Raw genomic sequence first — 102,547 nt, 5'->3', positions numbered from 1 at the left:
AGCCATAATTTGCGTTTCCATCAGCTTTATTGGTAAACTTTTTGACACGCTACACTTTTTGTCGCAAAAAAACCCTTGGATGGAAACGTAGTTATTGCTGAACAAAGCTGTACATAATGTTTATAGGTTAATTATTCTGAATTTTTTTCTCAAGTAAACAGGCACAATATTCAGCTCTGAAATTGTTTATTAGTTTTAATTCTGCTAGAAGCTGGCACGACTTGCATTGACTGTGTTTGTGTAATTGCATAGTCCTATATGTTAGCTAGTATTCAAAACATTTGTTTGAAATTTCAGCGCAATGTTTGAAAACATGTTAGGTTCCGTTCACATGCTGGAATGCATTGTTGTTGCACTAAAATTACATGCAGCACCACAAAAGAGCAAAACGTATGTGTCTCGAGACGTTTAACAGTTTAGGTTCTTTTTAACTTGACATGGCGTCTAAAAACACGAACAAGCCGTCAAAGATGTCCGTCTAGCGCACGTTTACATTGAAATCAATTATAAAACAGCGCGGAAGGACACAAAAACGTGCTCGATGTGAACGGCCCCTCAGTGTAAGACTAGAACTCTGTAGAAAAGTTTGATCACACTTGCCTATTCTTTATTATTTGTTACTGAACATTTTAGAATTTAGATTATAAAGTCATCAAAACTAAGAAGTAACACAAAAGTATGGAAATTATGCAGTGACCAAAACAAATGAAATCAGAACCATCTTCTATTTGAACTTCTTCAGAATAGCCTTTTGTTTGTTCCAGCTCTGCACATTCTGTTCATTTTCTCAATCAACTTCAGGTGCATCCTGGGATGCTTTTTAAACAGTATTAAATGATTTCATATGCTGGACACTTGTTGGCTACTTTTCTTTAAAAGAAATATACTATTAAATAAACAAATAAAAGGTTTGTATAGACATACATAATTAGGCACAATTTATTTTTGAATACAGAAATAATCCCAAATATTTGACCATAAGCCTTTAGATCAAAAGGTTTAATATTATGAGAAACAAACTTAGTGTCCTTTGAATGGTTGTGTAGGCTATATTTATTTTATATTTTTATGTTCTTGATATTAATTGTATTTACTAACTTTTAAACAATTTTCTTTGATTTGTATTGTATCTTGTTATTTTTTGCTATTGCTGTAGATAAATCTAGGATAACTGAGTTTCAAGTTTTTAGTTTTTTAAGTTTTAAGCTTAAAGTAACCATTTAAAGTGATTTTAATAAGTACAATTTAGAATTTCACCAAACAGTTAGGTCAAATTAGCTTCATAAAAGGTGACTTTAGGGAACAGGTGAGTAGTTTGCATCCCTGATTTAAATATCAGACCAAATCTGATATTTCCCGACAAAGAAAGAGAGATGTGTTTGACCCAGTCTCACACCCCACAACCTCTGACCTTCTTTTCACACAAACACCAACACCTCCTGCAACCAACCTCCCCCACCCCCCCGCTACTCAAACTGCACTTAAGATCTGTGAAGAGGAGGTGTGCCGGGTCTTCCGGAAACAAAAGACAAGGAAAGCACAGGGCCCAGACGGTATTTCACCCGCATGTCTGAAATCCGGTGCTGACCAGCTGGCTCCCATCTTCACACAGATCTTCAACAGATCACTGGAGCAGTGTGAAGTTCCCTGCGGCTTCAAACCCTCCACTATCATCCCTGTCCCAAAGAAACACTTGATCAAAGGACTTAATGACTACAGACCTGTCGCCCTGACATCTGTGGTCATGAAATCATTTGAGAGACTGGTGTTGGCCTACCTGAAGGACATCACTGGACCCTTTCTAAATCCCCTTCAATTTGCTTATAGAGCAAACAGGTCTGTGGATGATGCAGTCAACATGGGATTGCATTATATCCTGCAACATCTGGACAGAACAGGGACATATGCAAGGATCCTTTTTGTGGACTTAAGTTCGGCTTTCAACACCATCATCCCAGCTTTCCTATGGAATAAATTAACCCAGCTCTCTGTTCCCACATCTATCTGTCAGTGGATCACCAGCTTTCTGATGGACAGGCAGCAGCTAGTGAGACTGGGGAAATTCACTTCCAGCACATGTATGATCAGTACTGGTGCCCCCCAGGGATGTGTGCTCTCCCCACTACTCTTCTCCCTGTATACCAATGACTGCACCACCAAGGACCCCTCTGTCAAGCTTCTGAAAATTGCAGATGACACTACTGTCATCGGCCTCATCCAAGATGATGATGAGTCTGCATACAGAAGGGGGGTTGAACAGCTGGCTCACTGGTGCAGTCATAACAACCTGGAGCTCAACACGCTCAAAACAGTGGAGATGATTGTGGACTTTAGGAACACCCCAACATTGACCCCACTTACCATTCTAAACAGCACTGTGGCAGCAGTGGAGTCATTCAGGTTCCTGGGCTCTACCATCTCACAGGACCTGAAGTGGGAGACCCACATTGACTCCATTGTGAAAAAGGCCCAGCAGAGGTTGTACTTCCTTCGCAGGTTGAGGAAGTTCAACCTGCCACAGGCGCTGCTGATACAGTTCTACTCAGCAGTCATTGAGTCTGTCCTCTGCACTTCAATAACTGTCTGGTTTGGTTCAGCTACAAAATCGGACATCAGAAGACTACAAAGGACAGTTCGGACTGCTGAGCGGATTATTGGTTGCCCCTTGACCTCCCTTCAAGAACTGTACATTTCCAGAGTTAGGAAAAGGGCTGGTAAAATCACTCTGGACCCCACTTATCCAGCCAACTACCTTTTTGAACTGTTGCCTTCTGGCCGATGCTACAGAGGACTGAGCACCAGAACTGTCAGGCACAAGGACAGTTTTTTTTTCCCTCAGGCTATCCATCTCTTGAACAGTTAAAACTATACTATAATTACGTGCAATACACAGCCTAGTCAATTATATTATTTAACATATGTTAGATGGTGTTTCACCTGCCTTTCTGAAAGTCTGCACTGACCAACTGGCCCCCATCTTCACAGAGATCTTGATTAGATCACTGGAGCAGTGTGAAGTTCCCTGCTGCTTCAAACACTACACCATCATTCCGATCCCCAAAAATAACAAAATCACAGGAATTAATGACTACAGACCTGTCGCTCTTACATCTGTGGACATGAAGTCGTTTGAGAGACCTACCTGAAGGACATCACTGGACCCCTGCTGGACCCCCTTCAGTTTGCTTACTGAGCAAACAGGTCTGTGGATGATGCTTTCATTATGGGACTGCATTATATCCTGCAATACATCGACACACCTGGCACTTATGTAAGGATCTTATTTGTGGATTTCAGTTCAGCCTTCAATACCATAATGCCTGATCTTCTCTCAACCAAACTGACCCAGCTCTCCGGGTCATCACTCTGGACCCCACACATCCTACCCTCTCCCTCTTTGAATTGTTGCCCTCTGGCCGGTGCTACAGAGCACTGAGTGCCAGGACATCCAGGCACAAAAACAGTTTTTACCCTCAGGCCACTTTCCTCATGAACAATTAAACTGCCTCTGGACTCCCCCGTAGTGCAATAATGTAAATACATATCTCATGTACATATGCAAATTCACATATTCGATAACTGTACATACCCCTACCTTGCACATACATTACCACTTGCACATGTACAATACATATGCCATTCTGTTATATGTCTTATTATTTGTATGTCTATTTATACTCTTACCTTGTTTTATATTCTGTCTCACTGTAATGTTCTGTGTGCACTTGTTTCTCCTATCACCAAAAAAAAAAAAAAAAGAAAAAAAAAGAAATGTGTACGTGAGAACACTTGGCAATAAAGCTCATCCTGATTCTGATATCCTACCTCTTCTGCATTATATTCCCTTGCACTGTGTATAACAGATTTGTATTTGTACATACTATATGTATATTTTTGTCTTATTGTGTATTTCTATATATTCTTATATTTCTATTCACTCTTTATTTTTATTCTTTTTTTTAATTTATTATTATTATCTCTGTCTTGTTGTTTTGTTTATGCCCTGGAAGCTTCTGTCACCAATAAAAATTCCTTGTATGTGGAAGCATACTTGGCAATAAAGCTCATTCTGATTTGAACACATGAATTTATATTTTAAATGTGTTATGCGTATAAAATTATTTTAGAAAAATGAATAACACAAGTAATGTGCTTAAAAGTAATTGCCTATATTGAAAGTCAGTAACTATAATCTGATTACATGAATTTAAAATGTAATACGTTACACTATTTTTTGACTACATAAGTAATTAGATTAGAGTAGCAAATTACTTTTGTAATGAGATTACACCCAACACTGTTCATAAGAATGAACAAGTTAAAGTAATATTACAAGTTCAATACAAGTTAAATTAAATAAGAATGAATGTAACTGCTTTTGTTAAACTATAAGATTCATTTAATTTAAACCCTCAAAAAATTGGCCCCATTGACTTCCATTGTACGTGCCTCACTGTAACCGTGATTTATGCTGTTTTTAAAGAAAAGGAGGGACGAGTCAAATACATTTTTGAGGTAATCAACAATATGCTGAAAATGCTGTTGATTGAGCTTAATTTGTATTGAACACGGAATATTTCTTTAAGGGAGGTAAAATTTTGATTTCAGCAGAGGCAGTGAAGGCTGATATAAGTCTTGTTCAAATTCCTTCCTTTGGTCAAGAAAAACACAGATGAAAGATTAAAGAAGATACAAAAGACAATGACAAAGCAAGACAAAAAGAAAAACACAGAAAAAAGGAAGAAGTCAAAAAATTATTTAATTAAAGAGAAGTTTTGATGAGGTTGAAACTTTCATAAATATACATCAGTTGCAAAACTGTGCCCCCTTTTTAAGTTCATTACAAAAACGATATACTAAATATAGTGAACTTTTAGCAAATTTATAGTTCTAAATATTCTAGACAGTAAACAAACATCAAATCCACAAAAATATATACTGTTTATAATGTATAATCTCTGGCTCTTGCAGAGAGGTGAATAATAAAATAAAGCAAATAGTAAAAATAATCAGAACATACTTTTTATTTTAAACTGAAAAATATACATTCACATTTTTGTACCAATGGTAAGCCAAAAGAAAAACAAAAATAGTTACAATAGCATTATCCTGTGTAGTATAAAATAATTCATCTTGTAATGTACTTAGAGGAAAATATATTCAAATCTAAAAATCTAAATGTTATAACAATCCAGTTACCATAGTCAAGTTATGTATTAATATCAGTGACAAGATTCCAGTGATCAAGAAAAACCAATAAAAAAAAATCTAAAATCTCTGTTAATATAATGCCTTACATAAATGAGTATTTTCTTTCTTTGACTCAGCCCCAAGAAAATGTTTAAACAGAGAGATTCATGTTTATGGAAGAAAAGTGTTGATCAAGAACAACCAGGTACGCTATTCATCATTGTACCTTCACATAGTCCCAAACTAAATCACAACTGACGTAATGTATTATAGACTGAACTGTGTGCTACATAGAACCATCATCAGCTCCCACAAAAAAAGCACGGAAATCTGGTACAACTGGTCAAATAAACAGCAGATACTGATTTTCCTTGGATGGTCAATCAACTGAAAGAAAAAAAAGGAAATGTTTAAAATAAATACATGAATAAAATAATCAAGAATAAAAAAATAAATAAAAAAAAAGTCATTTACTAAGATCAGATTTACTAGGAAGACTTAATATTTAACATTTATCTAACCAAGAACAAAATAATAATAATAATAATTAAACAAGACCGATCCATGGTCTTCCATGGAGAATTTATAGTCAAAAAGGACTTAGATATTGATCTGTTTCTCACCCAGATCTATCATATCGCTTCTGAAGACATGGATTTAACCACTGGAGTCATCTGGAGTAATTTTATGTTGCCCTTTTTGTGGATTTTGGAGCTTCAAAATTTTGGCACCCATTTACTTTCATTGTATGGACCTACAGAGCTGAGATATACTTCTAAAAATCTTTGTTTGTGTTTAGCAGATGAAAGAAAGATGGCATAAGGGTGAGTAAATGATGAGAGAATTTAAATGTTTTGGTGAAATATCCCTTTAATAGGAAAACAACTTATGTGAACCATGAAAGAAAGAAAATATCCGGGTTTGGAATGAGATGAGTGAAGCGCATTACAGGTTATTGACATACATAGATATTTGTATTGCATTAATAAATATGGAATGAGTAAGCCAAATTTGTTCAGTGACAGGATAGGTGGCTTTGATGCCTGTATTTTATCGATTTGAAATTCTGTTTGTTGATTTGTCAGTCACAATGGGAATAAAAGTTGTACCTTCGTACGAGCCAAGTCTTACTATATCTTACGATTTTGCCATCTCAAAACAAATTGTTGTCATGAGATTATCTTGGGTAAATTCAAGGTTTCACATACATTTTCCTGCAACTGTAAATGTGCGTGGTCATATGCGTTCTGAATGACCCATGTTTCCATAAATCATCTGGGTGGACTGGGGAGAGCTTTGCGTTGTGAACGTTGTATGTCTGCATAGTACATCAAACTCTTATTTAAAAAAAGCAAGGAAAATCATGTTTTCCATTATATGTCTTTCACAATAATACAGTCCGTGCACAGCCCAGATTTGCTCGACACACGGACTGTCCTCTTCTGTGCATTGTCGGCACATGTCCCTGCTGTTGACTGTACTAAAAGAACATCACAAAGCATTCCTCTGTGTTAAATCATACATATGATCACGTAGATGTTAATGAGACTAGTGTACAGATTCCTTTTTGTTCTTGATCGATATACAGTATTTTGAATTGACACCAATTACTTTTAATTATTTATAACTGTTTTGGTCCAGAACAACATAATTTTTGTATTTTTTGGTAACATTTAACCAACAAAGGACGCTAACACGCAACACGGCAAGCAATCTGAGTCCATGTGTCATCATCTGTTTTTTTCATCATTGAACATGCCAAGACCCTGCCAAACATCTGCCAGTGTGCCCTAATATTACAGCATTGAAGCTTTCCTGCCCAGCTATCTCTTGCCAAGCAAAGAGATGCTGGCAACACAGACAAACAAGGCCTCACAGAAAGCTCAACAGACTAAGGATGGGCATGAGTACTCTAGTACTCAAAGAATAACAGCAATGATCGACCATAGAAGACATGAAAGAGTATTTCAACAACTTCGGGCACTTTTAGCCCTGTGGATTTCTAGAAAGTAGTCTATTTAAAACTTTTTTGACACTCACTTTTTTTTGTCCTACAGTCCGTATACATGCATCACACGAGATTAATTACATTTTTGCCCTTTTCCCCCAGAAATCACAGTGTCTTTTCCAGTGTCACATCTCAAATTCTGTATTGTGTTTAATACAATTGGTAATGAAAATGACGATGGTGTTCATCAATAAAATGACATTTGTTAAATGAAATAGCCCCCTCATTTGTGTTGCTGAGACTTATTTCATTGTTAACATTTTATCTATCCTCAACACACACAATTAAATCTTTTTTTTTTTTCATCACTTTTTTAGACATTTGGCAAAATGATTTTTTCCTTCAAACATAATTTGTTTATATTTCATCTCAAGCACTGACTCTTTTTTGGTGGAGGAAAACGCTTTTCTCGTGTGGATGTGAGGTGTAAAAATAGCTAAATTAATGAGATTTTTATTTTATTTTATTTTTCAAACAAAAATGTATTTGTGTATACAGAGCGTTGGTAGGACAGTTCAACTGAATGGAACAGAACGCAGGGGTCTAAAGAAGTGTTTTTACTTGACACCATGCGGTGCTCATTGCTCGAGATGCTGATAAATCAAGATGTGATGCAATGGGAAAGCACGTCCATCTGATGCATATGTAGATCCAAAATTAAAAAGTTGTATTCTGAGTACTCAGCTGAGTACTCCAACAAGTATGTACCAAAATGCCCATCCCTAGAACAGACAGTCTCAGATGAAGGAGGGAGAACTGTGAGAGAGAAAGAGGTAGGAAATTACGTTTTCTTCTCTTTGTCTTTTTTGACAGCAGAGGAGCTTTGAAAAGACTGTAGTGTTTCAGCAGCCACTTTCCTCCTGTTGAAGGTGTTCATCTCTTCCTCTAAATCTCTACGCTTCTCCTCCAGGTTCCTCTTCTCCTCCTGATGCGTCCGTTTTAGCATCTCAAACCTTTCGTGCAGCTGCAAAATAGGGAAAGACTTGGTGTCACAATGTTCTATGAGATATTCACTTCATACGGAGAACAGGATCAGGGATGTCATGCCATCTCAATTGATAACATGTTTGAGTGAGGTTTAGTATCATGTTGCCAACTATAAAAAAACCTTTGGATCAAATCAGGTGCTTGTGACAAGTATTTAAAGTGGCCATATTGTACTCTTTAATAGCATTTTATTTGTTTCTGTGAAGTCATTTTAATGTCAGTCAAGGTTTCTTTCAACAAAAAGTCTTATATCATAGTTTTACATGACCAGTTTTCACCCTCTGTCTCAAGGTAACCTTTAGAATTAAAAAGGCTCTTTTTTTTTGCTACTGTACCTTTAAGACTTATATATTTAAATGACAACTGTTATGACTGACTAATCTTCACATAATGGCAAAATTCACACTGACATTTATCAGGGCGTGCCAAGTTTCTGAAAACTGAACAGGCATTGATGAATACAGTTGCAGGAAAAGTATGTGAACCCCTGGATTTAGCCGGATTTCTGTGTAAATTAGTCATAAAATGTTATCTGATCTTCAATTCAAACTTCTTCGACAATCATATAATTGCATGTAATTTGTTTAAGCAGACAGTGTTTGTCTATTTTGAGGATCAAAGCAAATGACCATTTTTATGCCCAATTTATGCAAAAATTCAGGTAACTGCAACCTGGTCTCATGATAAGTCGTAATAATTAGTACGAGATGGCGAGTACAAAAATGTAAACTTTTACTCCCATAGAGGAAAATCAACAAACCAACGAATGATGTTAAAATTTTTCCTAGCTAACCCAAACAAATCACTGTTGTGTACCACGGAAGAGAGAGAAACATTGGGGTTTTGAGTGAGCATTCATATGATTTTGAAGTTTATCCCTAACCCAAACCCTAACAATCATTTTAAATGGATAGTTCACCCAAAAATTAAAGTTCTCTCATCATTTACTCATCCTCCTGACATCACAGATGTGTATGACTTTCTTTCTTCTGCAGAACACAAATGAAGGTTTTTAGAAGAATATTTCAGCTCTGTAGGTCCTCACAATGCAAGTGAATGGTGACCAGACCTTTGAAGCTCCAAAATCCACATAAAGGGAGCATAAAAGTAATCCATAAGACTCCAGTGGTTAAATCCTTGTGTTCAGGCACAATATGATAGGGTGTGTGTGAGAAACAGATCAATATTTAAGTCATTTTTTATCATAAATTCTCCTCCCTGCCCAGTAGGGGGCGATATGCATGAAAAATGTGAATCACCAAAAACACAAGAAGAAGAATGAGAATGTGAAAGTGAAGTGGAGATTGCCTGAGCAGGGAGGAGAATTTATAGTCAAAAAGGACTTAGATATTGATCTGTTTCTCACTCAGATCTATCATATCGCTTCTGAAGACATGGATTTAACCACTGGAGTCATCTGGAGTAATTTTATGTTGCTCTTTTTGTGGATTTTGGAGCTTCAAAATTTTGGCACCCATTTACTTTCACTGTATGGACCTACAGAGCTGAGATATACTTCTAAAAATCTTTGTTTGTGTTTAGCAGATGAAAGAAAGATGGCATAAGGGTGAGTAAATGATGAGAGAATTTAAATGTTTTGGTGAAATATCCCTTTAATAGGAAAACAACTTATGTGAACCATGAAAGAAAGAAAATATCTGGGTTTGGAATGAGATGAGTGAAGCGCATTACAGGTTATTGACATACATAGATATTTGTATTGCATTAATAAATATGGAATGAGTAAGCCAAATTTGTTCAGTGACAGGATAGGTGGCTTTGATGCCTGTATTTTATCGATTTGAAATTCTGTTTGTTGATTTGTCAGTCACAATGGGAATAAAAGTTGTACCTTCGTACGAGCCAAGTCTTACTATATCTTACGATTTTGCCATCTCAAAACAAATTGTTGTCATGAGATTTTCTTGGGTAAATTCAAGGTTTCACATACATTTTCCTGCAACTGTATGTTGACCCATGTTGCCATAAATTTGCTTTAGGGGCAGTGGTGGCTCAGCGGTTAAGGCTCTGGGTTACTGATCAGAAGGTTGGGGGTTCAAGCCCCAGCACTGCCAAGTTGCCACCTTGAGCAAGGCCCTTGACCCTATCTGCTCCAGGGGCACCATATCATGGCTGACCCTGCACTCTGACCCCAGCCTAGCTGGGATATGTGGGGAAAAAAAAGAATTTCACTGTATATGTGCAAATGTGTGATAAATAAATATAATTAATTAAAATTAAATCACCTGGGTGGACTGGGGAGGGAGCTTTGCATTGTGAACATTGTATGTCTGCATAGTACATCAAACTCTTATTTAAAAAAAGCAAGGAAATATAATGTTTTCCATTATATGTCTTTCACAATAATGTCAGAATTAAAGTGTAACAACATCACACAAGAAGTTGACATGTTGCTACTGAATAGTGTGTTGCGTCAGCAGCCTTAGAGACCCCTGTTCTTCTCCCGCGTTGAGATCAGTAAGTAATCACGTTGACATAATCAATGACGAGATTAGGTTTAATTTTCCCTCTAAAATTAAATTTTTACTCTGCTGATGATTTAAGGCCAAATAATACTGTCCGCGTTGCTGATCTCTCCGTGTACAGTATGTGTGATGCAAATTTTGTCCTCAGTACAGTCTGTGCACAGCCCAGATTTACTCGACACACGGACTGTCCTCTTCTGTGCATTGTCGGCACATGTCCCTGCTGTTGACTGTACTAAAAGAACATCACAAAGCATTCCTCTGTATTAAATCATAAACAACTCGCTTTTGGCGTCCCTCTGTGGACTGGATCTTACACGTACCCAAATATTCAAAAACACTTCCAGCTTCGGCCACTGGGGGCAGCACAGACAGATTACAGCCGAAGAACTTTTGACATACACTCACCCAGTTCACAGTGAGATCAGTCTATAAAATGAGGCTAGAATATACACTCATGAGCACTTTTATTAGTAACACTATGATCCTAATAAAGTGCCCAACGTGGTCTTCTGCTGTTGTAGCCCATCTGCCTCAAGATTCGATGTGTTGTGCATTCTGAGATGCTTCTCACTACAATTGTACGGAGTGGTTATCTGAGTTACTGTAGCCTTTCTGTCAGCTCGAACCAATCTGACCATTCTCTGACCTCTCTCATCAACAAGGTGTTTCTGTCTGCAGAACCTCCGCTCACTGGATGTTTTTTGTTTTTGGCACCATTCTGAGTAAATTCTAGAGACTGTTGTGTGTGAAAGTCCCAGGAGATCAACAGTTACAGAAATACTCAAACCAGCCCGTCTGGCACCAACAATCATGCCATGATCAAAATCACTGAGATCAAATTTTTTCCCCATTCTGATGGATGATGTGAGTATAACTGAAGCTCCTGACCCATATCTGCATGATTATATGCATTGCACTGCTGCCACACGATTGGCTGATTAGATAATTGCATGAATAAGTAGGTGTACAGGTGTTCCTAATAAAGTACTCGGTGAATATAAATAATAAATTAATTCAAAATACTGCCTTGTAACTTCAAATGGCTTCCAGTGAATTTTATTTCTGGTCTAATGGCAAAGTTCTATATGCCCCGTCCATCCCATTACCTCTCTTTCTTTTTCTTTTAGCTCTGCCTCTGTCTCCTTTACTTTGTTGACAAACATCTGTCTCATCTGCTCCTCCTTGAGTTGTAGCTCCCCAATAAACTCTCTCCTCTTGGTCACATATGTCTCCTGTAGACTGTATGTCAGGACAGAGAGAGCAACATTAACAGAAGTTTAATTTCACCTGTGATGCTCAACTGCAAATAAACTCATGGAGTATTAGCTGTAGTTCCTTGATGGTCATGAAACCCATTGTTACAAGATGTCCTTGAGAGAAAGCAGCATGTATGTTATCAACACACCATTATTTGTGGAAGTGTCTTAGATGAGATCCGGCAGTACCTGAATGGCTCATTGTCAGGGTCAGTGTCTTTAAAGCCCATCTCCTCTAGTTTGCAGCGGCGGTACAGCTCATAGTGTCTGGCATGGGTCTGCTCCCTCAGGTCCAGCATGTTGACCCGAATTAGCATCTCTCTCAGTTTTACGAAGTCACAGTGACTCTCGTTCTCCACTGAAGACAAATATAATAACTTTTTTGCTTCAATAAATAACATTATAATTTAAAAACTGTATTTTGTGTTTACTCAGATTGCCTTTGTTTTATGTTAGATTTTGTTTGAATTTTTGAAACAATTTTGTATGAAATATACACAAAAACACAAGAAATTAGGATGGGGCAAATACTTTTACACAGTACTGTATCTATCTATCTATCTGTCTGTCTGTCTGTCTGTCCGTCCGTCCATCCGTCTATCTATCTACTCACCTACTCCCTCCCTCTGGCCCTCTGACAGTTTATCTGACTATCTATTTGACAGTCTGTCTGAATTTCTGTCTTGCTAGATGGCTGTTTGTCTTACTGCAATGTCTGTATATCATCAAAATTTAAAATGATAAAACTAGTTTAAACTTTCAGACAAGGCTTTGTCAAGCCAACATCAAAGTTTGGAAATCTACTTTTACATTAACATTAATAAACTACATACAAGACATGCTGCGACTAAACTGTCATTCATGTATACAGCAATACAAGCAATATTCAATATAATTTTTACAAGGAAAATTCCCTTGGAGTGTCTTATTCAAGTGGGAAAAGCCCTTGATTTGTTCAAACCCATAACTGACCACTTATCAAGTCAGATCTTTAACCAGTAGGCTAATGATAGATATCATTATCCTCTTGCAGTAGGTACCTACCCTGTACCACACCCCATGGATACTCTCTGGCTCGCACCATTTTGTTCCCAATCTTAACCTCTTCACTGCTTCCAACCACTGCAAATGGGAGGTGTGCCTGCAACACAAGTTCATGACTGCCTTTGGTTGGACATTCCAAGTGCATCAAAAGAACATACAGTGGTCTTTAATACATTCAATGTTGACTTAAGTATCTCACTTAATATTCTTATAAAAACAAGTCCGGAGCATCTCTCACATTCATGGAAGAGTTTATTTCTGCCACAGCTTCATCATCTGTTGGGAACTGGTAAATCTGAACACCGTTGCTGACCAGTTCACTCATGATCTTGATCTTAAATTTTTGAAGCTCGCTCTTGGAAATAGTGTCTGCCTTCGCAATGATGGGAATAATGTTGACCTGGTTTGGGAAGAAACATAGGGATATACAGGTACATCAACATTAAAACAATGTGCCAGTTTAGCTAACTTTTATTTGTGAAAACAGAATAGACTGTGCAGATAACATAAGAGGTATTAAGGTAGAATATGTGTATAATGAACAACACTAAATGACATGAGCACAACACAATACCTTACTATCCAATTTCTTCATAGTGACTAAGTCCAGAGATTTCAATGTGTGACCAGTGGGAGCGATAAAGTAGAGGCACATGTGGATGCGTGAATCATGATAGTTGTAAAGGGAACGTTTTATTTTAAGCTCCTCTTCTAGGAAATTTTCAAACTGGGCATCAATGTAATCCCCAATAGGTTTATAACTGAAGAAAAACAAGAAAAGACATTGTAAGATTTTGACCCAGACAACTGATTTTTAAAGTGATGATTGAACACCCTCATACAGTATTTTAACAGTAGAAAGCTAAAAAACAAACAAAAACATTTAACTGTATCAATCAAGTCTCAAGCCAATTTCCCAAACATGGAATGTGAGCTTTACATTACTTTTCTTCTTTATTGACCTGGTCCCCAAATCCCACAGTATCTACAATGGTCAGCTGCAAATCCACATTGCTTTCCTGTAGGTTGTAAGTTCTTGGATGTAAATGCTCCCTATTCTGGAAGTGGCTGGCTTCTTCAGTCTCAAAAGTTGTGTTAAAAAGTGTGTTCATCAGAGTTGATTTGCCAATCCCAGTTTCACCTGTAAGAACCAAGCAAAATCATCCAACATGCAATTTAAAAGTTGATTGTGCAATCTTTTAGCATCAATTCTGACATTTTATATGTCAGCCTTACAGGATCTCAAAGCATTTCCTGCTCACCTACGCAGAGGATGTTGAAGCTGAATCCTTGACTCACTGATTTGCTGACCAGCTGATCAGGAAGACTGTCAAAACCAACATGGCTACTGAGAGAGAGAGTCCTCATCTCCTCACTCTGAGAGGTTAAAACATTGAGAAAAGTTAGGGAAAAAATAAAAAAATAAATAAATCTTACATTTTTGGTGATCAAATTCTTTTTTTTTTTCTCTAGCACACTGCATTTGAAGTCCCCAAAGCAATAGTCCCAAATACAGTCCCACTTCAATGCATGTCATAATAACAACTCATTAATGCATGCAATTGGCTATATACAGTGACAGAATAGCTAATGTATATGTACGTAAACATTCTTTATTATGACTAATTTCCACTTTTTAGAATAATGGTAATGAAAAAACACCTATGAACGTATAGGAATTAGGTTGTGACCAAAACATATCAAAGAAATCAACACTATCTTATATTTTAGATACTTCAAAGTAGCCACCCTTTGTCTAGATTACAGCTCTCTACACTCTAGGCATTCTCTCAAACAACTTTACAAGGTATCTTCCTGGGATGCTTTTCCAACAGTATTGAATAAGTTCCCATATACGCTTTAAATTATATTTGTGGGTTTGACACATCTTACAAATTAGATTTGAATGTAAGGGCTTCTGACAAACCAGCAGCCAGTCCTCTGCAAGTCAAAACATGTAGAAACTGTTTTTATGGATACAAACAGGCCAACTGTGTCTATGATTACTTATGATTATTATATGATTACCTTTACAGTTCAAATAGTATAGCTATAATAAGGTAACTGCAGGTAATAGTCCTACATGTGAAAACTGTTCTGCCTTAGTTGAAATGTGTTGCATTTTTTCTTTTTTGTAAATAATGCAATACATTTGCTATGTTTGATGTTGCTTCAAATGAAAGCAAATGTGAAAATGCATAATAGGGACTCTATTTTAGGGTTTTTAAAGGAATATTCCAGTTTCAATACAAGTTAAGCTCAGTCGACAGCATTGGTTGTATAATGTTGATTGCCGCAAAAAAAAACTTTTTTTGACGTGTCCCTCCTTTTCTTTAAAAAAAAAAGGAAAAAAAAGAAGCAAAAACCTGGGTTCCGGTGAGACACTTACAAAGGAAGCGAATGGGGCCAGTCCATAAACATTAAACTACTCACTGTTTTAAAAGTATAGCTACAAGATGTAAACAATATGCATGTTAAAATGATTTTAGTTTGATAAAATTGCTTACCAGCCTTTTCCGAGTGAAATTTTACAACTTAGTTGCCATGACGATGAAATGTTGTAAACCCCAAAACCCTAAAACGACCGTACAAATTACACTTTAAGCAACTTCACAGCTTAAATAATACACAATTTTTAACCACAGAATTAATATATGTGCTTTTATAAAGTCATAAGCTACACATTACTGCCTTTAAACCCTCCAAAAATTGGCCCCATTCACTTCTATTGTAAGTGCCTCACTGTAGCCTCGATTTTTGCTTTTCTTAAAGAAAAGGAGGGATGATTCGAAGTAATTCTTTTGGTAATCAACATTATGCCACAAATGCTGTCGATTGAGCTTAACTTGTAATGAGCCTGGAATATTCCTTTAAGGTTTTGGGCTGGTTTTTATTGTTTATAAGGCTGGTTTTGGGCCAGTTTGGATTATGTGTACTGCATTTGTTTTTGTTTTAAGATCTTAATTTCTATAAATCAGCCACATCTTAAACTATAAGCAGTAACTCAGCTATTTCTAATGTAGTAATAATATGTTAATTAGGTTTATGGATAAAAACAGTTCTAAACCGCCTGATCAAAATGGAGAAGCAGACCCATGTTTGTAACTGAGCATATTGGTATGCATGGACCCTGGTTTGAGTCTCGATCACAGAGAAAAGCAGCATGCTGAGTTATTCATAACTCCTCACTCTGTACAAACACAAGGAAGTGTTTCACACAGCCTTCATCTGTTCTACTTGCCCAGTATTCTTAACACACACATTGGGGCACAAAGGCCTCTTTATTGAGCGTGTGTTTCTCAGTAACAGAAGATTCCCACTGCCCTTGCCCTCAGAAACATCCTTCAAGTACTGCGTTCACAAATGCAACCAGTTTAGCAGGCATGGTAACATTAATAAAAGTAGAATTAACCTCATTACAATCAATGCACAAATTAAGTTTCATATAACTATACTTCTTCAGAGGACAATAAACATCAGAGGGGAAAAGGGGAGAAGTATATTGGGATTCACGTTGAAGTGACAACAAGAGCAGGCATCTGCTGATCTGCTTATAAGAGCTAATCAGCTTGCATTGACTTTAACAGAGGAATTAGCCACAGAAAGACCCCAGTGTTAAACTTTAAATACAAACTATAATGTTTAAATAGCATACACATGTATAGTGCCTACAAATGACATGCACTTTAAAACATCACAAACAATATTATTTTGGACCAAAGTTAAAGCTTCTCCTGTAACAGAATCAAGCTCACTGAATCCTACATTCCTGTATTGGCTACAACCAACAATGTAACGCACACATCAATACAGGCAAATAAATATGCAATAATATCCAAGGAAAATTAGGAAGAATGAAAGAATATTAAAATGTAAAGCATCTTTGACAAACTAATGTAGTCTTCATCCTCATGTTGCATGCTCTGAAACTGTAAAATGAATGAATAATGCACAGTGAATCAGTAAACATAGAGACTGATAACTTACAGGACATATGTTTACATCCGTGGTAGCCATGCAGACACATGCGATAGTACTGACAGTGACTACTATGCTGTCATATATTGCTCTCTCTCTCTCTCTCTCTCTCTCTCTCTCCAATATGGCCACTTTATGGGAACACCCCCAAGGCTGAATTGATATGCTGCCCATATTGCCCAAATGCCACTGTGTGACTCAGTGGCACATTCTCTCAGAGCTGCACTTATAAACACAAAAGATTTATTTTTTCTTCATTTGAGTGTCTCTCTCAAGCAATGGCGTAGCCAGAAAATGACTTTTGGGTGGGCCACAGTGCAAAAGACTTAATTTACATTAAAGGAATGTTTCGGGTTCAATACACGTTGAGCTCAATCAACAGAATTTGTGCTACCACAAAAATTAATTTTTGACTTGCCCCTCCTTTTCTTTTTTCCATCTCCTTTTCTCCCAATTTGGAATGCCCAATTCCCACTACTTTAGTAGGTCACTCACCTCAATCTGGGTGGCGGAGGACAAGTCTCAGTTGCCTCCGCTTCTTAGGCCGTCAATCCACGAATCTTATCACGTGGCTCGTTGTTCATGACATCGCGGAGACTCACAGCATCAGCGATCCATGCACAATTTACCACGCGACCAAGAGGAGGTTACCCCAAGTGACTCTACCCTCCCTAGCAACCAGGCCAATTTGGTTGTTTAGGAGTCCTGGCTGGAGTCACTCAGCACGCCCTGGATTCGAACTTGCGACTCCAGGGGTGGTAGTCAGCGTCAGTACTCACTGAGCTGCCCCTCTTTTTCTTAAAAAAAGCAAAAATCTGGGTTACAGTGAGGCACTTACAATGGAAGTGAACGGGGGCAATTTTTTGAACACTGAAATACTTTTTTTTTTTTCTAGCCACAAGACATAAACAATATGCATATAAACATGATTTTAGGGTGATAGAATAATTTACTAATCATTTCTGTGTAAAGTTATAGCCAATTTTACAACTTTGTTGCCTTGACGATGTTGTCAACAAACCCTAAACCGACTGTAAAAATTACGATTTAAACAACTTTACAGCTTAAAAAATGCATGAGTTTTAACAGAAGAATTAATGTAAATGCTTTTAGAAAATGATAAGCTTCACATTTCTGCCTTTTGAACCCTCCAAAAATTGGCCCCATTCACTTCCATTATAAGTGTCTCACTCACTGTAACCACGATTTTTGCTTATTTCTTTTTTTTCAAAGAAAAGTAAGGACGTGTCGAAATTATTTTTTGTGGTAATCAACATTATGCCACAAATGCCGTTGACTGAACTTAACTTGCACTGTATCCGGAATATTCTTTTAGTTACCTTTGTTCCTTATTATTTTGTCTGCGTCTTTGATGGGAGATCTCTTGTTTTGTGCACATCATGACAATGTTCAGTACTAAATTTGACTATTTCTGTTGTCCAGCCGTCTTTTCTAATACATTCTGTCATTTACCGGCAGATTATGGCTCTGATGATTTTTCCAGAGAAGTTGAAGAGGTTAAAAAGTAAAAAAATAAAAATAAAAAAAAAGAAGTTAAACATTTTGTTTTTACCATTTTATGAATTTATATTCGAAGTCAGAGAATAATCTTTAATATTTTGGGTGGGCCTGGGTTCAGTTTGCCCACCCGTGGCTACGCCCCTGCTCAAAAGTGCTGTCAGATCAACTCTCCTGGTACTGATTTCACAAGTCTTTAAGGCTCAAAATGCTTTCTTATTCTGTTTCACCCGCTGCCTGTAAACGAGACTAATGTAATCAATTTCTTTAAATATAGGCCTAATTTTCTGGCAGTGGTATAAATGAAATGAGATGTTTTCTTCTGTTTAAAAACATAAAAACCTGAGTTATTCATTTAAAAAATAATAATAAATTCAAATAATAAAACAATTAACATCTACTGTGCGTTGCTTTGTGTACTAACTATGGATGTCAGTGTGGACTCCTATCATAATGAGATTTACAGTTCCACATATGTCCACTAGACTCCGCCCTTTACACATTCTATTAATGCTGCTAAAGATGGCGCCACAACCAGCTGAAGGAAAATTTCATTGACATTTTAAATCTCATATTGTTAAATCTCTGCGGTCAAAATGCCACAAAACAATAAAAAAAAAAAAAAAAAACACAGTCCTAAAAAGCACATGTAACATTGTGGTTATCATGTCTCATTTAACAAGGATAGGCCCTTGTTGTTGGCCATGGAGCAGCTGACCACATAACCTGTACAGTAGTAATAAAAAGATCCATTGCTTTGTAATACTCTTTATTTTATTTAGGTAATTTACACAGTACAATATCCCCCACACTGTAAAATAAAAATACCCACTTTAAATTATTGATCTTGTAAACCTTACACCCATCTCATTCATTTTAAGAGTGGACCAGTAAATCACCCCTGCCATCTCGAGTATTCTCATTTTTTTCGTGTTCCAAGTATGCAGATGTCTTGATGCATAATTTATTTCATATAATGCGATTAGGGAATAAAACAGTGTTATGATGTGTTCAGTACACAAGGGAATGTATTCTAGTATTTTACTTGATATCTAATTTAAAAATTAATCTAAACTACCTCCTAAAGGTGTTTAAAAAAAGAGATCTGCTGTATTCTTGTCTAAAGATCCTCATGGCCCCAATGCTGTTGTGATGCCTTGAGCAACTAAGTCAGTTATGTTTGATTGATTCAAGATCCACAAGTATCACAGATTCAAATTAGAACAGGACTGATCTGAGCACTATGTGCCTTGAGATGCCTCTGTGATAACATACTCATTGGATTTAGGGGAGAAGGGACCCGTCCATACAAAATTGTCCCAAAAATCATTTTCAATACATTAGAAATGACAAAAGATGTTCCCTATTCATCATCTTCCACAGAGATGTGTGATACTTCAACTATGGAATTGAAAGATCATTGGAAAACCTTCAGAGGCTCTTGAACAAGAAATGTCGTTCATAGTTTCACAACAATGAAGGTCAATCTGGTTAACACACAGGGAATGGGAGCTGTCATGCTTTCTCAGTACAGTTTCTAGGTTTCACATTAACAGCAACACATGGATACTTTGTCCATTAAACATAAAGTAAAAAAAAAAAAAAATCGTATTTTTTAAAACTGAATTGGCAAACCAGCAGGACTGGATTTATAAGGAAATGCTCAGACAGTGAAACCATCAAGCAGTTCCATTAGTTATTATATTGTTTGATTGTTCTAGTTAATTTTATGTAGACTTGCATGTGAATACCTTAAAAAAGATAGTAACATAAAACACTGAAGATGAAAATATGGTACATGAAAAGAAGGTTTTGAGGCTAAAATAAAATGGTCTTGGAGGATAACAGGTACTGTTTTCTATTCAAGTATCGCTCTAATGAGTTCAGACTGAAAAAAATAAAAATAGGTGTTTCCATCATTTGAACTGTTAGAGGAGTGGACTTTGGAACAGTCAATACCAACACTTTGAACTTTAACCTCATACTATTTTCACTTACAAAAAGTTTGTTCTTGCATGGTAGGCAGGCAGAAGAAATTATATGAAAATACACACTACTCAACATATCTCATATAACATCTAAGGGATTGAACTCGAAATACTGAGCATAGTAAAATAGATAAAACTCTTCATTAAATCCATGCTACAGTGTCTGTTTATTAAACCTGCATCTAAGGAAATGTGCAGCATAGGTCTGTATTTGGCAATGTTTGAAACTGATTGCACTATTGACATAATGAGGTCCCATGACTTTTCTTAAAACTGAATTTGAAATTTGGCAGTTCTGTATAAACAGCAACCCTCATGAAAAGATAATACATGAAATACTGTTTACAACAATGCAATAAATACTATCAGAAAGAACATAATCTGCCATCTTTGATCCTTACCGAAAACGACATTGAATGGCACATGGAATAATGTGGCAGCACGCACAATTACAATTGCAAATTTCAAAACAAACTACTCGTATGTAAATTAATAAGCACCGTCATACACATGTCTGACAAAAGACTGGCACAGATCAGCTATGACAAAATGCATTTAGTTTAAAAACAATTAAAACAGTCGAAAATGTCAAAACACCTTCCAAAATGACTGAGCTGGGATGTCCTGGAGAGGAATGGGTGAACTTTGGAACACAGAAGAGATGTTCTGGATTCATGGTGAGTGAAACAGTTCCAGTAAAGTGGAGATTCACTGACTTTTGTCTCACAGTCCTTTGTTGAAATAGACCCTCTCTACTCCAGGATGACTGGCTCGAATCTTTTCCTGCAACTCTGGTTCCAAGCGACTCAACGCCATTGAGCTGAATGCAGAACAAAATGCAACTTAAGTGCTGCAGCATTTCACACACACACAAAAATATATTTTACAGAGGCCCTGATTTACTAAAAGTTTGTGTGTATAAAAAGGGGATAAATACGCAAATTTGAAAGCACCGTGAGGAAAATAGCATCAAAACACACAAAAACCACGTCTTGTCAGTTGTTGCGGCTTTCCCTTATTGAATCTGCAGAAATGGTAACTGCGCGTGGAGGTATTAAGGATCGAGCATTAATCTGATTTGCATGGTACACCATGGACAAACAGAGACTGGATGTACCCAATGTTGCTGTATCTCTAACGTGCATTAATGTAATACAATATTATTTTTGGTGAGCAACTCTTGTATTCAAAATTATATTTAGAGCACAAAAATACAGCTGAACTTAATACACTGTTTTCATAATCCAACTTAAAATACACAACACACTATAACACACAATTTCTGTACTCTTATTTTAATTCCTAATTTCAATCATTTTGCTTTTTAACTTGTCTTTCTTTAAAATAACTGTAATCATATCAATGACCATACTTAAATCATTGGTATTAAGGAGAGCCACAAGTGAGCTGCATTTTCAACAGTTGGTATTCCCACGTGCGAAAGCGTGGGTGGGTCCGACCTAGAGGTACTCCGATATATCGGTTTTACCGATTAATCCGTAGTGATAGTTGCTTTTTGGAACTATCGATTATTGGCAAAAATCTATGCCATTGCCGGCGTAAATTATATTTTGTATTATTATTCCTCTGTGATCCTCTGTGGCCGGCACTGGAAGATTCTACAGTTAGAACAGCTTGATTCATGCTGAGTGACTCACAGTCTCCTAAGCAAACAAATTGGCCCGGTTGCTAGAGAGGGTAGAGTCACATGGGGTAACCACCTCGTGGTCGTGATTAATGGTTCTCCCTCTCAATGGGGTGCGTGGTAAGATCGCGGAGAGTAGCATGAGCCTCCACATGCTGTGAGTCTCCGGGGTGTCATGCACGACGAGCCACGTGATAAGATGCGCGGATTGACTGTCTAAGAAGTGGAGGCAACTGAGACTTGTCCTCCGCCAACCGGATTGAGGTGAGTAACCGCGCCACCGTGAGGACCTACTAAGTAGTGGGAATTGGGCATTCCAAATTGGGAGAAAAGGGGATAAAAAGAAAAAAAATATGTAAAAAAGAAAAAAAGAACAGCTTGATTCTGCAGTATAACAGCAGCCGCTAGAGGTGAAATTAAAGCAATCATTTGGGAATTTGCAGTCTCTAAATCTTTCATCATTGACTAAATTCATCCATATTTTTATCCTCACTTCAATGCATATTTTTTAATTGAAGCGAGGGCTTGCAAAGAAAATTGTGACCAAATGAAAACATCTCCAACTTCATATCTTACATTTACATTTACATTTATTCATTTGGCAGACGCTTTTATCCAAAGCGACTTACAAGAGAGGAAAACATAAGCGAATCATCTTAGGAGACAGTGGAACAAAAAGTGCCATATTACAAAGTATCACTAGCATCATAATAGTATTCAAAACAGAATAAAGTGCAACAGAATGTTTTTACATTTTTTTTTTTGAATTTTTTTTTTATTAATGACTGGTTAAGTGCTCATGGAAAAGATGTGTTTTTAGTCATTTTTTGAAGACAGAGAGTGAGTCAGCTTCACGGATGGAGTTGGGAAGGTCGTTCCACCAACATGGTATGATGAAGCCGAAAGTCCGGGAAAGTGTTTTGGTGCCTCTTTGTGTTGGTACAATAAGGCGACGTTCCTTAGCCGACCACAGAATTCTAGTGGGCGCGTAGCTCTGCATAAATGATTTTAGGTATGCTGGATCTTGTGAATAATGATAAACCTTATTCCTCATTAAACCTCATCTGGTGAAATACTGTATATATTTATACAAAACCCTTCATCTGGTGATTATATAGGCTGTTAAATGCTTAATTTGGTAAATACATTTATAGCATTGTAATGGAGCCAAGTCTCTGTCATTTCAAAATAAAGAGTCCCCGAAGTGTTTCGGGCTTGTTTATAGTTAAAAGACCCATCTTATGCACCAAATCTTCATTTTTAGGTTTTCGTAAATCAGGGCCTATGCGTAAGATGTGTAATGTCGACAAAACTTCACTGAAAAAATTCCTTTTAAAAAACAGTTTTGAGAATATTCTCACCTCTTTTGTGGAAATAATGCACAGCACAGTGGAGTTGCAAACACAAGGCTAAAAGGAAGAAAGAATGTACAAAAGAATGGGTCATGAAAACTCAAACGCCTCGGTACGTTACTGTTACAGAAAATTACTGTTTATTAGACCATCAGTCTAATCTTTGGCAACTCACCAAAATCCAACCAAGCCAACTTGAATGGGTGCACTCATCCATGGAAACCTCTGAAAAGATGCAACAAAGCCGATGACTCTATAAGGTCATTCTAAAGTCTAATGCATTCAAGCAGAGTGGACACTGTAGTCGGGTGTGTGCATGATCTGCTTGCAACCAACAGTTCAAAACCATTTTTCTCCAGCCTTTTCTTAAACTTTCAGGTACTGTAAGTGAACAAAAAAGTTACAACACATTATTAACAATACCTTGAGGAAGGCCTTCTTTTCCAAGGAGTTCATTAAAAATGGAGGGATGGCTACAAGGGAAAAAAAAAAAAACATAATTATAACATAATTCATTTAAAACAGTTAAATGATGCTCTTTTGTGAGGATAAACATTTTTAATGTAGAGCATAGTTCATTGCATGCATTTACTGGTACTTCTTTGAATCTTCAGTGTCACGCTTTGCTAAATCAACATTAAAGTGCATAGGATATACAGGTATGTGCATTATTTGTTTTCACTTGACTCTAATCAGTTTAATGAAACAAATTCACAAACATACCCATTCCCGGAGAGGCCATGAGGATTCTGGACACTACCACTTGTGTGATGGCCTGTTGAGCTGCCTTTGAAGATTCTCCTAATCGATTGTCATTCTCATCTGTTACTGGAATGCCGTGTTTGAGTTCCCTGTTTCATAAAAAAGGAACGACACACTCAGTTTCTCATGTCTTTCTAAAGAACACTTATGCACTCTTACGACATTCATTCAGCATCAGAATTTTTTGTAAATGCGTCAGTAAACAATGCTGAGCAATCTAGTAAAATGAGGTCAAACGTCTTTCTGTACAGTAAGCATTTTGTGGTGGACAAATATTTACCGTTGTCTCATCAGAGGAATATTGATACAGTTTGCAGCGGCTACAGCAGCGAATGGCACAAAGCGGCCTATGAGTGGAGAAACATGCTGAAAAACAGACAACCAAATCATTATATCTTTGCTAAATTACTAAACATGAATGTTGATAGGATTACATGATGTACATATAGAGTCACCACTGTGTGATAAACATTGTAATATGTGCTACCTAGATGTGAAAACATTTTAACTAAAGTTAAAAGCTCTAAGAGTGAACTTGCTGATCAGTAACAATCGACTATTACCTTTGCTAATGCGTTTAGTCCTAAAGCCGTCGCCACCGCCCCTGTGGTGGCTGATACATATGCTGTGCCAAGTTGGCTGCAAGGACATAATACAGAATTCATGAATAATGCAACACACAATTTAAGGTTAAACACACACTTAAAGGAATCGTTCACCCAAAAATGAACACTTTTGTCATTAAAAATTATTAAGATGGAGTTCATATGATTCTGACTTTACTCCGAATGTATTAGATAATAGATTTAAGATATAGGCTACTATGGGATTTTTTCAAAAGTTTTAATGTGTTGGAGACAATGTGGATATATAAATGCTAATTACTATAATATTTTCTGGAGTTTCATAAAGTTATAGAAAGATTATTAATCTTACAAATACTTTTGAAGTACTTTATCTTGGTTTAATTCCCCCAAAATGTTGTGTCAGAGGGCCAACAATATTTAATAATTTTAATAATGTTAATAATGTTAGCAGCATCTAAAAATACATCTACAAAGAAACGGCTACATCCTAAGATGCACAACTATACCAGTTATGAATGTTATTTCTGTAGCAGAAAAACTATTTTTTCTTTAAAATCACAGTTAGTAAAATTTTTATAATACTACTACTGAGTTTTTTTCTTTGTTAAGAAGGGAACTTTCCATCTGCCTATTTATATAGTTGTGTATGTGTATGTATATTTTACGTGGATATGTATGTATATACTGTATGTATATGGGTATAGGTATGGGTATGCGTATGTATAGGTATGTGGTATATATGTATGTATGTATGTGTGTGTGTGTGTGTGTGTGTGTGTGTGTGTATAATTTGTATTTAATTTTCGTATGTTTCTATATACATTTCTTTTTGTATTCTTGTGGTTTGTTTGAAAGAAGGAATTGAAAAGCTATGATGAAATAGTTATGTTATATCTGTTATTTACAGTATTTATATTATTTAACTGGCTTTTCTGAATAATAAAAAAAAATATTTCATTATTTACCCAACCAAAGTAAGCTGGACATCTATAACATCAAACCTCATTGGTTCTTGAATATCTTGTGACCAAATGTAATGACATCATGGCCTGCACCATAGTTGCCATATTTGATTTGGGATATTTGATCGATGCCTTTGGGAATTGATTAATGATTTGATTTAAGAGTATATAAAAACTTACATTTCGATCTGTTGTGTGATTGTATGGCTTCAGAAGACTTGGAATATAGTGTATGAGTCATATTGATTACTTTTTACTGTGTTTTTTTTGTGTTCTTTTTGGAGTTTGACAGCCCGGAGGCAATATTCACGTGCACTACTTGGCAAAAAGCTGTGAAAATGTTTCAGTTTTTCCCCCACAAAAGTCATACGGGTTTAGAATGACATTAGGGTGCGTAAACTATGACAGAATTTAACAACAACAAATAATAAGCAGACACACTGACTCTATGAAGTACAACAGTTACAGTCTATTCACACCAAGACTTTATCATAAGACATTTCAGTGTGAATGTTCATTCCGAATGAGCTTTTGTTTTGACTAGAAACAATGAATTCCAAAGATGCTATTCACACCAGTTCCGAAAAATAGTCGCCGAACATCTGAAGTTTTTTTTTTTTTTTTTTTTAATGGAGAGAAGTCCTATTTTGTCCTCCCATTGTTTTCACTCGCATCAGCATTTGTTCTTAGTGGATAATGTGACGTTTAGCATGTCAAATTTGAGAAAACTGTCAAAAAAGCATGTGAATCCATAGTGCTGATACTTTAGAGAGTTGAGATGACCTTTCTTGACAATGCCTCACCTGTCAAAGTTAAAGGAGTGGGTGGCTGACGTGAAGTTTTGAACCGAGTTTACTTAGTTTGATATCATTAACTACTTTGAGTTGTTATGGCAGAAAACAACAGCACAAGTTGAGTCTGGGCTAATTGTTTTCTCCAAACTAACACTTAAAAGGGTTGTTGTTCTCTGTCTGGAACGCTTGTATATGTAGATTTTACGTTGCTTCTAATGGAGAACGGAGTCAGAAAACAGTCCAGCGGCAATTTGAATCATCATGGCAGTGCCCAGTGATTGGTCAGGAAAACTGTGGATATCCTCTTACTTTACTGTGATGGGGGCATCTCCACTCCTGTTGGTGTAGTTGACTATTGCATTAAAAGACTGATTGATCCACTGCCAAAACAGAACAGCTGGAGTCGTCCTAAAAGCAAAAAGTAGCATTAATATCAACTGTTATTAATTTCCAAATTTCTTATAAGTATATTAGAACACAATAATAATCTGAAAAAGCTAGTTCTCTAGAGTTATAATACAAAGAACTCCACGTGTTCCAGTTTTAGACCACCTGTAGAACGTCATCATGCATCCAGTGATGGTCATGTTCATAGGGACCTGAGCAGACATGCGACCAATCAGGAGCATTTTCTCGCCCGTGTCCGGATGGAACGCAGAGTCAAAAATATACTTTGCCCGCCAAAGATCATCTTCTGTGAGACCTGGCGTTACCACCCCTTTTCTTCAAAGCATAAGAAAATGTTAGAGGTAAAAATGTATTTATTGTATGTCGGTATCTAGCAAACTCAGCCCATGTTACAATAAACAAAATATACAAAAACACATAAATAAATGTAAGATAAATATCTTAGTGGAAGTTACCCCAGTGGATCTGAAAATGTCAATTTATTTTCAGTTTGAAACAGAGCATGAGGGTCTTATTACAGTTACCTGTAATCCTGAATAATCTGACGTGCTTTTTCTAGTTGTTCGTTTGAAAGGAGGATATTTCTGGGGTCAGTGACAGTGAAGAAATGCTTTGCTCGACCCACAAATGTTTCCTGATCCCATCGAGGTTCTTTAATGTTAATGGAGGAGGAGAGCTCGGCTGCCATGGTACACTGTGAAAAAATTCAACAGTTCAAAGCTAAGAGACCCTTCACCTTATTTGAACAGAACAAATAAATCTGGCTATGCATACAGTGCATTACCTTTAAGACTGACTGTTCCATTACTCAATAGTGTGAATGCTATGGACAACAAGGAATTTTGTAAAACTGAAAACAATTTAAGATACCGTGACTTAAAAGAACAAATACCCCAAGAGTTACCTGTATGTCCCTCTAACCTCGTATGATTTCAGTGGCTTCAAACCACTGCTTCTCACATGTCTCTTAACCAATCATGATGCACCGCATTTGAATATGTGGAATCTTGAATGAGATTTGAGGACATGTTCAGAGAATAAATTAAAGGAATATTCCCGGTTCAATACAAGTTAAGCTCAATCGGCAGCATTTGTGGCATAATGTTGATTTCCACAAAAAATTTATATTGAATCGTCCCTCCTTTTCTTTAAAAAAGGCTTACAGTGAGGCACTTACAATGGAAGTGAATGGGGCCAATCTGTAAACGTTAAAATACTGTTTACAAAGTATAGCAACAAGATGTAAACAATATATGTGTAAACATGATTTTAGTGTGATAGATTTGCTTACTAGCCTTTTCTGTGTAAAGTTTTATACAATTTTACAGCTTTGTTGCCATGACAACGTAAAGACAAACACTAAAATGACGATTTTAACAATTTTACATCTCAAATAATACACAAGTTTTAACAGAAGAATTAATGTAAGTGCTTTAAAAAAATTATATTAACTTCACATTTCTGCCTTTAAACCCTCCAAAAATTGTCCCCATTCACTTCCATTGTAAGTGCCTCACTGTAACCTCGATTTATGCTGTTTTTAAAGAAAAGGAGGTAGGAGTCAAAATGATTTCTTGTGGTAATCATCCACAAATGCTGTCAATTAGGGATGTGCAAAACCACCAATTTTCATAATCGACTAGTCAGTCGGTTGTTTGAACAACTAGTCGAATAGTCTGTGTTAAAGGGGTAGTTCACCCAAAAAATTTAAATTCTCTCATCATCATTTACTCACCCTTATGCCATTCCAGATGTGTATGACACCCACACCTCTCATATCACTTCTGAAGATATGGATAAAAACACTGGAGTCTTATGGATTACTTTTATGGTGCCTTTGTGTGCTTTTCTGAGCTTTTTGGTCACCATTCACTTGCATTGTATGGACCTACAGAGCTGAAATATTCTACTAAAAATCATAACTTATCCTCTGGAAAAGAAAGAAAGTCATACACATCTAAAATGGCATGAGGGAGTGAATGATGAGAGAATTTTCATTTTTGGGTGAACTGTCCCTTTAAGGGTATGGTATTATTACGCTCTGTTATGTTCACATGAGCTTGCTTGATATGGCCACATTCTGTTTTATTCATTTCACACTGCAACTTTTTTAGTCATCATCAGTGCTTGGAACACATCCAAAATTCAAATGTTAATTTTACCATTAGAATGTGCATTTTTATCATAAATTCAAGGAATATTCGAAATTCAAGACCATCGTGGCACATCCAAACTGTCGATTGAGCTTAACTTGAACTGAACCCGGAATATTCCTTTAAATTTCAATCTGTTCTTCATTCAAATTTATCGTATGGCTTCAGAAGACTTGGAATATACAGTATATATGTCGTATGGACTACTTTTGTAATTGTGAGTTTTTGTCCTTTTTTGATATTGACAGCCACTTGTCACTGTTTTCATTGTATGGAAAAGACCAAAAAAATTCTCTTTTTGTGTTTCACATAAAAAGGAAAATCATACAGGTTTGGAACGACATGAGGGTGAGTAAATGATAACAGAACTTTCCCCCTCCCTTACATTTTTACTTAACTATCATGAAAAAAAAAAATCTGGTCCATCAAAAAAATATATAAATAAATATTCTATTCTTTTATTTTTTTCCCCCTCGAAAACTGAACAATGCTTGCACATGAAATTCCTCTCTGAATTAAGCCACTGCTGAATCAGCATGTCGTTGACCAGTCAACCAGAGAAAGGCTTGAAAATCAGGTGCTGCTGAGTCTCCAAAATAAAGAGTGCACAGAGACCTGCTCGAAAATACACCGATCAGCCACAAAATTAAAACCACCTGCCTAATATTGTGTAGGCCCCCCACATGCTGCCAAAACAGTGCCAACCCACATTTCAGAATAGCATTCAGAGATTATATTCTTCTCACCACAATTGTACAGAGCGGTTATCTGAGTTACCGTAGACTTTGTCAGTTCAAACCAGTCTGGCCATTCTCTGTTGACCTCTCTCATCAACAGGGCGTTTCAATCTCCAGAACTGCCACTCACTGGATGTTTTTTGTTTTTGGCACCATTCTGAGTAAATTCTAGAGACTGTTGTGCGTGAAAATCCCAGGAGATCAGCAGTTACAGAAATACTCAAACCAGTCCATCTGGCACCAACAATCATCCATGCGATTATCTAATCAGCCAATCTTGTGTCAGCAGTGCAGTGCATAAAATCATGCAGATATGGGTCAGTTAATGTTCACATCAACCATCAGAATGGAGAAAAAAATGTGATCTCAGTGATTTCGACCGTGGCATGATTGTTGATTCCAGATAGGCTGGTTTGAGTATTTTTTTGTTTTTGTTTTTAGTATTTCTGTGTATTACTATAAATAATTGTTGTGTTTTATACAACAGGCAACCAAGAGTAAAAAGAAACAGATTGTAAAGTTTTCTGAATTGAGAGTATGTGCGCTAATGCAATTTACAAGCAGGCGGTTAATATTATTGGGTGAATTCGTTTCCTTTTAAAGCACCAATAGAAAAGCGATTTCTGTATCAAATATTTCACCAAGGCTGCGTGTCAGATAAAACTCCATTAACCATTTATCTGCATTCGCGAAGTGCGCAAAAGTGTATTCCTAAAGACAGAATGAATGCAATGAAATAAATCGCGTGCATTAAATGTGCTGCTCTTGACAATGCACCAAAGATGGCTGATGGGAGGACAGTAAATCAAGCGTTTCACTTTACTGTGCTGACTGTGATGAAAGCGGGTCAGTGTTTCTTTAAGTCAAATTAAGGTTCATGTGATTCACACGCGATCACTTCGATCGGCGCGCGACTGGTGCTTTGGCTCGCGCTGCATCCGTGTTGTTAAGCAATGTGCATTGAAATCACGATTAACATGTCATGCTTTCCAAACATGCAAAGATAAAACACTCGCGATGGTGATAAGATACTGGCTGATCCGTGAACTGAACTTTGAGCTGAGGTGCCGTGTTTGACACTCTTCCCCCAAACGGCATATTTATTGCCCAATAGCTTGCTTTAAAGACTACATATGAATCTCCTGATATTTCAAAAGTAATGGATTGGATGCATCTTATTTAATATATATATATATATATATCCATTGCAATATTTATGCACAATAAAATAAGTAGTGTAAAAATTTGAATTATGATTTGCATGTGTTCGTTTGCATACCCATTTGCAAGAATACCATCAGTGTAACCTACTGCCAAAGAATGGTTCAAGACCAGTCAGTACCGGTTAGGTGGCTGCCATTCGGTTTTCTTTTTCATTTGTCATAAACCCCAATATGAATTAGATTATGTTTAATCTCGTGTATAAGAACATTGGACGGATGCTCCGGGTGACAAACACTTTAAGCAATGTTACAGTCATATCATTAAAATCATCAGAATAACTCCAGCTGTGCACCTCTGCTGCAACCGCTGTATGCCACATCACAAATCCACTTACTGACAGCACAGGGGTTTGCCATCCCATCTAATCTTACACAGCCAATAAAAAAGAAGGAACATATATGTATTGACAATGGCATCTGACAGTATATAAATAAGGATGCTGTTACTTACAGTGCAACAGTGAGCCGTCAGACACAATCACAGCACTCCACAGCAGATATCTGTCTCGCGCACTGAGGCCGAATGAATGTGAAGCACGCTGCAGTGTACAATCACTGCTGCACACAACCAACCAGAGACAGCGTGTGCGCGATTTCAAATGAAAAGTTCTGAATAGCTTTGAACACTTTGGTAACAACGGAAAAATAGATTTATGTGAGACTGTATTTATTATAATGCGTCATATATATATATATATATATATATATATATATATATATATATATATATATATATATAAAATAAAATTATTATATAATTAATTCTCACATGAATTATAATTGCTTACACTCACCAAGTGTAGTTTGGTTAGTCAACGAAAAGACTTTGAAATAAAAGGAATGCAGTTATTGATTAAGTAATTTAATGTGCTTATTACATTAGGTTTTTTTTTTTTTTTTTTTACTGTTAGCTCTTAAACTTTAAGACACTAAAACAAGCCTAAAGCATAAACATTTTATAAACCTGTGTATATTAATATTCAGTGTAAGATATATATTAAGTGGGTTCCCCACAGAAAACAACTGATTAATAAAAAAGTGACATTATTTAACAAATAATAAATACTTTATTAAATATTAATTTTTTATTTCTTAAAACTTTTTTCCTTGTATGCATTTTATTTATTGATTTATTATATCCCCTAATAATGTATTATTATATTTCCTAATAATTGTTGGCCTGTGTTATTTTTTGTGTTTATATTTCTTAAAAATGAAATAATAATAAAAAAAACATTAATCACACACACACACACACACTAAAGTGAACATATTTGTATAAATATTAGCATTAAATTCTCTTTCTAATAAACACCTTGTAGTGTTATGATCCTGAGCATAAATCTAGTTATGGCCTGTAGCATTTTTAAAGGTATTCTTTGTCTGATAGAATGTTTAAAATTCAACTTTAAAAATCACTTTAAAACAAAGAAAAGGTTCTGATTTCACTGAATGACCCAGCGAAAAAACTAACCGTTTACTTGCAAATGTTTTATTTTTTATTTATTTTTTTTATAGTGGTTATTCCAATTAATTTTGAAGCACCATTTTTAAAGAATGAAATAAAAGTACAAAGAACTAGAGTTCAGGTTATCGAGTCCAAAGAAAATAGCTCCATCTTGATGATGTTAAAAAACAAACCTAATCCTATACAATTAAAATAAATCCACCACATGACACTTACAGTTGTGTCTTAACAAACACCCTTTACAATTTCATATAAACAGCATGAGTCTTTATTGCCATTCCAATCTGTCCTTAATTGTGCTCTGATTTACAAATTATTAGGAAATATTGCAGTTACATACAAAAGCAAACCCAAACATAAACACTGCTGATTTTCTGAAGACTAAGTCCAATAACAAATACTGCATTGAAAAAGTGCTTAAGGTACGTTGAAAAGGAGTAAAACTAAGTGTCTCATACCCACCTGTAACAAACACTGCAGAGGGCAATCATTTAAACAGCAGTCGGAAATTTGCTAGATGAGAGCTCACCGTGAACCCGCGGCCATGCAGCATGAAAATGCAGCTATAAAACACAGCGCTACTTTACGCTCACCAAAACTTGTACAGTCATAAGCATTTAAAGTGTATATGCAAATAATGTTATTCCATAATACATGGCTCTTTAGAAGAATGCACATAAACTGACTAGTTTGTGTCCTGATTAAAAACACAACAGCTTTCTTATTACAGCAGAGAAAAAACACAAGATGCAGATGGGAGTGTAATATTACATTTGTGTTTTGGTTGAGATGACCGCATCTACTGTTGTGTTATTGCAGTACAGATATGGCACATGTTTTGGTCCAAGGACAGGACTAAGTGTTGGAAGATTTGAACAGATAAGCATGTCTTCTATGAGTAAACATTGTCCACTAGTCAGAAAGTGCTGTAATACAGTTATCTTTAAAAAGCCTTCCCATCTTACAGGAAATAGTCTGGAGTGCGACGAGTGACGTGAGGCTCTCCTCTACGTGGAGCAGGGTCAAACTGTAAACTAAAAGAAATCATTCTGGTTAGTACAAATATGTATAATTGCAATGTTATAGAACAATAACACATCAAGATGTGAACATAGGGAGATTACATATATATATATATATATATATTTTACGTACAAGGAATACTTGAGCGTGTCATCAAGTTCCATAATTGCAGCCTGATTACCACACCGGTAGCAATAATTTGGCGCACTGAAGATCGTCACAACATTCCGTTCATGACACCAGTTATAGCCCTGTAAAATGATTTTTAAAAATGAGATCATGTCATTGTATTAACTCTGTAGGTAATCAATGTTTTTTTTTTTTTTTTTTATTATTACCTGTGTTATTATTTTAAATTTGAGAACAACATTTTTTTTTAAAGTTGTTTGAATATTTTTAGACCTTCTGACAGAGTTTCATATATGTTTAATATAATTTCACATAACAATTTAATTTATACCTGGAACAAACCACATATAAAATCCCCCACAAAGATTATGAATGATCATATAAAATATGTTGTGAGTGTATCCTCTCTTTCAACATTGGAAATCATATTTTCTTTTACCTCCATCACTAACTGGTGAGCTCGTGAAACCAGAGTCAAGCAGTTGGCATGATTAAAAGTTTCTGAGATGTCCTGGCCAAATGTGTACCCCGCCCCTCTTGGGGAAATTCCCCAACCTCCACGGTCATCTGGATCAGACCACAGCAAATCACACATGGGACCCTGCCAATGAGATTTCGTAAGGCTTTGTATGTAGTATTCCTAATGATTGAAATATGACAGTAACACTAGACATCTGTCTGATATTAATAAGTGGAATATGTACCTCATGGGGAACTTCTTGGATACGGTCCAGTGCGCGAATGTGATCCAGCGTATCGATTGAAGGTGACAGTCCTCCATGGAGACAGAATATCTGTGCAGACAGAGGAAATCTTTAAGCTTTTTATCTGTAAGTTAAAATGGTTTCCCTTTTGTAATTGTTAAGTTACTTCCCATGTCTTTGCTTAACAATACATGTTCAATCACTTTTATTTGTACAGTTAAACAAAATCACTGTCCAATATCTTGTTGTTCTAATTAGAGGTCGACCATCTATGGATTCTGCCGATACCGATAATAACTAAGGTGGTGGAAAAGGCCGATAACCAATTAGTCTGCCAAGTTTTTAAAATCGATTTAAAGAATGTTAAAAAAAAAAAAACTTATCCTTTTCTTACTATGACGGGCACAGACATAAAGGCTACAAGAGTCCAAAATAAATAAAATCCCAGATGCAGTTTATTGTGCAACCAAAATCCCAATACAGTTTTTCTGAATTGCTAAAACACTAAACCCCATTCTCTGAACCAAATGCTCAGTGGCCTAAACCCATTTGTTGAATCAATCACTCTTTTTGCAAAACTCTAAACACATTCTCACTCACTAAAACACATTTGCACTGCGATGCACTTGTGTTGCACAATGGTAAACAGAACTACCAGGGTAGGTGCCACGGGGCATGGGGGGGCACCAGTGGGCAGTGCCCCCTCAGACAGACCACTATATCATGTGCTCTGCTTTAGGAGGTGTTTAGGTTAGAGTAGTTTGCAAGCCTCAATCCAGATTTTATTCGATGGAATGTTATAGTTCTCTCATTAGTCATTTTAGTTATTGTTAATTTTTTAATTACAGTTTTTTACGATTGCTTACACACTCAAATTAAAAATTACACACAGTTAGTGAAACCTGACACTCAAGGAGCAAAACCTCAACCCAGATCTGCACAACTATAAGCACATTCTCAGCCTCACACTTTTTGCAAAACACTAAACACACTTCTATACATTAGACACAGAAATCTAACATGATGTCACTTCTTTTCCATTTCAAGGCACTGCCTTTCAAAATACCACACCTATGAACCAGTTGATCAAACACGGCCGTCAGGTGTACAGACACTTAGGTGCTTAATTGTAAACTCACCAATCAGGCATAAGCACTATAAAAAGGCAACAGGTGAGTTTACCTGTCTTCAGCAAAAATGGAAGGTAACGTTGCAGTAAGAGGAAAAGGAAGACGGAGAAACCAATCATTGGCCACAGAGCTATTTTGAATGTCCTGGGCCAACGTGGTGGTAGCATCAAAATGTGCGCTACAATCATGCAGAATGGGGTCCTCCACCGCCATGCCAACTTAGGTCCTTACAACACAGCCCACATACTCACATTTTTAGACAGACTACACAACATCGTCACAGCAGAAGACCAAACGGATGCAGAGCAGATTAGATACATTGTCATCTGGGACAATGTATCTTTCCACCAATCTGCTCTGGTCCAAAACTGGTTTCATCAGTATCCACAATTTTCACTCCAATACCTCCCACCATCCTCTCCCTTCCTTGCTGTAACCCCATTGAGGAGTTTTCTTCGGCATGGCGGTGGAAGGTTTACGATCTCCAGCCTATGTCAGGATACCCCTCATTCAAGCCATGGAGGAGGCCTGTGACCTAATTGATGCAGGGTCTGTGCAAGGATGGATTCGTCATTCAAGAAGATTCTTCCCTCGCTGTCTTGCGAGAGGACATAGCCTGTGATGTGGACGAAGTGCTTTGGCCAGATCCAGCTAGGCGAAGAGATGATGCTTAGGGGTTTTTTTTAATTCATGCTTTCTTTTTTGTCTCCACAAATATTTTTGCTGTGTTTATGTATTATACTCTATTTAGAATATGTTCTGTTCTAATTTTCAGCACAAAATGCAACCTTTGGAAATATATGGATGTATTTTTTTATTATTTTTTTTTTATCTCCTTTTCTCCCCAATTTGGAATGCCCAATTCCCACTACTTAGTAGGTCCTCGTGGTGGCGCAGTTACTCACCTCAATCCGGGTGGCGGTGGACAAGTCTCTGAGACAATCTGTGCATCTTATCACGTGGCTCATTGTGCATTACACCGCGGAGACTCGCAGCATGTGGAGGCTCATGCTACTCTCCACAATCCACGCACAACTTACCACGCCCCACTGAGAGCGAGAACCACTAATCGCGACCACGAGGAAGTTACCCCATGTGACTCCACCCTCCCTAGCAACCGGGCCGATTTGGTTGCTTAGGAGACCTGACTGGAGTCACTCAGCACACCCTGGATTCGAACTCACGACTCCAGGGGTGGTAGTCAGCGTCAATACTCGTTGAGCTACCCAGGCCCCAATGCATGGATGTATTGACTGATTTTACAATGTGGAGAGAAATAAATATTTTCATCAGTGTGCAGTACTGGTCTTGTGTGTTGTGTTTGGTCAATATATTCATGTACTTTCCTCTAACAATATCTCTGAAAAAAATCAAACCCAGACTATATCATTAGAAAAGTAGAAATGTTAATTTTTCTTTTAGATGAGCACAGCAGTGTGTAACTAGTTCAAACAGAATCAGATTTTATGAATCATGTGTGTGCCATACGGTGCCAAAATTGTACATTTTTGTATAGTTTTGAATGAAGTGTTTCATTTTGCAAAAGATATGAGGTGTTCTGCTACTTGTGTGTGGTTGTGTGAATTTTGCGTAGTGTTTTGACAAAATGAGCCCTGTTTTCAACATCATGCTTAAGCAATTGTAAAAAACTGTAACATTTGCCTCGTTTATTGTTAAATAATTAATTATTAGGAAAGTGAGAAAAAGAGCATACAAATTGTAACTGTTAATGCTTTTTCATTTTAACAGATTTTATTTATTTAGATTGTTTGAAGATGTTTCAGCTGAGCTTATGCATGTGCATATCTATCAAAGCCATTACTCGCGATGCCTTTCACACGACAACGAAGGTGTTAGTGGGAAAAAAACTTTATTTTCAGCAGTGTTGCATCTTAAAGTGACAAATCTGTGCCACCTTCTAAATTTCAAATGCCCCCTCAGATAAAATATCCTGGCTCCGACTCTGACAACTACAACACAGTAGTCATCGTTTACACGCGACTCAATTGTTCACACTTGTTTCTAATGATGTGAAAACGTGATGCTGTGGCAGAATGAATCTCTCATTGACTTTGCAGTTGCACAACATTTTTGAGTTTACTGTAATGTGTTTTTCATTTAGAGGATTCTTTGTTCTTTGGGGTTTTGCAGTTGGACTACTGTATTTTTACAGTATGCAGGTGCTGAATATACAGACTTTCAATACTGTATTACTTGCAGTACTTACAGTATATCCACTGTACTACTGTAAGTTGTGATTACTATACTTTTTTTAACAGTAATTGCAAAATGCGCTTACTCTATACAGTAAATATTTTTTTCTGTAACTACATGCCCTGGATGCTGTGTTCTCCATTTTTTATGTAGTGTCTAAAAAAAATGCTCTGTAGTGTTTATATATTGACTTGCTGTAACGAGGCAGACGTGGAATGAGGATCTAAATGCAGCTTTTAATGGAAACCAAAAAATAAACAAAGTAACTCAGAATAGAATGAAACAAAAACACAGGAAATCAAGCACAGAAAAACACATGTGAGTTTGACAAAGAAACCAGGGGAAAACAAGGGCTTAAATACATGGGGGCAAACAAGGGAACGAGGAACACCTGTGGAAACAATCAGGGGAAAACCAATCATAAAATGAAATTACAAAGCACTACAAAACTAACAGGAAACAGGAACAGGGAACTAAACCAGAATTTCAACATAAAAGTCAAAGCAAAAAACAGGGAATGAGACACTTGCTGTGTATGATCTGAAAGCATTGTTTGATTTTGAGCACAGATGAAATGGTTTTGAGGCGATTGTCTGATTTTGCCAGAAGAGACAGGTTTTGTGTATGATGTTTGAAGATTTGGTTTTGTATTTAAAGTTGTGAGAAAATGGGTGAAGGTTTCAAGAAATGTGTTTTAGCAATTCAGAAAAACTGTAACAACCAGAAAAAAAAAGTTAAGATTTGGTGCATAAAATGGGATTTTTAACTATAAACAATCTGAAACACACTGGAGACTCTTATTTTGAAATGATGGAGACTTGGCTCCATTACAATGCTATATGTTTAGTATTAACACAATTAAGCTTTTTATAGCCTTTATATTCACCAGATGAAGGATTTTGTGTGTATATATATATATATATATATATTTCACTAGATGAGGTTTAATGAGGAATAAGGTTAATTATTATTCAAAAGATATGAAGTTGGAGACACAATGTACAGTGCATCCGGAAAGTATTCACAGCGCTTCACTTTTTCCACATTTTGTTATGTTACAGCCTTATTCCAAAATGGATTAAATTCATTATTTCCTCAAAATTCTACAAACAATACCCCATAATGACAATGTGAAAGAAGTTTGTTTGAAATCTTTGCAAATTTATTAAAAAGAAAAAAAAAGAAAGAAAATCACATGTACATAAGTATTCACAGCCTTTGCTCAATACTTTGTTGAAGCACCTTTGGCACCAATTACAGCCTCAAGTCTTTTTGAGTATGATGCTACAAGCTTGGCACACCTATTTTTGGGCAGTTTCTCCCATTCTTCTTTGCAGGACCTCTCAAGCTCCATCAGGTTGGATGGGGAGCGTCAGTGCACAGCCATTTTCAGATCTCTCCAGAGATGTTCAATCGGGTTCAAGTCTGGGCTCTGGCTGGGCCACTCAAGGACATTCACAGAGTTGTCCCGTAGCCACTCCTTTGTTATCTTGGCTCTGTGCTTAGGGTCGTTGTCTTGTTGGAAGATGAACCTTCGCCCCAGTCTGAGGTCCAGAGCGCTCTGGAGCAGGTTTTCATCAAGGATGTCTCTGTACATTGCTGCATTCATCTTTCCCTCAATCCTGACTAGTCTCCCAGTTCCTGCCGCTGAAAAACATCCCCACAGCATGATGCTGCCACCATCATGCTTCACTGTAGGGATGGTATTGGCCAGGTGATGAGTGGTGCCTGGTTTCCTCCAGACATGATGCTTGCCATTCAGGCCAAAGAGTTCAATCTTTGTTTCTCATGGTCTGAGAGTCCTTCAGGTGCCTTTTGGCAAACTCCAGGTGGGCTGTCATGTGCCTTTTACTGAGGAGTGGCTTCCGTCTGGCTATTCTACCATACAGGCCTGATTGGTGGAGTGCTGCAGAGATGGTTGTTCTTCTGGAAGGTTCTCCTCTCTCCACAGAGAAATGCTGGAGCTCAGTCAGAGTGACCATCGGGTTCTTGGTCACCTCCCCGACTAAGGCCCTTCTCCCCCGATCACTCAGTTTGGCCGGGCGGCCAGCTCTAGGAAGAGTCCTGGTGGTTCCAAACTTCTTCCATTTACGGATGATGGAGGCCACTGTGCTCATTGGGACCTTCAATGCTGCAGAAATTTTTCTGTACCCTTCCCCAGATCTGTGCCTCGATACAATCCTGTCTCGGAGGTCTACAGACAATTCCTTGGACTTCATGGCTTGGTTTGTGCTCTGACATGCACTGTTAACTGCGGGACCTTATATAGGCAGGTGTGTGCCTTTGCAAATCATATCCAATCAACTGAATTTACCACAGGTGGACTCCAATCAAGTTGTAGAAACATCACAAGGATGATCAGTGGCAACAGGATGCACCTGAGCTCAATTTTGAGTGTCATGGCAAAGGCTGTGAATACTTACGTACATGTGATTTTTTTTTAAATTTTTTTTTTATTATTGTTAATAAATTTTCAAAGATTTCAAACAAACTTCTTTCACCTTGTCATTATGGGGTATTGTTTGTAGAATTTTGAGGAAAATAATTAATTTAATCAATTTTGGAATAAGGCTGTGACATAACAAAATGTGGAAAAAGTGAAGCGCTGTGAATACTTTCCGGATGCACTGTATGTGCTGAAGGGGCTCATTTCCATTTAATTGCATTTTTCTTTGCATGCCCTCGCTTCAATTTAAAACACTTGATCATCTAGTCAAAATAACAACATATGCATTGAAGTGAGGATGAAAATATGAATAAATATTGTCAAGGATGAAAGATTTAGATACAGCAGATCCCCACGGGCAGTCAGTGATTGTTTTAATTTCACCTCTAGAGTAAAACCAAGCCATTTAACTAGAATCCTTTAGTGCCGGCGACAGATAAACTTTAAGGAATAAAAAGAACAATTGGCAACTATTAGGCTTGATTTAGCAGATAACCATTAGTTCCAAAAAAAACAGTAAAACTGATATATTGGTCTACCTCTAGTTTTGATCAAAATTTGCCAAAAACAAAGCAACAATGCATGCAAAAAACAATTTACCTGTGTGTCTACAAGGGCTGTAAGAGGAAGGTAGTCAAAGAGGTCTGTGAAATATTTCCAAACATTTGCATTTCCATATTTTCTCAGGCACTCATCATAGAAGCCATAGACCTGTGTGATTTGTCTACTTTCATGATTTCCTCGAAGGATGGTGATTCTCTCTCGATATCGAACCTGGAGGATTTAATTGTTATGTTATCCATAAGAACTGCCTTATTTACACTTAATAACAAATGCATAACAGAATATTAGCTCCCAGAATTCACATTTTGTTGTATTATTACTGTAGAAATCAACATTAAAGCTTTATCTATTCATTCTGATTGGCAGATGACACTTACCTTTAAAGACACCAGAAGTGAGACTGTCTCGACTGAATAGTAACCTCTATCCACATAGTCTCCCATGAAGAGGTAATTAGTGTCTGGCGATTTACCCCCAATCTTAAACAATTCCATGAGATCGTGAAATTGGCCATGTACATCTCCACATACTGTGACTGGACAACGCACTTCCTGGACATTTGACTCCTTGGATAAAATTTCTTTAGTCTGAGATTGAAAAGCAAATGGGTTAGAAGACAGAGGCACTTGAGCAATTGTCTCAATCATTAACCTACATATTTTAAAGTCTAACAAGCTGTGGGAGGCAATGTTGACATGGACCAGTGAAGAATAAATATTAGTATCTGGTTACTATGTCTAATGTGCCTAGTTTATTACTGCAAGTGAAGTATAAGAGACCAAATGCTCTGTAAAATAAAAATAATATTGAGATGGTGATATCTGAATCAGCTGGTTTTATTCAAGTCAAAAATCATTATTTAATATGACTGAGTCAACCTGACTACATTTGGTTACACAAACAAAAGTATTAGGGTCACATCTGGTGGCACTTTATGCATTAGGTATCATGAACAAACAATTAACAATATACAGCATTTATTAATCTTTGTTAATGTTATTTAATACAAATGCAATTGTTCATTGTTAGTTCATTGTTAGTTCATATTGCGTTAACAAATACAACTTTTGATTTTAAAAATGTGTTAGTATATGTTTAAATCAACATTAACCAACATTAATAAAAGCTGTAAAAGTATTGTTCATTGTTTGTTCATGTTAACTAACGTTGTTGTTATGTAATGTTAACAAATTATTGTATTGTTACCGAAATAGCAACTGGACATTACAGTGTGAGAAACAAACGTTGAACACATTAAAATGTTGACATAACAATATAAGAACATATTTATTAATGGAGATACAATCCTTGAATTAAACTACGTAATTATAATATTATTATGCAATGTAAACCCAATGGGCTTCATTTTTACCACATTAAAGGAATATTTCGGGTTCAATATAAGTTAAGCTCAATCAACAGCATTTGTGGCATAATGTTGATTACCACAAAAAATTATTTTGACTCTTCCCTACTTTTCTTTTAAAAAAGCAAAAATCGAGGTTACAGTGAGGCGTTTACAATGGAAGTGAACGGGGCCAATTTAGGAGTTTTTTAAAAGCAGAAATGTTAAGCTTATAATTAAAAACAAACAAAAAAACAATTGCATTAATTCTTCTGTCAAAGCTCATGTATTATTTGAGCTGTAAAGTCCTTTAAACTGTCGTGTTTTTTTCCCAGTCGTTTTAGGTTTTATGGTGTTACATCGTCATGGCAATGAATTTGTAAAATTGGCTATAACTTTACACAGAAAAGGTTAGTAAGTGATTTTATCACACAGAAATCATGTTAACACACATCTTGTTTACATTTGGTGTCTATACCTTTGAAACAGTGAGTATTTTGACGTTTACTGATTGGCCCCCGTTCACTTCCATTGTAAGTGTCTCACTGTAACCCAGATTTTCGCTTTTTTTTTTTTAAAGAAAAAGAGGGAGGATTTGAAAGTATTTTTTCTGTGGTAATCAATATTATGCCACAAATGCTGTTGATTGAGCTCAACTTGTATTGAACCGGGAATTTTCACTGAATAATTATACAATAGTTATATTCAATCCATGCTCTCTTATAAATCAAAACCTCAAATCTCTTCCTGACAACGAATAACACTAAAGAGGGCTCAACCCGACGAGCACTGGTTGCTATCTGCGCTGCACAGTCAACAGTCACTAGTCACATTCACGGCGCACAGATGGCCAATAATAGAATAATGGGCGAACTGCAACTGTATCTGAGCTGGTAACAAATTTAGACAGTCTGCCCTGCTGCGCCCACGGGACGCCTGTCAGAACACGTGTTTTAATATTCAATGCAACAATGCCACAGCTGATGATGATTTCACATGTAACTCACCTTCTCGCATAAGATTTTCACTTGGTTTTCCGACAGTTGCTTGCACTCGTTCAACTGTTCGATCCATTGGTCTAATTCTTTCGTAAATACCTTCTCGTCCATGTTTGCAAGTTGTGAAACCTTAAAGCATTCAAGTAATGAAAAATAAAATCATGTAAAATTACTCCGATGCTTTATTTAGGTTTGGCGTCATGCGTCAAAGTTAAAAAGCTGTTGACTAATGCGTAAATGTAACACTTTACGGCCGCAAAAAAGACTGAAACGTTGCTAGGTTACTCCCTTAAAAAAACAAACGATGTTACTGTCCACTGCAAGCAGAAAGCTGTTAAAATTACAGCTTGGAAGCTTAATTTGCGCCTTTACGTCTGGTTTTGATGCGCAGCAGCGACGAAGAATCCGCTCATGTAGGTTGACGTCACCTAATCCGCATTCAAATGTACGAATCTTACTACTGCGAAGGCTTTCATATTCATATTCAGGTGATAAGCCTTCGCCATTGGTAGGAATGCCGCAACGTCAACTAGACCTAATGAATATTAATAAGACAGGCTACCAATCAACGTCAGCAAAACCTTATTATTGATGAGATAAGCCTTCGCCATAATAGGATTCGTTGCCGATATATCTTATTATCTCATGGACGTTTGGTGCCGCCAACTGATGTACAAGGGGAACAACAATTAGTTATGCTTTTTATAAAGGCTTTTGAGAACCACTACAATGTTGGATTAACTTGAATAGTATGTAGCAATTATTGCGAGATAATTTTGAAAAAAATAAATTAGTAAAATATAATTGTATTAAAATATCTGGAAAATATGTACTTTGTAATAAACAGCGTATCTTTTTTTTCCCTACACAATATTAATGTTACCCTCATGCCATCCTAGATGTGCATGAGTTTCTTTCTTCTGCTGAACACAAATGAAGATTTTTAGAAGAATATTTCAGCTCTGTAGGTCCATGCAATGCAAATAGTGAATGGTGACCAAAACTTTGAAGCTCCAAAAATCACATAAAGGAAAAATAGAAGTAATCCACACGACTCCAGTGATTAAATCCATGTGTTCAGAAGTGATATGATAGGTGTGGGTAAGAAACAGAACAATATTTAAGTCCTTTTTTACTCTAAATTTCCACATTAACTTTTAATTTTAGATATGAAAGTGAAACTTAACAAGCACCACATGTGACTTTCAGATGTAAAAGTGAAAGTGGAGATTTAGAGTAAAAAGAAAAAAAAGATGATCTGCTTCTCACCCACACCTATCACATCGCTTCTAAAGATATGGATTTAACCACTGGATTCTTATGGATTACATCTATTTTTCCTTTATGTGATTTTTTGGAGCTACAAAGTACACATACATTTAAACTCAGTTTTTCACAATCCCTGACATTTAATAATAGAAAACATTCCCTGTCTTGGGTCAGTTAGGATCACTTATTTATTTTAAGAATGTGAAATGTCAGAATAATAGTAGAGAGAATTATTTATTTCAGCTTTTATTTCTTTCATCACATTCCCAGTGGGTCAGAAGTTTACATACACTTAGTTAGTATTTGGTAGCATTGCCTTTAAATTGTTTAACTTGGGTCAAATGTTTTGGGTAGCCTTCCACAAGCTTCTCACAATAAGTTGCTGGAATTTTGGCCCATTCCTCCAGACAGAACTGGTGTAACTGAGTCAGGTTTGTAGGCCTCCTCGCACATGCTTTTTCAGTTATGTTCACAAATTTTCTATCAGATTGAGGTCAGGGCTTTGTGATGGCCACTCCAATACCTTGACTTTGTTGTTCTTAAGCCATTTTGCCACAACTTTGGAGGTATGCTTGGGGTCATTGTCCATTTTGAAGACCCATTTGCGACGGAGCTTTAACTTCATGGCTGACGTCTTGAGATATGTCCACATAATTTTCCTTCCTTGTGATGCCATCTTTTTTGTGAAATGCACCAGACCCTCCTGCAGCAAAGCACCCCCACAACATGATGCTGCCACTCCCATGCTTCACGGCTGGGATGGTGTTCTTCAGCTTGCAAGCCTCACCCTTATTCCTCCGAACATAAAGATGGTCGTTATGGCCAAAAATTAAAATTTTTGTTTTATCAGACCAGAGGAAATTCCCAAAAATTCCTTACTTCAACCAATGTGCGCAGGGTTGGGGAGTAACAGAATACATGTAACGGGAATACGTATTTAAAATACAAAATATAAGTAACTGTATTCCACTACAGTTACAATTTAAATCATTGGTAATCAGAATACAGTTACATTCAAAAAGTATTTTGATTACTGAAGAGATTACTTTGCATTTTATTGTCATTTGTTTCATTTAATATTTAGTTCTTTCAGATGGAAAACATTTATACACATAAATGATACGATCCAAAGTGCATTTGAACAGCAGTGAAACACTTTCTCATGATGTGTTACATTCATACGAGCAGACAGAGAAGTAAGTTTGAAGTAAGTTTGGAGCAGAAGAAATAGAAATATTCCTTGTGTAAATTGTCAGCTTTATGCTAAGCTAAAATGCTATTTCTAGCCATTTTACATGCACGTTACCAGGCACGATCATATTTTTTTATCAAGAAAATTCACGTTGGATCATAATTTCTTTTTTTCTAGTAAGACCTTTGATATTAGGGCAAAAATCATATTCTTGATAATAATTTTTGTATTGTTTTCCTGTAAAAATATCTAAAAATCCTTAAAACAAGATCAATTAGATTAATCTTGTTTTATAAACAACACTGCATAAGATATTTAGGATTATCAGAGAATGTATTTTTTAACATGTGTATTTTGTCTTACTGTACTGACAGAGTTTTTATAGTCAAAACAAGTGAAAAAATCTACCAGTGCTGAAGAAGTAATCCAAAGTATTTAGAATACGTTACAAATTACATTTTACAGCATGTATTCTGTAATCTGTAGTGGAATACATTTCAAAAGTAACCCTCCCAACCCTGAGTGTTTGTAAACTTCTGACTTCAGCTGTAGATTCATGAAACCCACTGAAAGCATGTGCCATTGTGCCTGTATACATAGGCTTCACATTTACAGCCAAACAGTGAAATTCTGTCATTTTCAAATGTCAGCAACAAATATGAGCGCTTAAATACTCCCAACAACAACAGAAGTGTCTTGTGGGCCGACACCAAAGGCAGTATAATTCTCACCAGCAGCTGGCGCATGCGTATTAGCTATTCTTACTATTGTATTCTTTTTTTTCTAGTGAAAATGGCTGCCTTTCAGCTTTAAACATCAGCAGCTCAGGGAAAAAATACTCATTCCACAAACAGGAATTATCACGATCCTTAAGGAAGCAAATCTTGTGCGGCTTAAGTATGGCCATATTCCTGCGTAAATAACATTATGCTTTTGGTTTCAAGGATGGAAGAAATATCTGTTTCATATTTAACCCTTTACATTCCGTGATCCGCGTTCCAGATGAGGTACAGTACTTTCTGTATCCTTTCTAATATGGAGCTTTATTCCAATATTTAACGCATATTTGTATCTATTTGTATTTACTTGAGTTGTACTTACAGTAATTGAAAAAATCGAATATGTAAACCAGATATACTAAACCTGAATTCAATGACAGGACAACGATGGATTTGCATTAGCGATATTCCTCATTTCATAGAGACTTTGTTTCTATTTGTCTGTTAGTAGAGTGATACGACCTACTTCAAGTGTGATTCTTTCCAGTTTGTAACAATCATTGTGCGTTACTCCTCCCTCTGCATTAACTTACACTAGTTATTTGTGCAGGCCTGTACTTGCTCTCAATCAATCAGACTCTTGCGATCGATAGTAGATGCGAGATGTTTAGACAAACATATAATGAAATATGTTTTATCCTTTTGCACAGTGAAACGGTTTATTTACACTCTGTTTCCATTAATATGCATAATACTGCATTCATTTATTTATTTATTTTTATGTATTTTATTTTAACAGAAAATGATGCACCAAGTAGCCAGCAACAGCAATGACTATGGTCTGGGTAGCATTGGGGATGATGGGCAACACCCGGCCAGTCACTTTGAGTTGTGCAGCTCCCAATCCAACAAATTTTACCCCTCTGCCCCACCTCCCTCGCTACAACTGCCACTCCCAAACTTGTCCCCCTTGCCACAGGGCCTGATTAAGCCCATGTCTTGCCAGATGCAAGACTCCCAAAATGAGTTTCACTCCCAAGCCGTTCGAATGAGGGGTGCCGAGGCACCAGAGGGCTCCAAGAAAAAGAAGGGCCTTGGAAAGTCTGGACGTCGAGGCAGGCCCTCGGGTACCACTAAGTCCGCAGGCTACAGGACAAGTACTGGACGACCGCCCGGGACCACCAGAGCTGCGGGTTTTAAAACCAGCCCGGGAAGGCCACTGGGCACCACCAAAGCTGCAGGCTACAAGGTGAGCCCAGGTAGGCCCCCAGGCAGCATCAAGACTCTAGCAAGGCTTAACAAACTGGACTATGGTGCTTGCAATGGTGCACCGTTCCCTTACACCATGATGCAGAAGAGGGCCTTGTGTGAAGCCACTGTAAAGGAGAAAGACACTAATGAGTGAAGACAGGCTTTTGTATTTATTGCAAGGGATGTGGGTGCATGTCCAAAGTAACAGTGAATTGTATTTGCACAGCCAAACTCTTGCAAGGAAAAAAAGAAGATGGATTTTGATACTTAAACTCACGTGTATGTGCCAGTGTTATTCAGTCGATCCTTTTGTCTATCCTTTTTCAAAGACCATTAGCATTTCTCGCTTTGACGTATGTTATCCTATTGTACAGACGTGCATGGCTGTAGTATTGTGAAATAAAGTTACAGTATTGAAACAGATATTAATCTTTTTGGTCCTTAGAATTTGCTCATGTGAAATGTAGAAAGAACCGCATTTGTATTGTTAAACATTGAATTTAATCTTTTACTTAATGCTTTTGATGTAAAGTTACTGCTTGGAACACACATGGTCTGTTTTTACTCCAGATTTTAGGACACAGCGTTTGATTTTACATAAGAATTACCCTGTTCACCTGATGTGTGTGAAAGTGCTATGTTTGTAATGTCTTAGTAGTATAATTGCCTTTTTTGTATTGTTGCTGTTGTATTTATGAATTGTCTGGTGCCCTTTTGAGGATAATGTGGTTTTTTGATAAAAAAAAAAGGTCAAGTCTCATGTTTCAGTGACAGCATAACAATGCCCTTTAATGGAGCTCTTGTAAACATAACTGTATGTTTATATCAGCCAATGTGTTCACTTACACTCTTAATTAGTCATGCCGATCAGTGATCAAACCTAAAATACATGTTGCTACACTTTTTTTTTTTTTGTTAACCACTAAACTAGAACAAGTCAGTTTTGTATAATTAAATACACCTGATCTGCTAAAATTAAAAAAAATTAAATAAAGTATCACTGCAAAAAAATATAGATTGTGTTGGAAAACTGCTAAAATACATTTCCTAACAAAAATGGATTATTTGTATAAAAGATCCAGTGAGTTGGTAGGAAAATTCCTCTTTTGATATTGTGAGTTAAATATTAATACACTCCAAAAATATTTAAGCCTATTTTTTTAAAGTTTTACACATTTACATTTCATAACAAATTTCCATAAAATTGAATTGTGTATTTTTTTCCACATAATTCAATTAATAAAACTTAATAATTCATTAATAAAGATCACACAATGCAATTTGATGGAATTTTGTTATGAAATTTAAATGTGTAAATCTTAAAATTATTATTTTGAGTGTACATGACTGTAACTGTTATATTTACCGAAGTCACGTGCCAATAACATTTACAATTTATAGCATATTAGCCCGTATGAAATGTGTGTGAATATTTTATAAATTATTTGATTTGCATTGACCAGAAGGAAAACTGATTATAAGGTACTTAAACGGAGTGTCAGAGCCATTCTAGTGTTTTGCTGCCAACATATGTTTCACCTACAGAGGTGCTGACCAACTCATTACATTACAAATATTGTCTTTGATGCCAATGAGTTACACTGAGATACAAAAAGGGGCCCGTATCAACGACTTGCTTTCAGTGAGTCTACATGCACGGCCCGACTCCAGAAACACAAGGCAATGCATGGATCCTCTCCTACTGTCTTTGTTTTTAATTCAACTCAGTTTCCATACAAACACTGAACGCGGATCCATAACAGACGACTCAGTTCTCAGAGAGTGAAAGTCGACCGACTAGAATACGTCGTTATAACAAATACATCGTCTGTAAGGGAAACCGCAAGGTAGGCCAATAACCGAGTTGCCTTTTATCTCGTGCCACAATGGAGGTTGACGCATCTCTGACATGTTAAAGCGTGGCATGGCCTTATTTCCTACCACCAGAGAAATGCGCCAAAACACAGAAAAGGAAGCATGTCAGAGCATGTGCCTTTTCATCGAGAGCTATAAACACACTGTTTTCCCCTCTTGTGTGACTTCATGGCTTGGTCGGCTACCTAGCGCGAGCAGTCTCTCTAAAATGGTGGAAGTTACGCCTTTGTTAGGACAAGGAAACAAATGGCGTGAGGGTTAAAAACAAACGCTCTCTGTCGTGTCGTTTAATGCACGCAACAACACACCATGCGCCCACTGTTACTGTATGCACGATGCATTTGGGACAAACTTGCGCGAGCGTTTGCATGCACTTCGCTCACATACATACAGCGCGCGAGATGTACCTGGGAAATGGGGAGTCGGGTTAAGTGGACGTGAATCTATACAGACTGGGGGTTGGGTGTGCTGTGCCGATTGGTCGCTTTCACCAGCACAGAGACACACGCACACAGGCAGGCAGTCAGATCAGGGCTTGTTTTAACACACATACACACTCATACACATACACACACACGCGCAAGGGCACTCTGCAAGCGGGGCAAACAATCATGTATTTCAATTGAAATCGTGGCCGCTGAGAAACGTGCTTTCGATGCATTGACGGGGGCACGAGGTAGATGCTTCGGTGGAGAGTGACAGCCGTCCCGGTTCATTCTCGTTCATGTATTAGTCTCTGTTTTCTTATGTTGGCGAGTGGAGAGGGAGAGAGAAATGTGTGCCGAGGCCGGGCCTACTGGTGCAAATGCTGCTGGGATTGTGCAGATGCGCTTTCACAAATTGACCAAAAGTAAAGCTACATGCTCGAACTTGAAGGGCTTTCCGGTGGTTTTGTCGTGACCGAGACGTAAATGGTAAGAAACCGGCTTTTTGTCTCCTGTACCTTTTGTATTTGTTGCGTTATTCGATCCTTATCGTCGTGGGGGTTTTAATGGGTGACTTTACTGTATGGGAACTGTAGATGATGGCACATGATGATCATGCAACCTACTTTGCCAGCGTTTCCACACCAGATTCGCACCAGATGTCCTCTTGAAACAGTCCATGGGCGATATCGAAAGTGATTTATGTTGCGTTTTAGAGCTCTCTATCTTTGTCTCGTGGGATTCTTGACAAGACGGCCTACCGGGTAGCCATACAGCGCGCGCATGCAGGTGATTCACAGTTAGTGTTTAGCAATTACAACGTGGGACCATCATATAACGACTGTTTCTGTTGCCTAATTAATTGTTTCATTTATTGCAATGGTTGGTTTTGCATTTAATCACCATTTTCCAGCTTCCATGCCAGAGACCTGTCACTTGTAAGAGCATTTTTCTGTTGTTTTGTTTTTGTTTTTGTCCCAGGATGGAGCCATGACAGCATGAATCACTCATACAAAGTGGCTGCTGGCAAGGATGGCACAGAATGTCGTGGCCACCCACAGGAGTCCAAGGCAATTGATAGCCGCATCAGCTCCTGTGGACACCAGAGCACGAAAAGACAGGGGGACCAGGGGTCTGGCATGCATTTCAAACTCTCTGCATCCTCATTTTCGTACGATCAGAGAGAATCCACCTCCACCTACAGCCCGCTGAGAAAACTTCAGGATCTGACCAGCATGGTTAATCGTGCTGATGTGAGTTTGCAGGATAAGGACTTCCACGGGCGGAATAAATTGCTAATGCACAATCCCATTGACGGCAGTGAGTTCGGAATAGGCCTCTACCGCACGCCCAATTCCCAAGGAAACACTGACAGGACTGCTGTTCACGATCTGGACAAAAATGGTTTCTCACCTGTGAGCTCAGACAGCTTGGAACACTTTCCATCCATCCCAAATGGATTTTTGCATTTCGAGTCAACGCTGTTTGACAGCGGGGACAGCAAGGATGATGATGATAGGGGAGATGGAGTTGCACCATTTAAAGAATCGTCAAAGCATTGCCAGAAACGAGATCTGGCAAATACAAAGGTCCTGAGCAGGCTGGACCTAAGTACAAACAAACATGGAAGTTGTAAACTTGTTGCTAAAAATATGGTGAAGTCTGACCCTCCTGCTAGTCCCTCACATTTGCCTGTTGAAGTCATGATGGAAGATTTTGATAGTATGGATGATTATTCAGACAGTGACTGCGATCTGCCCAGCACTGGGAATTATGCTTCAATATTTAACTCTGGACTCTCTAAAAAAACAAGTTCACCCAGTGACTCCCATTCAAATACTGTAAGATCTTTATATATTCACTAGATTTATTATTTTATTATATGTTTCCTATAGTTAAGCAAATGTTGCTTAACTATAGGAAAATAGAAATGTCAGTATGCTTTGTCAAGGAGATTGTGGAACTGACATTAGGCAGAATGACCACTTTTGTCAATCGGACAATCGGGAACAGTTATTCAGCTGATGCTGATAATCTCCAACTTTGTTTGAGACTTTAATTTGGTCAACAGTGTGGTCAAAATATGACCATATTTTACATGTGTGCTACAAATATAATAACAACATAGTAATTACATGGTGCTTTTAATAACATACTTGCTACATTGAGGTTGAGATGTTTATTAATAGTAGGTATTGCCCAATTGTTTTTAACTTTGAAGTCATGGAAGTAGGTCAGTTGTATGATGTTCCTTCAAGCTAAAAGCCTCTTTAACCACAATTTTGCATTAATCTTTGACTATGATGAGCTCACCTTTTTCCAAAGGCACCATGAACAGAGATGTACGCCAAGTGCTTTTTGGTTCATATGTGTGAAACTGATCTGACTGTGAGCTTTGTCACATAAAAAAAAAAAAAAAGAGCATGTGCTAGGCCTGTATTTCATTCACATGTGTGGGCTACCACCACTAAACAGTTCTTTGCCACGGTAAGAGTGTCTGAAATGTTAAAAATGGTAGGCTAGAGGGCCTGGGTAGCTCAGTGGTAAAGACGCTGGCTACCACCCCTGGAGTTCGCTAGTTTGAATTCCAGGGTGTGCTGAGTGACTCCAGCCAGGTCTTCTAAGCAACCAAATTGGCCCGGTTACTAGGGAGGGTAGAGTCACATGGGCTAACCTCCTCGTGGTCGCTATAATGTGGTTCGTTCTCGGTGGAGCACGTGGTGAGTTGAGCGTGGTTGCCGCGGTGGATGGTGTGAAGCCTCCACAAGTGCTTTGTCTCCGTGGCAACGTGCTCAACAAGTCACGTGATAAGATGCGCGGGTTGACGGTCTCAGACGTGGAGGCAACTGGGATTCGTCCTCCGCCACCCGGACTGAGGCGAATTACCACACGAGGACTTAAAAAGCACATTGGGAATTGGGCATTCCAAATTGGGAGGAAAAAAAAAAAAAAAATGGTAGGCTAAACAAACAACCAGGCTTCTGGTGAAAACATTTTACTGATGTAAATAACGTTTAATGAATGTTTATCTTAAATGACAACTTTTTGTTATTTTAACCCAAGTCCAACAGCCCAAAGAAGAAGCAGCTCCCTGGTATAAAATACTCTGTTGGAGATGTTGTATGGGCCAAATTCAACCGTAGACCCTGGTGGCCCTGTCAAGTAACAACTGATCCACAGATTGAAGTCCACACCAAAATGAAAGGTGATTACTCTTGTTATGATATTGATCAGAGGTTGAACAATATGGGTTTTTCAGTGGCCGATGTCGATACGATATCTAGTGAGCAGGATGGCTGATGGCCAATATAAATGTAGATATACGTAATACAATTAAACAATAGGGAATCAGAAGTACAGAAAATTCCTAAAGTAAATCATAACCCTATTTTATACAATATATACTTAAATTTGCTTAAACTCGAATAAAAAAAACAACTGAAAACAGAAAGTGTTTACTATCAATTGTCAAGTCTATTGGTAGATTTTGGAACTGACACAAGTGAAAGTTTTTTTGTTAATTGGCCATGCAAATATGGTTATCGGCTAATGCTGATAATTGCAAAATGGCCAAAAATTGGCTGATTAATTGGCCTGACCGATATATCGGTCTGTCATTAATATTGATAACCTTATAAGACTGTTAATAATGAATTTCTAATTTAAGAACCATAATTACGATTTCAGGGACTTGTTTATAGTCTTATCACTTAGAATTTGAACATTTTACAATAATAATAATAATTTTTATTTATATAGTTCCTTTCAAGACGTCAAGGTCGCTTTACAAAGGAAAAAGAAACACACAGATGAATAGAACAAAAGTGTAAACAACCATGTATTTTATGCAGAGCTGCAACTCTCTTTGTCATAAAAACTATGAAAAGTACCTACAACTACTGTACAATCAAACTTTGGATATGCGAATAAACTAACCTGAATGTAAGTGGCGAGACATTTTAACTCCAAAATAGTTGTGTTGACAGTGAAAACGCAAAATGCAGACATTATTTCCTTGTCACCACATGTGTTCAAGAAAGTTAATGCTAATGTTCTAAAAAATAGTTATCAGTAGATGATACCTTTCTTGGAACCCATTGTTGTCATGTTGTCACAAAATGATTCTGGGGGTCAGGTTCTTAGATAATGTCATATGACCTTTTCTTGCAGATCCCAGTCGTCGGCCATGCCGCCTTTATTATGTCAGGATGTTTGGGGAGATCATAGACCAAGCATGGGTCCCAGCAAAAGCCACTTTTCCTTTTGTAGGAGGTCATGAATTTAACAAACTCCCTGTACTGAGACGGAGAGGAAGACAAAAGGATAAAGATTATAAATACACGGTAAAGCTAAAACTTGTTTGTTGTGACTTTGGTTGCACTCATGTATTGAACAATAAATTGTTCTCTTCAAATCACAAACATGTTTTCTTTGGTAGAATGGTTGGTAAAATTCCTTTGTTGGTCTACAGGTTCCTAAACGTCTAATGCCAACATGGAAAGCTAGTGTCTCGGAGGCAGAAGCAGCATTGTCCAAACGGTTAAATAGTGACCCTCCATTGACTTTCACTCGGGATGTACACACACCTATTTCAGAAGACAAGGCACCTAAAAGTCCCTCTTGCTCAAGGTCTGTTACACTATCCACAACATCAAGCTCACTTTTGTCCAATGGACTGGATCCATCCATCAAGAGCATAAACAAACCCAGCACTAGAAGCAAAAAGAAGCCTACTACTAGGAAGAATAGCTCAACTGTAAACACTCCTGTAAAAACGAACAACAGCTCTTTCTCAAAATTATTGTCGAACCCTTTATCAGACAGCTACAAACCTTCTAAAGTGGTTGAAAAGCACAAACTCGACCCCGTAGATAGTCCGTATTCAGATATTGACTCTGTACCAAGGATTCTGTGCCCCAAACGTTCAGAGGAATCACCGCAAAAAGAGGTGGTGAAAGAATCAAGCACTAAACCCAAGAAAGAACAGCCAAGTAAAAAGACAAAAAAAGCCAGCTCGGACAAGACACTGATAAGGGCAGGGTCTGGTTCAAAATGCACAACAAACAGCAAGCTAAAGAAGTCAACGCCAAAAGACAAAATGCTGACGGCTACAAACTCTAGACAGAAGGGTAGCAGATCCCCAGAGTCGTCTGATGGGTCTTTTGCCATGCACTCGATCTATCTGCCTGCCAGCAGTGGCTTAATGTCTAGAGCACTTGCCGCCAATGAAGAAACTGAAGAGAAAGCCATTGAACACTTAAGTCAGGAGCCAAAGTCTCCATCAACATGTGCTGGGGATGACCACTTTCACAAGTGTACATCCCCAAATGACCATCCAGAGTTCTCAAATCAGCATTGGCAGGTCAAAACGGACACCACAGAAGATTCCACAGACACATCATCCCCGAACACACCACCAAACCCAACTCTTCTTAAATTTACGAGAATCCGAACTAAGAAAAATGGCATTCAGAATGGACCTCGAATTAAAGGCAAATTTAGAGGTCCTAAGTCAGAGGTCACTGAACCCCCAATCAATTCTGTTAAAATCAAAAACGAGAATGTATTCTCTGACATATCATCTTCGTCCACCCCATCACCCGCGACCTCTCCCATGGATGCTTTCCAAGATATGAAGGAGCTTTCTTTCAGGTCTCTTGTCAAAGAGGAATGCAGCTCAGGAGAGCCTTCCCTCCGTGCAGATGCGAATTACAAATTCAGCACTTTCCTAATGCTCCTCAAGGACATTCATGACAGCCGAGAGAAGGATGGGAAACCTTTAACCCTCCCTCCTGCCTCTCCATCATCTCTCATCAGGGAAGAACCTTCTCTCATACCCTCAGGAGAGGACACATCTACTGATGTGCTTTGTGAAAAGGAATGGACAACAGTTGTGGATCAGAATAGTCAGCAGGGAAAGATGTCAACACCTAACAGCAGCTCTAAACAGAGCAAGGCCAAGCCGAAATCGGCAGTGAAAAAGGAGACACAAAAACATGGAGGAAACAATTTACACTCTCCACTGAAGAAGGAGAACTCATCAGGAGGTTTTGATGCACTTGAAAAGGGGGTGCCCCTATTAGGGGAACTCTCTAACTCTTGCCTTGATGCTGTTCCTGATGTCTGTGGCAAGGGCACCGTCTCCAAGGTCGCTCCTAAAAAGCGATGGCAAACATTTGAATCTGACATAGTGAAAAGCACCAAGCCGAAGAACGATCTGCATGGTCTGAATCAGGATGTAGTTAATGTGTCCACAGAGGTAAATGGAGTCTTCAAAGATAGTGTTCAAGAAACTCCACATTCTGACATCCCAGATAAAAAAGATGGTTCAGGTAAATCTTCTGAAATATTAGGTGAAGTCTTTAAAGTTCAAAATTGGATAAGTGTTTTATGCTGAACTCAATGAATTTTAAATTTTTCCAAAATTCTCAGAAAACAAAAGACTTCGAAAACCAAGTAAGAGACTGATTGAATGCAGTGAAGAATATGAACAGATAATTACTTTAAAAAAGAAAACAAAGAAAACCCCAGAGGCCTCAAAAACGGTAAGCTAATGGACCCTTTTCACATTTCAGAATTCAACTATACCAGGGTAAACTTCTATAGGGTGAAGGGGAGGCCACAGCAAATATTATTTTTACATAAAAGAAAAAAAAAAGCACAAAAAAAAAATATATCTCTGCTGGTTTAGCAGAGATTCACTAAAATACTTACACAGATCATGCTACGGCACAAACGCGGCCATAAAATCTGTGCTGAACGCAATTTGCACAGCACAGTTATGTGGGTTGGTTTTGAGATCTGTGTAGTGGAGAATGTGCAGACTACCAGGATCTGGCACATTCTGCCGGGAATGTACAGCATCACTGCAATCGTGTGATCCAGACACCAAAATCATCTCTTTAAAATTGTGCTTCTGGATATATGCCAGGTTTTAATGCTTCTCTCTATGGTTTGATCATTATTTGATGAATTACCAATGCCAAGACCAATAGCAAATCTGCTCAAATATTTCTTTTAAATAAATTTGAGTACAGATAGACTGATAGTCGTTTGACTGATATTTTTAACCAAGATATACACTTTTCTACTAAATCGGTTATTGGTTCTTTAATACCGGGTTTTTCAATAAAATTGGACACAAAAGACTATACATTTTAAGAATTAATTAAGTGAGGGGCTTTGAACTAGTGCATATTGCATGTAAAACTAGTCAAATTAATTCTTTGGAGATTGTGCGCAATATTAGTTTTGTAAAGCAGTTCTCCAGAGGTCAGTGAAAAATGATTAAGTTAATAATGTGTCTAAAAGCAGAAATAAAACAAGAAATAAAAATCGGTTATGCATATTGGTTTACGTACACTTACACACACACACAAAAAAAAAATCAGTATCGTAACGGTCATTAAAAACCAATATCGTGGATCTCTAATGCCTCCTACACACTACACGACTTCAAAAGACGTCGGATTGTGGTATCGTTCATATTACACAACTGTCTGTCTTGTCATTGAAGTCGTAGGGTTTTCAAATTACACGAGGAATCGGCAACAGGGGAGAACACATTACAAAACATTTCACTATTGACGAATCCCCGACAACTCTGCCTGGACTCCAAATTACGTTTCACAACAGAGTACACATGAGAAGTGATATGAGATATGAAAACAAATGCATGATCATATGTTATGCATTTCAGAATATGATGTGTATGTTTTCAATTGCCTTTACATAATGTGTAAAGGCATCATATATTTTATTGGTTACAATATGAAAAAGTACCTCCTACTGAAAAATCTACCTATTTGCTTACCTGACTGTCCAAGAGAATTGGCAATTTCTCTCCAACTCTTCTCTTTCTCCACCCGGTTGTGGTACAGTTCAGAGGAAACATCAAATAGGCACTGGTGCTCCTGCTAGTGTTCCACTAATTTTTCCTCCATTCCTTCGGTCCAGTGAGACTTTCTTGATACCGCAGCCATGCTAGTTGATGTTCTGTTGCAGATACATCAGGACTCCTCCCACTGAAACTTCCCATGCCCCGTTTCTTGCTCTCTCATTGGCTGTAGGTCAATGCTGCAGTTGTATTCAGTCAAAACACATTTCACATTGTGCTTTTTGGAATCACAGACAGGTCCAGATATTTAACATACTAGATATCTCGCTGACATCGGCGACGCGTCAGCGCTTCTCTCAGATCGCGTCTTTGATAATTCATACATTGCGTTCGTCGCTCACGGGAGCGAGCTCTGATTTGCCTATGATTTCGGGCTTTTGTCGGCGATCTCCACAAAACTGTCGGCGAGTGAAAATCGGGCCTAAAATCGTGTAGTGTAAACTCGGCATTAGTTTCAGTTTACCGCCTGCTTTCCTCGGGCGGTAATAGTGCGATATTATTTGCGCCAAGCAAATAGCATGGAGTTTTGTGAATGAAGCGCAACTGTAATGAGCCTAATTTACATAAAAAAGGAGCCGTGTTTGCACAGAAAGGAATGACTGACTTTAATTACTCAAGACGCTGTGCTGTTTCAGAGCTGATTGTGGGTGGTTACTAAATAAGATGCAGGTTTTTGCCCCATGCAAAAGTGAATTCGCTCCACAGGTTTTAACTATTAGGATGAGTAAATGGTGACAGAATTTTCAGTTTTGGGTGAACTGTGAGAGTGCAAACAGTATTGCTCTAGAAGAGAGTGTGAATAATGTTGTTTTCATGTCTTTCCAGAAGGAATCTTGGATTGCTAACACTAACTCTGCACAGACACCATCAGAACAGATTGCACCTGATGCTTTAAGTTTACCACCTGAAAAACCATCCGAGCAGTGCACACCAGAAGAGCAGAAACAACCACCAGATGGTCTTGTCCCAACTTCAACACTATTATCAGCATCCTGCGGAGTGTCCTCGCTGAACACAGAGTCATGTGAAAAGAAACCTGGTAAGAATGTGTAGTTTAAGACTCCTCACTGAAGTTGTAACTGTCAGCTCCTTGTGTAAACATTTCTTATACTGCTTTTGCTGCATCCTCAGAGAGAAGAAGGCCACGTAAGACTGCACACAAAGTTATAGACTGCTCTTTTGAGGAGGACTCTGTAAAGATCCCAAAGAAAAGGGTGAGAGTTCAATTAGTGGTTTCAGTATGAGTTTTGAAAAAAAAATGCAGTGTTCCCACGATCATGGAAAACCTGGAAATATTAAGGAATTTTTAAATTGTGCAAATTAAATAAAATATCATGGAAATTTCTTTAGTGATACATTTTTCTAGTTAAGCTCTTTTCAGTTATAGGCTAGATATTGCATTTGTGTAATGTAATACCACAGAAGATTTAAGTTCTTTTAAGTCTGTACTTTTCAAAGAATTGGTTAAAACGGTTCGTAATTTGGTCTGAATGATTCAATAGCGATTTGGTCTGATTTTGAATTATTCTTAAAAGTCCTTATCCAGTAGTTACAAACAACTGGTAAGGTCATAGAAAAGTCATGGACATTCATTGGTCAAAAAGTGTGGGAAACCTGATAATTAAATGTTTTGGCTCCTTCTACGTTTCTATTTGTATTTTACATTTCTCACTTGTTAAATCAGGATAGTAACCCACAAGGTAGCAGCCCAGAAGAATCGTTTATCAAAGATTTACAGGTACTGTTTTGAGATGCAATATTTGTTTTATACCAACTTTAAAAAGTAATATTAACAGACCTAGTTTTATCCAACCTGTTGAGCAACGCTACTGTCTGTAATGTTTTTACAGAATCAGGAAGTGCCTGAACCTACTCCATCAACTCCGTTTGCTGTATCAGGTTAGCAATTTTATTTTCATGAGGTTTTCATTTTGTTGCAGTGCATTTAGAATCAGGCTGTCAATCGATAATTTTTTAAAATCAAATGAATTACATGATTCATTGATTGAATTAATCACAATTGAGAAAGCACTTGAAATAACAATAATTCAATATATAATGATAAAGGCTGGGTCAACATTAATCCGGATACATTTGAAAACTGTGTTTTTGTTTTCGAGTCACTCTCCATCCACACTGCCGTTTTTAAGTGTTTTCCAACAGTTACTCGTCCACACTGAAAGGTATGAAAACACTTAAATCCCCTTACTGTGCATGCAAAAAATCGCCGTTGCATGTGCAGTCTGAAATGCAATTTCCTTGAGTTCCGTCGCCGACACAAATTCCGAGTAAACTTCCCATCGCCTTTGAAGGAATGCAATGTGAATGTTGTACATTGTAACATTTATCTTTAACAACGCTGTCAAGTGAATATCAGGCACAGCAGCGCCTCTATAACATGGGCCGCTATCTATTTGGTGAATGGATCACATGACTGTGTCGTTTTCAGAAATATCAGTTTTCCCAGTCCATGCTACAACGTGAAGACAACGTTGGGAGAGCGTTATCAAAGAGCTCCTTTTCCGCTGACAAAAATGCAGTCTCAGTGTGGACAGAAGGCCAAAACGTTGAGAAAAAGTTGCGTTGTCAAATGAAAATGTATTAGTGTGGACGTGGCCTAAATAACTATTTATATTTAACTAATTACAAATATAATCTCTATTGTAACTATAATAATTCAGATAATTAAAATGCATTACATTATTGTGGCAGAACCAAGACAAAACAAAAAGTGTCTTTAGAAGGCAATATATTGTTTATTTCCATAATGATAAGGCGCGGTTACATTTAGCACGTCGAAATTCTGTGTGTGAAATACAGTCATCTCGAAAGATTGTGAATTTCGGAACTTCCCCTCGCGGATTTTAAAGTTCGGTGAAATTTGAAAGGTGAATTCGCTGCGTTGACCAATAGTAAATTGTTTGGTTTGGTAGTGACCTCCGTGTGGGAAGTGCTCTGGACACAGCTACACTGAATATGCACAATGGACAAGAATATCATTTTAGCAGTTTAAAAAGAGGCCGCTTGACAAATAGTTTTTTGCTGTTTTTTTACCTTCTTCGTCTGCAGAGTTTTGCCATGCAAAGGTAATTTTGAACGCACCTGTAGGCTTATAACATAAGCCTATGAACTGCCTACAGTCCACAGCAATCCATTTTGTAATTAAATTCGTCAAATTGTCATAGATAGATTTGTTATAATAAGGGCATTTCTAAGGACGCGTCAATGTACACACGATCCAGATGGACTCACTTTGGTTGCGTCACGTCATGAACACAGCATTTTTAAATCACTGTGTCAGTTAAACGTAGTCTGAAATGTAGAAAAACAGATTTGCGCTCCGTCCAGCCGTGTTTGAACACGAGCATGTTCTCATCTTAAGCTCATATTAAATCTGTTTCTAAAATTGCCTTCTTTCACCTTCGCCACATTGCTCGCCTTCGTCCCTTTATCAATCTCAAAGACGCCGAAACACTACGTCTTGACTATTGCAATGCCCTCTTCATTGGTTTACCTGCTAACTCTATTGCTAGGTTGCAATATATTCAAAATTCTGCTGCTAGAATTCTTACACTTACCAAGCGCTCAGCTCATATTACTCCATTCCTGTTTGAACTTAACTGGTTTCCAGTTTTGTTTTGCATCAAATATAAACTAATCCTGCTTACATTTAAATCACTTCATGGTCTGGCACCTCACTTTATTAGTGAATTGCTTCTCCCCTACAACCCGATCCGCTCGCTTAGGTCTTCTGGGTCCGGAATCCTTTCTGTCCCTAGATCTCGCCTCTACTATGGGTGGCAGGTCATTCAGCGTAGTAGCACCCAATATATGGAATTCACTCCCCCTAACTCTTCGCAGTATCTCTTCTATATCTGAGTTTAAATCTCAACTTAAAGATTTTGTGTTCTCAGTGTTATTTATCTTAATGTGTTATGTATTCACTCTCAATGACTGTACTATCTGAACTGTGTTTTTGTGACTGTTCTTTGTGTATTATTGTGTTACTATTGTAAAGTGTCCTTGAGCTCTGGAAAGGCGCTATTATTATTATTATTATTGTCGCTAGTGTCAAGCAAGCCTGAGTGTGGTTTGTTCTCTGTATAGCTGTGTGTTGACTATTCAGCTGGAGTTTTGCTTACTGCCCCCTGCTGAAAACAGGAGGTACTTCAAGCTTCAGTTGCTCCAGTGGCGGTCCGGGGACATGATTAATTGCGTACATTTTTAATGTGTGATTTTGTGATTATAATTATCGCACTGAATTAACACTGTAAATCGACAGCTCTAATTTAGAATATTTTGAATGGTCCGCTGCCATTGTTTCAATATGGTTTTAATAAACAAACTTTCCCCCTCAGTGGAAGTGCAAAATGAAGGTGAAACAAGAACATCATCCCCAATCCAACATGACACACCCACTGTCTGTGAGACGCAGCTGGAAGTAGAACAGTGCAGCCCATCAAAACACATAGCAAAGGAGCCACTCACCAACGGCGAGGAGTCCCTAAACTCTGAGGTCATTATTCACAGCAAGATTTCACCTTTTTCATCAGTATATGACCAATATGTCCAAGTATATAAAGTATAATACATAACCTTAATTTGAAAATGCCTCTTTCTGCAGACATGCGTGAATGATTGAAAGGGTTTGGCCGACACAGATTTATTATAGTAGTATGATGAGTTCAATTTAATGGCTTCACTCAAAAATTTTAATTCAATCATCATTAACTCACCCTTATGTTGTTCCAAAACGGTTTGACTTCCATGGAATACAAAAGATGTTTGGCAGTATGTTAGGGCTCGACAGATTTAAACACCATTCACTATTATTGTATGGAAAAAAAGATGCAATGAAAGCAAATGACTTGAAGAAAAGGCTGACGTTCTGCCAAAAATCACCTTTTGTGTTTCACAGAAGAAAGTCTTACAAGGCTGTAACAACTATAGATATTTAGGGGGGTATGTCTCCCCCCAATTATTAGTAGTTGATCGATTTGGGTTTATCAGTGGACAAACAATTTCTCTGGTACAAAAAGTGTATAAATTATTTTCCGTGGTAATGGTATGGATGCTGTCGATAGAGCTTAGATTGTATTTAACTGACTGTCAGTCACTTTGGTATAGAAATTGCTCATCTCCGTTTTCAATTTTATTTTCAGGTTTTTGGTGCAGGATTCAATGACTCCTTATCAAGTGACTCAGGATGGTCAACCAATAGAAAATCAGGGGAGAGGGGCGGAGGTGCATCTTTGAAGGAGAATGTCTGCCAGGTAAATACAATGTAGACCATATGCTGGATACATGGGTTCAGTGTTCCCCCTATATGCATTTTGCAGCGGCTCTGCGCCACTGCTGAATTATGAGCGCCGCTGTTGGGATTTCACATGGTTCATTTAATATTCTTGACGCAAGATAACGCTTGCCAGCCCCAGTCAGTTGTATGCTTTCTACACTGCGAAAGAGACACCACCACACACACATAAATACAGACACTTACTCACAGTGATGTCACCGCATAACACGTGTCAAACTCGCTTCATTTCAAGTGGCCTGTGAGCTCATTTCTGAAATGTAGGATGGCAGGGGATCGCAACGTTTCACTGAACAATCAGTTAACGCTTTCCTTGTGAATATAAATGAGCCTTCCCAGTCATCTGTATGTTTTGGAGTGCATTTTGCTCACTTCAAAAGCGGAATGAAACAGCGCTACATGGGTAAATTTTCAACACAGCTTAATCATAGCAGCACGAGGGCAGAACAGGTGCGGTAATTTGCGGACTGGTCTCAACCAAACAGACTATTTTAAATGCGCTTGTAAACCAGCGAGATGCGCGGCGGGGATTGTGAAACCCGTTTGAATGCGGTACAGAATTGTCTGTTGCAAAACTCTTATGTCTCAGTGATGAAACTAATTTAAAAACAAACAGCCCTCACATTCTAAATGGCACTGACAAAGAAAATAGGAGAAAACATAAATTAGAAGGCTGTTCAATTCTGAAATCGCAACACTTACAAAACTTACCATGGATTTACTGCAGTAACACTAACTGTACTGTATCAACTATCGTAGTTGTGGCAGAAAACTTTCCAAATATATATTCATTACAAAAATACCATAGTTCTTTATATAGAAACCATTGTTACTAACCATGGTAGTGAGCTGCCATGCATGGTTTTACCTATGGTTACCATGAACTATTACAAATATCATTGTTAAAACTATGGATTCTATGGAAGAACTTTGGTGCATTTTCATAATTATGGACCAAGCTATTAGTTTTCCATCTGTGTAAAATCTGTAATATTGTAATGCTCTCTGATTGTAGGAAAATATACGTTGTTTTGTTTGCCTTCAGAAATTTCAAGACATGACTGTAGTTTTATCAGTAGGAGCCTGATGAAAGGAATCCGTATAGAAGACCCTACTTAGTCACACTGTCAGAATATTTCAATTTAGACATATAAAAAATAGGTGTTCATTTTTTCCACTGATATTTCTGTTGTTAATATCATAATTTTCATCTGCATCTCAACCTCAGAATCAATGCTGTACTGTCAAATGTGCATTTCAATGCACATAACATGTAATATTATTTGCATGGGTGCTACCAAAGCAGGTGCTGGTGCTACATTTTCAAAGTGCGCTTTGAAGGCACAAATAAACCCTGATGTGGCCCAGGCTGAAATTGCGTTTGACACCCCTGTTTGAATCTATTCTTTGACCAACACGCGTTAATACGGGTCCGGCATTGCGTGCTTGTGGACGTGCGCACAACAGGAAAGAAATTCTTGGGGAAACACTGAGGTTTATATTCGATTTAGACAATATCACTTCACCTTTAATCCTTTTGCTTTCTGAGCCCAGTCATATGTTGGTATATGTGTTAAAGTGTCTCAGCTTTCAGTTTAAACAGTTGTGGCACGGTGTGCTGTAGGTATGCGAGAAGACTGGTGAGCTGCTCCTTTGTGAAGGGCAGTGCTGTGGTGCCTTCCATCTGCAGTGTATCGGCCTCATTGAGACACCTAAAGGCCGCTTTATCTGTCAAGAGTGCAAGACAGGTGAGTCACCAGTTTCCACTGCAAACATGCATGGCAATATGCTCATTTGAAAGTAGTTCACTCAAAAATGATAATTCTGTCATTCCAAGCCAGTATGATTTTCTTTCTTCTTTTGAGCACAAATGGAGTTATTTTGCAGAATGTCCCTGGTGCTCATTTCCAAACTAAGGAAGGGACAGTGGCTATTAAACTAAAAAAAAAAACACATTAAAAGTAATCTGAAATCTGAATCGATTAAAAAATGTTAATTCATTGCACAGTTTTCTGTGATTAATCACGATGAATCACAATTAAATTATGGTACATGATACATTACAACAAACATTACAAAATCAGCATAAATATATTTACTTTATACTTTGTCTCAAAGAACTTGCAAGAAATTTATTAGTCATTTATTTTAGTTTTTTAAACATGTACATGTTAATTGTTCCTGTTTTTTTCTTTTTTTTTCTTTTTTTTTTTGCAGATAGTTAATTAGACACATTTACAGGTATTAATCTTTGATACAAGTATATGTATACATGCCAAAAACTCTGGGCAAATCTGGCATTTTCCAGTGGACTTTTATATAATAGGATCAAATGGGCAGATTTAATTCATATCAAACTTTATTGGCAAGAGAAAATTAAGTGTACATTCCCAATGCATCATTAGACACTATAAATACAGATGTACAGTAAAACATATTAAATGCATATTGAAAGTTTAATTTGCTGAAGTTTAAAATCTCAATACTATTATTTTCTCTGGCTGCCGTTCAGTCTCTACAAGTATACCTGTCTGCAGCTTGCTGAACGTCCTGGTCCTTCTCAGTCTCTATCGCACACACACTGGGTCTCACTTGCGTGGTTTCGCTTTTGACAGTGATTCAGATGAAAGTGAGTGAGTGTTCTCGGGAATTGCGAAGAGATACGGTGCCTGGTTCACTACTTGCTGGTGAAGTCTCCATTCTCTGTACAGTAAATCCGCTCCCACATTTATTATACCTGGGACAATAAGCGCGCTCTGCTCCACACAATCTGTTTTATTTCTGTGTTAGGATGGGCAGTTGAGTTGAGTGTGTACCTCCTGAAAATGTGTATATGCCAATTGTAGCCGCAGAAAGTGGGGAAAAACATTTGCGAACATTTCGCCCATTGTACAAAGGTGCCTGGGTTTGTTCCAGGGAGGCAGTAGATGCCCTAACCGCACCCCCACACTAATCATAACCATACAGAGCTATTATGGTTGAGTGCCAGGAACAACTCGAGACACCTTACCATATGTAGCGGAAGGGGCAGAGTTACCTGGCTGCGTTGCTGGTCTGACAAAACAATTGTAAATAATGAAGAATATAGCAACTATTGAAAATACAAGTGAAGACAGCACCTTACAAATGTGTTTACAATCACACCACGCTGTGTTAATATGTATGTTGTTTGAGATATAAGTGTTGAACTGACATTGGCTAACATGCTAAAGCTAGCGGCAACACATCGCATGTGTTTGAAATGTCACTTCCGTCAGCTGTTAAACGGAGAATGCTTCCCTCTAGTAAAAATATGCTTGTTTTCCATTTGGGGCAATACTACACTTTGAAAATTCATACACTACATGGCTGAGTGCATAATTTATATTAAAAGTGCATAGTGTAGAGTGCGTCATTTGGGACACAGCTAAAGTCTTCTGAAATCATATTATTGATTTGTGTGAGGGACAGACCGACATTTAAATTATTCATTTCACATTTATTATGTTCCTAACATTGTTATAACATTCTTATAATGGTACCAGTGATGGGCAGTGGCTTCGTTATAGATAGCAAGGCTATTAGATTAAAGGAATGTTCTGGGTTCAATACAAGGTTAGCTCAATTGGCATAATGTTGATTACCACAAATATTAATTTAGAATCGTACCTCCTTTTCTTAAAAAAAAAAAAAAAAAGCAAAAATCAAGGTTACAGTGAGGCACTTACAATGGAAGTGAATGGGGACACTTTTTAGAGGGTTTAAACACAGAAATTTGAAGCTTATAATTGTATAAAAACACTTGCATCAATTATTCTGTTAAAACGTATGTATTATTTGAGCTGTGAAGTTGTTTAAATTGACATTTTTACAGTCGCTTTAGGGTTTGTTGACATTTCATCGTCATGGTAAAGAAGTTGTAAAATTTACTATAACTTTACACAGAAAAGGTTTGTAAGTGGTTTGATCACACTAAAATCATGTTTACACACATATCCTTTGTCTTGTGGCTAAACTTTTGAAACTGTGAGTATTTTAACATTCAAAAATTGGCCCCCATTCACTTCCATAGTAAGTGCCTCACTGTAACCTCAAATTTATTTATTTTTTTTTAAAGAAAAGGAGGTATGAGTTTAAATACATTTTTGTGGTAATCAACATTGTGCCACAAATGCTGTCGATTGAGCTTAACTTGTATTGAACCCGGAACATTCCTTTAAGTACATTTCTAATTAGCGAGGTGGTAGCTTCGCTAGTTTTTAAATCAAGAAGCTTTTCAGTAGCAAAGCTATTTTTTTTTATTAGGTAGCGGCATTGCGTTGACAAGCTACAACACTACATTATACATCAAGCTGCGTATCCGGTGTTTATTGTTAGAACTAAAATTGTCCGATTCACAAAGATGTCCGATTGGTCACACGTGATAGCGAAATGTGTAACAAGCTACTTTTTTAAAGTGTAAATTTCAGCTTAGCTTTACAATTTTTTCTGTCGAATAGTTGCTAGCTTAGCTAGCTAAAAACAAAATTGAGTAGTTCGCCTAGCACTGAATGGTAATGTGAAATCCTTACTTATTTCAACTTTGTTATTCACTGAAATTTTCCCTTTCGCCGTAGCTCTTAAAAATCGTGCGCTTGTTTACATTCAAATATGGTCTATCAGATGCATTGTCTCTTAACCGTTGATGTCAAACTTGGCACGTCTTACTCGCCCCCATGTTTTTAGGTAAGTAAACGATGACAGAATTTTATTTTTTGGGTGAAAAGTTCTTTTAAGTGGGTGTTTTTCTCATGCTACTGTTTTATTTTGACCTTTAGGATTCCAGTTCTATAAAGAAGTGCACTTCAACAGTGATAGAACAGTGGACACCTCAGCACTTCTGATTTGTCTTTCTATATTTCCTGTCCTTCCATCTTGTAGGTGTGCACACATGTTTTGTGTGTAACAAGCCTGATAAGGAGGTCAGAAGGTGTATGATTCCTGTATGTGGGAAGTTTTATCACATGGAGTGCATTATGAAACATTCCCCCACAGTTGCTCAGAACCGCGGGTTTCGCTGCTCCCTGCACGTCTGTCTGGCCTGCTACATCACCAACCCCGCCAACCCGAGCATCTCCAAAGGTGACCATCATTCACTTTTCAAACATGCAGATCAATCATTTGCAAAACCGTTCTTAATTGTAACATGGAAATTGTGGTAAAATTCAACACCAAAGTTTATGTACGATTGACAAATTAATTCTGTTGATGTTTCATAAATGAGGGCCATTGATTGTATGTAGCATACAAATTAATATTTGTAAAAAATCGAGTAATTTCTTTTGAAAATGTGGTCAAATATATCCCTTCTTTCTACAAAAGAACAGAGGTTGAGGTAAGCTAGTGGTTGCTATGCCACTGGTAAAGCATTTTAAACTTTTCATCTGATTTAGTGATCATAACTTACATTTTACTCAGGCCGTCTGACCCGCTGTGTGCGTTGTCCTGTGGCCTACCACGCCAATGACTACTGTATGGCTGCTGGCAGCATCCCATTGGCTAATAACAGCTTTGTGTGCCCTAACCATTTCGCTCCACGCAAAGGATGTAAAAACCACGAGCACATTAACGTCAGCTGGTGTTTTGTGTGTTCTGAAGGTGTGTACTCCAGTTCTCGCTCTTCTTTTTTAAAATATTTTTGGGTGAACTACTGTATCTCTTTAAGACAGGGCTTAGCAAAGGGTCAATGCCACATGTTTGTTTTTCTCTCTTTCCCTCTAGGAGGAAGTCTTCTCTGCTGTGAATCCTGTCCTGCTGCCTTTCACCGCGAGTGTCTGAACATCGACATGCCCCAGGGCAGCTGGTTCTGTAACGACTGTCGAGCTGGAAAGAAACCCCACTACAAGGACATTCTTTGGGTGAAAGTGGGCCGCTACAGGTGTGTGTGTGTGTTTGTTTGTGTAATAGGTTTAAGGAATGAGGAAGCGGGAGACGGCGATTCCAAACTCAGAATTGTCTTTTTAATAACAAGAACACATTCGCTTATCAGCGCAACGATACAGCTCTCTTTAAACTCAAAACTCAGGGTTTTCTTTCCCAAACTCCGTAAAGGCAGTGGCCAACACACACGCAGCTCAGCTCTCTCTCTCTCTACTGCTGCTGTTTCTTTCCCTTAAAAGCCTCTGTCACTCCTCACTAAAACACAAGACAGGTGTTAAGCACAGGTGGAAATCATTCCCCGCTCATCTCCTCCTGGTTCACTCTCCAAAGCACAGCGCTCAGCCACGCCCCCACCTCCACAATGTTTGTGTGTTGCTTCAACAAAACCAGCTGCCCAAATAAAGTGCATTTAATTATTCATATGATGTGTGTTGGCCCATTTCTGAATCGTTGTTCCAGGTGGTGGCCCGCTGAAGTGACTCAACCAAAGAGCGTTCCTGAGAAAATCTTCCGCATGAAGCATGAGGTGGGGGAGTTCCCTGTGCACTTCTTTGGCTCTAAAGACTACGTGTGGACGTACCAGGCCCGCTGTTTCCCATATATGGAGGGGGACTCCAACAATAAGGAAAAAATGGGAAAGGGTGCAGATGCCATATACAAGAAAGGTAAGTTTCATTGAAAAATAAGGTTGTCCAAGGTGTTAAAAATAAGAAATCTTTTAAAAAGTCTGAGACCATCAACCCGCGCATCTTATCATGTGGCTTGTTGAGCACGTTGCCACGGAGACATAGTGCGTGTTGAGGCTTCACACCATCCACCGCGGCATCAACTCACCACGCACCCCACCGAGAACAAACCACATTATAGCGATCACGAGGAGGTTACCCCATGTGACTCTACCCTCCCTAGCAACCAGGCCAATTTGGTTGCTTAGGAGACCTGGCATGCCTCAGCATGCCCTGGGATTCGAACTAGCGAACTCCAGGGGTGGTAGCCAGCGTCTTTTACCACTGAGCTACCCAGGCCCCCCTACTTCACACTCAGTCTTAAGGGTCTGAAGGGGTCCTCTCTGCTTTATGGTTTTTGTCAAAATAAACAAAAAAATGGCTACCTACACATTGGTTACACCACATGAATTTGATTTGGTGGACAAGCGTTTTATTTATTTATTTATTTTTTTAATAATATTTTAAAACAGATGTTTCACTGCTTAATTTAAGAAATAATAATAAAAGATTATTCTGCACTACTTATGCCAACATTTCTTTTTCAAGAAACGCAGCTATTAATGAGACATTGAACCACGTGACATTTTTTATTTAAGCCCCAGAAAAAAAATATAAAAATGATTTTAAACTCCGCAATTGAAAAATGCTCATCATAGAAGAGGTGTATTCAAGTAATTGTTTTGTGTAAATTTTTTAATAATTTAATAAATCTAGACAAAATTTTTTTTTTTTTAACTCTCTGCTGTTGGCCTAAAGATACGGTCAACTGACCCTTCGCTTCTGACCAATCCTGTCTTAGCAACTGTTGTCCTGCCGCCATTACTCTGACACGCATTTGCTATTTTTCAATAACAGCCTATAGAAGTAATGTGTATTAATACTTTTAAGTGGGATTTTATCAAAATAATCCAAAAAATTTTAAACACGTTGTTGCCGGGTCATTTGTAATAGTGACACGAGTTACCCAGAGAGGATACCTGCAGTGTTTTTCTTTCTTTTTTTTTTTTTATAATCTTAATAAATCTGGTGAAGAGCATGTTATGGATTAAACTGTGACAGCTCTCATTCCCAAATGAACATACACTGATCAGCCACAACATTAAAACCACCTGCCTAATATTGTGTAGGTCCCCCTCGTGCCGCCAAAACAGCGCCAACCCACATCTCAGAATAGCATTCAGAGATTATATTCTTCTCACCACAATTGTACAGAGCGGTTATCTGAGTTACTGTAGACTTAGTCAGTTCAAACCAGTCTGGCCATTCTCTGTTGTCCTCGCTCATTAACAAAGCATTTCCGTCCACAGAACTGCCGCTCACTGGATGTTTTTTGTTTTTGGCACCATTCGGAGTAAATTCTAGAGACTGTTGTGTGTGAAAATCCCAGGAGATCAGCAGTTACAGAAATACTCAAACCAGCCCATCTGGCACCAACAATCATGCCACGGTCCAAATCACTGAGATCACATTTTTTCTCCATTCTGATGGTTGATGTGAACATTAACTGACCTGTATCTGCATGATTTTATCCACTGCACTGCTGACACACGATTGGCTGATTAGATAATCACATGGATGACTGTTGGTGCCAGATGGGCTGGTTTGAGTATTTCTGTAACTGCTGATCTCCTGGGATTTTCATACACAACAGTCTCTAGAATTTACTCCGAATGGTGTTATGAGACATTATAAACAGCTCTGTTCACTTACGCTAATGTTATTAGATGTGTAATCGCTATTTAATGAAGTTTTTCTCTTTTTAAGTGACTGTAAAATCATTTGCTTTGATTTTGATTCAGTCTCCACAGTTTTATAATCAAATTACTGTGCAATTTAACAGTTTCTTTTACAAAAAACTTGCTTTACAATGTCACTCTTCATACTAGCCCACATTAAAATATTATCCATTCTGTTTATGCCAAAAACAGTGTTGTTCAGGGCAACCTCCCATTCATTCCAATGGGGAGTTCTGCAGAGCTTTTCAGAGCGAGCAACCATAACTAAAGGGGGTGGAGCTTAGCGAAGGGTCAATTGCTGAATGAGTCATGTGGTTTGTCTTATAATTGGCTTTGAGTTTAAAGGTGAAATGTGTAATTTCTGCGCCAATAATGCTACCAAATGGAAATGGAAACAAATGACAAACAGGTCTTAGAAAATGAACCGGTTTCCTGAATATGCAAACGTCTTCCATTGGTCGATGAAACACAAAGCCCCGTCCCAGACTCACTCCATTGGTTGAGCTAATGTAGCTATGTACACTAAAAAAATAAATAATAATAATTAGCCTACTTTTAACATGTACGCATTTCAATTTCATAAAATTCCATTTTGGAATAAAAACAAAATGTATTGTGTCATTTTTAACTAAATTAAATTAATGAAACTTATGTAGTTTTTTTTTTATTACTCAGTTCAATTTGATGGAATTTTTAAATGAAATTGAAATAAGTAAATCTTAAAATATTTTTTTTTTTAAATGTGTAGGGCTTGTTTACACTTATCTGATAAATAAACCTACAAATGGCTAAATTATAGTTGCCTCTACATATTAAGCTGTGATAGAAGAAACTGTTTTAACATCGAGCAAATTGGTCTAAAGAACAGTTTGTTTCCTTTTATCTCAGCTTTAAATGAAGCAGCTGACAGGTTCAGGGAACTGCAGGCTGAGAAGGAGATGAGACAACTACAAGAGGACAGAAAGAATGACAAGAAACCTCCTCCATACAAACACATCAAGGTATGTGCTTATGTTGACACAGACTTGCCTTGTTCTTGGTCTTTATTGATTGATTTATTGTTTCATATCTATCCGGTTGACATCTCTTTCGTAAAACTGGCTTTATGTTGAGCTCTCTGTTAGTCAGACTGTATCACATGCTGTTAACTCTCATCTGATCGATTTCCACGCAGGTGAACCGTCCTATAGGGAAAGTGCAAATCATCACAGCAGATCTGTCTGAGATACCGCGCTGTAACTGTAAAGCAACAGATGAGAACCCGTGCGGCATTGACTCGGAGTGCATCAATCGCATGCTGATGTACGAGTGTCACCCTCAAGTGTGTCCAGCCGGGGAGCGCTGTCAGAACCAGTGCTTCACCAAACGCGAGTACACAGAGGTGGAGATCTTCAGGACACTGTCACGAGGGTGGGGCTTACGCAGTGTGTCAGACATCAAGAAGGTGGGGACACGCTACTCTGCACTATTTTTAATTATTACCCATGTTTTTCAGGATAGTTAATCACATTTTGCTATGCAAATAGGCTTGAAATGATTATTTTTAAGAGGTTTTAGAGGTAAAACCGATATATCGGTTTTACCGATTAATCGGTGCAGATAGTTGCTTTTTGGAAGTATCGGTTCTTCGGCTGTGGAGGATTCTACATTTCAAATGGCTTGCTTCTACAGTATAACAGCGGCTTCTAGAAGTGCAATAAAAACAATCACTGACACCTCATGGGGATTTGCTGTATCTAAATCTTGCATCACTGACAAGATTCATCCTTATTTTTATTCTCACTTCAATACAACATTTTGTATTTTGATCACCTGTCATCAATAAAGTCCACACGGACTGTATGCATGCAGCCCAGTTTTTGTCTGTGTGTGTCATCTGTGCATGTGCCAAAAACTACTTACCTAACCCTATTCCTTTGCTGCTTTGCAAGCACTGGTGTCCTTCAGAAAATGTCAGTCTAGTTATCATCCTAATATTCCAGGTTGGTAAATACAATCTGCAACATGTCCCTAAAGCATCCTTTCATTACCAGGCATAATGCGTCTTTCTGTGTTTAATTCTGTTATTTATTGGTGCATTGCCAATTATGTGTCTTCATTACATTCATTGTAATTCACCATAGGGAGCGTTTGTGAATGAATACGTGGGGGAGGTCATTGATGAAGAAGAGTGTCGCTCCAGAATCAAACACGCACAGGAAAACGACATCTGTAACTTCTACATGCTCACACTGGATAAGGTCAGTATCACCTAGGTCAGTCCTCAACCCAAAGCTTGATAAGCTGTTCTCCACTTACCTTGACACCAGGTGTTGTTCTCTGTGTGCGTGCAGGATCGCATCATTGATGCCGGGCCCAAGGGAAACCAAGCACGTTTTATGAACCACAGCTGCCAGCCCAACTGCGAGACACAGAAGTGGACGGTGAATGGAGACACTAGAGTCGGGCTGTTTGCATTAGAGGACATCCCGACAGGTGGGCTTTAACCACAATCTGTTTATATAATACAAGAAAGGGGAGAATGATTTTTAATGTTACTGTTGATTGTTCTCAGGAGTGGAACTCACTTTTAATTATAACTTGGAGTGTCTGGGTAACGGAAAAACGGTGTGTAAATGTGGGGCATCTAACTGCAGTGGATTCCTTGGTGTCAGACCAAAGGTATGAAGTTTTATTATTAAAGGAATATTTTGATTGCATGATGGTCAGCAGAAAATCTAAATTCACCCTACTTACTTTGCACATTATTCTTGTCAGGAACAATAAATCAGTGCACGTTATTCTAAAAAAGAAAAAGCAAAAAAGGTTCACTTCAGTATTTTTTTTTATCCAAATGTAATAAGCTGCTAGACCTCTGAAATGACTTTCCTTTTTGGCTGATGGATAATTCGCAGCTCCGATAACTGATAATAAAAAGAAATAAAAAAGAAATGCAATCTTCTAATTTGGAACTTCTAGCTAATTCATTAAAAGCTACTTATTTGAAAAATATGTGTCATTTATAAGCTTGAAATTTGGACTTGACAATCTGGCCAACTCTTAACTGCTGCTATTTAAGGTTTAGCGGATGTAACATGAACCAGAAATGTGCCTATAGTACAGATGTATGATGATTTAAATGAGAAATAAAAGACAATACGCTTGCATAAATTGTATGGTGCCCATTTATATGAGTACTTACGGGAATCCTTGTATGTGCCCATTTGTATGAGTATTTATTGGCCTGGTTATTGGCCAATAATATATTGGCCACCGATTTATCATGCGTCACGAATCCCTCTTACTTATTCAGTTACGCTCCTCCAACCACCTGGCTCTATTCTAGAATTTATTGCCCACTTTTTACAATCCAGTTATTTTCTGATGGATAAAATCGAGTCCCTACATTTTTCTTGTTGAATAGCCTGTTTCACTTTGAAATGCTTTAGATTTTAGAACTAAAATGGAGGAACAGCGTTTCACATTGACTTTAAAGGTGCACTCAGTAATATCTTTGCTTATTAAAGAAGTTTTGCACATATTAAAGAGCACCTATTATGGTTTTTCAAATATTACCTTTCATGTAGTGTGTTATATAGCTGTTTGTGAATGTAAAAAAAGTCTGCAAAGTTTCAAAAATCTAAGTGCACAACAAATGGAGTTATTGACTCCCAAAAGAAAGAACCGATTCTGAACACCTGAAACGAGTCATTAGTAAATCCAGACTTCCTTCCTGTACTAACCTACGTAATTTGGTAACAAAAAACCCCGCCTCTGGTCTTCATTGGCTACTCGCGAACAGCTTTGAACCTCAAACACTACACTAAGCGGTAGACCAATCACAACAGACTGGGACATCTGACCAATCAGAGCAGAGTAGGCTATCTGAAAGGAGGAGTTTAGAAAGAATCCTTTAGAACGGATCATTGAACGAGTCATTTTTGACACTGGGGAAAAAAAGGTAATGCTGCAATTTAAATTGAGCAAATTAAAGTGTTTTTTGACCTTGGATGCATGTAAATCTATTGTATGAGACCTTTAATACAAAATTAGGCATGTTTAAACACCATAATAGGTGCTCTTTAATGGTATAATGGAAAGTATTTTTGAAAAATATGTTGAAAATGAAAATGTTGAACACTCACATAGGACTCAAGTCTTATCAGTCATCTTGAAAAAGCAGTTTTGTTGTACATGGAGCTGAGTGCACCCTCATGGGCACCACCATGTTGAGATCACATGACCAGCTAAAAAATACTACTGCATTATCACGGTAATACCACTGTTATCAAAAACTATTTATAAGGAATAAATTAAGCATGCACCCACAAAAATGCCTGCAAATAAGATATTTCTACAATGGCATCAGTAACTAAAAATGTGCTTTTGCGTGATGCAGCATCCACACCAATAGGTGTCAGTATCAAGTGAAGTCAATGAACTCCTTCGTATCAGTCAGCAAAACATGAACAAAACAAATGACTAGGTGCACCTGTAATTTACAACATCTGCGGTTTGTTTTGGATTACCACAGAAAATACAAAAACGATTGTCCCATAGACTTGCAGTCCCATTAACTGCAACTGTCAATGCGTCTTTTTGTTTGGTTTCACAAATAATTTTCTGCGGTAATAGAACTTAACTTGTGTTTAACCCAAAGTTACATTCGTATGAAAGAACGTGAGCTTTATTCTGTGACCTCCTTTAAGATTCCTGTTCCAAGTGACAAAACTTTCTCTTCAGAATCAGCCCTCATCTGACGATAAGGCACGAAAGCTGAAGAAGAAGGCTGCAGTGAAGCGCAAGAGTCAGTTGGAGGTCACCAAGGAGAGAGAGGATGAATGTTTCTACTGTGGAGATGGAGGGCAGATTGTGTCATGTAAGAAGCCCGGCTGCCCTAAAGTCTACCATGCCGACTGTCTGACTCTGTCCAAGAGACCTGCAGGTGAATGTGTTTTCCTCATTGCGAGGCAGCAGAACTCTGTTGTAGTGGATCTGCAGGGCATTCAACTTGTTTTATTATCCTTTGTAACTAAACCTTGCTCTTGGTCTGCCTCTTCTTAAATCTGTTACTTCCATGGATTGGTACCTGACATAAAAAATGGAGAGTCTGTCTCTTAGAAATCTCTATCAAATTAATTGAAAACTGAAAGCTCATGAAAATGCATTGGTCAAAAAGTGTGGGAACCGTGTTTAAAGGAACTTTCTTTTATAATGCTAAATAATGGAAAACTCCATATTTGAGAATGTTTTGCTTGCTGAATCATCTATTCGTGTTTTTTCATGCTGAATCAGGACTGAATCTTCCTCTTGTGCATTTTCCAGGCCGTTGGGAGTGTCCGTGGCATCAGTGTAATGAATGCGGAAGGGAGGCTGCATCCTACTGCGAGATGTGTCCGAACTCTTACTGCAAACAGCACCGTGACGGCATGCTCTTTATCTCCAAACTGGACGGCAAGCTCTCCTGCAGCGAGCACGACCCCTGCGGCCCCGATCCTCTGGAACCAGGTGAGATTCGCGAATACATGCCCAGTACGCCCATCTTACACCCACCGGCCAATGTGGCAGGCCTTTCCACAGTCAGGATACCCCAACCAGCCCTGCCACCTGCTGCTCCGCTCTTCATCCCTGCCCCTAACAGACCCACCTACACAGTCCAAACAGAACCGTATGCAGACGAGGTGCTGGACAACCTGCTCTTGCCGTCCTCCTCCTCTTGTGAAAACATAAAAGAGGAGGATATGAGTGATGAAGGGGAGGTGGTGGAAGGGTTGATAGAAGATGAAGGAGAAGACGAAGGGTTGGAGGTGGTGGATGATGATGTTGATGATGATGATGATGATGATGATGATGATGAAGAAATGGACTGGAATGGAGGACTGGGCTTGGAGGACGAGGAGGAAGAGGAGGTGGACAGAGGGGGCTTTGAGGATGACTGGGCAGATGAATGTGAGGATGAGGACTTAGATGACACTGAGGACTTGGTGGAAGTGGAAGAGGAAGACCAGGAATCATGGGATGAGGTCATTGAAGGAGAAAAGTGACATTTTGCATCTCCATCTTGCACACAAAATTTCTCTTTACAGGGAGAATATACTGGTGCTCATCCAGTTGGTGCCCGTGCTGAATGCAAAGCAACTTTTGACAGCAAAGAACATGTGCGATATTCTTAAGTTCATATTGGAATCAGCTTGCCTTCTCAACCCAAGTCCTCTTTGAAAAGTGCATAAAGGGGGTTAGACCTGGTGCTGTGGGACTGTGACCACTCAGTCCTTTCGTTGGTATATAGTGTCTGGTGCTCTTTTGTGCTTTTTTTGTTTGTTTGTTTTCCTCCAACTGTTTACATTCTCTAATCCAAACAGAATGGATGATCTTAAGTAAGGCAGAAATGGGGCAGCATCATGCCACCAACCACACTGCACTGTCTTAAAGACATAGTTCACCCAAAAATGAAAATTCTCTCATCATTTACTCACACTCATTCCATCCCAGATGTGTATGACTTTCTTTCTTCTGAAGAACACAAATGAAGATTTTTAGAAGAATATTTCAGCTCTGTAGGTCCATACAATGCAAGTGGTGACCAGAACTTTGAAGCACAAAAAAGCACATAAAGGCAGCATAAAAGTAATACGACTCCAGTGTTTAAATCCATGTCTTATGATAGGTGTGGGTGAAAAACAGATCAATATTTGTCTTTTTTTAAATTTTTATTTTACAATAAATCTGCACTTTCACATTCTTCTTTTGTTTTTGATCAATTGCTTTGTGCATATCGCCACCTATTGGGCAGGGAGGAGAATTTATAGTAAAAAGGATTTAAATATTGATCTGTTTCTCACCCACACCCATCATATCGCTTCTGAAGACATGGATTTAACCACTGGAGTTGTATGGATTACTTTTGTGCTGCCTTTATGTGCTTTTAGGAGCTTTAGAGATTTGGAATCTGTTGAATTGCATTGTGTGGACCTACAGAGCTGAAATATTTTCCTAAAAATCTTTGTTTTGTGGAAAGAAAGTCATACACATTTGGGATGGCATGAGGGCGATTAAATAATGAGAGAATTTTCATTTTGGGGTGAACTATTTCTTTAAGAAGCAAGACAACGCACAGATATTGATCATGCTTATGGTTTACCCAGCAATTTATTTAAAAGTATGTCCAATAATTTCTTGTAAAAGAAGAAAGGATCAAAGCAAAGCAGTTAAAAACTAACCTGGTCTTCTCACTTTATGGGGTATAAAGCTCATGATTAAAGGAATAGTTCAACCAGAATCTTCATGTATGCTGTTTTTGCCCCGTGGAGCATAAAAGGAGAAATTTAAAAGATTGTACACATTCCTTTTACCATATAATGACTCATGCACTACATTTCAAGTCTTCTGAAGTTATACGATAGCTTTGTGCGAGAAAATTGACTTACAGCACATAAGTTGTGTGGACTGCTTTTACGGTGTTTAACCTTTTTCTTGCTTGACAGTCATGGTCACTATGAACTGTTGTATGGACAAGATGAGTGTGTACATTCTTCAAAATTTATTTTGTGCGCCACTGAAAAAAGCAACAGCAGATGAGTTTAGAACAACATGAGTAAATAATGACAACATTTTCTGTTTTGGGTGAACCATTCCTTTCAAGTGACTCAGTAGCCACAAAATATGACTTTAAATTCTTCAAGGGACCTCGTCCCGTTACTTGAAATGATTATTCTCTGTACTCTTCAGATCAGCACTCCTCAGTGGATACACGAGAGATGGCTGATGGAGAATATTCAGACGGGTTTTGGTGTACATCTACAGAGTGTACTTTTGAGAGAAAAAAAAAAGACTGCTACTGTCAAAAAAAAAAAAAAAAACAATGAAAAGAAAATATGGCATTCCAAGCAGCATTGTGCACATTGTTACATTTGTTTTTGTGAAACCTGTCGTTTGACTTTACAGCAACTTCTGTTATCGTGAGTGGAGGAACAGTCAAGACTAAAGAAACCGAGTGGTTTTGGGTTTTTGTCAATTCTAGAGGAGTGATTGTAATACCTGGGCGTCCTTTCATTCTCTGTGTGGCCTTTTACTCTCGAGGCTTTTAGGAAAGAAGAGTTTGTCCTTTTTAGATAGGCGTGATGTTGCATGAGGTTGTGCTTTCCTTTGTTACTGAATATTGCCCACCGTTTCGAAATATTGATCAAAAGTCTCCATTGATTGGTTAAATTGTGGTAACCAGTCAGAATGTTCAAGAAATTCTACTCCCACTTGATGGGTTATAGATCTTTGGGTTCTGTGAGCTGGTGAACTTTAAAAGGTGCCCCTGAATGTTTTGCACTGTTAAAGAGTAGTTTCAGTGCATAACGCACACTTGTACCTTTCAGATTGTTGTACAGTCCCCATTTGAATTACAGTGCATTATGGGCGTTGTAGTTTGACAGCCATACATTAACACTTTTTAGATCCCCATTTGAAGGCTGTTGCCTGGTCGAGTAATCCTCCGTTGAGACTCAAGTAAATGGTCATATTACACATGCACAAATATTTAAGGAGTGCAGATGACTTTTAGTGGACTGCATATTTTGCATTAATGCAGTCTCCTTCTGAATTAAAATTTTTACAGCTTTGCTCTTTTTCAGTAATGCACAGGAGCCCATCTTTGTTTCCATCAGGGTAAATCTTCAACAATCTTGTTGTCAAAGGATTTTGAAGTACAATTTTTTGCAATATCATTTTGCACCAGGTAGTAATCCCTGATAGAAGGCTGCCTCATATAATGAAGTATTGTACTTATTCACACTAGAGAGGAAATGAAACTGTTTGGAAGTGGAGATGATGATGTTCATCACTGTTATTGGACAATATGTTTGTGTCTTTTTGCCTTACACTCAAAATATGTTCCGGTAGCAATATTTTTTTGCAGCCTAATTTTTTTTCTTTACATCAACCACCTTTGACTCTTTTCTTAGCTCATAAGTCAATCTTTTGTTTTGTCTCTTTGTATATATGGACCTTGTATAATCGGTTTTCACTCTTGTTTTTGTGTTCCTTGTCTTCCTTGTTTCTTGCCGCTTGCTGAGACTGCTGCTGTGATTCAGCGCGCTTTGGCTCCTTGACACCTTGAAGAGAACGAAATGCAGATGACGGTTTCCTGAGGACATTTGGGCAAAATGTTTGTTGCCATGTTAGGGACTCATGATTTTGTACTGTACTTTGTGCATATTAAATGATGTAAGTAAAATTTTTCAATAGACACTGCGTCCTCTTCTATTTTATTTGATTTATTTATTTCTTTATTTTGTACTATTTGTCCTCATAAACAGGCCCAGATAGAATCTGTGATCTTTTTAAGTTTTTTTTTTTTTTTTTTTTTTTAGGGCGAAATCTGTGGAATAGATTGATAATGCTTATAAGTGGATGTGGATCAGCCCTGATATTCATTCATAAACATGTTTAAATTATTAAATTATTAAAATCAATGTTTATTTATAAAATAGACAACAATACAGCATGCAACAATAATTCCTGGCAATAAATGTTTGACAATGACAGAAAAATATACAAACATGTATTAATATAATATCTAAATATGTTTATTATATAAATCGAAGTCTATAAACATAAAGTATAAATTGTGCAGACACAGAGCGAATTAAGGCTAAATATTTTTTTTACTTTTTGACATTAAGATGATTGTCAAAAAATGGTCCAATTTACCTGAATTCACCTTATTTAGACATACGCATAAATCTTGACATCAGCAATCTCCTTGGCGTTCATGATTTCAAGCTCGATTACACTTCATATAGCGCCATCTTGCACTCTGCACATGCGTCAAGCATTAGGAAGTGTAATCGAGTTTGAAATCATGATCGTGCCTAGAGACTGCAGTGGAAAGATTTACAACGGAAGTACATTGTTTTTGGTCTGTTTTCACCCAAAAAACTGTGGATTTTACAGCTGGAGTCATGCGGATTACTTTTATGCTGCCTTTATGTGGTTTTTGAGCTTCAAAGTTCTGGTCACCATTCACTTGCATTGTATGGACCAACAGAGCTGAAATATTCTTCTACAAATCTTCATTTGAGTTCAGCAGATGAAAGAAAGTCAAACACATTTGGGATGGCATGAGAGTGAGTAAATGATGAGAGAATTTTCATTTTTTCGGTGAACTATCCCTTTAACCTTGCATATAACTTGATTGGAGCATTAATAAAGACCAGCATACATCTACTATATGCAATTGAAGTTGTACAGTCATCTTAGATTATGCACTGATTCTGTTGATTTAACAGGCTGCTTCATCCTCAGTGTTCTTGCAGTTGTGAAGTGCTTTTGTAATGCCACAATTGAATCAAGCCCTGGTTGGACCGATTTACAAAATTACTCCTAGTTCCTGCAAAAACGGTTCTTTCAGTTACACCATCAAAGTGAAAGGTTTCGAGCATTTGACAAACACTTTGTAGTTCTTTGGGACATTTAATGGGTGTCTGCAGGATGTCCAGAGGGTTCTGCTGGTGGCATGCAAGGAAACCCAAAGTGGTTCTTTTAAAGGTGCTCTGATAATTTTTTCCTCATAAAACAAAATTAAAAATAAAATACTCAAAGAAATTAACAGTAATTTTGATACCCTATGTATAAAATCATAAGCACTCACATGAGATGAAGACTCCAGTCCTATCAGTAACCTTATTAAAACAGTTTCATTCTACATGGAGAGGGTCCCCTCATGGAGGCTGCCATGTTAGGATCACATGACCAGCTGAATACTGTTATTGGACACTTTTACTCATGGCTGACTGTCAAATAGTGAATTTCTACAATGGCTCGGTAACTTAAAAACTATTGATGTTGCAGCCATGCCCCCAGGTGTCGGTGTAAGTTCAAGACGACATGCATACAACATGACTGAGCTCACCTTTCATTCTTACAGTGCTATGTTGACCCGAACTCTGCGAGTAAAAGTGTGTACACCTCCAGGCCGCAGGTGGCAGTAGAACACTAATCACTTCGTCGCTCCAGTAGAACCGAGACTGTATCGCTTCAGGAACGTCTGCTGGAAAAGTGCTGTCAAAACAGGCAAGAACATTATGTATTATTTCATTTTCGCTTTTGATTTAGCCTTCTAAAACTGATTTGAGCGCAGTCCTAGACTGGCACGCCGTTATTGTCATCGTGAGTGTCAACACACAGGTTTAAATGGAGGAGTTTTAGAGGCGTATAGCTCTATAAATATTGTTCCGGTAATGCTAACAGGCTAACTGGTTGTTTTGATTATTTGACTTCTCGATGTCAGTGATTTTTACAGACTTATTTTACATAAACACTACATGTCATTTCATTGGCTCACTCAAACAGTTGAAGTAAACAGAGAATGATGTCTGTTGGTTAGTTTAGTTCATAATCGTACATGTTTGCTCTGTTTAGCCAGCAGTCACTGACCCTGCCAGATGCATTTCATGGATTTGTATTAAACTGAGACATTGATACTAGTGTATACGTTTCATTTAGAGGTTTTTATGATTGAAAGTATGTATTTTTTTTTTAAAGTAGGTAGTTGGGTACTGAACATTTCAATGTTAGTACACTATTTACTATCATGAAAACAGGCCTGTCACCCTAAACTCTTAGTAGGACGCTTTGGATAACACCTGTAACTGATTTCTTGGTTTTAAAAAGTAAATAAATGATCGATCTTCCATGTCTAAAATCTAGAAACATTAATATTAGAATGCATGTACACATGTACAGTCTGGGAAGGCTTGATTTAATCAGTACTCACTCATGCGAACATGTTGTCAGTGGTCAGTTAAGACCATACAAATGTGAAGAGTCACAGGAGACTGACAATGGCATGATGTAACATTAGCCACTTATTTGAATACGTCTAGACAGCATTTCAGTGACCAGAACATTACAATCTAAAAACACAATTAAACTAGTATTTGGCTGTAATTTTATTCATTTTGATCAGTGTGTCACGATTGACCTAATATAGGTTACTTAAGCAAACACGCTCTCCATAGTATGTTAAACACCTTTGAAGGAACAGTTCAGCCAAAAATGAAATTCTCTCATCATTTACTCACCTCATGCCATTCCAGATGTGTATGACTGACTTTCTTCTGCAGAACACAAATGAAGATTTTTAGGAGAATATTTCAGCTCTGTAGCTCCATACAATGCAAGTGAATGGTGATCAGAACTTTGAAGCTCTAAAAAGCACATAAAGGCAGTAAAGAAGTAATCCATACGACTCCAGTGTTCAGAAGTGATATGATAGGGTGTGTGTGAGAAACAGATCAAGTCCTTTTTTTTTTTACTATAAATCTCCACCTTTGACCAGCCGCAACCAGTAGGTGGTGATATGCACGAAGAATATGAATCGCCAAAAAAAAAAAAAATGTGGAAGTAAAAGTGGAGATTGATAGTAAAAAATGGCTTAAATATTGATCTGTTTCTCACTCACACCTCTCACATATTCTGAAGATATGGATTTAAAAACTGGTGTCATATGGATTACTTTTATGCTGCATTTATGTGGATTTCTGGAGCTTAAAAGTTCTGGTCACTATTCGCATTGTATGGAGCTACAGAGCTGAAATATTCTTCTAAAAATCTTCATTTGTGTTCAGCAGAAGAAAGTAAGTCATATACATCTGGGATGGGATGAGGGTGAGTAAATCATGAGAGAATTTTCATTTTTGGGTAAACTTAACTATCCCTTTAACACATCCCTTCTGGTGTCAGAAAATATATGAACATCTTTGTGTGCCAATTTTTACAGTAGAAGCATTAAATTACTGATTTTGTTTTATTTATTTATTTTAATATTTTGTAACCAACTAAAGAAAAGTTTTAATTGTTAATGTAAAATCTGTCATTGGTTTTATGTTTATAATATTATAGACCTTATTCACGCTAGCGCCATCTTTGATTTTTAATGGGAATGACAACGAGGCTGTGAGGGATAGACTTGCCATCTCTTCAATGGCACGAACGGTATAAAGCTGTATAAAGCTCCTAGACCACATCTGATTTTCCACAACTCATGTTGTCTGGAGTTCTTTGTATACTGAATGTTCTTGGACAGATATTTTATCAATGTTTTGTCCATGGAATGATCCAAAAACACGTTAAACTGCAGTACAGCCCATTGAAGAGACTGTAAGTCTATCCTTCACAACCTTGTTGTCATTCCCATTAAAAATCAAAGATGGCGCTAGCGTCAATATATTAAAGGGCCCACCCAATTTATCTGCCAACCCAGAGACCCCCTAATATAAAAATGCTACAGTTAAAAAAATATATCTAAGAACAAATAATCAGCAATCGGAAATACATGTTTACAAATATAGAATACTTTTTGTTTTGCTTACAATTTCTGTTTTATAAATTAGTCAATGGACCCCAGGTTGAAAATCCTGCATACATTATAATAACAGGTATCCTAGGTGTAATCTATATATAACCTTTTAGAAATCAGATGCTGAGGTGTGTTTGCTGTTGTGTTGCAGAACATTGTGTGTAAGAAGCAGTAACGGCTGTGCTGATGGAGCAGTGTGCGTGTGTGGAGCGTGAGCTGGAGAAGGTGCTACACAGGTTTGTCATGTATGGACACCAGTCGGAGGAACGGCTGGACGAACTCCTCAGGAATGTCTGTGAACTGCGGAGCCGACTGGTCGCCTACGGTGAGCTCAGAAACCAGCCAGTTTCTTGATAGTGTGATTCAGATGTGAACAATTGTATGAAACCAGGCTTGGGTGCAAAATAATGACACTCAAGTCTCAAGAGGAAGACGAAGGTAACCAGGTGCTTTTTCAGCTTTGAAAAAAGCCTATACTTAAGATGCCTGCATAAATAATAGCCTTCAGTCCAAGCAAACCTGCATATAGATTAAGAACCTCATTTAGCTGCATAACCTCTAGCCCACACATCAAGTTTGTTGATGGTTACATAAGCCTCACAGAGATGAGTCACTGTAGCATATGCCTATTTAAATCATAAGTCATGGAGTTGATACATTTTATCATACCCTGTTTCTCCTCTAGGTGTGCAAGATGCAGATTTGTCAGTGCTCCATCAAACAATGGCCCAGTGCTGCAAGGAAATTAAAGAGACAGTGCAGATGCTGGCCTCCAGGCATAAGGACATCCACGGCAGTGTGTCGAAAGTGGGCAAAGCTATCGACCGAGTAAGCTTTAGCATTAAGTACATCTCAAGAAAGTACAGGTGCATCTCAATAAATTAGAATGTCGTGGAAAAGTTCATTTATTTCAGTATTTCAACTCAAATTGTGAAACTCGTGTATTAAATAAATTCAATGCACACAGACTGAAGTAGTTTAAGTCTTTGGTTCTTTTAATTGTGATGATTTTGGCTCACATTTAACAAAAACCCACCAATTCACTATCTCAAAAAATTAGAATACATCATAAGACCAATAAAAAAAACATTTTTAGTGAATTGTTGGCCTTCTGGAAAGTATGTTCATTTACTGTATATGTACTCAATACTTGGTAGGGGCTCCTTTTGCTTAAATTACTGCCTCAATTTGGCGTGGCATGGAGGTGATCAGTTTGTGGCACTGCTGAGGTGGTATGGAAGCCCAGGTTTCTTTGACAGTGGCCTTCAGCTCATCTGCATTTTTTGGTCTCTTGTTTCTCATTTTCCTCTTGACAATACCCCATAGATTCTCTATGGGGTTCAGGTCTGGTGAGTTTGCTGGCCAGTCAAGCACACCAACACCATGGTCATTTAACCAACTTTTGGTGCTTTTGGCAGTGTGGGCAGGTGCCAAATCCTGCTGGAAAATGAAATCAGCATCTTTAAAAAGCTGGTCAGCAGAAGGAAGCATGAAGTGCTCCAAAATTTCTTGGTAAATGGGTGCAGTGACTTTTGGTTTTCATCGACCAACACCAGCAGATGACATTGCAACCCAAATCATCACAGACTGTGGAAACTTAACACTGGACTTCAAGCAACTTGGGCTATGAGCTTCTCCACCCTTCCTCCAGACTCTAGGACCTTGGTTTCCAAATGAAATACAAAACTTGCTCTCATCTGAAAAGAGGACTTTGGAACACTGGGCAACAGTCCAGTTCTTCTTCTCCTTAGCCCAGGTAAGACGCCCCTGACGTTGTCTGTGGTTCAGGAGTGGCTTAAAAAGAGGAATACGACAACTGTAGCCAAATTTCTTGACATGTCTGTGTGTGGTGGCTCTTGATGCCTTGACCCCAGCCTCAGTCCATTCCTTGTGAAGTTCACCCAAATTCTTGAATCGATTTTGCTTGACAATCATAAGGCTGCGGTTCTCTCGGTTGGTTGTGCATCTTTTTCTTCCACACTTTTTCCTTCCACAACTCAACTTTCTGTTAACATGCTTGGATACAGCACTCTGTGAACAGCCAGCTTCTTTGGCAATGAATGTTTGTGGCTTACCCTCCTTGTGAAGGGTGTCAATGATTGTCTTCTGGACAACTGTCAGATCAGCAGTCTTCCCCATGATTGTGTAGCCTAGTGAACCAAACTGAGAGACCATTTTGAAGGCTCAGGAAACCTTTGCAGGTGTTTTGAGTTGATTAGCTGATTGGCATGTCACCATATTCTAATTTTTTGAGATAGTGAATTGGTGGGTTTTTGTTAAATGTGAGCCAAAATCATCACAATTAAAAGAACCAAAGACTTAAACTACTTCAGTCTGTGTGCATTGAATTTATTTAATACACGAGTTTCACAATTTGAGTTGAATTACTGAAATAAATGAACTTTTCCATGACATTCTAATTTATTGAGATGCACCTGTATTAGACACATGCTCTTAAAATGGTGTGGTGGTGCTCAATGCGGGTGGCTAGGGTTGGGAATTGCAAACCGTTTCTTGTTCTGAATCATTTGGCAACATTTGTTTATCTGTGGTTAAATATGTTTCTTTTAAATGCTGCGTTCTTTTTTGCAGAACTTTGATGCGGAGGTGAGTGCAGTTGTTGCTGATAATGTTTGGGAGTCTGCAGAGAGGCAGAAATACCTCAGTGAAACCATCGTAGAACACCTGTACAGACAAGGCATGCTGAGTGTTGCGGAAGACCTCTGTCAGGTAGAGCCTTGGGATGATACTGTAAAAAAATATGTATGATATGAGCTATCTCTTAGATTTTTAACCCGCAGCATGTACATTTCTTGACAGTGTTGAACACAGCACTAACATCGATGTGTTGTTTTTAATCTGACTTCACAGGAATCTGGTGTAGTAATTGACATGAGCATGAAACAGCCATTTCTGGAGCTCAATCGTATTTTAGAAGCTTTAAGAACACAAGATCTCAGACCAGCACTAGAGTAAGCTTTTCTCCCCTTTACACTTTTATTTATTTCTTCTGTCCCATGTATTTATTAGGGATGTGCGAGACTAGTCGACTAAACTGTTCTGATGCTGCTAGTCGACACTGGAATTACTGTTCAGTTAATATTTCCCCCCATTAAACTGTTCAACATTTTTACACATTTACATTTGGCTTTATATTTTTACAGAGGCTGCACTTAAAGTACTGTCTTATTAATGTTACACATTTTAAATATAATTAATAATACAAATATTATGTTAAAAGAGGATATCTGGAGCAGATACAAAGTTTAATTTCACCTCAGGCTGCGCGTGCTTCTTCCCTCTCTCACTTGCGGCGCACACAGGAAAATGTCCTCTCGCTAGACGAGAAATTTCAGCAAAGTAGCTGTGAAATCACTTCGGTGGTGGTGGTGCGGGAAGCAGATTTTCGAAACGTTGACTTGAAAGTCGCTATGGATATTTTCAGATTTTAGTCTTCTTTAAATCTGTGCGTGCTTGTAAGTTATTTTCCCGCTGAGCAGGCTATCTTTTATTCTCTGTGTACGTCATGTTTAGAAAACATTAGGTTTGTTGTTGGCTACATCACAGGCCTATTTTTATCTATCCTAAAGCTATATTTTTTATTTATTTTTTTACATTGCAACTGTTATTTGTTAACGTTCTTTACCAAACAGCTGTCATATTAGATCAGTGGTTAATGCATGACTGCACGATGTGAAATGCACATTTTTTTCTCTCTCATAGATTTACCATAGCAAATTCGCCTTAAATTTTTTATATATATATATATATATATATATATATATATATATATATATACATATACAGTACTGTGCAAAAGTTTTAGGCACATAAGATGTTTCACAAAAACATTTGTCTTAAGATGGTTATTTATATCTTCAGCTTTAGTGTGTCAATAGGAAATATAAATGTTAGACTTCCAAACATTACTTTTGCAAATACAAATGATTAGAATAGAAGAACAGGGAGCCCTGCAACAGATGTCATGGCCCCCACAGAGTCCCTCACTGAACATCGTGTCAGTCTGAGATTACATAAAGAGACAATTGAGACAGCCTAAATATATAGAAGAACTGTGGTGAATTCTCCAAGAAGCTTGGAACATCCTATCTGCCAACAACCAAGAAAAGCTCCAGGTGTACATAGGAGAATTGGGGCTGTTTTAAAGGCAAAAGTGGTCACACCGAATATTGATTTAGCTTTTGTATGTTTTCTGGACTTTGTATGACATTAAGTGATAAATGAAAACTATTTATTTCATTATTTTTGAAGACATCCTCACTATGCAACATTTTTCACAAGTGCCTAAAACTTTTGCACAGTACTTTGTGTGTGTGTATATATATATATATATATATATATATATATATATATGTGTATGTGTGTGTGTGTGTGTATATATATACACATACATATACATATACATACATATATATATATATATATATATATATATATATATATGTATGTATATGTATATATATATATATGTATGTGTATATATATACACACACACACACACATACACATATATATATATATATATATATATATACACACACACACATACACACATATATATATATATATATATATATATATATATATATATATATATATATATATATACACACACACACACACACATACACATATATATATATATATATATATATATACACACACACACACATATATTTATGTGTATGTATGTACAGTTGTGGCCAAAAATATTGGCACCCTTGATAAATATGAGCAAAGAAGGCTGTGAAAAAAAATCTGCATCATTTATCCTTTTGATCTTTCATTAAAAAATATCACAAAAATCTAACCTTTAATTGAAGTAAAACAATTGAAATGGGAAATATCTCATTATTAAATATTTTTCTCCAAAACGCATTGGCCATAATTATTGGCACCCTTTTATTCAATACTTTTTGCAACCTCTCTTTGCCAAGATAACAGCTCTGAGTCTCCTCTTATAATGCCTAATGAGGTTGGATAACACCTGGCAAGGGATCTGAGACCATTCCTCCATACAGAATTTTTTCAGATCCTTCAAATTCAGAGGTCCATGTTGGTGGACTCTCCACTTCAGTTCACCCCACAAATGTTCTAGGGGGTTCAGGTCAGGGGACTGGGATGGCCATGGCAGAACCTTGATTTTGTGGTCAGTGAACCATTTTTGTGTTGATTTTGATGTTTGTTTTGGATCATTGTCCTGCTGGAAGATCCAATCAGGGCTCATTGTAAGCTTTCTGGCAGAGGCAGCCAGGTTTTGATTTTTTTTATCTGTTGGTATTTGAAAGTCTGTGATGCCATGTATCTGAACAAGATGTCCAGGACCTCTGGTAGAAAAACAGCCCCACAATGTTAAAGATCCATCACCACATTTAGCTGTGGGCATTGGGTACTACTTCATCTCTGTGTGTGCGCCAAACCCATCTCTGGTGTTTGCTGCCAAAAAGCACTTTTTTTTGTTTCACCTGACCATAGAACCTGGTCCCATTTGAAGTTCCAGTAGTGTCTGGCAAACTGAAGACGCATGAGATTGTTGTTGGATTAGAGCAGAGGCTTTTTTCTTGAAACCCTCCCAAACAACTTGTGGTGATGTAGGTGATGTCTGATATATTTTTTTAAACTTTCTGACCCCAAGACCCAACTAATTTCTGCAATTCTCCAGCTGTGATCGTTGGAGATTCTTTGGCCACTTGAACCATCCTCCTCACTGTGTGTGGAGACAATACAGACACATGTCCTTTTCCAGGCCGATTCTTTAGATCTTCAGTTGATTGGAACTTGTTACTTACTGCACTGATGTTGGAAATGGGCATTTTCAATGCTTTGGCTATTTTCTTATAGCCACTTCCCATTTTGTGAAGCTCAACAACCTTTTGCCACATATCAGAACTATATTCTTTAGTCTAACCCAATGTGATTGATGATTAAGGGAATTTGGCCTGTGTGTTACCTCATATTCATACCCCTGTGAAACAGGAAATCATGGCTGAACAATTTCATGTTCCCTGTCAACAGGTGCACTAAAAAATGTAAAATATGAATGGGAATATCCTTCAGATATATTTTACTCATAAGAATTTCTAGGGGTGCCAATAATTGTGGCCAACGTGTTTTGGAGAAAAATATTTATTTAATAATGAGATATTTCCCCTCTTTCAGTTGTTTTACTTCAATTAAATGTTAGATTTTTGTGATTTTCTTTTTTTTTTTTTTTAATGAAAGATCAAAAGGATAAATGATGCAATCCAAAGTGCACTTGAACAGCGGTGAAACACTTTCTTATGATGCGTTACATTCATACGAGCAGACAGAGAAGTAAGTTTGAAGTAAGTTTGGAGCAGAAGAAATAGAAATAAACCTTGTGTAAATTGTCTGCTTTATGCTAAGCTAAAATTCTGTTTCTAGTCATTTTACATGCACATGTTACCAGGCACGATCATTTTTTTATATATATTTATTTTTGTTGGATCATAATTTCTTTTTTTCTAGTAAGACCTTTGATATTAGGGCAAAAATTTTATTCTTGATCATTTTTGTATTGTTTTCCTGTAAAAATATCTAAAAATCCTTAAAACAAGATCAATTTGATTTATCTTGTTTTATAAACAACACTGCATAAGATATTTAGGTTTTTCAGAGAATGTATTTTTAACATGTGTATTTTGTCTTACTGTACTGGCAGAGTTTTTAGAGTCAAAACAAGTGAAAAAATCTACCAGTGCTGAAGAAGTAATCCAAAGTATTTAGAATACGTTACTGACCTTGAGTAATCTAACAGAATACATTTCAAATTACATTTTACAGCATGTGTTCTGTAATCTGTAATGGAATACATTTCAAAAGTAACCCTCCCAACCCTGTATATATATATATATATATATATATATATATATATATCACTTCTAGAGGTTAAATAAAAACAATCACTGACACCTTTTGGGGATTTTCTGTATCTAAATCTTTCATCATTGACAATATTAATCCATACTTTTATCCTCACTTCAATGCATGTTTTATTTTGATAATCAAGTGTTTCAAATTGTAGGAAAGGGCATGAAAAGAAAAATAGGGCTATCTTGAAACATCCCCGTCAGCAAATCGTGCTACAACTTCATATCTTGTGAATCATAATACACATTATTCCTCATTAAACCACATCTGGTGAAATAAATTTTTATGCAAAACCCTTCATCTGGTGAATATATAGGCTATAAAAGCTTCATTTGGTAAATACTTTAAAATAGAGCAAAATAGCCAACCATGACACAAGCCCGGATCAGTCTGATTCTTAAAAAGGACAAAGATCCAAGCGAGTGTAAGAGTTGTTGTCCAATCTTCCTGATCCAGCTAGATGTAAAAATTTTGTCAAAAATTTTGGCTAACGGACTAAGTAAAGTTATGACATCTCTTATACATATAGATCAGGAGGGGTTTATTTGGGGCCGCAGCTCTTCAGATAACATCAGGCGTCTCATCAATATCATGTGGTCAGTGGCGAATGATCAATCTCCGGTTGCTGCCATCTCACTTGACGCCGAAAAGGTCTTTGTTATGGTAGAATGGGATTATCTTTTTAAGATTTTAGAAAATGTATGGGTTTGGGAGTACATTTATTGATTGGATTAAGTTACTTTATAAACACCCTGTAGCAGCGGTACAAACAAATGGATTAATTTCAGATTATTTTAATCTGGACAGGGGCACCCGGCTGGGTTGCCCTCTTTCCCCATTATTGTTCTGTCTTGCCCTGGAACCATTAGCAGCCGCGATAAGAAGGGAGGATGATTTTCCAGGGGTGCTGGCGGGAGGTGTGGCGCATAGCTTCTGCTTTACGCAGATGATATTTTATTATTTGTCTCTGAACCTGCTAGATCTATGCCTTGCCTCCACAGAATTATTAACTCTTTTTCCAAATTCTCAATTGGGTCCAAAGTCAATTGGTCTAAATCCGAAGCTTTGGCTTTGACAGCATACTGCCCGGTAACAGCTTTCCAGCCGGGCGGCTTCCAGTGGCCCAAACAAGGCATTAAGTATTTGGGGATTTTATTCCCAGCAAAATTATGTGATTTAGTCAGAGTTAATTTTGACCCTTTAATAAAAAGATTTTCGAGTGATGTGGCAGGTGGGCTTCATTACATTTATCGATGATTTGGAAGTTTAATGTTATTAAAATGAATTGTATTCCAAAATTCAACTACCTGCTACAGGCTCTCCCTGTAGATGTCCCCCTCTCTTATTTCAAACAATTTGATAGCATAGCGAAGTCATTTGGAATGGTAAGCGTCCCAGATTGCATTTCAATAAGTTACATAGGACTACCCAAGAATTTGTTTTATTACTATGCGTTCAGTCTCAGACATTTGGCTCATTGGTCGCTTCCACCTGAGAGAGCCCCTCCCTGGTTTGCTATTGAACAGGAAGTTCTTGCCTCTATTTCACCATTGCAAAGCCTTTCTATCAAACTAATCGGAGAAGTTAAGTCACACCCCATTATTTCGCATTTACACTCGGTATGGACAAAAGTGTCCAGAATGTTTAAATCGGACATTTATTTAAATGTTACCTCGAGCATATGGCAGAACCCAAATTTGTTTATCAGTAAGTCCCCTTTCTGCTGGTCGGAGTGGTTTGGGAGGGGGTTTACTACACTTGGTGATCTAAATGAGAGTGGAGTGTTGAGATCATTTGAAAATCTGGTTCAACATTTTGGGATCCCCAGATCTCAGTTTTATAGGTATTTACAACTGCACCACCTGCTTTGTACTGTCTTTGGGAGTAGCACACCACCCCTAAAGCAGCAGATACTCTGGGAGAGGTAATTACTGCTTTTGGAAAAGGTCATGAGGCATCAGTGTATTACTCCCTGCTAATTCAGAGTCTGGGGGACGGAGCTTTAACCTCTCTTAAGAGAGTATGGGAGAAAGTTTAAATGTTGTTTTTATATATATATATATGTTTTGTATCTCCTTGTTATTGTATGATTTAAAAAATGTTAATTACAAAACAAATTGAGCAAAATAAGAGTCTCCAGTGTGTTTTGGGCTTGTTTATAGTTAAAGTCCCATCTTATGCACCAACATTTTTTTTTTCCTTCTGGTTATTATTGGAATTTTGGTTGAACAATAAACTGCATTTGGGATTTTATTTATTTTGGACTCTTGTTTCCTCTGTGTCCGTCATAGTAAGGAAAGAACAATCTTTTTTTTTTTTTTTTTTACTTTCTATAAATTAACTTCAAAAACGACTGGCCGGTTAATCGGTTATCAGCCTTTTCCACCACCTTAGTTATTGGTATCGGCAAAATCGGTCAACCTGTAGTATTTATGGAATATTTTTATTGTCTGAGTAGTTAAATTACCCTGGATTCTTTGAGCACACTATCAGTGAGTTGGATATGGTATGACTTATAATTTGTGTCTTGTTGTATGTTTAAGATCAGTAGATTTAATCATTTGTTTTGTTTGATTGTTGTGGTAGGTGGGCGGTGACAAACCGTCAGCGGCTCCTGGATCTGAACAGCACCCTCGAGTTTAAGCTGCACAGACTTTATTTCATCAGCCTGCTCAACGGGGGCATCGGCAAACAGCAGGAAGCTTTACAGTACGCACGGCATTTCCAGCCGTTTGCCTCGCAGCATCAGAGAGGTGAGAATGAAGAGACAAATTGCTGTCAGCATTCTCATGATCTTTATTGGTTCAATCTTGAACTGGTGTAAATTGCCTCTTGAGTAGGGTTAGGAATCAAGAACCGGGTCTTATAAAGAAAAACTAATTGTGGAACCAACTGATTTCCAGGGCATTTGGTTCTGTTGGTACTTGAATGGTATTTTTCCAATGATGCAGACAGAACACCATACCAAAATATTGACAAAGTTCCTGCATTGCTGAATCTACAGAGATATTTAAGCTGAGATGTGAGTTCACAGTCTGAATTCAAGGTTATGAGTGGGACTGTGTGACACAAAATAATACAAAGACAGTACATAGACAACATATTTCTATTGTGCTCCCTGAGCAATGAAGTGTAGTCTCATTTGCAAGCAAATGACTCTTATAAGTCGTTCTTTTCAATGATTTGTTCAAAATCGCTCACAGATTGGTCTAAAACGGCTCACTCACTCACTCACATGGTACTTCAAAAAAAATATGAAACCAAAAAATAATGTTGTGTTTGTTTAGCATTTTTTGTTTATATACAGTACAAACAAAACAGAGTGTATGATACAGTATAGTTAGCAATATTTATTGGTACTGCCTAAAAAATTTACTAAAATAACCATTAATGCAATCGCTAAGTAACCAGAATCGTTTAGTTTTGTTAAATTCCTTGAAATTCCCATCCCTACTCTTGAACCACAGGAAGGCTTTGTTTTTGTAAGCATATGGGTGGAACCACCATTGTTAGCTTTGTTGTTAAATGCTGTTTGTTGCTGTGCTACCAACAAAATCCTGCCAATTAAAGCGATTATGTTGTTCATTTTACAGCACTAGATGGATTGACACCTGATGACTCACTGTTAGGGATGAAGTCTGAGATGATATCTTAAATGTGTTTACGTTTGTGTTCTCTAGATATTCAGATCTTAATGGGTAGTTTGGTGTACCTTCGTCACGGGATCGAGAACTCGCCATACCGCAGTCTGCTGGAGACAGATCAGTGGGCAGAGATCTGTAACATCTTTACACGGGACGCTTGCGCGCTGCTTGGACTCTCTGTAGAATCCCCACTCAGTGTCAGGTCAGAAATGATATCCATGTCAGACAAAAAAAATTTATTCCGATTTTATAGAGCACGGTATTTTACAGGGTCTCATGATTGCATGTTTCACCCCAAAGTCAAAAGGAGTAAAATAAGAAATAATTAAGAGTATTGTAAGACCATTAAGTTTTTTGTATTGTGACATTATTTTTTTGACACTTATTAGATGGTTTTTGGAGCATGAACATGATTTTTTTTATTTTTTTTATTTCAAATCTTTAAAAAATAATTCTCCATCAGTTTTGCATCCGGCTGTATGGCGCTGCCTGTGCTTATGAACATCAAACAGGTTATTGAACAGAGACAGTGCAGTGGAGTCTGGACACATAAGGATGAACTGCCAGTAAGTGCCTCTGTCTCTCAACTGCTCTCTCTCTCTCTCTCTCTCTCTCTTTATCCATCTAACCCTTTTCATGTTCTTGGTCCACCTCTCTCCTCTTTCATTCTGCTGTTTTGTCTTGTATGTGTCATTCCCATTAAAGGGTTAGTTCACCCAAAAATGAAGATTCTCTCATCATTTACTCATCCTCATCCCATCCCAGATGTGTATGACTTTCTTTCTTCTGCAGAACACAAATGAAGATTTTTAGAAGAATATTTCAGCTCTGTAGGTCAACACAGTGCAAGTGAATGGTGATCAAAACTTTGAAGCTCCAAAAAACATAAAGGCAGCATAAAAGTAATCCAGACGACTCCAGTGGTTAAATCCATGTCTTCAGAAGTGATATGATAGGTGTGGATGAGAAACAGATCAACATATTAGTAATGTTTTACTATAAATCTCCATCTTTCATTTTAACATTCTTCTTTTGTTTTTGGCGAGATGCATTTTTCGTGCATATCGCCACCTACTGGGAAGGGAGGAGTATTTATAGTAAAAAAGGACAAAAACAAATGAAAAAATATTGATCTGTTTCTCATCATAATTCCTATCATAACATTTCTGAAGATATGGATTAAACCACTGGAGTCAGATTATTTTTTTACTGCCTTTATGTGCTTTTTTTTAGCTTCAAAGTTCTGGTCACCATTCACTTGCATTGTATGGACCTACAGAGCTGAGATATTCTTCTAAAAATCTTAATTTGTGTTCTTCAGAAGAAAGTCATACACATCTGGGATGGCATTAGAGTGAGAAATTTTGTTTTTGGGTGAACTATTCGTTTAATACTTCATAACATTTTTAGGCATTATGAACACTTAAACCAGGGTTCGTACAAGGTTCTTGAAGTACTTGAATTTGGCTTTTTCAAATTTAAGTCCTGGAAAACCCTTGAAAATAGCAATTTTTACCAAAAGGTGCTTAAAAAGCTCTTGAATTATAGAAAATCTTAAAATACGTTGCTTAAATCATTTAATAAATGAAATGTATTTATTTATTTTCTGAAAAACATGATGACAGACCACTAAACCACTGCTGAAGCAGCGCATAGATGGCGCTGTCACGTGACACCTGTTACTTTTGGCAGCGCTGTTCAGAATGGGCCAATCACAATCAAGTGTTACTGGAGGATTTAAAAAATATATATTTTATAGATACTGCTGTTGCAGATTTAACAAGTATGAATCCTTGCAAGTATCAGTTTTAATTACAATTTAATCTCCAGAGTAAAAAAAATAGTATGAGATTTAAAACGTTTTGAATGATTTGAATGCAGATCAATGGAGGATTCAGTTTTGTGAGCCATCTAGCGCCCCGTTGTGTAAAGAAGGCTTTGTGTCTCACAAAATAGGTTATTTCTGACAACATTTGGGTCAGTATCAAAATATGTTGACAAACATGTCCATTGGCTTTTTTAGTCAGGAAAATGCTTTCAAATAGCGGAATAAATAAAGAAATAAATATATATATATATAATTTATTTATTTATTTATTTTTTTGCTATTTGAAAGCATTTTCCTGACTAAAAAAGTGTGCAAAACAAAATTATTATAAATTATTTAAATAATTTAAAAAGAGTGTTTGATTTCATGGCATTGGTGTTATCAATGTTAAAACCTTTTTTTATTTTTTTAATGTAAAAAAAAAAAAAAATGTATGCAAAAAGTTGTGGAAAATAATTAAGGTCAAAGTTCAGAGGCTGCTTAAATATGCATATAGTGATTTTTCCCAGCATGTTAAAAAGTTATTCACATTTTAACTAGTATTTTCACACAAAAATATTTGGTGTTGTACCCTATTTAACCCTAAACATGTGGTGTTGTAACCCATTTAACCTTCGTTAGTGTTAACTTAGTGTTAACTTGCTTCGTTCATGAAACAAAATTAAATAATAAAAGAAAGAACAACAGCCAAGTTGTCCTTTATGAATAAAAATGAATGTCAACATGTTACAAAATGTTTACCCTCAGCGTTTATAGGCAAAAACTGAACTAAATGCAACATTTCAATATTTTGTAAGTTGGAAAGTCAACATTTTTTGAGAATGACCCATTTGCAATTTGGGTCAGTTCCTCACATAAATCTGACTTCTTAGGATGTCAGTTCATTTCTATCAGTTCATTTCTGTTTGTTTTAATAGTAATGTAATGTCATTTCAAGGAGATTAACATTTTAATGGATCTGTTCACTTATGCTCCGTGTGTGTGTGTTTAGATTGAAATAGACCTGGGGAAGAAGTGCTGGTATCACTCAGTGTTTGCCTGCCCTATCCTGAGGCAGCAGACGTCAGAGAGTAATCCACCCATGAAGCTCATCTGTGGGCATGTCATATCCAGAGATGCGCTTAACAAACTCACCAATGCTGGAAAGTAAGACTTAATGATTCACTTAAAAATCAATGAAGTTATAAATGACATAAATCGGATTGTGATTATCTGTTAATAAAATATGGATGAGTGAAAAATCTTTAGTTCAAAAGAAGGTTTCAAGAAATTTTCAGGGACCAACACAAGCTCTATCGCTGTCAGTTACCATAGAAAATACTTTCAACTTATTGAAACGCTTAAACTATAATACACATAAAATGGAAGACTATGAGGCAGAACATTTCACTTGAGAAAACCTTAAAGGAATATTCCGGGTTCAATACAAGTTAAGCTTAATCAACAGCGTTTGTGGCATAATGTTGAATACAACAAAAATTCATTTTCTTTAAAAAAAAGCAAACATCGAGATTACAGTGAGGCACTTACAATGGAAATGAATGTAGGTACCATGCAAAGCATGTAGGTAACTTGAGTAGGGCTGCAACAACTAATCGATAAAATTGATTATTATAGATAATGGAATTTCATTATTGATTAGATGGATATATGCCACGAGCACGGAGAAGCTCTGTCGGTGAAGTCACTTTACAGCCCAGTGAAAATGTGTTGAATGATGAAACTCATTTGAAAGACAATGGAGACAAGCTGAAGCAGAAAAAACACGACCCGAGCTGTTCAGCGCACGAGAGCACTTTGTAAACACTTCAAAATAATCATAATAAACATACAGTTTCATGTGCAGCGATTGGTGCATCAGGTGCTTTGAAAGAGTGATTGTGCCGTTTGATGCACTTAAGAGTTGTTTCTCTCCAGCACATGACTTACATTTTACTGCTATTTTCTGTTTTATAATGTATACATGTTATGAATTCAAAATTAGGCTCGTATTTCCACGTATTTTGCAAAACTGCTTGTTTTTACCTCATGCGAGTCTCCGTTAAGCTTAACTGAGCAAACAAGCACGCGCATCCACATCAATCAAACCGATCGCAGTGGAGAAAGGGAGCACAGTCACTTTGATTAAACATGCAACATCATACCGCGCTTTCAGTTTCAATGTAATCAACTGTGCATCTTTCACTGATGTCACACTGATGTCTCAGAGGTCAAAGTGTGCGGTTTAAAGTGTTTTAGATTGTTTCTCATCATGTGAGCGTATGTAATACAGTGAGCACCGGAATGAGACTTTTCAGCGCGAGAGTGAATCTGCACTGATTGTACTATATTAAACTGTATATAATGCTGAATATAATGTATAATGATGCCGAGGGTCCTGATATTTGATCATCCTGATAATGCCAAATATAATGTCCGATTCCACTGGTAAATTTATACAATGGCAAACATTATTTTACTGGATAAACACACATATTTCTGAAAAGAATTGTTTAGAAAATTTCATTAGCGACAATACCATTTTAAAACCTACAATATTCATTTGAAATACTTAAAATGTATGTAATCAGTGACAGTGTACAAGCATATGTATCTAACATAATTATGAATTTTTCAGCTTGGCAGAATTATTAATATTTCTATTCTGGGGTCACTATTGCCCTCTGCTGGGCTGATCTTTTGTTTTTGTTTTTTGTCCCAATCCATCCCCGATGGATCATTTGACTCTTTAATGAACAGTACTTTTTGTTCTACAAAGTTGTACAAGTAATGAAAGGAACTGTTTTGCATATGTACTGAAAGTAATAAAAAAATAAAGAGTATAGAATCATAAATTCAGTTATGTAAATTGAACCAAATCCTAATTACCTTTATCATTTCTGTTTTTAAAAATAATAATGTTTTAATAAAATACAGGAATAAAATACATTTTTTATCCGATTAATTGATTAATCGAAGAAATAATCGAAGATTAATCGATTATCAAAATAATAGTTAGTTGCAGCCATAAACTTGAGTTTTATAAAAATGCAAAACCGTAAAAACAGCAGCAGGCCAGTTGTCCTACCACAAAAAAGAAAAATTTTACAAAGACAATTTTACCGCTCATAACACCTATTAAACCCTCCAGATTGCCGTGTCCCGTAGATTTCCAAAGTGCATTACGGTAAATGCAATCTTTGTTTGCTTTTACAGTATGTCACAGATGCTGATAGAGCTTAACTTTTTTTAAACCCGGAACATTCCTTTAATCTCTATCTGGAAAGCTGACCCCAGACCTGATGGCTGATGGTTATCTACAGAGGTTAACAGTGCAATCTGCAGTACTAAAGCTAAAGTTAAAATACTCGCTGTTTTAACAGTATAGCCACAAGCTGAAAACAATGTGTGTTAACATGATTTTGGTGTGATACAATCACTTACTAACCTTTTCTGTTTAAAGTTATAGCCAATTTTGCAACTTCGTTGCCATGATGACATAACAGTGTAAACCCTAAAACAAGCAACGATTTAAACAACTTCACCGTTTAAAGAATGCACACGTTTTAACAGAAGAATTAATGTAAGTGCTTATAAGCTTCACATTTCTGTCTTTTAAACCTTCCAATAATTTGCCCTATTCACGTCCATTGTAAGCGTCTCACCGTAACATTGATTTTTGAAGAACAGGAGGGACGAATTGAAATTAATGAATCAACATTATGCCACAAATGCTGTCGGTTGAGCTTAACTTGTATTGAACACGGAATATTCCTTCAAACCAGTTTTCGTGTAACATTACTGCTCCTTAATAAAAATGTCCTAAAATTTATTCTCAGGCTTAAATGTCCTTACTGTCCAATGGAGCAGAATCCTTCAGATGCCAAACAGATCTTCTTCTGATGTTGTTTTCGGGGCATATCCGAATGAAGTGTTGAAGGCCCCTTGGAGCCGCAGATAAAATGATCCTCATTTCTAGGCATGACGGGCCTTCTGTTGCAGCTTCCCCCCTGCACAGACCACCTTCCTCTCCAAAGCTTTTAGTTTACAGAGGCCGGTGGTCACGGCTACATACCTGTAGTGAGTAAGTGTACCTACCGAGGAAAAGATCTCGCCGGATCATTCATTTGTTAACACAGCCTAGTATACACAGGCTTTTATGAGTATGTACTGTATGTGTGTGTGCGTTTTGCTCCGCTCCATTTATTTTAATTGCAGATTATTTTTAAGTTTCCAAGGCATAACGCCTCTCCTTTGTTTCTTTGTGACTTTTTATTAAACGAATGGGCGTAATGCCTCCGTGTGGGTGACTTCTTGCCAGAATATTGCCACCGTTTCTTCTTACAAGATACCATATAAATAAACAAATGGGGACTTTTTGCACGTGTACATGATAGAAATGGCTTTTCAGTATGTACATAACAATGACAGAATAAAGATGAGTATTGGTGGAGGGGTTGCTGTTGTTGTTAAAGACTGGTGCCTGTTTTCAACAGGATGTTGATTGTAACAGAATGACGTCTCTCTCTCTTGCCAATGTAATAAAGGCTGTTATTGGACTTGATTAGTGCATCAGTGTGAATATTCATTGGAGATCTAACGTGGTCTCGTTCCTTGCTTCAGTCTAATGTCAAAAGTAACCTCCAAGCTGTGTGTCTTGCTATGTGGATTTAAAATCTAATGAATATACTGCAGTGATTTTGTGATGGTAGAGTATACTTTTCCATTAGAACTGCATATGTTGTAATGTATTTAAACACACATGCACACACAAACTACTGCCTCACTCAGCTTAAATCAACAAAGAAGACAGCGTCTGAAGACAGTGGGGCTACACGCGAAACATGGAGCAATCGATCCCTCGCCGGCGTAGCATTCTGTAACTGTGCCACCACAGGCTGTGACTTTTTATGTTCCCCATGTAGAGGAGAGTTTTCAGGTGTTTCCAAAATCCACGAACTCAGTCTGTTTTTATTACAACGTGAAGGGAGCGTATGGAACAATATTTTAACCCTCAGGATATACATGAAATACTCCCTGGCTTTAACACAATGCTAGTTGTTCTGCTTTAGGAATCAAAATCTGGAAATGTGCATGCTGAAGCGGAAAGTGTAGTTTGAAATCGCCACCTCCCAGAAGCTTCTCTGGCAGATGTAATCCTAACTGAAGACCCAGAGGCCTATTAGAAGAGAAGAGAAAACCTTACCAGTGCTCTTTGACATTCTCTGAGGATGAGAATGTACCAGCAAACCTACGTTCTTCAGTGGAATATAAAGTTGTTGTTTTTTTTCTGATGAAGGTAAAGGCAGACCTCTCTTGTTTGAGGTCTTCAAGAGGTGCTGCAGGTTGTAAAAATGTGTGTTGGAGTACTTAAAGGAATAGTTCACCAACAAATCAAAATTCTCTCATGATTTACTCACCTTCATGCCATCCCAGATGTGTATGAATTTC

General features: G+C 37.5%; 6 protein-coding genes across 11 annotated transcripts; 3 read left to right on the top strand and 3 right to left on the bottom strand.

Annotated features, from left to right (window-relative positions):
- Positions 1-4,742: 4,742 nt before the first annotated feature.
- LOC127417977 (septin-8-B) lies at positions 4,743-17,047 on the bottom strand. Of its 3 annotated transcripts, XM_051658267.1 has the most exons (10): positions 16,962-17,047; positions 14,237-14,351; positions 13,920-14,115; positions 13,549-13,735; positions 13,213-13,374; positions 12,975-13,071; positions 12,120-12,288; positions 11,781-11,913; positions 7,984-8,162; positions 4,743-5,577 (listed from the first exon to the last, which is right to left on the bottom strand). In XM_051658267.1, the coding sequence occupies exons 1-10, from the start codon at positions 16,989-16,991 to the stop codon at positions 5,574-5,576; spliced, it is 1,272 nt and encodes a 423-aa protein (XP_051514227.1). In that variant the 5' UTR covers positions 16,992-17,047; the 3' UTR covers positions 4,743-5,573. The 3 variants fall into 3 exon arrangements, with proteins under 3 accessions (XP_051514227.1, XP_051514229.1, XP_051514228.1); XM_051658269.1 differs by lacking the exons at positions 14,237-14,351; positions 16,962-17,047 and having other exon boundaries at positions 13,937-14,071; XM_051658268.1 differs by lacking the exons at positions 14,237-14,351; positions 16,962-17,047 and having other exon boundaries at positions 13,915-14,046.
- Positions 17,048-19,222: 2,175 nt separating this feature from the next.
- Positions 19,223-31,639, bottom strand: LOC127417978 (sideroflexin-1). The gene is made up of 11 exons (XM_051658270.1): positions 31,533-31,639; positions 27,493-27,662; positions 27,113-27,283; positions 26,870-26,968; positions 24,781-24,856; positions 24,498-24,583; positions 24,179-24,306; positions 23,879-23,928; positions 23,631-23,680; positions 23,465-23,512; positions 19,223-21,278 (listed from the first exon to the last, which is right to left on the bottom strand). Exons 2-11 carry the CDS (start codon positions 27,654-27,656, stop codon positions 21,182-21,184), a joined length of 969 nt encoding a protein of 322 aa, XP_051514230.1. The 5' UTR covers positions 27,657-27,662; positions 31,533-31,639; the 3' UTR covers positions 19,223-21,181.
- Positions 31,640-32,562: 923 nt separating this feature from the next.
- LOC127418053 (serine/threonine-protein phosphatase 2A catalytic subunit alpha isoform-like) lies at positions 32,563-43,553 on the bottom strand. Its single transcript, XM_051658389.1, has 7 exons — positions 43,112-43,553; positions 41,137-41,346; positions 40,796-40,969; positions 34,406-34,495; positions 34,141-34,302; positions 33,705-33,823; positions 32,563-33,583 (listed from the first exon to the last, which is right to left on the bottom strand). The coding sequence occupies exons 1-7, from the start codon at positions 43,211-43,213 to the stop codon at positions 33,511-33,513; spliced, it is 930 nt and encodes a 309-aa protein (XP_051514349.1). The 5' UTR covers positions 43,214-43,553; the 3' UTR covers positions 32,563-33,510.
- A 2,667-nt stretch (positions 43,554-46,220) lies between these two features.
- On the top strand, positions 46,221-48,537 carry LOC127417797 (UPF0461 protein C5orf24 homolog). The gene is made up of 2 exons (XM_051658043.1): positions 46,221-46,570; positions 47,082-48,537. The coding sequence occupies exon 2, from the start codon at positions 47,085-47,087 to the stop codon at positions 47,685-47,687; it is 603 nt and encodes a 200-aa protein (XP_051514003.1). The 5' UTR covers positions 46,221-46,570; positions 47,082-47,084; the 3' UTR covers positions 47,688-48,537.
- A 662-nt stretch (positions 48,538-49,199) lies between these two features.
- LOC127417885 (histone-lysine N-methyltransferase, H3 lysine-36 specific-like) lies at positions 49,200-79,546 on the top strand. 4 transcript variants are annotated; one of them, XM_051658136.1, is made up of 24 exons: positions 49,200-49,380; positions 50,815-51,674; positions 52,897-53,038; positions 54,004-54,176; positions 54,305-56,165; positions 56,266-56,378; positions 58,556-58,769; positions 58,862-58,944; positions 59,415-59,468; positions 59,581-59,629; positions 62,089-62,246; positions 62,893-63,003; positions 64,669-64,792; positions 67,944-68,144; positions 68,481-68,660; positions 68,784-68,940; positions 69,402-69,607; positions 72,295-72,407; positions 72,581-72,850; positions 73,530-73,646; positions 73,740-73,881; positions 73,961-74,067; positions 76,129-76,330; positions 76,711-79,546. In XM_051658136.1, the coding sequence occupies exons 2-24, from the start codon at positions 50,832-50,834 to the stop codon at positions 77,427-77,429; spliced, it is 6,339 nt and encodes a 2,112-aa protein (XP_051514096.1). In that variant the 5' UTR covers positions 49,200-49,380; positions 50,815-50,831; the 3' UTR covers positions 77,430-79,546. The 4 variants fall into 4 exon arrangements, with proteins under 4 accessions (XP_051514096.1, XP_051514095.1, XP_051514099.1 ...); XM_051658135.1 differs by lacking the exon at positions 49,200-49,380 and adding an exon at positions 49,569-50,322; XM_051658137.1 differs by lacking the exon at positions 49,200-49,380 and adding an exon at positions 50,693-50,715.
- A 2,814-nt stretch (positions 79,547-82,360) lies between these two features.
- On the top strand, positions 82,361-101,985 carry LOC127418017 (E3 ubiquitin-protein transferase RMND5B-like). Its single transcript, XM_051658326.1, has 10 exons — positions 82,361-82,446; positions 84,885-85,058; positions 85,419-85,561; positions 87,326-87,463; positions 87,605-87,705; positions 94,232-94,398; positions 95,326-95,491; positions 95,753-95,855; positions 98,109-98,263; positions 100,936-101,985. Exons 2-10 carry the CDS (start codon positions 84,920-84,922, stop codon positions 100,997-100,999), a joined length of 1,176 nt encoding a protein of 391 aa, XP_051514286.1. The 5' UTR covers positions 82,361-82,446; positions 84,885-84,919; the 3' UTR covers positions 101,000-101,985.
- Positions 101,986-102,547: the final 562 nt, after the last annotated feature.

Source organism: Myxocyprinus asiaticus, chromosome 27 (assembly GCF_019703515.2).
Source record: "Myxocyprinus asiaticus isolate MX2 ecotype Aquarium Trade chromosome 27, UBuf_Myxa_2, whole genome shotgun sequence".
NCBI classification, from domain to species: domain Eukaryota; kingdom Metazoa; phylum Chordata; class Actinopteri; order Cypriniformes; family Catostomidae; genus Myxocyprinus; species Myxocyprinus asiaticus.
The sequence above is the reverse complement of the archived record's forward strand: the minus strand, read 5'-3'. Positions and strand labels throughout refer to the sequence as shown.

What these genes read in the sequence shown, in the direction of transcription:
- LOC127417977 (XM_051658267.1), bottom strand. Translation starts at nt 16,991, where the DNA reads ATGGCTACCACGGATGTAAACATATGTCCT. An exon ending in TGAAGAAATTGGATAGTAAG is followed by an intron (nt 13,375 to 13,548) that starts GTATTGTGTTGT and finishes TTCCCAAACCAG; the next exon opens with GTCAACATTATTCCCATCAT. An exon ending in TCCATGGGGTGTGGTACAGG is followed by an intron (nt 12,289 to 12,974) that starts GTAGGTACCTAC and finishes ATTTGTCTTCAG; the next exon opens with TGGAGAACGAGAGTCACTGT.
- LOC127417978 (XM_051658270.1), bottom strand. Translation starts at nt 27,656, where the DNA reads ATGGCAGCCGAGCTCTCCTCCTCCATTAACATTAAAGAACCTCGATGG. An exon ending in CAGATTATTCAGGATTACAG is followed by an intron (nt 27,284 to 27,492) that starts GTAACTGTAATA and finishes TATGCTTTGAAG; the next exon opens with AAAAGGGGTGGTAACGCCAG. An exon ending in GATGCCCCCATCACAGTAAA is followed by an intron (nt 24,857 to 26,869) that starts GTAAGAGGATAT and finishes ATGTCCTTGCAG; the next exon opens with CCAACTTGGCACAGCATATG.
- LOC127418053 (XM_051658389.1), bottom strand. Translation starts at nt 43,213, where the DNA reads ATGGACGAGAAGGTATTTACGAAAGAATTAGACCAATGGATCGAACAG. An exon ending in TCCAAGAAGTTCCCCATGAG is followed by an intron (nt 34,303 to 34,405) that starts GTACATATTCCA and finishes TCTCATTGGCAG; the next exon opens with GGTCCCATGTGTGATTTGCT. An exon ending in CTCACCAGTTAGTGATGGAG is followed by an intron (nt 33,824 to 34,140) that starts GTAAAAGAAAAT and finishes ATCATTTTACAG; the next exon opens with GGCTATAACTGGTGTCATGA.
- LOC127417797 (XM_051658043.1), top strand. Translation starts at nt 47,085, where the DNA reads ATGATGCACCAAGTAGCCAGCAACAGCAATGACTATGGTCTGGGTAGC.
- LOC127417885 (XM_051658136.1), top strand. Translation starts at nt 50,832, where the DNA reads ATGAATCACTCATACAAAGTGGCTGCTGGCAAGGATGGCACAGAATGT. An exon ending in GTCATGTGAAAAGAAACCTG is followed by an intron (nt 58,770 to 58,861) that starts GTAAGAATGTGT and finishes CTGCATCCTCAG; the next exon opens with AGAGAAGAAGGCCACGTAAG. An exon ending in TAAAGATCCCAAAGAAAAGG is followed by an intron (nt 58,945 to 59,414) that starts GTGAGAGTTCAA and finishes TTGTTAAATCAG; the next exon opens with GATAGTAACCCACAAGGTAG.
- LOC127418017 (XM_051658326.1), top strand. Translation starts at nt 84,920, where the DNA reads ATGGAGCAGTGTGCGTGTGTGGAGCGTGAGCTGGAGAAGGTGCTACAC. An exon ending in GAATCCCCACTCAGTGTCAG is followed by an intron (nt 95,492 to 95,752) that starts GTCAGAAATGAT and finishes ATTCTCCATCAG; the next exon opens with TTTTGCATCCGGCTGTATGG. An exon ending in CACATAAGGATGAACTGCCA is followed by an intron (nt 95,856 to 98,108) that starts GTAAGTGCCTCT and finishes GTGTGTGTTTAG; the next exon opens with ATTGAAATAGACCTGGGGAA.